Source organism: Lepus europaeus, chromosome 9 (assembly GCF_033115175.1).
Source record: "Lepus europaeus isolate LE1 chromosome 9, mLepTim1.pri, whole genome shotgun sequence".
Lineage (NCBI taxonomy): Eukaryota > Metazoa > Chordata > Mammalia > Lagomorpha > Leporidae > Lepus > Lepus europaeus.
Genome location: NC_084835.1, coordinates 15,457,795 through 15,598,942, shown reverse-complemented (window position 1 = coordinate 15,598,942; position 141,148 = coordinate 15,457,795). Strand labels below are relative to the sequence as shown.

Sequence of the window (141,148 nt, the reverse complement as noted above, 5' to 3'; positions counted from 1 at the left end):
GAACCCTTCCCAGTGGAAATGACAACAGACTCATCGACAGTAGAAAGTGACTAGCTTATAAGTGATGAAGAGACTGTTTCTTTGCCTATTGATAGTCTTATTGATTGCCTTCCTCCTAATCAGCAGGGTCATCCCGGCAGTAGTCAGGAGTCAGCAACGCACTAACCTAGTGGTCCGACAGGCTATGCTTGCTATGTATCGCTCTGACCCTCAGCAGCAGATACAGGCACAACTCCGCGCCATAAATAACAAAAAAGGGGGAGCTGTGGGGAACCGCAGGCTGGCCACCCATGGGAACCTCCTCTACACTGTTTGCAGCAATCGGTCAACCACAAGGCCTACGAAAACAGCCAGGTGAAACAGATGAACTTTCGACCTGAGGCTATACGCGCCCTTTCATCTGATTGGACGATATCAGCATAAAGGGACATTGGGATCTGGGCGGGCCGATGTGGCCGCCACTGCTGGGGGCAGCCGCCCCAGCCCCTCCTCTTCTTTTCTCTTCTCCCCACTTTCCTTCTGCCCCCACAAGTAAAAGTTCCTTGAGAACCGAGAAAGAGTGCAAGCTCCTTGAGAAGCGATGAACAGTGACCATGTGGTGACTGCGTTGGACCCTCGCTGGTGAGGGTCCGACAGCCCCCACTATGCTCCTCCTTTCAGAAACGAATCCACTGCAACATTGTTGAGAAATCAACAAACATCTGGCGCGCCAAGGTGACCGAGATAGAGACAGCATGTCGGACTTGGCAAGGTCCCCCCTGGATTTCGGCAAGGCGGCACCTCGGTGTTTTGGGTGCTGTTCGGTTCTGTGAGGGTGAGCACAAAACCCCCTCCTAAGCCCCTGTCCTTGTCCTTGGTCTAAGTGACCCCAGGTTAGGCACACACCGTCCAGAAGCTTACGTCGCTTCTCTGCTCCTCCTCTACTTTCGGTTCACCTGGTGAATTCACATAAGGGACTGATCATCCCAGAATTCGGAACCAAGTCATCTTCCCTCACTCGAGAGAGGTGACGCTCCAGAGACACCGTGTGGGCATACGGCCTTGACCTAACGAATCAAGGAAGTCCCCCACTAAGCACAGGACATACGTACGATCTGATACACCACTGTCTGTCTGTCTAACATAGGGAAATCGCCTGCAAAATGCCATCAACAGCTGAGGTGCTAGGAATTTGTCTTGTTACGGCAGCAGTGCTGTGGGTTTCTTTCCTTTGGCTAGAGTTGGTGTGGTGCACCACTCTTAAGTGTTCAAACATGGGAAAGATACCCCACTCTCAGAAACCCACAATTACCAAACATAACGAATCTAAGTGATAAGAGCCTGTCACTCCAGGCGTCTGCCTCACAGGCAACAGTTGATGACTTAGGGAGAGAGAGCTCCAACAGTGAAAATGACATGACAGCAGACAACACAGCAATGCCTAGTCAGCCACCCCCCCACATACCCATGGGATGAACTTAGACAACCTCGAGGCGATAACCCATGTGAGGTCATCCCATCCGCATCCAGTGAGGATCCCCACATTTGTGGCCGTCCTTGGGCACCCCAGACTCTCAGCTGCTAGACCCCATCCCACCTGTATGTTTGCTGTTAATGTCGAAGTGGACACAATTCAGGCCGTGGATTCCAACTCCTGTAAAAAGGCTTCTGCTAACCAAGGGCCGAGGATACGCTTGTGTCTTTCCAGAGAACGCGGGACAGCCCATTTGGGTGCCAGCCAGAAACATCAAGCCTGCAACTGACAGCCAACCAGAACCAGCTGAACAAGACTGAGAGCCCGCCTTGCTAGCAGACGCACCTGCCCTATCATCCTACCCTGAGAAACTGCCCATAGCCATATCTGTTACTGTTTTGTACCCCACTAGCACTGGTCAGCCACTCAAACGGCCCACAGCCTGTGTGCGGTCATGCCATTCCTGATTACCATTGTTCCTCATTCCTACCCCTATCTGAGCAAGCAATCCTGTGGTCTCCCGTTTTGAGTGCTGGTTAGTCAATGACAGGTAAGATCCCCTGGGGGACAACCTAAGACAGGCACAGCCGCATACAGAGGCTGTGGAAATGGGGTCAACAATGGTATGGTCAAGAATCATGCCTCCCATTGCTCAAAAATAAACAAAAAGGGGGAAATGTGGTGGAATGAGAAGGCCATGCCAAGATGGCCACTGGCAACGGAAACTGACAACAGGCTGTGATTGGATGGCTTTGGAAACCACATGGCAGCAGAGCCTGCCTGGCAACAAGCTGTGATTGGATGGCTTTGGAAACTTCCTGGCAACAGGCTGTGACTGGTTAGGGCATAGACCGCCCCTTGATCAGATTGGCTGCCTCAGCTATATAAGCTGCTGTACCAACTGAAATAAACCAGTCTGCAGGCTACTCACCTCTGGCCCGATTTCACCCGATTCCCGGGGTCTGTGTGACTCCACACCTCTTGCCCCACCACGCTCCTCCTCTCAGAACGAATCCACAGCAACAGCAGACTACACTAAATATACATAGTCTGAATATTCCAAGCTAGACTCAAGACCATGATAAAGAGTGGGAAAAAATAAAAAGGCAGTCTCAAGCGCTCACAGTGGTGGGTACTGCAAGGATCTAACTCTCATTTTCTTAGGGCTGGGATAGCCAAGTACTATAAACCAAATGACCGAGAACAGAAACGGATGAAGCCACAATTCTGAAGACCAGAGTCAGAAATGAAGCTGCTGGTGAGGCCATGCTCCCCTTGAAGGGCCGAAGGAAGAATTTTAGAATTTTATCTCTTGGCTGGCGCCATGGCTCACTAGGCTAATCCTCCGCCTTGCGGCGCCGGCACACCGGGTTCTAGTCCCTGTCGGGGCACTGGATTCTGTCCCGGTTGCCCCTCTTCCAGGCCAGCTCTCTGCTGTGGCCCGGGAGTGCAGCGGAGGATGGCCCAAGTGCTTGGGCCCCGCACCCCATGGGAAACCAGGAGAAGCACCTGGCTCCTGCCTTCGCATCAGCGCGGTGTGCCGGCCGCAGCGTGCCAACCGTGGCGGCCATTGGAGGGTGAACCAACGGCAAAGGAAGACCTTTCTCTCTCTCTCTGTCCACTCTGCCTGTCAAAAAAAAAAAAAAAGTAAAAAAAATTTTACTTCTGAGTAACGTGTGTGCAGGCAACAGAATCCTATCAAATTATCCTGACTGAAATATTTCATCAGTTTCCAAACCAGTTAGGCTGTGCATTCCAAAATCCCTCCTTCGAGATCTTTGTCTAAACTGCCAAGGGATGACCTCTTAATTCACTGATCTCCATCAACGCCCCTTCCAAGGAACAGTTCATACTCTAATTCACAAAGAGAAAAAGTAGTGAAGGTGAAAAACAGCAATTGGGAGCCAGGCCTCAGCTTCTCTTTCCTGAGCCAACTGAAAGCAGGCTGCTTCATATTGCGTCCCAGTAACTTCCTACTTCTCAGTTGTAAACCACTCAGGGGTCTGGCCAAGCACAAAGCACGTCCCAGCTCACTAAGGCTGGGGTCGGCCTGAGGGGATGCACTTTTCCCAAGATCTCCACTAAGGCTGGCATGGTTGATCTGCAGGTCATACTTGCTCCACTGAAGATCTACCAAACTAGAAAGTACAGTGGGGGAGCCAGCGCTGTGGCGTAGCAGGTAAAGTTGCCACCTGTAGTGCCAGCATCTTATCTGGGCGCCAGTTCGAGTTCCAGCTGCTCCATTTTTGATCCAGCTCTCTGCTCTAGCCTGGGAAAGCAGTGGAAGATGGCCCAAATCCTTGAGCCCCTGCACTTGCATAGGAGACCCTGAAGAAGCTCCTGGCTCCTGGCTTCGGATCAGCACAGTTCCGACCACTGCGGCCATCTAGGAAGTGAACCAGCAGGTTGAAGACCTCTCTCTCTACCACTGCCTCTCTGTAACTGTGCCTTTCAAATAAATAAATAAATAAATCTTTTACAAAAGAAAGCATAGTGGGAAATACTATGCCAGGGAACTTCAAAAACTGTGTGGGGAAACAGAATTAAAATCTGTTTATTTTGGTGCAAAAACAATTTTGAAAATCTATGCTTAATTTTTTTCACAATATGTATTATTGTGAACTTTTTGAAGACTAATCTATACTTGCATTTGAAATATTTTGCACCAAAATAAACTCATTTTTCTATTTTGTTCATTTGAAAGACAAAATGACCATGAGAAGAAGCAATCTTCCACCTGTTGCTTCACTCCCCAAATGGCCAGGACTCCACCCACGTCTCCTACGTGGATGGCAGGGCTCAACGTCCTTGGGCCACCTTTCACTGCTTTCCCAGGCACATTAGCAGGGAGCTGGATCGGAAGTAGAGCAGCTGGGATCCAAACCAGCACTCCAACATGGGATGCGGCCATCATGGACAGCAGCTTAACTCTCTGCGCCACAAAACTGCCCCTAAACTCATCTTTTAATTCCAGAATTCCACAAATTCTCAATGTCTGCTTGTATTTTCATGAAAGCAAGCAAATCTAAAAAATGCCTAGGAATTCACTTTCAGGAATTATCCACAATGTCAATAGGAAGAGAAAACAACAATCAATGGCTAGACATGAGGGTCTGAATTAAGTGATCACGGATGGGATAATCTGATGATGGGAAAATAGCAGTAATTCCCGATTCATCCAAGAGTTCAAACCAAAGACCATGTTTAAAGCCAAGATTGCCACATGCCAACTTCCTGGTTTTCTTCATCCCATTCCCCCACATACAGCAGGGCTGCCATCTGCCCCAGGCCCCACAGCTCCCAGGCACCTCCTTCTCTCAGCCTAGCAGAGACCCCAAGAGCAGCTCTACAGCCATAGCAGGAGGCCCTGCGGACCCAGGAGGCTGGTGGTGGGGGCGGGACCCCTGGCTGCGTCTAGAGTCCCGGAGCTCTGACACTGCACACATCTCTTAAGCACTCGGACACCTTTGTAGAAAATGGAGCTAAACAGGCCCCCGCTGAGTGCACACGGGGAGCCTTAAACAGGGAAGCGGATGCGTGCACAGAGCACGGGCCTGGTCTCCCCTGCTCTGTGCGCTCAGGCTCCAGCTCCCCTTTCCTGGTTCCCTTCACTGCCTGAGGGTTATGGAACCCCGAAGACTCTCTTCCGACTCATTTCAGGGACAGGACCAGGGGCTCTGCCCACCATCAAAACTCGGCTCCATCCATACCCGCGTGGGAGACCAGCCCTGGAGGCGGACTCCTCCTGTTCCTCGCTACCCCTGGGAGAACTCAGGCTCTGGTTGGCGAACCTGCGAAGAGCAGAAAACGTCTCTTATTCCATGAAGCTCACTCAGAAGTGAGGGTCCCCCGCATTTCTGCACCGTCCGTCTCCAGGCAGAGGGCGGGGCCGTGGCCAGTGTTCCGTAGCAAAGTCCTGATCATAGGAAACAAGTGGCTGCGAGACAAACACGCAGATCGCTTCTGACTATTTGGTGCCTCCACTTCCTGTGACAAGCCCACAGAGGACAAAGAACGTGTGTTCCCTAGGAAATCGTCCACTGCAACACGGCTCCAGCATCTCCAAGTTCCCAGCATTCCCGTCAGCAGACGCAGTACCACGTAGTCACTACAAATGAAGAGTGTCCAAAGCTGACAAAGCAACAGAGCAGTACAAGTGATGACAGGAATTTTCTCAGAATGCATCCAGGGGAACTGCGTCTATGTTGAAAAAGAAAAAAAGGCCTGGCGCTGCGGCATAGTAGGCTAAGCCCCCACCTGCAGTACTGACATCCCACATGGGCAACGGTCGATGTCCCAGCTGCTCCTCTTCTGATTTGTCTACTTGTGTCCTGGGAAAGCCATGGAAGATGGCCCAAGTGCTTGGGCCCATGCACCCCACCTGCGAGACCCAGAGGAAGCTCCTGGCTTCAGATTGGCCCAGCTCCAGCTGCTGTGGCCATTTGGGAAGAGAACCAGCAGACGGGAGACCTTTCTCTGTTGCTCCCTCTCTCTCACTCTGAAACTGTCAAATAAACAAAACCTTGAAAAGGAAACCCTAGTGGTGTAGGCACTGGGTGCCGATGAAGCCAGACTTGTGGTTCTGGCACCCCATCCAGCAATGCCAGTTCACGTCCCGGCTGCTCTTCTGATCCAGCTTCCTGCTAATGCACCTGGGATGGCAGAGGGTGACGGCCCAAGTACTCAGGTCTGCCCCCCTGGGGGAGACCAGGATGGAGTTCCTAGTTCCTGACTCCATCCTGACCCAGCCCCAGCTGTTGTGGCCATTTGAGGAGTGCACAGCAGATCGGAGATCTCTCCCTCTCGGTCTAATGCTCTGCCTTACAAATAAGTAATAATCTTTCAAAAAGTCCGAGCAAGACAATGGATTTGCACTATGACGATCAACAAAACGCTGCCCTGACTGCTGCTCATGATAGCATGGTATGTTCTCCCCTGCTTGGTTTCTACTTCTCCATATTCACGGTGCTTCTAAAGCCACCTAATTCCTACCGTCTGAAGACATTTTTGGAATTCACATGACACACAAAGTAAAGAGAGAGAAGCACACAAAGGAAGCCACAGAGCCAGGGCAGTGCTGCTGGCAGGGGCTGATGCCCGGGGCCTGCCCCCACGACCCTGAACCCCAGCGTCTCTGCCAGGCTCACACACGCAGCTTGCTCACGGAGGTTGGCTAGCTCATCGCGCCGAGCCACGGAGTCTCATTCGGCTTTGACTTCTCTGGTGGGTCTTCCTGGCTCACTCCTCCTCAACGGCATCGGTTTTTCCAGGCCCAGTTCAGACCGAGACCTTCTCTGGCCGGAACCCAACGTCTCCGTTCCTCTAGAGGGCAGGAGAAGAAAGGGTCACTGACTCGGCTGATCAGAAACCCGTACTGAATGCCCACCACGGAGCAGTCACTTCCCCAGGAGGCAGCTAAGCCATGGTGAGACAGGTGCGGGCCCCGCCCTCCCGGGGTCCTTGGCTCGGACGTGCCGCCTAGAGCAGGAACCGCAGAGCAACCATGCACAGCCTGGGACAGGTTCTCCGCCCTCTTGGCCACGGCTGCCTCCGAATGAGACCACTAGAGCTGTGCCCTTCACTGCAATCAACACAGTTGGAGCTGCACCAATTCCTAGGCTAAGGAACCCAATGGAAGGCAGACTCGGCCCTGCGCCCCAGTTTAGAGACGATGAACAGGACACTTAAGTACCTGGATCAGAGAGCCGCTGGTCCTTAGCAAAGCCAGGACACCCAGAGCCTCCTGGGCCAGGTAGGGAATTGACCGCCCCCCCCCCCATGTCTTCATCTCTCAGGATGGGGCCTGAACCAATGCAGCAGTAACCAAGCCTGTGTGGAACCCTTAACCAATGTAGGGATGCACGGGTGAGACAAGAGAAGCTTCCGGAACAAGTTGGGGGAAAGCAGGTGAAAGCTGGCCCAGTGTGGAAGGACTCATACAACGCAAGCAGAGACGAGGTGCAGAGCCCCACGGCACGGTGGCTGCCTGCCCGCAGCGAGCAACAGCCTGGTGCCTTTGGGGTCCAGGGAGCACCCCAGGGTGTGAGGGCGGCACAGGCAGCGGGAAGGAGCCCTGGGAGCACATCACCCAAGGCCTTCCAGGTCAGACTCCAAAGTCTGCACCTGTTCCTAAAGCCCGGGACGGCCACGAAAAGTCACAGAGCATCGAAGTGCCAGGGACAAAGGCATGAATGACAGATCAGGCGGCAGCAGCTGGGCAGAGTCCACTGGAAAGAACCTGGGTACGGAGAGGACTAGCACTGGGGGAAAGAGAGAGGCGCGGGAAAGACAGAGAGCGCTCCGAAGAATGAGACAGGCGGGCACAACGACCAGGTGCTGGGTGGGGAGGCCCAGGCCTGAGAGCACGGGAGGGGTCAAGCATGACTTGAGGCTTCAGCAGCAACGTCATCTTTGTCCACCACTGAAAAGCCAAGCAGAGGGGCAGGCTGAGCAGGCGAGAGAGGCTCCTGCGACTGGGATGTTCCAGCCTGGACCGCTACTGGAATTTGGGAACGTGACCCACCTGTGTCAGCTCCAGTTCCTGTTCTTTGTAATGAGATGCACCCGACATCAAATGTTCCCTCACAGGGCCGCAATCTTTTATCCTTCAAAATCTCCCCTGCTCACACACACCCTCCTACTGCTTGGATCCAGGCGGCCCCCGCCCACTGGCCTGCGACCAGCGCGCCAGCAGAGCCGTGCAACAACCCAAAGCCACAATACTGGCAGGAGTGTGTGTGTGTGGGGGGGAATGCACCCAACACAAGCGCACAGGCACACAGTGTACACCATGTGCATCGAGACACACACAAAGAAACAACTATCAAGTGCCACAAAACATTTTCAAACAGCCAGGAAATCACTAGGTCAAACTACCTACCCATGAAGCCAGCCATAAGCCACCCAGCTGCTACTCCCAGGTGCAGGTTCCCACTCGGGGGTCTGGATGGGGCCTGGGTGCCTGCATTTCTACAACGCTCAGGGCGAAGGCGCAGCTGCAGGTCCCCGGAGCACACGGCGCCGAGTGTGGACCCCACGCAAGGCCACACACACACTCCACGCACCTGTACTCCCGGCTGCAGGAGCAGCTCAGCCACTGCGGGACAAGTCGCCTCCGTCAGCCTGCTTAGGTCCTGGTCACCGCAGCACCGATGAACCTCCGCACCTGCTTGTCACATTAGGGCATTAGGGACTGTTTCTCAGTCAACCTCGTCTGTAGCCCTTTATGATCTAGAAGACAAGGATTTGAGAATTCTCCTCTTAACCTCCTGCGGAACAACAGACCTGTCCCCGCAACCCACCAGCAGCCCGATGCCACCGGAGGCCGGATGTTCCATGCTGCTCTCCCAGCCTGGGGCAGGCCTAGGTCCAGTGCTCTCACCCGCACAGCAGCAGGACCTGGGGGGCCAGGCAGGCATCAGCGTGCGCCAGTCAGGTGCACACTCTGAGAGGGAGCGGCCCTGCCACTGCGCACCCTCGGCGCCTCGCCAGCCTCCCCCGGGACCTGGCACTAAGATTAAGCAGAATAAAATGGCAGCCAAGAGAGCCGGTCTGGAGGTGCTGCAGGGATGGGGTCGTGGGGGGGCAGCCTCTGGCCAATCCCCAGCACAGCCCTGTGGCAGCCAGCAGAGGGCCCAGCCTGGCCCGCATTTGGGAGCAAAGCTGCCCAATGTTAGAAGACGGCAGGCCCTCCCATTCACAGACACGCTGTGACCACCAGACAAACACTGGACTCCCCTTCCAAGAGAGGACACTGCCGATTCTCTGGCCAGCAAAGCTACAGGCCTGCCGGACAAAGCAACACGTCGTGTCCCAGGCCAAATCCACCTCCTGCTCAGACAGGGGTTTGGGAACTTACGGAGCGAGGGGCAGAACTGGGCAAAACATAGCAATGGAACGTGCTAGGGGCTGGGAAGACAGCTGGGAACGGCCTCTGAGCATGCACCCTGGCACATCACGCCTGCCACACACGGCGTGTGCCAACACGCTGCTGAAGCGTCCCCGGAGGTGTGTCCTCTAAAGTGACAAGGAACCAGAGAACCCTGCCTTCCGTCTGGGTGGACCTGCGCACGCTCGGTGCACTCTTGGCTGCAGCCAGCCCTGTCCGGTTTCATGGGGACTTGGGAAGGACAGCTCAGATTTTTTTTTTTTTTTTTTTTTTTGGCAAAAACCACCATTATGCCCTGCAAGTTACAAATCCTGTCCCTCTCTCTCTCTCTCTCTCTAACTCTTTCAAATAAATGAATAAATCTTTAAAAAAAAAAAATGGAGAAGGCATCACATGTCCAAAAGCAGCTTACGGAAGGAGGCGGCGCCCCAAGCAGAAGATCAAGTTCAGGAGACGCTGCACGAGCAACGGGGGTTACCGGTAGGACAAACTAGCTCGCGCTCAGTCTTTGTGTTGCTGTCAGCCAGGCTCTGTCCAGGCTCCTCGGGGACTGCCATCAATCGGCCTGCAATATAAAGCATCCTGACAGACAGAGGCAGTCACCACGTCGTAAGCCCTTCCAGCGTGCCTCTGTGTGCACCTAACCAGTAGCCTCCCAGCACCGGAAGCAAGAATCCCAACTCCGAGGCAAAGCTCAAGCAGTCATCATGCGGAGATAATTCCTGTAACCGATCCAACAAACGAGCAAGGTGTCTGTCCTAAATGGAGGATTTGCTGACTTTCACATTGGGGGTTCAACATTTTGGCCAAAACGACATGTAGGAGACCTTGAAGAGTGCCAGTGGCACTGGGCTAGCCCTCCTGTCTGCCTTAGGAAGCAGGGGTCTGGGCTGGCCCACTCCAGGAGGACGGTGACAGACACATGAGCCACCGCCCCAGAGCCCAGCTGAGGTCAGCGGCCTAGCAGAGCCCTGGCTGTGGTCACCGGGCGTGGGGCTGCTTGGCTGTGACCCCAGAGAGTTTGTGGCCCCAGCTGCTGCCTGCGCCTTGACACGCAGTGTGTGTGTCAGCAGATCTGAGGCGACATCTACTGACCAAGGCACGGGTGCTGCACGGCCAGCTCACGGGAGCCCACGCCTCCTCCCCTCTCCCTGGCCTCCGCCTCTGTGCAAAGCAGACAGAGCCTCGCCTGCTCCTCAGGGCTGCTGAGGACACAGTGTGCAGCCCAGGGCCACAGCGGGGTCACCAACGACTGCTGATTCTTGTTCAAGGTGCGGGTCTTAGAGAAGCAGAGACAAAGAGCGCTCTCAGCAGCTTGCCCAAGCCCTCAAATGCCCCCAAAGAGCCCAGACTCAGCCCGGAGTCCAGAATTCAACCCACGGGCTCCACAGGGCGGTAGGAGCCCCACAGCCTGAGCCATCTCGGCTGCCGTCCAGGCTCTCACAAGCGGGAACCAGGGCCAGGTGGAGCCAGATAGGACCCCAGGGGCTCTGCTATGGACAGCGGACAGCGGCGTCAACCACCAGGCCCAGCGGCCACAGAAGCAGCCGCTTCTCTCTGACCTGGATCCTGGCCGTCACTGGGGGAGGGGAACGCTGGGCCCCTGCGCCCCAAACCACTGGGAAAATGTCACTAGCGCACCCCCTTGTTGCAGAGTGTGGGCACTGCGCTCCGGCACCTACCCAGCGCACAGGGAGGCCAGCGAGGCCGGGAGATTCCACGGGCTCATGGGGGACCCTTCAGTCAGTCGCAGGTGTAGGCAGAGGCCCAGCTCAGGGCTCGCCGCTGTCCGGGCGCTCGGAGTCTCCCTCCTGGGCCCTGGCCCTGGCCCCACGTCCTCCTCCAGGTCACACTGGGGCACGCCGGCCCTGGAGGACCCAGGCTCTGTCGTCCTCTGTCCCAGTGCACAGGGACCTGCTGGCCCTCCGGACTGGGAGACAATGACGGCCGTCACCAGTCCTGCTCCCACGAGGCAGGCCCCTCTCTCCCAGGGATGCCCACCTTCTCCTCCCCGCCTCCCCTCCTTCTGCCCCTTCCCTGGCCCGGGCCACCGCTCTGCCTGGCACACGGGGGTTCCCGTGGAGTTAGGGAACCCGGGGAGCAGGACCGCGAGAGCAGGGCTGGCGGTGTCGGGAGAAGGAGCCGCCAGCTCCTCCAGCCCGGGCCCAGCTGCTGCTCCTCCCGCAACCCGGAGTCGGTGTCCGCGTGCCCGCGACGCCGGCCCAGGTGGGCGCCGTTCTGGGAGGCCCGGGAGGGGGCGGGCGGGCGGCCCGGCCAGGGTGCAGGCGGCTGGGCCAGGGCGGCCACCGTGCGTCTGCAGTCCGGGGAAGGCAGAGCAGGCCAGGGCCGGGCACCAGCAAGCGCCGGGCGAGGCCGGGCAGGGCAGGGCCCGGGCGCGGGGCTCAGGGCCGAACTCTGGTCAGTGCGGGCGGAGCCCGGGCAGGCGGAGAAGCGAGAGCGAGAGCGAGAGCGAGAGCGAGATTGAGACGGCCCCCGAGGGCAGGCGGCCAGGCGGCAGAGGGAGGGACCCCGGGCTGGGGCGTTCGGGTCCCCCAGGCGCCTGGAATACCTGTGGGCTGCGCTGCTGGCAGCGGCTCGGACCTCCGGCTCAGCGGGCGCTCCCGGAGTGCGGGCGACGGTTGACGTCGACGTGCGCTCCCGGAGTGCGGGCGACGGTTGACGTCGACTGGATTTCAGGGAGGCCGTTGCCTCAAGCCGTTTGAGGGCTGTTGGGAAATGGGCGTGGCCAGGGCGTGGGCGTGGCCGCGGGCGTGGGCGTGGCCGCGGGCGGGGCGGGGCTTCCTCTCCGCCTTCGCAGAGGAGTGCCGTCAAGTCAGTGTCTCCGAATTCGGCAACCTGCCGCACGCGTTCACTGATCATGCCATCTCTCGGGAGCTCCTACTCTGAGTAGAAGCCCCCATCCCGCGCTCGACGGTTACCTATGGGGAGCGGAGGAGGCCGCTGGCTCCTCCCTGTAGCTCCATCAGCACCATCTCCCCTCCTTGATAACGCACAGGAGGGGCCCAGCTCAGATCCCCGCACAACCTCCCTCGTGGGCTTCCGGCCTCTGTTGCGGACGTTCTCAAAAATTCGTCAAAGTTCTGTTCAAAACGCCTGAGCTCCAGCTCGGGATGAGACACGAGGCTCAGAGAAGCGAAGAGATCTGCCCAGAGCCACACAGCGAGTGTGTAGCGGTGCTGGCTGGAAATCCAGACTGCCTGGTTCCCAAGCCAGGGCTCACCATCCTCGCTCCTGACTTTGAAGACCCCAGCACAGCACAGGCCAGGGCAGCGGGCACGCCGCAGAGCTGAGGCTGGAGCCCAGGTCCCGAGACTGCCAGGCATGCCTCTCTACCCACAGCATGGGGGCAGCCGCTTCCAGAGCTCTGCACACGCACTGGGCCCTTCCGGTGCTCCGCGAGTTCCATGAGTCTAAAAATTGAGCCTCACGCAGAGGGGACTCGGGCTCTCGCGGAGACAGCACTGCCGCCTGCCCACACCCCAGCAGCAGCAGCAACCTGGGGACTGCTAACTAGAAACCCCGGATGCTAAGGACAGATGCCTGTGGTGCGTCTACCAGGATGCACCTGCCCCAGGGCCCCTTTAGCCAGGGCAGACAGGCACCCTTCGCACAGCCCCCAGCCTCTGGCTCCCCTCTGGCTCCCCCTGCTGGCACGCACTACATTCTTTGCAGCCTCATCACCCAAGACAGCGGCCAGTCCTACCCCAGCTCAGGGAAGGAGGCTGTGGGTGCTGGACCAAGGGCCAGTGCCCGCTTCTGGATGTGCAACGGTGGGAACTAGGCCCACCTGAGACCACCACCCAGGAAAGGATGGAGTCAGACACGTGAGGGAAGCAGAAAGGGAGGCATTTATTGAGCAGGCACGCCCCCAGAGGCTCAGTTCCTTTATCCCTGCTATGCAGAGGAAAGTCCCCTCCCCCAGCCTCTCATTGGCAGTGAAACTTGGGAGGTACAATCCCAGCCCGACACGGCACTGGAGTCCGGGTGAGGGGTGGGCACGACGGGTGGGTGTTGCTGGGCAGACCTAGAACAGGGTAGGGGAGTTACATCATCGTGGCATCATCCAGGCTCCGAGAACTGAGATGGCAGTGCACTGTGTAACAGCGTCCACTGCTCACAGGTCACAGTGCTGCCACAGGTTACAACGGATGCAAAGCAACCCCAGCCGTTGACCCACTTTGGGGTTTTTGTCCTACGGGCTTCTGTGGCCCGATGTCACTCATGGCCGCACCACGACTAAGCTGTCTTTCATGGGGTTATTATTTCACTGGGTTATTTCTCACACATAGAGTCAACATGGTTTTAAATGGGCCAAAAATGAGATTCTGGGGTGTGGGAGTGAGGCAGTGGCCTCCAGCCCTGCGTGCAAGGCGGGGCAGTCACACTGACAATCCATGGCGTCTACAGACTGGGGAGGGAGGGGCCGTTGAGGCCACAGAAGGATCTGCTTTGTTCCTTCTTCCTCCTGGCTCTAGGGTCCCTGGGGGCTTTCTGAAGACCCCCCTCTGGCTGCCGGGCACTGGCGCCTGCTCCCTGCCACCGCTTGCCCAGCTATCGCTGTGGACCTCCAGGATTTCCGGGAATGTCCCCGTGGGGCGCGATCAGCACGAGGTAGCTGGAGAAGCATCTCCTCCCGCAGATGGGGTCCTTTGTGCTCAGTAGGATGGATCCCCGTCCCCACTCCCGGCCCAGGCGGCCAGGAGTCTGCTCTCTGCCACCGTAAGTGTGCTTTTCTGGACTTGGCCCACAATGGAGTCCTACAGCACGGCTCTGGCTCGGGGGCTGGCTCCCTTCACGTGGCATCGCTTTCAAGCTCCATCCTGTTGCAGCTCATGCAGTCCTGGTTCCTTCCCATGTCTGTGTAATAAACACCCCACTGTGCAGACATACCACGGTTTGTCCGTCCGTCCATTTACGGACATGCGCCCTGGCCATCCAGACATCTTAATATATTTTCCTACTTTTAATGACATGACTGTAATTCTACATAGTCACGGGTACAATGTGACATTTCAGGACACATAAACTGGTCCGATCAGGATCACTGACACACCTGGGACCTCACAGAGTTATCATTTCTTTGTATTCAGGACACTGAAGATTTCTCTACTAGTTTTTAGGAAGTACACAATAACCAATAACCGTGTCACCCACAGCTACCCTACTGTGCCAGAGGACACTGGAAGCTATTGCTGCTGGGCAGCCACACCCCTGTCCCATGAGCCATCCCCTCTCCAGCCCTCTGTCACACGGGGACAGGGTGGTGCATGGTCATCCACATTGGACAGTAGCGAACCTCCTCGTTCTCTGCCAGCCACGGCACTTGGCTGAAAAAAAAAACCTCAAAAAGCGGTGAGTGTTGCCAAAACGTGGCCCCACTACTCGTATTTTCAAAGACTGGGCAGGGTTTACTTTGCAGGCTTGGGGCTTTGGGTGGGCATGGCATGCAGTCAGGTTTGATGCGTGCTCACCTTCGTGCACTCTAGCCTTTGCTGTGAGCAGTAGGCACTGGTTCAGAGGGACACATGGAAAGATCTAGATCCAGCCTGCAGCCCGCGGCGGACCTCAGTCTAGAACAGCTGGAGCCCAATCTGCAGACGTGTGACTGAGATAAAATTTGCGATGGCACTGAGTTTTGGGGCTGTCATCCAGAATGACTGTGACAACTGCTAACCGATACATGCACCAGTCTTCAACAGGGGATCTGTGCACATTTTACATTGACTGAGGTAACTGATGCATTTGGTATTTGTTCTGTAAATTTACTGTGGATATTCTTACATTTGCAGTGTATCTTTCATTCTTGAGGTCTCTGCCCCTCTGCCCGTTTTTTGCTTTGTTTCTACATTTAGGAAGGTTTGTGGTTTTGTTCCAGAGCACTTTTACTTAGGGTCATCCAAGGAAAAGCAATGGATATTTATGCAAGAAATTGGTTTGTGCCATGATGGAGCTGGAAGTCCCAATGATCTGACCCAGAATGCCCGTGACGCGATTCAGTCTACACCCAAAGTCTGAGGATGGACCAGGAGAGCCGGCAGTGGCACCTCTCAGCCCCAGCCAAAGCCCTGAGAGCCTGCAGGGACGGGGGTGTGAGAGGCAACTGCGAAGGCCCCGGGGCCTGCAGTCTGAAGTGCGCAGGCAGGAGAAGCCAGCGTCCCTCCCACACAGCAGACTCACCTGTCCATCACCGTTTGAGTCTATGCGGGTCTCCAAGGGCTGGATAACGTTGGCTCATAGCTGCTAGGGCTCTCTTCTTCACTCGGTCTACTGTTTCTCCCGGAAACACACTCACAGTCACACCCAGAAGTCTCCTGGCCAGCTGGGCATCCCGCAGCCCAGCCAGAAAAGGTAGCTGGCTCAGCACCTGCACACGGTGTCCCGAGGCCTCCCCCACCCCTCTTCTGAAGGTGCCGTTCACTCGTTAGCATCGTTAGGTGTAAACGCTGCCTTCTGACTTTCTATTCTGCTTTCTCCTTTCTGATTTCTCTTCCGAGTATTGTGCTAGCTCTGTTTTGTCTGTATACCATCACATGATATTCTTCCATCTTTTACCACTTGTGTTTACGTTCTAGGTCTATAATTAAATGTACACACTGCTCACTTGAAGTCCTTTTGCTAACATTTCTCCAAAAATCTCCTGGTTGGTTTGTCCTGAGACTCTCCTTAGCAAACACTCGTAAGTAGAGTACGTGTAAGTAAGAGAACGTACTAGTGTAAGTACCACATTCTCGCACATGCAAACGCAGTGCGAAGCTACTTACCTGTGTCACTGACACCTGAAAGACAGAAAACCTTTGGCTCGTGCTTTTGTTTCCTTGTTTTCTAAAATGCTGCTTCACTGCCATCTTGACTGGCACTTTGAGAAACCTGATGTCAACGTGATTTTCTTTGCCAGTGCCTTTACTCTTACTGCCTGAAAAGCCAACAAAGTTCTTCTTTCTCTTCAACCGTCAATCACGTTACAAGGATATACCTCTTGGTGTCAGTACATCTTGGGTTAGTTCTTTTCCCCCAAGAACACAGTGGAAACTCAGGATCTTGGTGGGTTTTTTTGTTTTTATAGAATTTTCTATGTCTCAGTTCTACTTTGGTTTTGTCCTTGCTGGACACCTATTATACACATGCTGGATGGCCTTTTCCCACCACTACACCCATACGTTGTGTGACCTCGCTCAGTTTCATTTTCTCGGGTCCATTATTTCCACCCACCGTGTCTGTTTCCACACCTTCTGTCCCATCTAGTCTCCCTTGGGCATCTGAGGTCACTCTGCACCCTCTCTCTCTCTCTCTCTCCAGTTCAGTGAGCACATCTTACTTATCCATACTATGAGCTTTTGAAGTCTTAATTTGTGGCCTGCTTCCCTATCTGTTATTGCTTAATTCTGGTTGATGGGAGTGTTGTGCTACAATTCCTCTGTTGGCTTCCTACCCTGTTCCGACTTTTACCTACACAGGTTTCTTTTTTAGAAAAGGGACTTCTGTCTGAACGCATGTGTATATCCCCCGGGTTTTTGTAGAGCAGCAGTGCAGTGGGCCCGCGGGGAAGGGAGTATTTGGTTTTGGGCTCCAGCAACGCCTCTGGCGCCGCGGAGGGAACTGCGGTTCCTTGTGAAAGGCTTTAGCTCTGTCTTCTGATTCACGTACCGGGACCTCAGCTTAGCTGCTTCCTTCCTTCCCGTCATCACCAAGCCTCCACGGTCAATCTCCCTGTGCCAAGGGCTGTCCTGTCTTCCAGAGGCACCGCCCTCTGCCCCATGTGGCCCCACGGACTTCCCAAGCCCTTCCCTTAGTGCCAGGCGGCTCTCATGCACCGCACCTCACGTCCCCTCACTGTTTCTCCGCTGGGGTCACCCTGTCACGGACATGAATGTTAGCTGTCGTCACCTGCCTCCCACCACCAGCACCACAAGGTCCACACCGTGGCCTCTGTTCTGTGCAGTCCTCAGCTGGCTCTGTATTCTGCACAGGGTTCCAACATCAACTCTGCTGCTCTCGGGGGCCTGCTGTGGAGGCCGGCAGCCCAGCCAGTGAGAGATGGACAACGGCCGCAGAGGCTCAGAGAAGTCAAGTCTAAGTGAGTGAATTCCAGAATACATAGGAGGTGAGAATCCAGGAGACTTAGTGACAGAAGGGGCTGATTAGCCAAGGGAGGGGTCAAGAACAACGCCAACTTTGGGGCTGAACAGTTGAGTGATGAAGCCATTTGTCCAATACCTGGTCCAGGACCTGGTTTCCTGTGCATCTGTTCGTGCGTTTGGCTGTGCTGGAGATGAAACCTGGAAGTAGAGCTCTATAGATGGGAGACTGAACCCAGCGGCTGGGGTGGGGAGGAAGGAGAGACGAGGGCTTGGGCTTGGTCCTCTAAGCCACACGCACTTGGTCTGTGGAGCAGGCTTATCCTGCACGGAGCCTGGGAAGGAACCTGCAGGCAGGAGACCGAAGGAGCCGGGGAAACTGTTTCCAGAGGAACACATGGGCAGCCCCAACAGCAGCTCAGAGACGGGAAGCCAGGGCTGAGCAAGCCGGCGGAGGCGTGTGCCACAGAAGTCACGTGCAGCCCCCGGGACAGAACGGTCAGTGTGCATGAGCCACCGTCTCCTAGGAGTCCCTGGGCCAAGGGTCCCCCGACTCAGGCTTCTCAATGTCAGGGGGCTGAGCACACAGGTTTCCATGTTTTTGGTGATGGCCATGATTTTCACACTCCAAGATAAAACACTGGTTTTGTTGTGATCCGACCTCTTGGCCTTCCAGTCATCGATTCATCCCTGGCTGGATACATTCTGACAAGCCCGTCCCTGTGTTGAGACCCCGCACAGACAGGTGTATCAGACACAGCCCTGCCCCCAAGGAGCTCACAATCGCAGGTGGTGGGGCCACGGAACCACGGCATGAGGCGCTGACCTGGGAGCCCAGCTACCTCCAGTAGCTCCTGGACGGCAGCCTCAATGCTTGGAAAACCAGACAGAGCCAAGTATTTGGGGGACTCTCAGAAACCAGCTTACCTCTCCAGAAGGGACCGGAATGGCCGGAGAAGGGACTGCACCCAGCACGTTTACCGGGATGGCCTGTTTCCTGGTTTCAGTCTGGATGAACCAAACTTCCAAAGAGCCAGAACGAGGGCGCCAAGCTGCCCTCTCAATCAGCACTCACCTGCGTAGGTGGGGCGAGCCACTGCGAACCTGGGTCACTAAAGCAACCCTTTCTATCCCCCACAAGGCTCCGTCCACCAGCTTTGCCTCCTTTCAGGACAGGCACGGGAAACGTCAAGGCGGCATTCTCTGTAACGGAGTCCGGCCAGGAGAGGAGGAAGAGAACCCGTTAATCGTGTTCCTAAGGACTCTCCCTTCCGGAAGAATCGGCATTCGCACTGCCGGCTTCTGCACACTCCATCAGCCAGTGTGGAAAGCCAGGCAGCTCTGACCTCCGGTTAAGAACCCCTCTTTCAACATTCGGGGTGGGCCGCTAGGGTTTCTGGTTGATGTTTTTCCCATAGGGGTTCCCACCTCACAGCAGCTATGCACTCGCTCCAAGTCCAAAGAAGCACCAGCACTCACTGAGCGCTGTAGAAATTATAAATACCTTCAGGGGCCAGCGCTGTGATACAGCAGGTTAACGCCCTGGCCTGCAGTGCCGGCATCCCATATGGGCACTGGTTCGAGACCCAGATACTCCACTTCCAATCCAGCTCTCTGCTATGGCCTGGGAAAGCAGTAGAAGATGGCCCAAGTCCCTTGGGCCCCTGCACCTGTATGGGAGACCTGGAGGAAGCACCTGGCTCCTGGCTTTGGCTCGGCAAAGCTCTGGTGGTTGCAGCCAACTGGGGAGTGAACCAGCAGATGGAAGACCTCTCTCTATATATATTTCAAATAAATAATAAAAAAAAATTACAAATACCTTCAAAATCTTCTGTTGCTTGCTAAGACTTGAGGCGTCCCTTTAAGTCTCACAGCCACATCCTCAAGTTACAGCCAGGCCAGTGTCTTCCGTGAAGACAAATAACGGGAGATCTGCATCTGGCCAACAGGGAAACTTCAGGACTTTTCAAAAAAGGAAGAGCCCGAGAGTTTCAAAGGGTTTATTTGATTGCTCCACATGATCACAGTCATGGTTTTACATCAGTAGAGGCTCATTACTCACAAACAAAATGCAGAGGAACACGAAAGCCCTCCTTGCCTCCCCACACTTACACAGTGGTGCTGGGCTTTTGGGGAGCCAGGGGTCTAAGTCTTGGAATAGTCTGGGTTCAGGACCCGCTTCTAATTGTCTAAAGCACCTGGGAGGTGAATGGCAGTTCCCCAAAGGAGACACACACTGTGCAAGGTCAGTGTGACTGCGGGCGGAAGTCACCGGAGGAGAACCCTCCTTGCCCTAGGCGTCCCAGCTCCCCACCCCACGTCGCTCTGATCAGCTCTGCGATGCTGCCTTGACGCTTGTCGCTCTCACCTATGCCACTTACACAAATACTCCTGCTCCCGGCAGGCAGGGCGATGGTGTCTCACAAGGAAATCGGTTAAGATGCATGCGTAGCTGCAGGGACAAAGCCGCCTGCGCAAGGCTGAGTCTACACCTAAGGGCGTGTTTAAACAGCTGCTGTATTTTCAAGAAAAAACAAGACGCCTCTGCTACATGCAGTGCGTGACGGAAGCATCACTCTCCACTGGATGACCCAAGACATTGTCGAGCACGGGGTGCACATCATATTAGGATGAACTTTATTTTGACAATAAAGTACAATTCATTCATACACTTAAAAAAATACAAATAGATGATTTCCTTGTCGTCCCAGAAAGATGTGTGTGATGTTACCAGCTGCCTCCCCGAAGGGTCTCTGCTCCTGTCAGCAACTCTCTAGGTAACTGGAATAGCTTGTGCGACTTGAGGGAGGTCCCCAGTGTGTCCTGACACTGAGGAAGGACACAGACACCCTGGGAAACGCTGCCTCCTGCTGCCTCCCCACCCCCCACCCCCCAGGGCCCTGAAGCTCTGGCTTGCTGCTGGCTGGGCATCTACAGACACAGCCCCATGGACACAGCACGGGGACTCCAGCCTGTTAGAAGCTGGTGCTTCCCAAAGAAGATCTGGGCAGCCTGGTTCCCGCCTCCTGCATTCAGTACTGTCCCCTCTGGAGACACTTCCCCAGGGAACAGGGGAACCTCACCCACTGGACCCAAGCACACTTTCAAGTTGGAAACCTGGGGAGAGCTGAGTGGGTTGAGAGCTCTCTCGCTCGCTCTACCCTGCTGCCCACAGCACAGGCTCAGGACGCACCCCAGAGTCCTGAAGGGCACCCCTGGAGAGCGTGGGCCCCTCCCTAGCATGTACTGTTTGTTCTTGTTCTGTTTGGTTGCTCCTTGGCGATGCCCCTAAGGATGTACCCAGCTGTGCCTCATTCCTGAAACAACCATGAATTTACAGTCAGACAGGACCCGTGGTCCAGGAGAGGGTGAGGAAAAGCTGTACTGTTCAGTAGGCTACCACTCTCCTCCAGCCGTTTGTCCACCACAGTGACGCTGGGAACTTTTGCAAAGTGACAGCCCGTGGCGAGCAGGCTCACCCGACTGGCACCGATGGCAGGCAGCATGATGCAGCTCTTCCTATCAGAATGTCCTTGACACTGCGAGACAGACAGTGCCTGGGGAGCTGACCCCTGCGAATTAAACCAGAGACCTGCAGAGTCAGTGAAGCCAGGCAACCCCCCAGCAGCCCGCCTGGGTCGACTCGGACACAACGGTGCTCGTCATCTCTTTCCGAACGGATGCCAAAGAAAAGAAACGTCACACGGACGGAAGGACAAGGAGGGCAAGGTCAAGTCCCACTCGTTGGTGCAGAGGCGGAACTCCAGGTCGCTGCACTTGCTCTCTGTGCAGATGGACGCACTGCTCAGGCTGCAGACTGGCTGGTCTGGTGACGGCAAGGACGTGACAAGGAGGGGTGGGAGGAAGGAGATCCGCGAACCCCCCAGCTGGCCAGCCGGGGCGGGCTCCCCTCTCTCCTCCTGCTGTCCACTGAACACAGAGCCGTGTGGCCCACAGGCTCAGGCGGTAGCTTCACCCTTTCTGAAAGGGCGCTCCGCCCACGCGGGGGCCGTGAGGCAGTCCTCGGGTCCCACGCTTAGGAGCACAGCACTGGTGGCTGCAGAGGCTCGAAAGGCTGAAACTACAAAGCACGGCCCGTGGGTGACTCAGGCACAGACCCAGGGGAGCGCACGGTGTCACCACAACACACAAGCGACAAGAGCACAGCTGTCATGGGATGCCCTGGCAGCTCACTGGACCACGGGCAGGCAGCAGGGGCTTCGCCTGGCGAGGGCCAGGCCCCCGGCGGCCGGGGTCACGTGGGTGGCCACGGTGAGGACACGGGGGCTCTGCTAGCACATGGCTACATGGAATTACAATGATCACGGCTACCACTCAGAGAACACGGGGAACACACACACCACCCTGGGCTGCCAGACGCAGGCGTCAGCTCCGGGCTCCAGAGTGCTTCCTGCTGGAAGCACTCTCCAGGGCTTCTGCCCGCTGTGCTTGGAGGCGGGAGGAGCAAGGCATGGTGCTGGGGGGACGCGCATGAGGGTTTGTCACTGTCGTGTGGGAGATGAATCCTTCTGCTGTGGATGGGGGCCCCTCCCAGAGGACTCTGCATGAGTGCGCATTAAATCAGATGCATATAAAGGAAAGATGGATCATGAAAATTCACAGTTATTGCAGCCATTAAAGTGTCTAAGATTCTGTGTAACCAATATCCTAAGACAACCGGCTCTTAACTAGTTGTCCTGAGTTGCTACTGTAGAGTTTACTGCATTTTATCTACTTGCTTACCTGAAATAACAGAGCAGTTATAATACTGATTACTTATGATAGTATTCTGTTAATAAAATAAGGATTTATACAAAGCAATATTGGACTTTTTAAACAGTTAGATGCTATGTTACTTGGCACAGTTAGTAACAATGATTGTGTAAAGACTTCAGCCAGTCCTAGAGGGACTTCTCTTCTCTGTATGAAAATATGGAAGTGTCTGAATTTGTTCCTAGCATTTAAGTTTTTGGTCTACTCTCTCACACATTCATCTAGGGTTCTGTCTTTCTACCAGGAAAGTGGAGTTCCTTGTGAGGTCTCTATTGCTAATTTTGTGGACTGAAACGCTTGCCTTTCACACACAAATACTACCTATACAGTGTATATATATATATATTTATATATTTATATATATTTATATATTTATATTATATAAAGTTTACTTACGTATTTTCATCAACCATATCAGATCTACTTAATTTTTTGCCCATTGTCAATAAAAGAGCATTAATGCAGCAAGTTTTTGGGGTTTTGTTTTGTCTCTGGTTTTTTAGGATCTCGTTTCTTCTTTTCCTAGGTTGGGTTTTCATATGCGCGGACAGAGGGGGCGCAGAGAGCTGAGCTGGGTGGGCTGGGAGCCAGTTCAACACCTACTTGGCTGGTGGCACCGTTTCAAGGCTGACGGTTGGTGGCTGAGACGCAACCTTTGGACAGAGGTGGGCGGAGCCCAGGATGCCAGTGCTAAATGAAATCAGGACCTCTGTTCCGTGAAACGGGAGCCCTGCAGGCCCACAGGGGCCCATCCAGCTGTGGGGCAGAGGGAAGAGACGGAGACAAAAGTGCCCTGGGTCTGGTCTGAGGCTTGCAGCCCCTGGACGTGCCCCTGTGTGGTGTGCGGTTGTTTGGGGGAGTCGGGGTCCCCTGCCCAGGCTGTCTACACAATTGTGCTGATGCCGCTGGGTTTGGCCTTGCTGCTGGTGGGGGGTGGCGGGGCGGGGGGCTGCCCGTGGTGGTGCCCAGTATGCCCCGCGTGGGCCGAGGGCAGCGGTGGGTGGCCATGAGCATGAGCCCCATAGGGTGGGTACCCGCCGTGGGGGCCGTGGTGGTACTGGTGGGTGTGCTGGATGTGCTGAGGAGGGTGGTAGTGGTGGTGGTGGTGGTAGGGGGGTGGATTCTGCTGCATGTGGCAGTACTGGGCATGGTGCCCATGCACCTGGGCCTGCGGCAGGCCCTCTGTGGGCCCCGGGTGATGGCCAGCCGAGGAGTGCTGAGGGTGGGGCAGAATTGGTGGGTGGGGCGGCGGTGGGGGTGGGACTGAGGGTGGGTGGGCCTGGGGAGGGGGCTTCCCTCTCTTACTCCCAAATAAGGAGCCCAGGAGGGAGGATGAATGAGGCATAGGCTGGTGTGGGCGAGATGGACACTCTCGTGTTGATGTAGCTCTCCGGCGCATGTGAGGACTGCTAATGATGGAGCCCTAAAAAGGAAATTCATAGAAACCATAATTAAAAGATCTTAAAGCACGCATGTCAGAATGATTCTTTCTTTAATGTAGAAATTCACCCACTGACTGCTAAGCCTTCGTTCAGCTCACTGGCCACAGGAGGAGGGCTGGGGAGGCAGAACTCGGGCCCTGCCTCCTGGCATGGTGTTACGCAGGACGGCTGGGGTGGGCAGCTGGACCCTGACAAAAGTGAGGGGCGGGAAGGGCGGGATGGACCCCATGTGACTTCCGCTCTTTCTGACGGACACTTTGGAGCTGGGCGCGTGCCAGAGGCCTCAGAGCACAGAGACTGGGCGGGTTTCTGAGCTGTGTGTGCTGAGTGGGTGCTCACATGGTGCCCTACCCTCTCCTGGCAGCTCTCGACTGGACAGGGGCATTGGCCCTGCCTGGGGACGTCGGCAGGGGTCTGGGCAGGAGGTGACAGGGACAGGTGCAACTTCCAAAGCTGCCTTTGGGGATGTGGGCTGCCTAGGCACTTCACTGCAGCTGCCTACAGCAAACCAAACAGGGAGAAGCAGGAAACAGAAACCGGTCTGCAAGCTGAGGTGGAGATGTGGACAGTGACACAGAGATGGCCGGAGGGTGAACGGGTCTTGTGAAATCCACACTGACATGTTCTTTCTCTAAGATGCTCCTCCTCCCAGGAGCTGAGCAATTCCACGGGGTCCTGACTGCAGACACACGGCAATGGAGACTCCGGGAAGGAAGCGATGGGGATGTGGAACGCGGAGGGAGGAGTTGGGCGGAAACATCCAACAGCAAAAGCGGCGGTGAGAGGGGGCAGTGGCCGGCGCCTTACCCCGCTGAGCAGTGGTAGCCACGGCAGAGCCCCCGGTGGCTGCGGATGGTTAACCATGCTAGGGGACCACAAGGGACACGGGGTAAGCGGAAACTAAAACACAAGATCCAGAACCACCCTCCCCCACACTGTTCAGCCTGAAACAAGCAGTGAGAGGCGTGGATGCTGCTGGCATGCACCGGACCGAGGCAGGCGGGGGCGGGGGCGGGGTGTGTCTGCGTCTCTGTGCAGTAGGGGACGTAGAGCCAAAACAACAAAGACGACAGACAGAAACCAAGGAGTGGGGAGGTGACACAGGACAGCCAGCTGGACGGAGGCGCTTCCTACTTACTTCCACATTGCTCTCTAGCGATCCCGCACTGCTGCGACGCCCTCGCTTCCCTGCCCAGAACATGCAATACCAGAGGTTAGACACGGACACCAGGCCTGGGCGCTGCCTGCCTGTCTGGCACTGCCACCGCGCCGGAGCCTGCACGGCGGCCCAGAGCAAGTGCAGGTACAGGGGCCCACCTGCCCGCAGGCACCCAGTACGAGGGGCAGAGGAGGGGCTCAGTGGGGAAGCCGGCAGAAGCACACTAGCCAGACTGCTTTTTTCAAATGGAGCTTTAAAAAGCAAGAAAAAAAAAAAAAAAAAGAAAAAAAAAAAATTTAAACTAGCCCAGAACTTGACACCCTCCTCTTGGAGCAGCAGTCTGTGGGGAGGGGCCTTGGGGCTGCGGCATGGGCACAGGTGGGCCTGGTGCCCCCGACTCCAGTCTGTCCTCCCCAGACTACAGGCCGGCCTCAGCCATCTGCCGATGGGGCAGTAGCCGAGGGCAGCATGGCGACAGTGACTGTGTGATCCATCCTCTCAGCCCGACTTCCCGCAGATTTCATATATATGTATATATACACGCACACACACATATATGTACACACATGCACACACATGTATAACACACATGAACACACATAGGCACACAGAATATGCATACACACAGGCACATATATGTATACACACATGTATATTCGTGCACACATATATGTATATACACGCACACACATATACATATATACACACATGTGTGTGTACACGTGCACACACACATATACATATATTCCTCTCCCCTTTCGCGGCAGGACAGGGGTCAATGGTTAAGACAAAAGCACATCTGGCGTCCCCTCTTCCTTCTGGGGGCTTATTTTGGTTTGTGCGGTGACTATGGTCAGGGTGAGGAGACAGAGCCGGGTGCTGAGGCGAGCCCTTCCTCCCAGCCCTGGGCCCCATGACCCCCAACTTCTCTGCCAGCACTGCTCCCAGGATGCTGCACGGCCTCCCCGAGGCCAGCAGGTCTCTTCTGTCTTCTTCACCAGGCCCCTGGCCCCTGGCCCGGCAGGCACGCAGTGTGTGTACGCTAAGTACCGGAAGGCTGAGTCTTTGTCTTGGCTTGGGCTGCACATGGCCCGCCCTGGCCTCCACCAGCCCTTTGGAGGACTTCTCCGTGGGTCTGTGCAGGACGTCATACCTGGCTCACCGTGGGTGCCCAGCCTCAGCAGCAGCTCAGGGGTAAGGACGAGAAGGGCAGAGGGTCTTCCCATTGCACTTTCCATGAGCTTCCACGGCACAGCACCAGGACAGAGTCCAGTAGCACACTGGGCTCATCAGTGTCACCCTGTCCACGTCAGTGAAGAGTGAAGCCGTAACTCCAAGGCCGGGCCCACTTCCACGGGTAAGGTTCACGCCCCAGCCTGCCTGTCCACCCTTGAGGCTGGACAGTACAGCTGCATTGGCTTCTGAGCTGCAGCCGAGGCCGGGTTAGACTGCACGGCCTGAAGACGGAAGAGGCCGCACCACCTGTTCAGCCCCTTTCAAAGCCACGCCAAGGGGAGCTGCATGTACTGGGAGAAGGGCACGTCTGTGCGTCCCCCAGGCCTCGTCGTGCTCATCCTAGTGTTCTGGCCAGGACAGGACTCGGTCCTGGGCCTAGCCACGCAGACTCAAGGGCTGTCTGCTCCCTTTGCTTTGCCTGCTGACCCCCACACTCCGGTTCCAGGCAGAAGCCAGGTCAACAGAGGTCGTGCTGGAGTCGGGCCTGTGTGAGGCGGTCCTCAGGTCCTGGGGCCTGTGTGAGGCACCGCAAATTAGGAGAAAGCACTTCCAGCGGGGAGGACCACAGGGGTCTCTGGCCCTTGTTTCCAGTCAGAAGAAAGGGGAGGGTCACAGGCCCTCACCTGTTACTGGATCCAAGAAGAGGGGCAGGCCTCTCTTCCCTCCCACCTACACGAGGATGCCCAGCGGAGTTCAAGTCCAGCCTCCCAAGGGGAGACTCCTCAGCAGAGGTGTGACCACCGGGCAGTTCTTTGACACTTCGCCTCAGCTTCCCCATTTGTGACATGCGAAGACACCCCTACCACCACCCCCGACGCCCCGTCTTGGATGGCTGTGAGCATCAGACACCCCCAGTGCTGCAGAGCCACACGGGAATGCTGAGAGCTACAGGCCTGCTGTCTCTGGGGTCTGAAGTCTGCTCTCCAGCCCTTTAAGGCCTGGGGGACCTCCCCAGCTGACAAACAAGCGACAGCCTCTCTGCCCGTGTCCTGCAGCCCATTCCAGCTACTCTGCTTCCGCTGCGGGGCTGGGAGCCAGGCTTGGGAAACTGGTGCTGTCTTGACCTGAACTTGAGACTCCTGCTCCTCCTCCTCCTGCCCAATGCGGGCTTACAGAGGTGGCTTTGGATGGGGCTGTCTTGGAGCGATGTGTGACGTCTCAGGAGCATCTCTTCCATTTGGGGGCTAAGCAAGGCTGTAGGGAGACCCCTGGGGCTCTCTCCACACTCAGGTCCCAGGAAACTATCCCCAGAGGCACAGCCACAGCGCACCTGCCCGGCAAACCCGTGCCAGACGTCCCATGCACACTTGCAGGCCGTCTCCAGTACTCACTCAAACCTACGTGCCAATGGGGGGAAGTGACCACCCACGTGCACACATACATGCACACTGGCCTGTCCTACCCTCCTCCCAAGTGGTGCTACTTTCAGATGCCCCCCACCCTAACTTTGAGCCTAAAGGACCTTGGGTGAGCCCACTCCAGCAGCGCCCCTCCTAGAGTCAGATCAGGCCCGCAGGACTCCCAACACAGTTCTTCTCAGCATGGCTGCTTCCTCTGCAGCAGACTGGGCTGGGGGCAGGCCTTCCCTGCTACACAGGGTCCGAGCAGTGCTAGGCCGGGCGGGTGATCTCGCTCCGTTACAATGGCCACAATACAAACAGCAATGCACACCTGTTCGGCACTGACTGTGCACCGTGTGACTCCTCACAGCAGCTGGACAAACTGAGGTCCAGAGACTGACCGTGGCCAGGCACTGATAGAGAGTGGCAGGTGAGCAGAGAGATGAGTCAGGTCAGCTGACTCTGGCATGGGTGGACTGTGTCAGGGCCCCGCTGGACTTGGCATGGAGGGGGTGATGGAGCCAGGCAATCGACAGCACGGCCCCTCCTTGGACCCCAGGCTGCATCTTCCATCTGCCAGGAGCACTGGTCACTGCCACCAACTCTCCCAGATGCGGCTGCCCTGTTGCAGGATGCAGGCAGGTGACAGGTACCTCCCTGAGCAGGTCCTGGAAGCCTGGCAAACGTCCTCTCCCGAGGCACTCGGCAGTGGGCAGGTCAGCTGGGAGGCCAGGATGTCGTGGGGTCCTCAGAGAGTGTGCACCATGATGTCACCCATGTGGGCAGGCCCCAAGGCCTGTCACCGCTGTTCCCTTAACCTCTGCCAGGTCTTGATCTTGGGCACGCAAGGCCCTCATGCCGCTGGACTGAGCACAGGACGAGGAGTCCCAGCTGGAGGAAGACTAAGGCCACGGAACTCGGTGCGCAGAGCTGAGGCCCCTTCCTTCTACCTCTCAGAACGGCAGAGACTCCTGGGGCACATGCAGATAGGCTTCCTTCCGGGCCATCAAACCGTGGGCACCTTTTGCTCCCCAGATTCATGTTGGGCCAAGGCCACATCCAAGGCGGATCATCTCCTAGACGGAGCTGTGACTGCCAATCAGTGGCGGCTTCTTCCTGTGTGCCCTGCTCTGGGAGGACAGTGCCAGAGGGCCCGGCTCTTCTCAGCAAGCTCACCCTGCCTCCGTCTCAGACACAATGCTGAGGCGGCACCACGCCAGCCCCGGGGAGCTCACGGCTTAGAGCCAGGCCAGAGCAGGTGGCCTCTGGCTCAAACACCCACCTCCCCTCAGCCCTGGGTGCACGGAGCTCCCTAGGAGCTGTTTGTGGGTTTCCTCCTTCACTGTAAGTGCAGAGTAACTCAACCCTTGGAGGCCTCAGCTGAGAATCCACAAATACAGTGCCAGAGTGACAATAAATGGTAAGCGTCTGCTGCTTGGAGCGCTGTTCCTCACATGGACATGGGCCTGGATATGTGGCTCTGTCCGGTCCTCTAGTCTGGCAGATGGTGGACAGGCACAGGCCCGACCAATGGACCTGGTACGGCTGAGGCTGCGCTTAAGACTCTCAGCTCTGACAAAGCACTGCTACCAAAGCAGGGTGGGGCAGACTGGGCCCTTGGGGCACCAGTGGCTCAGGAAAGGGAGAGGACAGTCAGCCACACTGCACAAACTCAGAGTCCCTGGGCCCACAGCCTGCAGGAGCCCAAAGCCGGACCAACCAGGCCACAGAAAACCAGAACTTTTCAGCCAGGGATGTTCTTGCTCCCCAGAAGACACCTGGTGATTCCTGGGACATTCATGACTGTCACGAGGTGGCACTGCCATCCAGTGGTCAGGGCCAGGGATGCTGCTCAACCCCCTGCGAGGCCCAGCACAGCCCCCATGGCCAGGAATGATGCGGCCCAAACTGTCAGCAGTGCCAGCCTAAGAAGCCCTGGCTTCCACCCTCCGGCTGGCAATGATTTCTGATTTTTACAATGGAAAAAATCAAAATCATGACAAAACAAAAGAAAAACAAACTCCAACTCAAGGGGGAAAAAAAAGAGTAAAACGCTTCCGAGGAATGAGTAAGCTGACGAGCAGTGGTGCTGGCAGAGCAGGAATGGGGTGGGGTCCTGAGCAGGCTGTCTCAGGGGGCTCAGACCTGCCCACAGGCTGGGGCCAGGGGCGAGGTGGGCAAGCCCCTAGGAAGAGAGGGGGCCGGACTCCACATCCAAGGGTCTCCCCCAAAAAACAAGGGCTAGGCCAGGCTCCTGGCCTGCTCAGACGCGCCTGTGAGCGCCAGTGCAAGCAGTCTCGAGCTTCCTCCCGCAAGCAGCTGACTGGCCACAGATTCGCAGGGGCGGGGCGGCTGGGCACCCACCCTTCACCCTCAGCTCCTCCAGAAGCCCTGCAGGCCAAGCCGACTGCAGCCACGCTCACAGGGGCCCGCTGGGGCCCGCCCGCCCGCTCTCCGCTCGGGGCCGGGACAAGGCTGCTCGCAGAAGCTCCTGCTCCCCGCTGCTCAGGGGCAGCCCTCACCCTCCAGAAATCAGGGAGGTTAGAGGGGCACGGCTTGCTTGAGGGTCAAGTGGCTGGCAGCAAATGAAACACACGGAGAAACAAAACGAGAAGAACAACTACAACATCCACCAGGCCTTTCTCCCCAGACACTCCAGAGCCGGCCCAGGCCAAAGTGGCCATCACTGTGGCTGCCCCAAGGCCAAGGTTTCCAGGAAAAGAGGCTCCTGCAGGGCAAGCAAGACTGGGAAGGCAGGCAAGGGGGGTCTGCAGGCACCTCTGAAGGCGTCAGTCACTCTCACTCATCAGCATCAACACAGGGACACGCAGCACAGAGAGCACGGGACACGCCGCCTGGCTCGCTCGGAGTCAGTTATTTTCAGAAAATAAATACATGAATAAACAAAAACCCTGGAAGAAGGAAAAAGGGGGTAACTTCCCTAGCCTTTCCGCACAGGCTGCCTCTCCTTTGGACAATCTGGTCCTGAGTCCCTGTCTTTCGGGGACACCCTTCCTGTGTGGCCAGATGCTGCTCTGGCTTGGAAGAGTCACGGGAACCCCAACAGTGCTCTGACCGCGCCCTCCACCAGTGGCCGCTACGGCAGGCTCCTCCTGGCATGTGATGTGTGCCCCGACTACAGACGCCCGGGCTCAGTCCGGCCCGCGTCGGGCGGGGAAGGTCTCGGCCAAGCTCTTACCGGCTTCGGAGAGGTCCCTCAGGGAGCTGCTCAGGGCGCTGCGCTTGAGGCCCTCGCCGCTGGCGTAGCTGTCATCCAGGCAGGCCCGGCCCAGCGTCCCGTTGCCGGACTCCTTCTTGAGGCTGGAGCACTGGGACATGCTGGGCCGTACGACGCCCTTCTGCTTCTCGAGCTCCGCTAGAACAGAGAGGCGCCAGTGTGGTGAGAAGGGTGCAGACTGTGGCAGGAAGCCTAGGGGTGGGCGGTGGTGGCAAAGCCGCGGAGGGCACGATCCTCGGCTTGGAATGGGCCCCGTGCTGCACACCAGGAAAGAGGAAGGGCTGTCTCTGGGAAACAGGGCGTGAGATCCACCCTGGACACAAGAGAGCAGAGAGGCTGCCAGGCAGGAGGCTGGAGAGGCCACAGAGCCTTGTGATCTGTAGCAAAGATACTTTCCAGCATCAGGGGCAAACGAGGAGCCAAAGACTCGGCTGAGCTTGGGGGGGTGGCACGGCTAGCCAGGCCCTTCCCCAGAGCGGGCAGAGGTGGGGACACTAAGGAACCCCCAGTGGGGGAGGGGGGGTAAGACCTGGAACCAGAGGATAGTCTCAGCTCTGGCCCTGTTCACCAGCTGGGACAAACATGAGGGTGACTGAACAATAATCACGCCGAAGTGCAGAGCCCAGCTCCAGTCAGCTGCAGAACCCTGGAAGGTCTTATCCATGAGGAGGGGCCCTCCCCAGGTCTTCCAAATGAGCTCCAACAGGCAGGACATGGCCTGGGCCTCTGAGGTACTGGCTCTGCCTCCCTGAGCCCCTCTGTGCCTCCTTCCACGGCCTGGGCACAAGGGCATCTTGTTCCTGTGGGTGCAGGATAGGCCCTGACCTCATCAGCCACTGACCACTGCTGTAGCCATGAACTATGGCAGCAGGCGGCTCCGCCTAGCAATGCTAAGCACCCCGGGTGCCGGTCCATCCTGGCCCGCAGTGCTGGGACTTACATTCTATCCTGTGCTTCTCCATCTCCTGTACTTCTGCGATGGACTCCCGCAGGTCATCCGTGAACTTCTTCCTGTCTTGAGGATTGGGAGCGTTGAAATTTATCAACACTTTGATGTCTGCTCCGGGGACAGCCGACGTAAGCCGGATGCCATTGGGGTAGTCTGCAAAGGGCAAGGAGGGGCAGAGAGCCAGCGGTGTAGGCGGGTCCTCTGCAGTCCCCTCAGGTCAGAGCGCATAAGGAGAGGCCTGAGTCTGGGCGGCCAGGCTCTCGGCAGCGGCAAACTGGAGGGGACACAAAATGCTCTCCTCGCCCCACAGGGGTCCGTGTCATCCCACAACCCAACCTGAATACTGTGGACACCAGGCCCTTTCCTTCAAGGCCCTGGGTCACTCTGCCAGGTGCTGAGTTCCACAGGAGGACAGATGTGGCACCGTGAGCTGGACAACAGAACAAGGCCTGTTCCTTCCCAGATGGTCTCTCTCTGACCCCTCCCACGGGATATAACTGGGGCACCCCACAACCAAAGTACCCTCCCCATCCAGGCTCACTTCATGCCACCCCCAAGGCTTTGGGGTCTCTGGGGCATTGATTCCCCAGCAGCATGGCTAAACCAACTCCAACTGCGCCCAACCAGGGGGGCTGCGGGCACCTGCAGAGGGCGGTGCGTCCCCAAGCACATGCAGCCACCGCGGCCACAGACCCCGGGGCCTGGTGCTGCCACACCTTCCCCTGTGCCCAGAGAAGCCCCGACAGCTCCGTGTGACTGAAGGTCTCAACATCAGCACCACAACTGTGCACCCAGCACAAACCATAGCAAACTCAACTGACCGGGGCACAGTCCCACGGGCTGCCAGTCTGCAACACGGTGTGTGAAGCCCCTTCCCATAGATACTGCAGAGTGGGGTGGGGAAGGGGAATTGGGCTCTCGCCAGCTCCTGGTGTTCAGGATTTCAGGTGCAGACCCCAGCATGGGCCTCTGTCCCGAGGACTCGCCTATGGTCTCAGCCTGTCCTGAGCTTCGTGGCCACAATCTCACTCAACTCTGGCTCAGCCCTGGAAGGAGGATGACCACCACCATTCCCGAGTTGGAGGCTGCTGGTCAAGTCAGTACGACATGTGGGACACCAAGACGAGCCAGGACTGCCAGCATGGGGTAGAGCCAGCGAGCCAGGAAAGGGGGAGACGCCCTCCCCAACACTCCCCTTTATAGACCAAGGAATCAGAGGCCAGAGGTGTTGGGAAACCAAGCCACACAGCAGCAGTTAAGTGCTAGGGCCAGGACTCAGAGCCAGGCTATGGGGTCCAGTTCTTAGCTGACTTCTCCAGTCACCCAGGGCAGGGCCACCTTCACTGACTTTCTGGCCACAGGTGCGATCACCTATACTAAGCACTTAATGTTTCTCTAGGGACATTCTATTTTGTACTTTACAAATCTGATCACTTGCAGGGAGCATAAGCAATAGTAAAGGGAAAGCCAGTGAGGACCCAGACAAGGTTATGAAATTCTTCCCAGCCCACAGCTGCTCTCCTGGGGATGCAGAAGCCACCTAGGGCCCTGTCTCTGGGGCAACCAGGACAAGGCACACTCACACTGGTTCTCGAAGAGCAGGACCTGCATGCCGTACAGGGAGAAGGACTGCCGGAAGCTGTATGTCACCGAGTTCTTCTTCTTCTGGAAGATCTTGGTGACCTGGGGACAGCCAGAGACACAGCTGAGCTGCAGCGTCTGCAGAGCGGACCCTCTCGTGGCCCCAGGGCCCTTCTGTAGTCAGAAGGCCTGTGGCAGGGACAAGCAGACGTGGGGTGGACCAGGTGCCCTCTCGTGCCATGACCTGATCACTGGCTCCTGTCCCTGACAGCCCAGCAGGGAGGCGCAGGCACCTTCTCACAGCCAGAGGAGATGCTCGCACCAGGACTCAGCCCCCATTTCAGGCAGAAATGGGGAGGCAGTGCTTGTTGACCTTGGGAAGAGCCCACGGCTCCCTCCCTTGGCACAGCTGCCTGGCCACACTGCCTGGCTGAGGGATGGGTGGGTCAGCAGGGCAAGGACAAGCAATGCCGAGACCTCAGCTCCAAGTCCCAGGAAAAGGGTCCTTACAGCTACTGCAAAGATGGGGCCAGGCCAAGAGCTGCCATGGCGTCGTCCCTTTCTTATAGCCAAGTACAGAGCTGCACACAGCGAGCGCCCACATGGCTCTGGGCACAGACAGCAAAGAGGAGTACGGCTGATGCTGCTGGAGCCTCCAGAAATGGTTGGGGCTGAAGCCCACAGCCCCTCTGCCCTCTCCGCTGACCAATGAGGGCCCCGTGCTTGGGCATCAGTGTGAGGCCCCTCCCCCACCCCCACACACGGGCCATTTCTCCGCACGCAGACGCACAGCCAGATGCACACCGAGGCTGTCTGCCAGACCCCCGCCCTCCGTGGGTGAGTCACATACCACCAAGAGGTCGTTAAACAGGAAGATCTCTCGCTGGTGCAGCCCGAGTTTCTGGGGCTTGTTTGGGTCAGGAACCTCGAAGAGCCGGCAGTAGCAGACCAGCCGACGGTGGGGCAGGGAGAGCACCTGTACAGGGAAGAGACAGTCCCGCACTGCCACCGCCCCTGCCCTGCGGACACAGGCCCGCAGCTGAGAGTCCCCCGCAGGCTGCACCGTGCAGTAAAAACCCTTTCTCCACAGCCCATGCAGACAGCACCTGTCTCCACCTGACACCCGACTCAGCTCGGGCCCCAGGAGCCGCCACGCTAACTTCCTGCCCCTGCTCCGCTGAGGGCCGCGGGGAGGGGCCGCTGCTGCTGCGGAGGCCTCTTTTCTCCCTCCCCCAGGTCCCAGCCTCCTGTGAGCGTCCCCTGTCTAGTGACTGTCACAACGTGTCCATCACACACAACCCCCGAGTCCCTGCAAACCCTTTTCAGAGACTGGCCCTTCCAGACCCGGCAACTGGGGACACAGAGGGCTTGGGTGACTCGCCCTCAGCCCCGCCCCAGGAAGCTGCAGAGCCAGGATCCAATTTCTGGCCTCGGGATTCTCCCGGCTCTCCCAGGCCTCTCCCAGGAAGGTTTCCTTGGGGCTGACGTCTGTGAGACCCTGAGCCAGCCGTGGACACTCTGCACACTCGCAGTCAGGGAGGGGACCCAGTGCATCAGGGAATGAGGCGGGAGGAGGAAAGGCACATCCAAGCATGGCCCAGCCTGGAGTGCTCAGGGAGCCAAAGTCCAAGTGCAAGAGGACGGTGGGCCACAGGTTCGGGGGGCCGGGTATGGGAGCAGAGGGGTGGTCGGCGGGGTCTGGAAAGCTGACGTGGGCAGCAGTGGGGCTGCTGGGTGAAGAATGAACACAGACATGAAGGGCATGCCACATGACCACTAGGCCAGCTGCATGTGTGGGTGTGTGGGTGTATGTGTGGGGTGTATGTGTGTGTGGTGTATGTGGGTGTGTGTGTGTATGTGTGTGGGTGTGTGTGTGTGGGTGTGTGTGGGGGGGGTGTGTGTGTGGTGTATGTGTGTGTGGGTGTGTGTGTGTGGGTGTATGTATGTGTGTGGGGTGTATGTGTGTGTGTGGTGTGTGTGGGTGTGCATGTGTGTGTAGGGTGTGTGTGCGTGGTGTGTGTGTGGTGTGGGTGTGCGTGGAGTGTGTGTATGTGGTGTGTGTGTGTGGTGTGTGTGTGGGTGTGTGTGGTGTGGGGGTGTGTGTGGGTGGGTGTATGTGTGCGTGTGTGTGTGTGCATGGTATGGGTGTGTGTGGGGTGTGTGTATGTGGTGTGGGTGTGTGTGGGGTGTGTGTATGTGGTGTGTGTGTGTGTGTGGTGTGGTGTGTGTGTGGGGTGTGTGTATGTGGTGTGTGTGTGTGGTGTGGGTGTGTGGGGTGTGTGTATGTGGTGTGTGTGTGGTGTGTGTGTGTGGGGTGTGTGTATGTGGTGTGTGTGTGGTGTGTGTGGTGTGTGTGTGTGGGGGTGTGTGTGTGTGGGGGTGTATGTGTACGTGTGTGTGGAGTGTGTGTGTGTGTGTGTGGGTGTGGGTGTGACAAATCCCGAGGTGGTGGCAGTGTGTGGGGACCTAGGAGAGCCCTGGACCAGACGAGGACCAGGAAGTTGTCAGGTGCAGCACAGGGCCAGGCAGGGAACAGCCATGTGGGCAGAGCAGGTGGAGGCAGGAAAGGCTACACCAAGGTCTCCTCCAGCCAGTCTCTGGGGTCCGGGCTCAACAGCCAGGACAAGAGAGCAGGACCCTGTGCTTACTGCCTGACAGTACAGGCCTCACAGGTGGCTGTGGTCTCCGGGCCTGCAGAAGTGTGAGGCTGGGGGAACAGGAAGCCCCTGTATGTCACACCGGAAGTGAACTCAAGCAGTCCGGGGCCGGGTGGGCAGGGTAGTAGCCAGAAGGGAAGAGCAGAGCAATACTCACACAGCCGAGCCCGTGATGCAGGGATCCGATCTACAGGGGACAGCGAACAAAGAGGGACATTAATGCTTCTGGGCTCTGAGGGTGCCCAGGGGTGAGGTTCAGCGAAAAAGCAGTCAGTGCCCCCCCTTGATTCCCCTCCGGGGCACCTGCCCCTCAGCTCCAGCCAGAGACGGTGGTGAGGCCCCCTCTTCATGGCAGCATTTGCTCAGGAGGCCCCCAGAGGACTTTGAGGTCACCGAAGAAATCCCGCCAGAATCCTGGGCCAAGCTGAACCACACATGATCCCGTCCACCCCTTACTAAGACAGGTTCTCTTCAGATATGACCTGGAACAAATGACTGTGTTCCCCCAAAGATAGCAGGAGCCATGTGCAAAACCTCAAGCCATAAAATCCCTGACCAGCCCTGCTTGGAAGGGACCAGGTTCCAAATGACATCAGGGCCTCTGGCCGAGGCTGAAGTCAGTGGAGCTGACGTGGGGCCACAGCAAAGGAGCGGGGTAAGAATTCCCAAAGGCAGCCCCCCCCCCCCAGTGATGCGGGGTCTCCCACGTACCGGCTTCTTCCCCACAATGAGCTTCTCCACCTTCTGCACCTGGGACACATGGTCCTCATTGGTCTTCAGCTCTCGCTTACGAATCCGTTCGTAGATCCCAATCAGCATCTCCCGGGGAATGTCCTCTCCATCATCCACACCTGGACAGGGGACAGAGGCGAAAGATCGGGGTGAGCAGAGTTTGGGCAGCAGGGGCTCCATTCAGCCTGGGACTCATCCCAGCTTTACAGTTTCTAAACCAAATCCAAATAGTAAACCTTTCACCAGTCCCCACCAGAAACACGTCACCGATTCACTCCCCAGATGGCTATGACAGCCACTGCTGGGCCAGGCCGAAGCCAGAAGCTTCATTCTGACCCACACCCATGGAACATTTTCAGTACCTTGCAACATTCCTCCAAGTCCTCCTGATACGGGATAGGCAGGGAGTTAGTTAGTGAACAAAGGAGCTAAGAGGCTGCCAGCTGTCTCCTTGCTGTAGCCTTGTACTGCTAAAACTCCATGCCCTTCCATGTCAATTCAACACACGCACTTTCCCATGATGCACTTGAGCCTCTCCATCAGGCAGAAGAGGCCATGATGAACACATGTATGCGGAGTTCCACTGGAGATGCCAGGAGACCTTCCCAGAGCTCACCACGTGCCCTGAAACCTGCCAAACACCACCTTGTTTGCAGATTCAGTTAGGATGCCACACCCAACCTGGAAAAGGGGTTGAGGTTGACGGCACTTGTGCACTCTCTCTAATTTCCTTAAATAAATCCTGCTCCTGGTGGCGTGGCAAGTAAAGCCGCTGCCTGCAACACTGGCATCCCATATGGGCACCGGTTTGTGCCCCTGCTGCTCCACTTCCCACCAGGATCCCTGCTAATGCACCTGAGAAAGCAGCAGAAGATGGCCCAAATGTCTGGGCTCCTGCCATCCATGTGGGACACCTAGATGAAGCTCCCGTCTTCAGCCTGGCCCAGCACTGGCCATTGTGGCCATCTGGGGAGTGAACCAGTGGATGGAGGATCTCTCTGCCTCTCCCTCTCTCTCTGTAGCTCTGGCTTTCAAAACAAATAGGTAAATCTTTAAAAATTACAAAACAATCCTTCTCCCATTCTTTTGCACTCTGCGTCTCATGCAGATAAGAACCTGGAATAAACCCAGCACATGGCATCCTGTACCTCTCCTACCAGGGAGGGACTCAGCACTTCCAACCCGGATGAGCAGGTTCCAGGAGGAGGAGCCGCGCCACGTTCTGACCCCTGCTCTGAGTGCTTCAGAAACACCACTGTGCTCCATCAGCCCCGACCACAGCCCTAACTAAAGATGGGGAAGCGAGGCCAGGCTAAGGGAGGCTCTGTAGCTGGGGTTTCTGAGTTCAGGCTCTAGCAAACCTGGAACTGTGCCCTTGCTTTGTCTCTCCAAGCTTGGTGACCTCCTCTGTGAAATGGGACAACACAAGCACTGTGGACTACACAGGCTTATCACGAGGGGGAGGGAAGTGCGTGGAGGCACCAAGCAGGAGCTGGTACTCTGGGTGTGAATATGGCAGCAGGGTCTGTTACCACCCCCTCCCCTGGCATGTACACCACACAAAAAAGCTGCTGTGGAGGCCGGCACTGTGGCACAGCAGATTAACGTCCTGGCCTGGAGCACTGGCATCCCATAAGGGCGCCGGTTCGAGACCCGGCTGTTCCATTTCCGACCCAGCTCTCTGTTATGGCCTGGGAAAGCAGCAGAAGATGGCCCAAGTGCTTGGGCCCCTGCACCCACGTGGGAGACCCGGAAGAAGCTCTTGGCTCCTGGCTCTTGATCGGCACAGCTCCGGCCATTGCAGCCAATTGGGGAGTGAACCAGTAGATGGAAGACCTCTCCCTCTCTCTGCCTCTCCTTCTCTCTCTCTCTCTAATTCTGGCTTTCAAATAAATAAATAAATCTTTAAAAAAAAAAAAATCTGCTGTGAGAAAAGTAGCTCATTCTGCTCCGGAGTGAAACGCAAACTCACAAGGCAGTGAAACAAGTCCTCCCCTTCAAGTGGCACAGCCTTCAGGCTGGCAAAGGCTTAGAAAGCGGGTCTCCCCCAGACCACTGGTGGGAAGGGAAATGGCTCTGTCCCCATCACAGACAATTTGGCAAGGGCTGTCAAGATGACAAATTCTAACACCCTTGAGTCCACAGACTACATTTGGGCAACTTATCCCAGGAGAAACGAGAGGCATGGAAGGTTGGTTACTGTAATGTTGCTCCCCGATTCCAAAAGACTGGAAGCAATCCATACACACCTGTTACCTGGGGCCACGTGCAGTCCTTCCACGTCAGCACCAGGGGCACTGAGGAAGGCTGCAGCACACCCACGCAGGGAAGCTTTCCGAGAGGTGTTACACAGGAACGCGGGGAGCAGGGAAGAGGTGAAACCCGTCACGCTCACGTGTCCTTGCGGGGCACAAGGCCAGGCACTAAGTTACAAAGAAGAGCACTCAGGACAGACGCAGCAGCCTGGGAGGGAAACTCTGCCAGGGACCTGGCCGCACTTCCTGGTTTCCGTCTTTCTAATGGGCTTTATTTCTTGGAGTGGTTTTAGGTCCAGAGCAAAATTAAGCCAAAGGTACAGATATCGCCCACACACCCCGCCCTACCCCTCATGCCCAGCCTGGCCCACCAGTGGGGCCTATTTGTTACAAGGGATGAGCCTGCACCACATCATGGGGGCTCCCACTGGGTGTCGTGGACTTAGAAGGGTGTGTGATGCTACATATCCACTAGCACTGCCTGTCCAGCCTTCCACTTCCCTCCCAATCCTGCTGACCACCACGACATTCCACCGTGTCCAACGTTGAAGAGCCTTTCCGGCCAGCCCCACACTCGGTGCTACATGCATTTGAGTTTCCCCCCGTCTTCCCACGGCTCAAAAGCTCACTAGTCTTAAAACTGAGTGTGATGCCACTGCCTGGGAGGACTGCATTTTATTCACCATTCACCTGCTGAAGGACGTCTGTCCTCAGGGTCCAGCCTCGAATGAGGCTGCTGCACACCCTGCATGAGATCTTTTGTGGACCGAATGTGTTTTCAACTCCTTTGTGTAAAGCACAAACAAATGCTGGAACACTACTTTCAGCTTTTCAAACTGAAAGCCATTCAAAAGCAAATTGAAACAAACTGGGAATAAAACAGAAGGTGAGGGAAAGACTCCTTTCCCGGCTTCCCCACCGGCGGCTGAGTCTTCCTTACTCCCCCTCATGCCACAGGGCTCTCGTGCTGCTGGGCCCCCTGGGCAAGCTGCTTCAAGAAAATGTGTGGCAGATGCTATGCGTGAAAATGACAAGCCGGACGTGGGCTCAGCGCAGAAGGCCAGCCTGGCTTGCAGGGCCCAGGGCCCTTCTCGGCAATGCTGTTCACTTCCTCTGTGACCCTCTCGGAAGCCACAGGAAGATGCGACGGATCACAGCCTGGTGTGAGAGGCAGAAGGGTGGCTCACTTCCTGGGACTGGGGCACTGGGCTGCTGCCCTGGAAGTGAGGACGGCCACATCTCACCGCCCAGCCTGCAGATGCTCCTGCCACGAGGGGGCCGACCGGCCAGCAGCTCAGGGCAGGGCCTGCCTGAGCCTCTGTCCTCTGTGCAGATGACCGCTGGCGCCTCCCGCTGTTTCTCATCAGAGAGGCCTCAGCAGATGTCAGCAGAGATCACAAGTCATCAAAACAAAACAAAAAGCCCAGAGACCCTCAAACTCCCCCTGGGTTGCACTAGCACACAGTCGGCTTTCCTGGAAGCAACAGGGTAGCCAGTCTGCATGTGGGGTCACGTGGGAGCCTGGGAACCCCAGAACCAAGCTTGGTTCCACGAGGAGAGGGTAAGGGAGGCCCCAGGACGGATGTAGAGGCGGCAGATGGCAACCGCCCTCTCGCTTGGACTGTGGGCCTCCGAGTGTATCCCGCGCACCATCGCAGGGTCTCAGTGTGGCCCAGATTCTTACTCCCTGATTGTCCAGTAGTGAGTTCCCAGACACCTCGCTTTCCCAGGACTTACAGGCTTGACTAGCTGGAGCCCACAGCGCCCTCAGACCTAAGAGAGAGCCACACGTGGTGAGCGTGCCTGAGCTGGCTCGGTGCACTCTCCGCCTCTGACGGGAACTGCCTGGGAGCCTCAGCCCAACTCAGGAACATCTCCCAAGCAGCTTCTCTGCTCTCTGGAGAAAATACCTACTTCCCGGGCTGTCCTGTAATGGCAGCACCCACCACCAGAGGGCAGACAAGGACGCCCTAAAACCCCAGCAGAAGTCACCTGGAGAGAAGTGGCAGAGAATTCCCTGGGAGAACTGCCCTGCTCAAGGAGAGAGGACTCAGCTACAGTTCCACAGAATTCAAGGACAAGAGTGGACAACTTGAATGGCTCAACAAGCTCACAAAGTCAGACTTGGATCAGGACAGCTTCTTTCCTTTCTGAAATTATCTGGGCTCTTAAAATTTATTTTTATTTTATTTGAAAAAGCACAGACACAGAGACAGAGGGACAGACAGACGGAGAGATCATCCATTCTCTAGTTCACTCCCCAACAGCCAGGGCTGAGCCAGGCCAAAACCAGGAATCCAGAACATAATCCGGTCTCCCGTGCGGGTGACAGGAACCCCAGTACGTGAGCCGTGCCCTGCTGCCTCCCAGGGTGTGCATTAGCCAGAAGCTGGAATCAGAAGCTGGGTCAGAAATCAAACCAAGCAATCAGATAGGGGGTGCAGGCACCCCAAGAGCAACTTAACCGCTGCAGCAAACATGCACCTTTCTTGTTTTTAAAAGACGCTGGAGCAGGCCTTCGGCAGAGGTTAAAAGGCTGGTGGAGACGTCCACAGCCCCTATCAGAGTACCCGGGTTCCAGGCCCGGCTCCACTCCTGATTCCAGCTTCCTACTAACGGGTGTCTTGGAGGGGAGCAGTGATGGCTCCAGTACATGGGTTCATGCCAACCTTGTGAGAGACCAAGGTTGACTTTCTGGCTCCGGGCTTCGGCGTGTCTCAGCCCAGCTGTTGCAAGCATTTGGGGAACAAACAGGCAGGTAGAAGATTTCTGTATGTCTGTCTCTGTCTCTTTGGCTTTCAGAGAAAATAAATACGTACATCTACACTCAGCTTTCACGGCCAGCGCCTCCTCTTCCTCTCCCTGAGACCCCCCAGTACACAAGGGCAACCTCGGCTGACTCAGGGCAGCCCCTTCAGACCCTCTGCTACCTCCAGCTTGCACCGGGACAGCCTCTAGCACATCACTTAGCTCTCTCCGACTAGCACTGTTCCAAAGACAGGAGAGGCCCGAGCCTCCACACCTGCAGCCAGAAGCCACCCCCACAACTCAAGGTACCGTTTCCTTTTCCCTGGGTTTTATGATCACCACCTGCTCGTGGCAAATGAACTGGTCCTCCACTTACAGTGAAGATATGAAGCTCCCCTTCTACGTATGTACATAAAGGTTAAAAATGGGGGGAGGGGGCCCCACTTTCATCCTTTACAAACAAGCTACAAAACATCACCTCCCCCAGAAGCGAGGTTTCTCTGCCCTCCCCCGAGACTCAGGCACGCGCAGTCCAGTCTGGGCCCCACCACGAAGAGAGCACTCGAGGCCCTGATGGTATCTGCGTTGCACTCCTCAAAGGCCCTGGGTGCTGGATGCCAGGCCCAGTCTGGCTACCCACACACCTCTCGGCACCAGCCCCCCGGGCTGCTGGCCAGGGTGGGTGCTAGAATGGGTGCGTGGGATGGCTGCATCTTGGAGCCAGGGGCCTCAGGGACAGCTCACCTCGGAGGTTCTTGACGAAGTCCTCCAGCTTCATCTTCCGCTCCGGCTTGACGTTGGGGCTGTACATGTCTGTGTTGAGCAGGATGATGGCGAAGGCCAGGATGAAAATGGTGTCTGGGTTCCGGAACTGCCGCACCACCCCCGGGTTGCAAATGCAGTACCGCTGGCTGGAGCAGAGACAGAGGGCAGGGTCAGGGCCCCCATGTGGGAAGGCTGCCCCGTCCACAGGGATACCCCTCATCGGGCACAGAGTGAGCCCTCTGGCTTTAGTGGTGGTCCCGCCCACCTCTGTGTTAGCAGGGCCACATTTTCCAGCTCCCTAGGAGATAGGAACAGCCACACAACTAAGTGCAGCTCACAGAACATGAGTAGATACGGCATGGACACCTCTGCCTGGAGAGAGACATCACAGTGCTCATGGGCCTTGAGGTGCCTGGGGCCTGGGCTTCCTCGGCACCGGCTTCGAGGGCAGTGCACATCCACGGTGTTTCAGCCAGGCTGCTGCGGGACTTTTGTTACAAGAGCAGAACCGCCAGCCGGGCTGACTCATGCTGCATCCCCGAGGCTTCCCACTAGTGACCTGGTGGAAGATGGCTGTGAAGGGGTGGGGACAGAGCCGCCGAGCTGGGCAGAGCTGCGACAGAGGCTAACGTGACTGTCCTATGCTGGGAGGGAACCAGTTTAGTGTCGTCCCTCTAGGAAGCTACCCTACAACGAAGTGGCTGAACATCCCCCAGAGTCCTGGGAATGCCCTCGACTTCATGGCCCTCATTTCTCCTGGCCCCACCAGCAGGGTGACCTCGGAGGGGCCAGGTCAACTGGGAGACTCACGTCTCCCACACCCAGCACCGTGTGTCTACATGGAGTCAGAAATGAACAATGGCATAGTGACAAACGACCTTGACTGTGGGCTCACTACATCCTGTGTCATTTAGCACTGCTAGTCCTCTCTAGGGTATGTGACATCACTATCTGCGCTTCACAGGCATGTGAGTGAGCCACAGAGAAGCCACGTAAGCTGTGCAGGGTCACACAGGGGTACCCGGCCGAGTCGGTGAGTGCACCAGACCACCTGGCTACATGGCTTGTGCTCTGAGTCACTGCAGGAGACCCACTGCCACTGTGAATGAGAATGAATGACGGCAATGACGAACTCAGCTCCTGAGGCCTGGGAGGGAGACCGGGCTCGGAACCCCAGCAACGGGTCTGGGCCTTCCAGCTCCGCGTCCTCATTTGCAGAATGCGCAGCAGCAGCAGCATGGGGCCTGGAGCACGGGCGGGACAGTTACCCTCCAAGCAAGCCCCCAGCACCTGACTGCCTGGGGGGGGAGGGGGCTCGGTCCTGCTCATCTGGAGGCTTCTGAATGGAAAACAACCCCCTCCCTGCCCAACACAGGGTCCAACCTGAAGGCCTCAATGAGCCGCTCCACTTTCTGAGCCTCCCCCTGGACACGGATGTGCGCCTGGAACTTCCGGAGGGCCTCATCCAGCTCCATGGCAGAGAAGTCCATTTCATCCACCACACAGCTGGAACAGAGATAGAGGGGCATGCCTGGCTTTTTCAAACCAGCAAAGAGCACTTCAGAAAATGGCCAGGAGACTCCCAGGCTTCAGAGGGGCCATGAACTCCACCCCGCCCCCCTGCCCAACTGTGAGACACTTGGCTTATATTTATGTGTGTGTTTTTCTACACAGCGGGCCAGAGCACATGGCGACCCACCAGCAGGGCCCCTCCTCCAGAGACAAACACTTCCAAGCGCAGCTGCCGCGGCAGCGTGCAGCTGACCTCGTGGGGAGTCTTCCTGAATTCCACAGGAAGGAGGAGCGCGGCTCTCGTTTGCGTGGCGACAAAACGGGAGCCCAGGCCCCGAGTTTCTGGGCAGTGGTTTTGCTCACAGAGGCTATGTGGACTGGGCTTCGCGGGTGCTTTTCCAGGGTCATCCTGGAGGGACTAAGTGGCCCTCATCACTGGTGAATGGTTTCTCATGGCCCACCCCAGCACAATCCTTCCAGTCCCCCTAGTGGTGACCCTTGGAGAGAGAAGGCAAGGTCTGCCCCAGGACCTGGAGGGCAGAGACATTTCCCACCAGCAGGCGGGGTGTCTAACTTTGCAATGAAGCTACAGTCACCGTCTTTCGGCTGCAGAGGCCCAGGGCCATTCCTCTGCTGTAGGCCTCAGGCCCAGGCCCAGGCCCAGGCTGCCCTGCACCCTGCTCAGAGCACTTAAGGCTCTTGGGGCATTGATCTGGGAAGCGGCTGCAGAGCGGGTAGGGAAAGGGGTGAGCAAGAACAGGCGGGCAGATTCGCTGACCAGCGTCAAGACAGGCTCACGGATGCCTGGGCGGTGGGTCTGGGGGGAGCTGCGCTACTTCCTGAGACTACTGCTATTTTCTGACCCGAGAACAATGTGCGGATTTCCTATAGATCAGGAACCAGCGTGGAGGAGGGCAGCACAGCAATGGATGTGGAGAGGGGGGCAGGGGCCACAACAATGCACGAGGGTGCTCACGGGCTTTCCCCTGCACCACTTCCTCGTAACACGTCTGAAAGAGGGGCGGGCAGTCACCATACAAACAGCACCGCAGGTTCTCCTGACAGGGCAGAAATGTAGGGTGTGGCCACGCATGTGTGGCCAAGGGCGACTCAGACACTCTGCTGGGCGCCTGCCACAGGCTGGCCACCACCAAGGGCCCCTATCCCCCTCGATTTCCTGCGTGTGGATGAGTGCATCTGGGGGATGACTGCCTGGGTGTGTGCACCTGCACCACGAGGAAGTGCTGGGGGGGCACCCAGGCTACCCCTACCCTAGCCTTGGTTTCCTTGCCTGTGACCACTCAGGGTTGCCCCTCGGTTATGACAGATGGCAGCAGGCAGGTGCACAGGTGTTCAGCCCCTCCTCCTGAGCAATGTAAGACTACAGCTCCAGAGACAACGCATCCTGGGTGGCCCCTCACTTGTCCACTCCTCTGCACAGCAGCAGGGGTTGGCAGACGGAAAGGATGAACCTTGTTACCGCACAGACATCTACGGACCCTGCTTTGACTTCTCCTTCTGGTCTACCAGGCTGGGCTCAGCCATCTCACAGTAACCTGTCTCTACAGAGGGTCTGGGGAAGTCTCCCGGGTCTCTGGCAGGCAGAGGGAACAAGCCAGCTGCACTGAGCTGGTCTCAACTCTACCAGTTCTGGTTTCCTCCCCTGCAAGTGAGGGCTAATAATGATGTCATACCCCCCTCACAGGGAGAGGCTGACCCAGGGCCTGAAGCAAGGGGACCCCTGGATTAGCATGAGACCTGTCTATGGCTGCCCTTCCTGCTCAAAACAGTATGAAAAGGGAATGCCCAGATTTAGGGCAGTACAGGGCAGGATCTCTTAGAACTGTGCACAGTACCTCTGCAGGGTTTCAAGTGGCCAACGATTATGGAGGTGTGGGATTAGCAAGGTACCCTGGACTCTCACCACCAAGACAAGGAAGCAGGGGCACAGTTGGGGCACAGTGCTACTCAGCTATGCAGCCAGTGGTCCCTTGGTCTGGGCCCCTCCCACCCTCACTGATGCTATGGCAGGCATGGGCAGGGCCACCAGTCCATGCTGGCAGGCAGATAACAGCCAGGCCAGGGGCAGGGAGCCCCAGACCTGCCGGCTGTGCCACTGGAGGACTAGAGCTGCTCAGTGTTGGGCTGGTTCAAGTGCACTGTAGCAGGTGGAGGTGCTGAGGACGCCAGACGGAAGCAGTGCCTGGGGCCAGTGTGTGGGACACTGCCAGCCTGAGGGCAAGTGCCCACACATGTGCCTGGCAGGGCGTGGGGCTGTGACACAGTGCAGGGGTGGGGGGCCATCTGCATATGTATGTCTGGGAGCCAGGAAGGGGAGGACTCAGTCAGTCACAAATTAAAAGCATTTGGGGAAAAAACGGCATCTGTGCTGAGCAAGCACAGACCTCTTCCCGGCCACTGTCCCTGCGACAGCACAGTCTGACTACCACTTGCTTGGCACTGCCACGTGTTAGGAACCATCCAGGGATGACGTACAGCAGACAGGGGGATGCGCACAGGCTCTGTGCAAACACCACGCCCTCTGACAGACGGGAAAGGAGCACCCGCAAACTTCCTATTCGGGACCCTGGAGCTGATTGCCCCATCAGTTCCGAGCGACAACTGTGGAACACGGGGTGCGCGACGGGAAGCGTGGCTGACAATGCGTGTCCTGTGTGTGGACTGGCTCCCATGCACTCACTCAAGCACATCGCGGTTGAACTGCTTCTGCCGGTTGCCCAGGAACTCGCCGATCATCTGCCTGCTGAGGCCCTTGCGCTGTAGCAAGAAGTGGGCCACTCCCACTGGCGTGTCAGGTACGAAGCCACGCTCGATGAGGTACTGGACTCCCTTCTCAGGCTTCCTAGGAGTGTGACAAAAAGCATCTTAGTCCCAGCTGCCCAGGTCCCCATCTGGTGCCTGAGGTGGGCTGATCTCCACTCAGCGGACAGCGACAGCCACCAGCACCAGCCCCCAGCCCTCATCCTTGTCTCGTCTCCTCAGGCACCCAGAGGTCTCTAGTCATACAGCCCTACCTGGGTGGGGACCCAACAGCCAGGCTGGCACCAGAGACCCTGGCTTCGGGCATTGTGTTCCATCCTACCCTAAGCCCCAAACGTGAAAGAATGGGATGAGAAAAACCCTACCTCAAATGCCCAGACTCCACCAAGAATGAGAGGGCGGTGAGCTTCTACTGGCGCAGGAAAGAATCCTCACCTGCCCCCACCTCCACCTGCACCCCCACCCAGCTGCCTGACTCGGCCCCAACAGGTTCCCTGCCTGGTCCAACTCCCTGCTCCCCTCGGTATGGAGGCCACTGACCCACAGTGCACTTCAAGGCAGACCGGAACCTTCCACCTGCTGACAGATAATCAAACACCCACACTCCTAACATCTGGTGACGAGCACTTCCTACACATACCACTGTCCAGGCCTCTGACACCGCTAACTCACTGAGTGCCCACGCCTGAGGTCAGCACTCTTGCAACCTGCAGTGCTCCGGAGCCCAGAGCTCTGTGACCTTGCCAGGGTGGGGAACTGTCCCTGTCGTGAGGACGGACCAAGTCAGCACATCCCATGCACTTGGAAAGCACCATCAAAGGCTCCTATGCCAAGCACTGACAGAAGACTGACAGGGGCATGGGGAGGCAGCATTTCTAACTCAAGACCACAGCAGCGGCCCAGTCAGGAAAGTCAGAAGGCTTCAAAAGCAGACTAGGTTGATCCTGGAGGACTGCGTGTGTTCTCTGGGAGACAAGGCCCAGCAGTCTTCTGGGAGACAAGGCCCCAGCAGCCTGGGTCTTTCCACCAGTCCAACCCTCTTGGTGCCTGATGTGTGCAGAGCCAGGCCTGCCAGGGATGAGCCTGGATCATATGGTGCACAATCTGACCAGAGCACGCATCTCTACTCCTGACCAGCTGTCTGCAGGGCCAGGTGGCGTCCACAAGGGCTGTGTGGGCAAGGGCAGGACAAGTCCACAGGCCCCGGGAGCAGACGCAGCACTCGGTCCACGTGTGCCAGGCAGAACCCTTCCCTCTTCGAGCCTCACTTCCTGCCTGTCCTGCAGTCGTTCTCTCATTCAGATGACCGACAAAGGGGCCCTGGTTGCCAAGGGAGACGGAGTGGCATGAGAAGGCTCTGGGGATGGTGCAATGTGACCCTCAGAGGACAGGTGTTTTCCTCTGTGGAGCCCCAGAAGCCAGGCCATCAGGCCAGACAGGCTCTCTGTTCCATGTCCTCAGAGTCCCTGAGGGCCACAGTGGGCACACCTGCTATGGAGGTCTCTAGTCATACCTCCCCACCCGGGTAGCACCCATGCTGGCACCCAGTGACTCTGGCTTCAGGCATCCTGTCCTGGGTGTTCCCAGCTGCCAGTACAGAGCCCTGAGCATGCGTGCCGGGTGGAGTCCTCTGGGCTCCCACTACCTGGGGAGCTCTGCTCGACCCTTTGCTCCAGGATATAGAGGCAATGTCCCTCTGTCCCCAGGGCAGGGTGGAGGCATGGAGTGGATGCCAGTGTCCACCTGCCCCACTGCCTGTGCTGCTCTGGGCGACAGCAGGGCCCAGCAGACTCTATTTCCACACGCAAGCAGAAGCCTCCTGGCTGCAAGGTGACTCTGCTATTTTTACCCCAAGATGACCACAGCCTTACCTTGTCCCCAGCAGACTGGCAGGAAGCAGTCACCAGCCGACTGAAACTTGCCATGGAAGTATACAAGACAGGCCTGCTCCCTGCCCACGGGCTTGCCCCAGGATGCCTGTCTGTGCATCTCAGGGTTGTGCTGTCACCCATCCCAGGTTGTCTATCTCTCCCGGACAGGAACACTGTTTCCCACCCCAGGCTGCCTCTTCCTTCCTGCTAGGGGCATCCTGTCACACACCCCAGGCTGCTGTCTCCTCCCACCCCCTGCCACCACTCCTGGACGTTCTGTCACCCACCCCAGACTGCCTGCCCCCCTCTACCCCCACCCTCACTCCTAGATGTCCTCCTACCCTCATGCATGGGTGCTCTGTCATCTACCCCAGGCTTCCAGCCCCCACCCCCACCCCTGTCATCAACCCTCAGACTGCCTGCTCCCACCCCACTTCTGGAGTATACTGTCACCCACCCCAGGCTTCCCCCTCCACCCCTGAGGATCCTGTCACCTACCCCGGGCTGTCTGTCCTTCAAGGCTGCTGATATGGTGCCCAGTCGGTCTGGGTAGAACCTACTTCTCCCTCCCTTGGGAAGAGAGGAGGCTCCCTTCTTTGCTGCCACATACCCTTCTCCCTGCTGACATGCAGTTCCCCATACCGCCAGGGACTTGCAGGATAAAGCTCCTCTGCCCTGGCAGTGCTCAGAGCGTGGGGGAAAGAGCAGCAGGTGCTACAAGGAACAAACGCAGGCTCTTGGGGACTCAGGAAGCATCAGGGGTCTCCCCCGCGCCAGGCACAGAGCAGTGGGCACGATGGCTGTGAGCAGAGCCAGCCATACACATACGGCACACGGCAGGCCATCACTTAGCATCCACAGGGCAAAAGGGACTGAGTGGGGGGGCCAGAGAGGAGTCTTCTCTAGCAGGTGACCAGGGCGATGAGGCGCTTCAGAGGCCTCGCAGTGGATGGGCATGGGCTTGGCATGCTGGGCTGCCCAGAGTGGGTGAGCGCAGAGGCCCTGGAGGAGCAGGGACAAAGGCTGTGGGAGGACCTGCAGGACCACACTGTCCCGTGCAGGCTGCAGGCAAGGCTCTGGTTTCTGCCCTGCCACGCTCTAAGCAGGGCAGAGACGGGATCCAGTTTCCGTGTTTAAGAAGCTCCTGCTGGCTGCAATGAGGAGGGCATGTCTAGCACCCAGCAAACATCCAGGCAGCAGGGCAGCGGAGGCTTGAAGACACGCAGGGTCCAGAACATGGTCTGAGGGTAAAAATAACAGTGTTTGCTCAGGGACCGCGGCTGGGAAGAGCAGCAGAGACGCCTCGGGAAATGTCTCCACAAGGAGGTGGCACTGACCGGGCCCAGGACGAGTGCTGGCACCTGACAGGTCCCAAAACGAGGGCTCAGACAGACTCAGTAAACGAGCCCAGGGCCGCCCAGCGATGAGGAGTGCAGGACTTTCCCCCACTCCTCCGCCCCGAGAGACTCCTCAGGATCCACTTGCGCCTCCCACCCCACACGGCACCGCGGCTCATGATCCGCTCTGCCCAGCGCTACAGGGCCACCACCCGCTCGCCTTGTCCCTGCCCACTGCCCACTCCCCCGTTACTCTTCTTCAGCTTGGTTAGCTCCGGGAAAGTGAGGACTTCAAGTACAGAATCCAGCAAAGCATCACAAGGAACTAGAAAGGCAAGAACCAACGCCCAAACTGGTAGAAGGCAAGGAAAAAGCAAAAATCAGGGCAGAAATACAAAACAGGGACTAAGAAAGTAACACAAGAGAGCACTGGAACAGGAGCTGGTTTCTGAAAAGACAGCAACACTGGAAATCCTTTAGCGAGACCAATCAAGGAAAAGAGGAGACGCAAAAATCAGACAGGAGACAGGACCTGCTGAAACCTCAGATTTAAAAAATCAGCATGGACTATCAGGAACCATTAATTTTGTGCCAATGCATTGAAATGGATACATCTCAGAACATAAGACCTGCCAAAACTGAACCAAGAGAAAACAGAAAACCTGGACATCCAGCAACGAGGCATGAGACTGGATCCCGCAAGGATCCAGCCCCAGGAACGTGGAGATGGTGACCCTCTCGCCATCTACACGGCACCCACCACGGCACGCCGGGCGGCCTGCCTTCTCCCCAAAACGCTTCAGGACAGTCACTCGCTGGCGAGCCCACGGCTCCCCCGCTGGCCGCTCCCAGGACTGGCACTGCTGCCTCCTCCACGGCCGGCTGAGCTAGCTTTCCTTGACGTCTCATGCTCAGGCTCAAGTGTGACAAGGGAGCACACCCGGCCCAGCTCCTTACTTCGCACACAGCGCTTGTCGACATTCGGCTGCGAAATCTCAGTGGCCATGGTGAGCTCTGGACAAGAACAGGTGCAAGGCTGTGATCAGCACTTCAGACAACCTCCTGGCTCCAACAATGCGCTGAGTACACACCTTCCTCTTTTCCCAGTAGGGGCCAGAGCGGGGTTCTCCAGTCGCGTTCAACACTGGAGCTGCCTAGAAGGGGGATAGACAGCTGCCCAGCACCTCAGGTCAGCTCCAGATTTCCCATCCCACCTGCATGAAGCCATGACCCAGTGGGCTGACTCTACTCCCAGCTCAGAGCCCTGCCCCCTGCTGACCACAGGAAGTGGCTTAGAGAGAGACCCCTAAGCCAGCAGGAGCCAATGTGGGGAAGATCTTTGTCCTGCTGTGGGGTTGCCCTGAGGGTGGACCACAGGCCTAAAGACTGCCCCAGGCCAGGAAGGACCCTGCAGGAGGCAGGACCAACCTTCAGGGAGACAGCCCTGGACTTGTCAGGTCCACCAACCATAAAGCCTCCGCTTACACCAGTCTGGTTGGGTTCCTGGCTCTCGCAAGGGAGAAGGCCCTGAAGGCCATGAGGCCTACACAGGAGTCTGCAGAACTGGAGTCCGAGGAGCTCTGCGAGCTGAAGGCTGAGCCACCCAACACCTGCTCTCAGAGTGGCTGGAGAGGCGAGAAGGGATCAGCCTCAATGGGCACTCAGAGAACTCCTGCACACCCACAAGTGCCCCTCCAAATCACCAGTCTGGGCTTGAATCGCTCCCGGGCCTACCAAGAAGAGGCCACCTGCCATCCACTCGCACACTTCCAGGGCCGGCAAGCTCACCACCTCCCAGGACTGTCTGCTTGATCCAGCTGGTTTTCCCACAGTTCTCTCAGACAGTGTGAACGCAGGCTGGAAGTGAGGGCCAGGGCCTTCCTCCAACTAATCCCTCAGACAAGGTGGGAGTACCACCCTCACAAGTGTGACTGGCGTGCTCTGCAGGGCCCTCTTTGGTACTGGATTTCTCTCTGAAAGCAGCAGCACCCACTACCCAGGGGATCCGGATCCCAGGGGCTCTGACAGTGGCAGAAGCCACAGACCAGAGTGGCCCACGTCTAGAGAAATGGAACCCCCACCTTCAAAGATGCAGCTTAAAGTGCTCCTGTGAGGGCCAGTCTTGAAAGCTGTCAGCACACCACGCCAGCAGCACAGATGGGTTCTGGGGCCACATGGAGCCCGGAGGCAGCGCTTCTGGTCCTGCAGCCTCGAGCTAATGCCTAGACCTCTGAGGCCTGGCTACCTCCCCCCATGCTTCACAGGATTATTGCAGGGATTCGGTGGGAATACACACATGTAGCATGGGGTCTAGGACTCCCTGCATAGTCTACACATGCTGGCTCTCAACACTGATTGTTTTTATTAAGGACAACAATCACGTTGAGCACAAGGAGCATGGAACTGAAGTGGGCAGAGCAGGAGCCCAACCCCAGGCAGTCTACTTCCCAAAAGAGCATGGACAAGACCCACACCACACCCTGGAGCCCTGCTCCCCTTGAGGGTAGAGTGGGGATGAGCCCTTGGTGTAGAAGCAGGGTTCTCTCCCTCTCCTCTGCATGGGCTCTGGCAGGCAGGATTGGTGCCTGTCACACAGAAGGGAGAATGTCTCCAGAGGACCGTGGGACAGAAGGGACCCTGGTGACTACGTCACAGCCCAAGAGGGACGCCGCTCACACTGTCACACGAAGCAGTCATGAGACCCTGCTCACCATGCTCCTGAGAGAAGTGTTCACTGCAAGTGAGGGTGCCCATTTCCTCTGGGGCTAAGGACACTCTTCCTGACATCTGGTTTGGCCCACCTGTGACAAAGCAGAGCAAAGAGGGACCAGGGAGGGCCAGCAGTGGTGCCGTGAGGGTCCGGGAGACCCACAGGAGAAGCCAGAGGGCACGGTGCAGTGGAGTGCGGGCACAGGGCCTGGAAAGGAGTCAGAAGGCACTGACAGTGAGGCCCTCTGCGGAGGGACCCCAGCCTGGGCGACAGGCTGCTCGGAGCCCGCCACAGCCCTGGCCAGAGCTCGAGCGCCTGTCTGGGAAACCCAGCAACATGGCTGCCCCTGCCTCGAAGGCCTCCCACTCCCAGCTTCCCTCTACTGTAGGGGCGGGGGATCTGTCTGCTCAGAGGCGCTGCCAGCATTTCCGGGCTCCAGAGAGACTTGGCAGTGCACACAGATCTGAGCCAGGGCTTTGGAAACTGAAAAGCTCCAAATCCATGTGAAGAAGGCATTGGCTTGTTGCAATAACACAGCTTTACGAAAGCAGCTGCTCGGCAGGATTCGAAACATGCCGGTCGACGTGGACGAGCAACCAAGTACCCACACCGCAGAGGAGCCTCTGGTATCATCAGGCTCATCTTGCATGCACGAATTTATGTGACAATGAGAAACGACCGAGAGCTTCTGACCAGCACTTAAATACGATACTAGGAGACGTGAAAGAAACGGTGACCAGCACAGACACTGCTGAAGAAACACCTGAAGAGATGTATCAACCAACAGAACGGAACACCCCCACGTTCTTTGTCCAGGGAGACGGTGTTGTGCTGGCTGCCCCTCTGCCGAGATTTGGCTGAAATGAAGAATCCACCCTGCGTACAAAGCAGGAGATTTCTGTACAATTGCCTCTTTAAAGGGACAGGGCATGCGCAGGGGAAATTTGCATATAATTTGGTATTAAGAAATGACCCAAGGATTCTCCCAGTCCTAAAATGAGTTGATTTGCAAGTAACTTAGACCCTCTTAAGCTCAATGGAGGTTTTATTTTTCCCCAGCCCTTCCAGTCAACGTGGTCGCTGAGATGTGGAACTCTCTGGAGCTGGGTTGCTCCACTGTGTTCATGTAGACAATTCTGATTTTTTCGTTGAATTTAAATTTCACTTTAAAGGAAAGAAAAAATAAAAGAAAAGTAGCTTCTCCCTGAATCCTCCCAACACCTACCAGAGACAGTATCACTACCCTCATGGGACAGAAGCGGCACCGAGGCCTAAGGCCGGTCCAGAGCTGACCCGGGAACCCTGCCAGTGCAGTGGGACTCTCTCCTACTACCCTGCAGCCTCCGTGAGAGGCAGGGATGTGGTCCATATGAAATCCCAACGGCTCCTGCTGCTGGGAGAGCAGCAGGTCTGTCCCCATCAGGGCTCTAGATTAGCCTAAGAGTGACAGGATTGTTCTGGATCCACTTTGCCCAGTGGAGTAGCCACCAGCCACAAGTGGCCAGGGAGCCCTTCAATGTGGCTAGCGCACCTGAGGGACTGGATTCATTTGCATTTTAATTTAAATACACACTCGTGGTTGGGCCTCCCAGTCCTACCCCTCAACAATGTAAAGGGGGCAGGCTTCTCCAAGTGCATCCTGGAGTGGAAGGTGACTCCACTGTCCATCAGTGGTTTCCATAGATCCTAAAGAGTTCATTCTAAAATTCATATGGTAGAACCAGCGCCCAGGAAAGGTTCAGACAAACTTTGCCCAAGAAGAGTCAAGGCAATTTAAAAAAAAAGAGGGATTATTGTCCTAGTAAGAACATATAAAACGATAGCAGGTGGAAGTGTGGTGCTGGCAGAGAAACAACCAGAGCCTCCAGCGCAGCGCGGAGCTCTGCGAAGATCTTCCTGCTGCTTCCTGCTACGTCCCAGGCCCCGGCAACAGTACCTGGCACGTGGGAGGTGCTATAAATAGCTGCTGAATGAAAGGATGCGAGCAGAGACCCATGTTCACGCAGGAATCAGATGTCATTTCACAGACGACTCAATTCAGGGACCACTGGCCAATTCACAGAGCAAGATCAAAGTTAAACCCTTGCTTGAATCATTCTCCAAAACAAATTCCAGATTAAAGTACTAAAGTGCACAAAACAAAACTATGAAAGTACTGAAGTTTTAAAACTGTCTATGCCTGGGGCCAAGGTCTTTGAAAGAAAACATAACAAGCCAATGTGATTTAAAAAAAAAAAAAAGAAAAGAAAACATTGATGATTTGTCTAGTTAAAATTAAAATTATTACACAAAAAATCAGAAAAAAGTTTAAAAATGTGTAACTAAAAACTATTACCTTGCACACTTTATAAGGTGAATTTTATGGTATGTGAATTACTTCCCAAAAGACTAAAAAAAGAAAAAAGATCCTGAAAGTGAGAGGAAGAAAATATTTGTAATTACCAGAGGTTAATATCCATAACATATAAAGAACTCCCACTACAGACAGGGCCTCAAAATTGGCCAACAGCCAACAGAAGGGAACAAAAAATGGACAGAGAATATAAACAGGCATTTTGCAGAAAACCCAAACATCCAAAAGATGCATGCGTAACTACTCCCTCTTTGGAGAGAGCAGAGATACACAAACTAAGACAACCAAGAGATAGAGTATCCACTCACCCACTGGCTGGAGGGAAAAGGTTAACCCTGAATGCTGATAAGCATGGGGACAAATCCATCCAGAGTGAAACTGGGCACAGCCCCCCTGTAAACAACAATGTGGCAGTTCCTCTGTCAGGACCAAACGATTCCAGTCCTAGCTAGCCTTCCTAGAGCCCCTCTTGGGGCTGTGTGTAATGGGTGTGTCCACACCCACTCTCATACTCCTGAGGGTCGTGAACAAGTGGAGGTACCGTGCCACCCATGGGTCTCCACGTGTGGACTACCACACTGCAGCACAAAGGAAAGCTGTGGTCCACGTGAGCAGCCAGGAAGAACAGCAAACGGCACAGTGACAACCCAGTGGGCCCAGGTCCCACAGTCCCAGGCCTCAAAGGATGTCACCGAGGATCAGGTGACAGCAGCGAGCTCTGCTCAGGCCTCCCCTGCGCCATGTTCTGCTCTAGCACTTAGATGTCCCAACTCTGACATCTCACAACACTATGCAGCGAGCACCACAGATAGCCCCATTTCACAGATCCATACTCCAAACAGTAAGCTGTTCCAGCACATACAGGCAGGGGACAGGAGAATCAGGATCTGAAGCCAGGCCCCAGAGCTATGTTCTTAACCGTGGCTGTTAATGGTTCCTAAGAGGACACAGAAACACACAGAAATCAAAGATCTGGATGGAGACTCCCAAATGCTATGAGGCCAAGAAGATGTGTCCCCTCTGGCCTTCCTTTTCTGTGCAACATGTCATCATGGGTCACACATGGAATTAACAATTACGAGAACAAGAATGCATCTACAGAAGCTAAAGCTGACTGGTTGAGGGAGACTGCCTCTCCCTCACTGCTGGCTTCCACGGGCCCATTCAGACTCCCATCATTCCAGCCTCTCCCATCCAGAAACGCTGGAGCTGGGCAGTTCCAAGGAGCAGTGGGGCAGACTTTTGGGACAGAGCCAGAAATGGGCTCAGGTCCCCACTGTGCCGCCCATCACCCTAATGTGACCTTCTAGGAAAACTGGCACCTGGCCCTAGCTCCTAGGATGGGTGTTAGTAACCACTAGGCAGGCCGGCTACACTGTCTCCTAACCTACAACCCCTGGGGAAATCTGCCAGACCAGCATCTGATGAAACGGAACCCCAGAGTCCTAGTGGTGGAAACAGTGTGAGACCTCAGGGCGAACAGAATCCAAGGACTGCTCGGCTCCTCCCCTTCCTCTGGCTATCTTGGCCTGTGCTGAGAAGAGCCTGCTTGAAAGACCGCTTTCCTCCTTGGACCTGCACTCAGGACTGCCCAACGTACCTTTCTGGGGCCCTGGCGAGGGCCACCCACTCACTCCACGCATCTAATTCACAGAGCTCCCAAGACCACGAGCCCTACTTCCCTCAGACACGGGCCCTGCCTCTGCCCAAGCTTGTTCCCAGGCCTAGTGACCTGCAGCAGCCCTTGAGCCCAGCAGGCAAGGTTGGGCACAGCCTTGGATCTCCACACACCCAGCCTGCTGTGGGAGACACAGGGTTAGAAGCGATGGACAGGAGCCAGCACTGTGGTGTAGCAATAAAGCCGCCGCCTGCAGTACCAGCAGCCCATAGGGGTGCCAGTTCAAGTCCCAGCTGCTCCACTTCCGATCCAGCTCTCTGCTATGGCCTGGGAAAGCAGTAGAAGATGGCCCAAGTCCTTGGGCCCCTGCACCCATGTGAGAGACCTGGAAGAAGCTCCTAGCTCCTGGCTTCGGATCGGCGCAGCTCTGGCCATTGCAGCCATCTGGGGTATGAACCAGTGATGGAAGACCTCTCTCTCTCTGCCTCTGCCTCTCTGTAACTCTGACTTTCAAGTTAACAGCTAAAGACCTGAGTTCCTTCACCACAGGAAAGGCCCCATCCTGCACCAGTGGTCGGTGAACGCCTGCCATCCCCTACGACAGCAGCTTTTGGCTGAGGCCAAATCTCCAATCTGGAGATCCAATCTCCCCCAACCACAGGCACCATGCCGTGTCCCACTGCTCACTCTGAATCTCAAACTCAGTGTGTGCAAACACAGGCCGACGTGAAAGAAGACACGCCCCCTGCTTGCCCTGCCAAGGTCCAGGGCTGTGAGAGCGGCTGCCCGGTGCTCCCCCACCTCAGCCACCCTCCTGGGGGGCACTCACTTGTTGAAGAGGTTCAGGCCGATGCGGTAGTGCCTCTTGCGGATGACGTCATTGCTGAAGGCGGGCGAGTCCCAGCTGTTGCGCGTCTCCTTGTGGTAGGTCTGCTTGCTGAGCGTCTGCTCCCGCAGGCTGTCACGAGATGACGACTCGGAGCTGCAGTTGATGGTGTCGTTGGAGTTGGATGTGCTGTTGATGCTGTCATTGTCCCCATCTGAGTAATCTGACTCAGACTTGCTCTGCCGATTGGCAGAGCCATTAATGGCTAGGTGGCTGTCAAGAGGTCTGGGGGGCCGGGGCCGTAGATCGGGCTCCTCTCGGGAGAGGACCTTGGGGGGACCACTGTGGGGGCCATGCTTAGGGCTGCCTTGCTGCCCAGCGAGGCTGCGCTCATAGGCACTCTGCCTCTTGAGTGAGCCACGTTCCGAGCGGTCACTGAGGTCCACAGAGCTGTCGCTGGGGGGTTCAATGGTGAGCAGCGGGAGGTGCTCCACCCGCAGCCGCTGCTCCTGCCGCTCCAGCGAGGGCGTGCTGCGGCAGCTCGTGTCCGTGTCCACCTTGTCGTCCTTATGAGCCAGGGCCCAGTAGTCCTGGGCCACGCCCGCAGCCCGCAGCCTCAGGTCCGACTCAGTGCTGGAGGGCCGGTCCCCGACCTGCGAGATGGGCAGAGGTGGTGACAGCTCCTCCTCGTCGATGTACAGGGTGACGTCACTGTAGGAGGCGGTCATCTCATCCAGTTTGTGGTGGTCCATGCTGTGCAGGGCTGGCTTGGGCTCGCTGTCCCGGGCCCGCACCACCTCGGGGACCGGCGCCTCCTCTGTGTGCAGGCTGCGGCAGTTCAGGGCATCATCGATGGACTCAGCCAGCGACTTCACCTGCCGAGAGAAGGCGTCCTCCAGCTCCGTGATGGCGTCGGCAAAGTCGCTGGAAGGGGCTGGAGACTTGAGTGCGGACGGCTCACCCAGGTCGCCACACTCGGGGGGCACCAGGGCCCCCAGCTGGGAGCCGTCATTGGTCACGGAGACCTGCTTGCCCTCGAAGTAGGAGCTGTGCACCTTCTCGGGCCCCTCAAAGGAGAACTGCATCCTCATGTTGGACAGCACGATCCGGCGCGACATGCGGTTCTCGGACATGGAGCTGCGCAGGCGCTCGAAGTTCTTATTCATCTGGTACTGGCGGAACGCCGTCTGGATGGTGCGGGCCGCATGACGGGTCACGAGGCGCCCCCCATACTTGCGTTCTAGCATCTCCACCTGGGTGGGGATAGAGAGGAGCATGAGGACACCCACTGGCTTCCTAATCCCCACAGGGGTGTGACCAGAGAAGGTCTCAGCACCTTCCAAATGCCATTAAGACGACCACTGGGGGGCCTAATGTGAAACATGGGTGCCAAGTCCAAATGAGACGGAGAAACACTGGGTAACAGTCAGAGCACGCACATGCCCTGCCGGAGCCCCCAGGGCCCTCCAAGGCAAGCAGACCCAGAGTGCTGAGCTTCCCAAAGCTGGTCAGAGAAGCCTCGGGCCCTGGTGCACCCTATGCTGAGGAGTTTCATGGAAAATACAAGGAGGAGCTCGAAGAGGTGAAGCCCGCCCCCCTGGAGACAAGGAAACTGAGGCACACGTAGGCCGAGAGTCCTGGGAAAGAGCTCGGCAAGGCCCTGGGCGCTGAGGATGGTCTGTAGGTTTCCAGGCCAGGTGCCTGGGTTCTACTGCTGTCTCCGCCTCTCGGCAGCCATGTATTCCCCGGTAAGCTTTGGAACCGTCTGACTCCTCGGTTTCTTCGTTTGTAAAATGGGAACAGCACTGGTGAGCCCTCAATAAGATGGAGGCAAAGTGGTCAGCACGTGCCAAGCACAGAGGCCAGAAGACCCTCGGCTGCACTTCCAGAATGCCTTCGTATCTGCAAACCCCCTCGTCCTCGCACTCTACAAACCGAGAGGCAGAGACAGCCTGCCTGGCACCCTGGTGGGAAGCATGAGCTTCCAGTCCCGAGGTCACACAGGTCCACCCTGCAACCAGAGCCAGCTCTGCAGGAATCAAAGAAAAGCCAAGACAAGGAACTGGCATCTCCACCAGGCCAGGCCTCAGCGGGTGCGAGGGCACAGCAGGCATGTGACCCGGGACTGGGAACGATCTCAGGTCCTCTGCAGTGAGGCGAGCACCCATCTTGCTGTCTGGCCCCAGCTGCCTACTATGTGCCAGGCATCACACCAAACAGGGCCGCAGAAAGTGAGACACCAGGGTCCCTGCCCTGAGGAGCAGAGTCTATTAAGGGGAATAGATAGAAAGACCCAGATCCAGTGAAACACACTGAACGCTGAGCAAAATCAAAGCTGTGGCCTGAGCGGGGGCAGACAATGGCTCAGAGCCACTGGGGGAGATGGGGGAAAGGGACTTGTACACCTGTAGGTGGAGCCTGCTCATCTGGCTTCCGAGGCACATGGCCTGGATGAGCAACTCTGCATTTCTGTGCGCCCCTCTGCAGAGCCAGCCAGCATCCCTCAGTCTGAAAGTGCCAGCTTGGCAGGGCCACCCCAACTCAGCAACGCCTGTGAAACAGGCCGGGAGAGAATTCCCCAAATGCCAAACACATCGGCTTTCCCTGTGCCTGCAGGAGGGGCAGGCTGGCTGGGTAGAGGCAGTGGAGGCGGGAGGGGGGAATGAAAATGACTTTTCCAATCCCAGTCAGGCCCAGAGTCAGCCAGGGAGGGTCTGTTTTTTCCTCTCACCCTGAAGTTACTGAACACAATCCAAAGAGATGACCTCACTTCCACATCTAACCAGAAAGTTTCTATTTTATGGGTTATGACTGGAGCTCAGAAAGCCCACAGGGCCTCCGGGAAGCCCCTTCTTCCCTCCCTCTCTTTTCTGCCTGTGGTCCTGGGTCCCTGCCGTCAACCCTGGGCAGAGGTGTCCCAGGCACCAGGACCACCAGCTTAGGCCCAGAGCTCATTTTGGTGCCTGCCCTCCTGTTGTACCTGAACCTTAAAGACCAGACCAGTTTTCCCGAAACCTCCCTAAGGTCGTGTGTGTGTGTGTGTATGTTCATGTGTGTATCTGTACGTGCATAAGTGTGTGAGTGTTTATGTGAGTGTATCTGTATGTGTGTACATATGTCTGTGTGTGTGTCAATGGGGACCAGCCTTTGGGAAGGCAGAAACAACCAAGCCCCCAACCTTACCCCCAAAGAGGGTATAGACAATGCGAGCCTGCTCTTTCTGAACTCCACAAGGCCCAGTCTCAAAGCTTCCTGGGACCCGGAGGAGGAAATGCAATTAACATCTGCCCACTAACTGGCTGTGCCAGGGACAGCATGTCCCCACCTGATACGGCACTTCCACTCCCGCCAGGGCTTTTCTCTAGCCCACTTCTCAGACGCTGAGCAGGAGGGCAAGCAGTCCAGGCTGCACGGTTAACAGGCAGTGGACTGGCTCTGCCATCGCCACACTTCTGAGCAGCGGGAACAAGCACCTGAGAGGAATGCCCTTTGACACAGAGGAACTGTCACTTCTCGACAACCCCGGGACTGTCCCTGACACCCTGACCCCTGGGCCTCTTATTCTCAGGGCCAGAAAACCCCAGAAAGTGCAGAGGGCCACGGCCAGCCGCAGGCACGCCCACACTCACACGGCGCTTCTTCCACGAAAATGAGACTGCACGGCCAGGACTTCAGCTCCTGGCGGGGTCAGGCAAGCTTCCCCGGCCACCCCCATGCAGTCCGTCCTGGCCCCACTTCTGCTCTGCTTGGAAGCCCAGCAGTGGCCGGTGCTCAGTGACCTCTCTTCTATCTGGGCCAAACGATCACCTCCCCTCTGCCTCTCCACTACCACCTCCTCGGCATCCTTTCCATCTCCCGCGGACACCAACCCTGCTCTGGCCTCAGGGCCTTTGAGCCTGCCACTGCCTCTTCCTGGAACAACCTCTCCTGCCACGCTCCTGAGGTGGTCCCCGCCACCCCTATCCAATGCTGCCAACCCTCACAGACACTCTATTTCCGACAACCCCCAGAGTTGGTGTTGGTCATCTCCTGCACCAGAGTGCCAGCTCAAGAGCAGGAGGTCTGCCCAGCCCACTGTCCACTCCTCAGCCTGCAGCACAGCACCTCGGTACCTGGTTGTGGCAGTAACACACATGGGAGGGAAGGAGCAGCTGCACTGGGCCTGCTCTGTGTCTGCCTGCAATTATGCCCGTGGCCTCCAACAAGTCTTCACCCTTCCCATTTCTACTCCAGTGGTCTTACTATAAACTGTGACCTGCTCTGGATCTAGGCGTAACTGACACGTGCAGTTGAGGCTGTTCTCTCTGCGTCTGGCCTGGCCTTGGGGCCAAGAGCCACAGTGGCAGGTGTGGTGAGGGGTGGGGGTGATGGTGGTGCTATTTGCTACAAGGCTCTGGCGCCTGCTGGGACCCTCGTCCCGACTCACGAGTAAAAAGACAGAGAGTCATCAGGGTCAAGGAGGGAGAGGCTGCCCAAAGGGTCAGGGCAGGGCCTCAAGCAGAGTGAAGAGGGGACCAAGTAGGGGATTTTTTGCCAGGAGGCAACAGCCACGCTGGGCAGAGCTCCCACAGCTCCCTAGGAAGCCGAGGGCCACAGCAGGCCCACAGTCAGCTCCTTGAGGGACAAGCAAGACAACAGAACCGCAGAGGCCAGGCCAGGCTGCAGGGTAGACAAGGGCAGGAAGTCCTCTCAGTCCCAAAGGCCACCTCTGACCCTTCCTTGAGCCAGGTCGTGCAGGCAGCCACGCAGCCTCCTTCCCTGCACACGGGTGCCCACCCCTGTCTCCCTGCCAGGCCCCTGGGGGAGGGGCTGCAGCCCTCAGTGAGGCCACCTCCCATGAGAAACTCAACTTGGAAAGCAAAGGGGAGACGGAGGGCTACTGGCCAAGCCGGTTGTGGGTGGGCTGGGCGCTCTCCTCAGGGCCTGTGCTATTGGTGTTGTCACCTCACATCCCTCCCTGTCTCCAGGGACCACCCCCCTCAGCTCTCTCCTGGGTCCTCAGAACCTCCCACGGGGGTCACATGACCTGTGTGTCCCGGTGGTGTTGGGCTGTGATACTCAGACACACACACCACTGTCCTCCAGATCCTGGCCACAAGGGACGTGGAAACCAAGGAGAGGCACAGGTGTCACTGGAGGACGACCCAAGGGTCCCCGAGATGAGGGTCAGACAATCAAGCCCCTGCACTGGACAGCCCTTCACTCATCTTAGCTGAGAGTTCGCAGGACGGGTAGAGCGTGGGCCGAAGGCAAGGCCCTGTGTGAGGGAGCCGCCTGGCAGCCCAGGGACGCTGGAGGATGCACAAGGCAACAGAGCTGCCCAGCTGCTCATCCCCCAGGGGCTATGCCACCCACCTGCTTATCCTGCAAGTCCGAGGAGAGTTCATAGCTCTCAGAGAGTGACCGCGAGCGCTTGATGGCCTCCTCCTCGGCCTGCTTTCGCAGGATGGAGGTCGAGTGCTGCAGCTTGGGCCTCCTCGTGCGCTGCTGCTGTCCCGGCGGCCCCGAGTACAGCCCATAGGCTCCCACAGACGTGTGCTCGTAGTGGTCCGGGCTCAGGCTGGAACCAGGCAACAGGGGGCCCTGGTGGTAGGCCGAGGGGCTGTCCAGGGACGTGCCGGTCTCACTGCTGGGGGCCTCACCCTCGACACTGCAGAGGAGAGAAAAGCAAGAAGCCTCTTGTGAGCCAGAATCCCAAACCCAGAGAACTGGGAGAGCCCCCCCGCCACGTTCCAAGAGGCACCTGCAAGGCCCACTCTTGCGGCTTCCCCATGGTCCTGCCACAGGGTCCCCCTTGAAGCCAGAGGGACCCCAGAAAACACTCTGCTTGGCACCTCCTGAGCTCTCGCCTCATTCCACTTTCCTTCTCTCTGGAACATGTGCACCCTCTCCCTTCTAGTATACTTGACCGATGGGTTTTGCCTAATGTCCACCACTTCCCACACAAGAAATCATCTCTCTGGAGACAAAGATTTGGGCCCCCTGGGTGGCTGTCATGAACCCCAGTGCCTTCAGCAGACTCGCGCACACACAGCAGGTGCTCAGGAAATCCTGATTAAAGTAATGTTGTGGGGCTGGTGCTGCGGGGCAGTGGGCTAAGCCTCCACCTGAGTTGCCGGCATCCCATATGGGCACCAGGTCACGTCCCAGCTGCTCCGCTTCCAATCCAGCTCTCTGTTTATGTCCCAGGAAAGCAGAGAGGATGGTCCAACTCCTTGGGCCCCTGCATCCATGTGGGAGACCTGGAGGAAGCTCCTGGCTCCTGGCTTCAGGTCGGCTCAGCTCCAGCCGCTGCAGTCATATGGGGAGTGAATCAGAGGATCAAAGACTTTTCTGCCTTTCCTTCTCTCTGTCTGTATCTCTACCTCTCAAATAAATAAATAAATAAATAATCTTTTTAAAAAAATGAATGTTTTCATTTTGTCTCCTACCACCTGGATTAAATCCACCAGATTTTTTTTTTTAAACCTTTTTCAAAAACATGGACAAAAATGACTTTTCTCCGCCTGACTCTCTGTGAGTGCCCACGAGGAAGGTCAGACGATCACCTGCCTTCACTGGAAACTCTTTCACGTATCTCAGCGAGGCCAGGCTGGGGCGAGAAGTGCCAGGAGAAGCAGAGTCCCACGTGGGGCCGGGGCATGGGGTGAGTGTCACAGCTGCATATGTCACCCCCAAATTGCTATGCTGAAGTCCTAACTCCCGCGTGGCATCTGGAGCAGGGTCTCTGTGGCGGTCACCTGGTCACACCTGACCCAGTATGCCTGGAATCCACGTGGGAGGTGGAGGGACAGACACAGACACAGAGGGAGGGGCAGGTGAGTAGCAGGGAGAAGGTGGCGTCTTAGGGGGAAAGAACTCTGCCCGGCTCCTTGGCCTTCGGCCTCCTGCCTCAGGAACCGTGAGACCACGGACGCCTGTTGCTCAAGCCCCCAGCCTGTGGGATGTACTGTGGCAGGCCGGGAGACTAACACAGTATTGTCCATACATTTTCTCTAAATCCTAAAGTCAGCATGCACAGGAGGAATCGCTGCCTGCCCCTACGGGTGAGGAGAGCTTGACTGAGCTCACACAGGTGGGATTCCAGCTCAGGCTGGCAGACTCTGCTGTTCCCTGGACTCACTGCCTCTCACCCTCACGACACACACACCATCCCTCTCTGGGTCTCCAAGCATCAAGGAGGAACGAAGCCAGCTGGTGAGGGGCAGGGAGGGACTGGCTGACTGCCTCATCCCCATTCACGAACTTGGAAAGCGTTTTGCTTCTGTGCAGACCCTGCTTTCCGCTGCACACTGCTTTTCAGCACAAGGAGAAAAGGGAGACATTTACGCAATCAGTTCTAACATGACTCCAAGTCACCCTGGCAGGCTCCCTGTTCCTGTAAGGTCACTCGACCTTGCCTGGAAGGGACTTGAGAGACTCTGATCCCTGGGGCCTGGGCAGGGGTCTCACTGGGAGAGCACAGCAGAAAGAAGAGAACGCAGACCCCACCCAGGCTGCAGGCCTTCCTCAATGGCCCCTTCTTCAGATCAGCGGGAACGCCTTGCATTCAACAGTCAGGCCAGCTGGTCCACCCTTGCCAGGCTCCACCTCTCTTCCTTAAGTTCCCCAGGGGCCTGGCAGGGCCTGCCAAGTGTAGACTCCTACCCCTCCCTCCAAGAAAACTCCAGAACAGGGGCCCAGGGAAGAAGGTCCTGGAGCAGAGAGGGCCAAGGCCAGCCCACCAAGGTAGTGGGAAGAAGCCTGCCCCTTGGATGTAATTCCACCCTGAGTCAGGCACAGGCTGAAAATCTGAGCACTTGCTTTCCAGCATCTATAGCTTAAGGACTTCCTGTCCACCAACTGGCTCTGGCCTCTGGGGACAGGAAGTGGGGCATCCCACCTTCCCACCTGGCTCTCCATGGACTAAGGTGTGACAGCAAGATAATGAGGTCTTTCCTGGGGGAAAAGCCTAGGCAGGGGACAGGCAGGGGCGGGAGGCAGGTAAAGCAACCAGGGTCCCTTGTCTGGCTCTGCCCTGTGTAGCTGTGAGTCAGGGCAGGTCACCCCCTCATGTAAGGGTCTCAGTTGCCTTCTCTGTAATGCAGGCTAGACCAGATGTCTTCTAGGTGTCCGAGGAGACCTTTAACACTCTCCCGATACTGTAATGTCACCTGCCAGTCCCCTGCACTCCCTCCAGCTTCCTTTGGGTCTAATGTGTAGGTGTAGGGTGGAGATTGGCAGATCTTAACCTTCTCCCACCCTTCTCCAAAGCGTTGAGCAGGGCCTCGCAATCACAGGGTGCCTCAGTCAAACATTGTAGGCAGGGGCGAGTGAATCCCCAGGCCCAGGCTTCAGGCACTCTACGGCAGCCCACAGAGGGGCCACCAGGCTCTGTGGGAAGCCCATACCACACGGGCTGACCCAGAGCCTTTGCTCTTCTCCAGCGTGCTTCGTCTTTGCAGCCGGCCAGTGCATTACAAGGGAATAACTCCACACGTGCATTCCCAAAGTGGACACAGCCAAGTCAGGGGTCAAATCTATGTTCCAGCAAGAGGCTGCTGGGAAACAAAATGCTGTCCTTGAAGGGAGGCTGCTGGCTCCACGCACCCAAGGGAAATTGATAGCTGGATCACAATGTTGAATTAGCGGAACCCAGAGACTGCCAGGCAGTTTCCCTGCGGGTCCCTGGAGCCAGGGGCATAGGACTGGGTGTCCCGGGGGCCCCCTCTGAGCTGCCAGGTGATGGCTAACAGGCAGGGGGAGTTGGGGGGTTAAGAACCTCACTCACTGCGATGTCTCCAGCTACAGGCCCAGGATAAAGGATCAATGTCCACCTCAGGTGTATATGAGGGATCTGACCATTTACCAAGCCCTTACGTGGCCCAGAAACAGCTGTATGCAGGTTGAACAGGGCCTTTTCCCCAGCAGTGGGCAGGGAGCTCAGCCTGGGCCGGCCTGTGAAGGTGAGAAGTTATGATTCTGCAGGCCAGGGCAGAGGAGGGTGAAGAAGAAAAGCAAATGATGATCGCTGAACTCAAGGGCTATGCCTTGCTCTGTAATGGGAAAGGCCAGGCTACTGGATGGCGGGGGTCAGTGAGGACTTCAGAGTGGGCATAAGTCACCATGGAGGGAGGCTTTGGGTCCTGGGAAAGGCTGCCTTCGGGACAGAATTGGGAGATTGGGATGGAGGTGGTTAGGAGTAGGCAAGAACCTTCATGCCAGTCCAGGGTTCCTGCTCTGGGCATTCCTTGGTTCTGGGCTGCCCTGTGCTAGCAGGTTCCCCAATGTGTTTGGGAGAGGCCTGGGTCTCCCCTGAGGGCATCCCCTCCAGGAAGAGACGACCCAGCAGTCAGATGCCATCCCTTCAACCCTTGAGCCACCCTCCTGGGCATCATCACTTTAGTCCCTCCCCACTATCCAACCTGTCACCAAGTCCCGTTGAGTCTACAGAGTGGCGTCCCCTTGAGCTGTGCCATGTAACAGCCCTTCGAAACCCCAAGCAACTAAACTTAAGACCAGCCCAAGCAGAAAAGAAATGGCTATGTTATCCAACTACCACCAGCATGACATCAGAGGGTTTTCAACAACAAACATGTGGACAAAAGCGGGCCTCATATGAATTTCTCTGTGTAGCTTAAGAACCCATGTTGAGCCAGACAGCATCACTCTTTGTGATCCCAACCACAAGCTACCCAGTATTAAAGAGCCAAAGAGAGTCTTTCCTCAATCTGAGCTTATCTAAGCTGACAAATGTAAGGTACAGTCATGCACTGCTTTATGACGGTGACGTGTTCTCAGAAATGGGTTGTTGTGGGGAATCCCACAGGAGTCCCACAAGAGTTACAGAGCACAGCTAACCCAAAAAGAAAGAGAAAACACAAAACCAAAATGGGGTTACTTAAGCTAAAGCCACTAAGCACCAGGAACTGCCCAGACCATCTGTCAGAACAGGTGAGAAGGACTGGGGGACATTACATCATAAGAAGCAGCCAACCAGCTGCCTACTGCATTACTTCACCCTCACCTCTGCACCACGACTGGCCACACCCAGAGACCCCTAACACACCACTGGTCACACTCAAACACCAACAGCTGGTTGGTGACACCCAAAAAGGATGAGCCTGTGACTGGGGACCCCCTCGAGCACACTCACACCCACCTACTCTAGAAGGGGGATAGAAAGGCAAGCCTCACCACTGCTCTTCATCCCCTCGGGACCATGGCTCAGCGCGGGGGATGGCCAGGTAGATCCACCACATCTTTTTTTTCTTTTAAAGATTTTTTATTTATTTGTTTGAGAGGTAGAGTTACAGACAGTGAGAGGGAGAGACAGAGAGAAAGGTCTTCCTTCCATTGGTTCACTCCCCAAATGGCCTGTTAACAGCTGGAGCTACGCTGATCCAAAGCCAGGAGCCAGGTGCTTCTCCTGGTCTCCCATGCGAGTGCAGGGGCCCAAGGACCTGGGCCATCCTCTACTGCTTTCCCAGCCCATAGCAGAGAGCTGCATTGGAAGAGGAGCAGCCGGGACTAGAACTGGTGCCCATAAGGGATGCCGGCACCGCAGGCGGAGGATTAACCTACTGCGCCACGGCGCCAGCCCCAGTCCACCACATCTTGATGAAACTCCGCCTGAGTCTTCGCTGGCCTAAACGCTCTCGCTACTCTGCTGGATCCGACTGCGCCTGGACGTCCCAGCCGCTGCCAGAGTTGACATCGGAGCTGGACCGGACTTCTCGTCGGTGACTTCTCCAACCCTTCACTGTCGCCGTCCACCTTGGAACTCCGAGCCTACTGCCCAGAGTGCCGGTCATCCCATGACTACTGCCCGTAAGTGACTGTTCCAAGATCCGTCTCTCCGAACAGTAACGGAGACTTTGGACTCTGACTTTCGTGACCGTGACACGAACCTTGAGAATGCAGCATTCAGGTAGCATCCTTAGCCAGAGTGTTCAGAGTGATTATGCTTTTTACTCTTTACACATTCTACTGCTGGACATTTTTAGAGATTGTCTTACTCCTAGATGTGTGTTATGACCTGTGGACTAATGATATATACTGAGTGGCACTGACCTTTGGACGTGTGCACTCAGTATGTATTGAGTGGCATTGAATAATAAATCATATTGAAAAGACCACCATGAATCTGTGATTCTCCCCATGCTCCCACTCGCCGCATTAGCCTTGCTGAGCTGTGTGACAAGTGGTGCTCGCGTCATCGTGTGAACATCACTGGGTAGACTTCCGCAAACCTAGATGCCATGGCCGACTGCACACCTGGGCTATCTGCCATTACTCATACACATGGTGTAGCCTATCGCTCTGAGGGCCATGAGGCATTAGAAGGAGCACCCTCTTAAATAATGGCAGAAAGCCCGGAAAACATGGAGGCTGCTGAGATAATCACCACCATCATCAACGTCCACAACGTGTGCGCTGCATTTTTACAAGGCTGCTGTGCAGGTGGCAATGTTATCCCGGTGGCATCATTAGGTAATAGGAAGTTTTCAGCTCCTTTATAATCTCACAGGACACCATAGTAGCTGTGGTCAGTCATTAACTGAAACACCCTTACGGAGTGCATGACTGTTTTTTTATGAGTGAGGAGGGAGAACTGTCCATGTCACAGAACAGTCACCCTTACCCTCCCTATGGCAAGACAGCACATGGCCTAGAGACAGACTGTGACTTTAAAATAAGGCTCAGGGGCCAGCACTGTGGCGTAACAGGTAAAGCCACTACCTGCAATGCTGGCATCTAATGTGGGCGCCGGTTCAAGTCCCAGCTGCTCCACTTCCAATCCAGCTCTCTGCAGTGGACTGGGAAAGCAGTACATGATGGCCCAAGTGCTTGGGTCCCTGTACCTGCATGGGAGACCCAGAAGAAGCTCCTGGCTCCTGACTTCGGATTGGTGCAGCTCCAGCCATTGCGGCCATCCGGGGAGTAAACCAGCAGATGGACGATTCATTCTCTCTCTCTCTCTCTCTCTCTCTCCCCCTCCTCTCTCTGTGTAACTGACTTTCAAATAATAAATAAATCTTTAAAAACAAATGAGGCTCGCACTGTACCCCACGCAGATAGTTTCCAACTTAACAATAGCGGAACTTCTGATTTTTCTGTTTTACAATGGGTTCCCCGGTGGGTATTAAATGCACTTTCAACATGGCATGTTTTTAACTTAACAGTGATTTCTCAGGACCAGGACGTGGCCACATCGTAAATCAAGGAGCATCCGCAGTCTGAAGGCGCATCAGGCAACAGCCAGAATGGCCCTTGCATCCACAACCCCAACAGCACCACTTCCAACCTCCCGAGCGCAGCTGGTCCACCTCTCGCCAGTCTAGCTCAGCCCCCGGGGGAAGCTCCTCCCACAGGCCCAGGCCATCACACAGGCAAACCTTCAGCTGCGCCCTTTCTCATCGTCTCGTCGAGGAGCAGGACAAGGCACGTGCTCCAGCCCGGCAACGTTCCCTGGCAGTGTGGAGCTTCTGGAACTCACACTGGCAGTTAGTGCTTAGGCTGGGCGCTCACAGGAGGCACTCCTGGTTCAGCGCCCCCTTCCAGAAACCCATGCTAAGGAAACAAGGTGAGCCAGCAGGGGATGGTCCAGCATGGTCACGGCAGTGCTGGTTCTAACCACACCGACCTAGAGATCACCTGCATGCCCACCAACAAGGAGCCAATAACAATTCCTATCTGTATGGAGTTAATGTCAAGATGGCGGAAGATCAGGTTTGAGGGCAGCTCTTAGGAAAAGCACTCGGGGATTTTGCGTTGACTCTAATATTAATGTGAACTGATGCCACATTACAGCTGAGATGCCAGTCACTGATGTGAATGCAAAGCCAGAAGCAAAAAAGCCCCGCTGTGTGCTACAGCTGTCAGATCACAGCAAAAGACGGGGTCTGGGTTCCAGAGCCCTGGAGCTGGGATGGCAGATCTGGGGTGTGTGCTTGCCCCGACTCCTCCTCAGCAGACATTGCTAATTGATCACAGACTCCTTGCTGCAGATCTTGGGTGGGGTCTCCACTCTCTCCAACACAGCACCCTGCACAACTGATCCCAGCTGGCCCAGAAGATGAACTCTGGTATTTGCCAAGCCCCAACTGCAGTATGCAGTGAGAAAAACACACGGCCTACTACCAAGAGCCAGACCCACTCAGCCAGGGGAAAAGAGCCTCCAACATGCTCCCTGTCCAGAAGCCTCTGACAGGTCCACAGCCTAGGCTGAAACAGACAAGAGCCTGCAGGCAGTACTATGGCCCACATGGCCCCTGACCTGAGAACAGACATTCAGAAGGCAGCGAGACCTCTGTCACTGGAGGTGACAAGCTATAGGAGGTCAGACCCACATCAGAGAAGTGATGAGACTCCAATCCTGCCTAAGCCTCAATACGAGCACCATATGGTCTGCCTGAATCTGTACCCTTGACTTGTGTCTTTGGGCCCGTGAGGGGCTACACTGAGGTCCAGCTCAAACCCTGCTTCCTCCCCAACGCTCCCTTGCCTACTGCAGCCCCCACCACCCCAAGTGCTCTTCCTCAGCCATACAGACCACTGCTGGGTAAGTACAATCCAGGTCCACTCCCCTCACTGGGAATCTTTACGTTAATGCGCTGGCCTCCAGGAAAGATGGAAACGGCTAGGAGAAGATGACCTGCTCTGTCCAGCTCGCCATGGTGACAGTGGGGATCTCAAAGGGGAGACAGGCTGAAGACGGGGCTGGAGAGCAGGCGAGGACTTGGTGCTGCCTAGGGATGCATCCACACTAGGCCCAAAGGCCCCCACCCTGTGCTCAGGCACAGCCGACCACGAGCACACAGGCCACCTCCTCCCCCAGCTTGGGGACTCCAAACTGTGACTCACTGTGAGGTTACCCAAGTTCTTCTCCCCTCTCCACTTTCCCAAACATGACGTCGGGCAGGCAGCACTAGAGGGCTGTGTCCCTGCTTCCCTAGGACAGTGCACACTGGGACAGCAAGCGGGACACAGCTTCTCCCTGGCCACGCCCTTCTGCCAGATAGGGGCTGGATGGGCTCCTTGGACTTTACGTGGGGACACTGTTCTACTGCTCAGCAGCAGTGTGACCATGGGCAGGGATACTTCAGCCTCAGCTTCCATTCCTGTAAAATGGGAGTAATCAGAACACCTACTTCACAGCAGTAGTGAGCTCAGCAGACTTGACACAAAGTCCTTAAAACAGTGTTTTCTCAATACAAAGCTAGTGGCTGATCCTGGTTATCCTTTGACTAAGAGGGCCAACCTACACATCCTGGCAGCTGGAGGTGGGAGGGACACACAGGCCCAGGCCCCAAGACAGGGTCACCTGCCCATGGATCCTGCCTACTCCAAGGCCCTTAGCCTCTGAGCCTCCACCTTCAGGCTGGAGACTGACTCCAAGGCAGAAGCATGCGAGAGCCTTTTCACAGATGCCCTCCACCTGCCTTTGGCACTAGAGGAGGGCCTCACAAGTGGACCACTGACCCCGGCCCCGTGGCCCAGACAGCACAAGTGCCAGGTCCTGACTCTTACTGAGGAGCAAGTCAGGGCAGTGAGGCAGGGGGCACTCAGCCTCTCGGCCATGGATGTCTCTAATTATGGCCTGTGGAGTAACGGATAACTTTTCCCCAGAAAAATGTTAGTCACAGCAGACACAAGACCCCATGTCAACGGTGATGATGAAGGTACAACTGCTAAGCGGACGCAGTTAATAACGTTCTAGCCTTGTCAGGTAACACATTTAGGCCTCTCAATCCCGCTACAAGCACAGGGGGTGAAGGTTACCCCAGGGCTCACAGCTCATGAGATCAGAACCCAGGCAGTCTGGCTCCAGCACACAGATGCTTCCCCACAGTACTGATGGGACCACTCACAGGGTGTGGGACACACACATACACATACATACACAAACACAGATACACGAGTGCACATTCGATTCTTCTGCATAAACTTGCCAGGTACAAGATGCTATGCTGGGAGTTTCAAATACAAGGCCTAGGACCCAACCACCATCCCCAAGAGCTGGGACTGCTGCCCTTCTGTGGATGAGCAACCCGGGGCTTGGTGCTGTGCAGTCTCTGAGACAAGGTGACCCACGCACAGGAGGACAGGGCTAGGACTCGACCCCAAGCAACATCCCTGCCGTCTGGCTACCCAGAGGAACAGCGTGCAGTAGGCACACTAGGGGCCGTGTGTGGCTATGAGATCAATAAGATAAGTAAGCCCAAGCTGCATGTGGCCAGTTGTGGCCACATCACATGGGGAAGCCACCCTCTCCAGAGCGGGTCAGGCCCAGGCTGGAGGAAGTTGGCAATCTCGAAAGTCTGTCTGTGGTTAAATATCCATGCCAGGAGCCTCAGGCCAGACTCCTAACAGTCTACACAGGCCGGAGCAAAACAGCCTCCTGAAATGTGCAGGCCCCGCACTCCTTCAGGTCCCACGGATGGCCCATGCTCTGCTTTCAGGATTTGAGTTCCAGAAGGGAAGCCAGCCTGGACAGGGACAACACAGACCCTCTCCTGGGCAGCTCTTTCTCACCAGGGCTGCATTAATGGAGGCTGATCAGCCACAGAGCCTTGGTCTGCATGAGACAAGGTCCTGTGCTCACTGCTAGGCCTCAGCCTGTGTGGGGAAAGGACAAGCTAAGGCAGGCCCTGGGGAAGAAATGAGGATAAGGGGAAAAGTAGCGACCACGTCATCTCCACGGGGGCAGGCATGGCAAAGTCAGAGGGGTAGCTGTCACCTGGAGGTCCCTGTGGGGTGGTCCTGGGACAGAGGGGAACAAAGTGAGCCAGCGAGTCCCCAGAACCAGAGGTCGGAGCATGGAGCAGGCACTGGTTTGGGAAGGGGCTGCCTCAGGTGGTGGTGCGGCTGTTCATGAGGGTCTGGGACATCAGCCTTCCTGGACCACGGCAGCCTGCAGTGGGTACCCCCATATCTACTCCCCTACTGTACCAGAGGGGAGTCCAGCACAAGCTAAGGATTGAACCCCTGCAACAACGCTACCACGAAGGCACTGCTCTACCATCCCAGAGAGGAGAGGAAGGACCCGTGGCTTAGGAAGGATAGCTAAGAACAGAGCCAGGAATCAATCCATGTCACTCTGCCAGTTCCTTCTCACTCCAGAACGTTCCTGGGCTGGCCTGGCCCCAAGGAGCAGAGTACATGGACACAAAGAAGTGGATTGCAAGGGACAAGCGTGTAAAGGGACAAAGAGCTGATGGGTCCAGTGTGCCCATTCTCACAGAGACCCTCCACGTTCCCTCTCTGAGAAGGGAGCAGTATCGCCACAGATGCCTAAGGCCTCGAAGGTTGAGAGGTGGTTCCTGGAGAGGACAAATGTCTGGCTGGTGACTGAAAGGACTTGAGGACCCCAGGAGACCCCCTAGGGAGGAGGAAGGTGGGGCTGCCTAGACTGAGGCCTAGCAATGCCTGCAGGAAGGGCTGTGATGACCAAGACCCAGAAGGACACATCTTCCAGAAGGGCACAGAGCTGAAGGGGGTATAGTGCCAGCATTCCCAGTGGAAATCAAGGGAGGTGGGCAGAGAAGGAACAGGGTGAGCCCGCGGGCAGAGCACGCATGGGCTCAGACGTTGAGTCCTGTGCTCTGAGCCACCAGCCACTGCCAAGGCCTGGGACAGGTCAGGGGAGGAAGAGACGAGATTTAGAGGGTGAATCTCTATGACACACCAAGACAACATGACAACCTCCTGAACTGAATGTGGTGTGACTGTGGGCTGGTGAACCAGGAGCACCATACCCCAAATTAGCGATGATCTTCCGGACAACCTAAAGTCACCACAGGACTTGCAGAGGCAGCGGCAGGAGGGTTTCTGCTTGTACCCAGCCCCCAGATTCGCACTACTGAGGGTATCTACTAATGGCAGAGGAATCCAACAGGGCAAACACCCACTGCCCAGGCACTGCCCCACTGGCAGGCGGCACTGCCCTCCTCCCAGCACGCCAGGTCCTCTGCAGACTTCCCCGCTGCACCGCAGAGCGCCTGGAAGCTTCCAGCTGCTCGCTGAGAGCTGCCCTTGGGAAGTGTTTCTCTCACACCAGACTTCCCATCTGTCAGCAAACCGGCTGCCCCCCAGCCTCCCCTGTGCTGACCTCACCTCTGCCCTGCATCACTGCCACAGCCTCCCCAGTGAGCTCAACTGACCTTTCGCCACACACCCTCTCCACACAGCAGCCGCAGTCCTCTTCAAACACAGCTCTGTCCACAGCACTTCTCTGCTCCCATTGTGCTTAGTGGGACTGAGCACAAATCCTCACAGAGACCTAGAGCACTCTGTGGGACTCAGTCATTCTTCCTGCTAACACCCCGCGTACCCCTGAGCCACCCCACCCCAGCCAAGCCCCACTGGCCTCCTGGCACGGGCGTACCTCAGGACCTTTGCACATGCCAATCCCGCTGAAGTCCACCTGGCTCATTTGCCTCCATCAGTTTCTACCCAAAGGACACAGAGGCCTTCACTGACTTCCCTCTTTGAAAACTGCATCTTGGGGCTGGTGTTGTGGCATAACAGGTAAAGCCACTGTCTGTGACACTGGAATCCCATCTAAGTGCCAGTTCATGTCCTAGCTGTTCCATTTCTGATCCGAGTCATTTCTCATCCAGCTTCCTGCTAATGGCCTGGGAAAAGCAGTGGAGGATGGCCCTTCCACCCATGTGGGAGACCCGGATAAGGCTCTGGCTCCCAGCTCCTGGCTCTGGCTTGACCCTGGCTGTTGAGGCCATCTGGAGGGTGAACCAGCAAATGGAAGGTCTCTTTCTCTCCACCCTCCCCCAACCCAACTCTGACTTTCAAATAAATACATTTTTAAAGAAAAGAAAATCGCCATCCTTCAGCTCTAAGAGAATAGTTTCTAAATCAGCATCTGGCACAGGCGAGTTCACACACGGAGCTACGACCACCAAGCCACAAGCCTGTTTTTTCCTTTTTAACTCAAACTCTTGAAGGCTGCCCTGTCTCCATTTGGCCTGTAGGCTCTGGGTGAGCAGAAACTCTGGCCGGCGGGACACCACCTCACAACGAGTGATCGCGACAAAAGCTGGGCCACGGTGAGTGAGGCAGAGGAACAGGGGCTGAAGTTAACTGTGGAGGAGCAGGGCTGAGGTAGGAGGGGGTGAGACAGGAGCTGAGGGTGCTGGGGGCTCTAAGCAGGGCTGTGGTTTGGGAACAAACAGCTCCGAGTACCCACAAACAGTGGCAGGGGAAGGGGCAGGACCCAGGAGGGGCCGCCGGAAGGAAGGGGCTGTGGGCAGGGGCTGGGAAACACCCAAGCAAGAGCACCTCTGGGGCCTCACTTTTCCCTGAGGGGCAGCAAGGGAGGCCATTCGGCTGCTGACTTCTCAGGCCAGGCCTGTTTCAGGAGACTGCGGCCGGGGGTGGGCAGACCTGGAGGAAGGGGTGTGGCAGGGGTCACTCCCGTCCTGGGCCCAGTGGCACTGCCCCCATCAGCTCCAGGGGAGAGGAGCAGGTCTGTCGTGATGACTTCCCCCAGGCCTCAGGCCTGTCCTGCAGAGGCCCCGATAAGGTCCAGCCCAACTCCGCCTCAGGCTGCAGCATTATCTTTAATTACCCAGCACCCAGACCTCCAGAAGTAGTTTTTATATACAGAGAAAAATATAGGACTTTAAACAATGGACTTTTCAAAATGGGAGGCTATTTTTAGAGCTTTGCTCACTGAACCAACATCAGCATTTTGCCGACTGTCAGCTGCTGCCGCTGAGATGGGCAGGAGGCCCGAGGAGCTGCGGGCACCGTTGGGAACAGAAGCGTCTCTTGGGCCCCTTGGGTGTATCAACAAAGATGCCCCAAAATGGTGGGAGGCACAGCGTGAGGCTCACCCACACTCCCTGCCCGCTGGTTCCCAGAGCTCTGTGTAGCTTTAGGAGCACTTTCCTTCCCAGCATCAGGTGACGGAAGCAACAGTGAGATTCTGGACTAGAATTCAACACCCAGGTTCTCACCCCGAGTTCTCTGAGCCTCAGTTTCCCCCCTGCATGGCGGGGGTGGGGCTGCCACCTGGTGACATCACAGCAGAGTTGCTGAAGGAGTAGCCCGGGAACCGGGCTGCTGGCTAATGCCTAATGAAGGGGCAATTACTTCAGGAGGGGCCTGGGCACATGGGCCACCCTCAGATGGACTTGTTCCCATCAGTGCATAGCCAGAAGAGGGAAGGACGGTCCCCATGACCTGTGAAACCAGGCCATGCAGCCAGGTCCTTACGCTGTCCTGTTAACATATTTTCAAAGGGGTGTTGTCCTGGCTGGGGTGCAGGAAGGGTGGGGGGCAGTGCCGTCCCCAGGGTCCAAGACGCACATGGGGAATGTTCTCCAGCTTCAGGAGCTGGAAGGGGCCCTCCCACCCTTGTCCCGGAGTCACACCCATTCCAACAGCCTAGAGGACCAGAGTGAGGTTTTGAGATTTGCATTCAGGTTCCAGAAGATGCAGGCGATTAGAGGGCATCCCTTGGAGCCTGAAATCAAATCCACTCTGCCCATTTACCATTTCAAAGGCTCCTGGCCAGCTCAAAGGAGCACTAAGGGTCTTGGCTGTCAACAGGGCAGCTCCCAAAGAGCAAGGCAAACATGGGGAAAATCCTTGCCCTGGGTGCCACAAAGGGGAGGCTGTCTGCACCTCCCTGTCCTGAGCCATACATCACATCAAGCTCCTAGGTATCCTCCCAGCATGGTTTGCTGCCTAATTTAATGCGTGAGTTGGTCCCTCCCCAAGAGCAAACCGGCTCCGAGAGGACAGAGGCATCTGTCTCGTCGCTAAAGTGGCCCCAGTGCCTACACGGGGCTGGACACACGCTGCACACTCAGCCAAGACCTGATGGGTGAGATCCTGCAAAACTCTTGGCAGCAGAGGCCAACGCTCCTAACACGCAGATGCTAGGACTTGAAGCCCCGGGAGCCAGGTTCCAAAACCACAGAGCAGCCTGGGCCGAGGGCACACTGGCTGTCTTCCCACCCTCCCGTAACTCTTCTCCCAGTTACAGGCAGGACCACCACGACCTGCAGACCAGAGAGGCACAGATCCCACAGCTCCCCCAGGCACAGTCTCCCTCCTTCACTCCACAGCTGGGTCATGGAAACACCATGAGTTTCCCCAATGTACAAACACATGTGCACTGCACTGTGCCCCGGGCTTGAGTCCACCAAAAAACAGGAGCTGAATACAGTCCTCCCCTTCAGGGATGCCCTGGGCTCATGTCCACCACTCCTGCCCCATGCCCACCTCCCGCAATCCTGGAGGCCCACGGTGCTGGGCTGGGCACCAGACAGGAAGTAGGAGCAGAGACTCACTACACAGGCTGGCCAACGTGTGCTTTCACTTGGGCGGAAAGCCAGCTGGCAGAGGGGAGTCAGGAGGCTTGGGGGTGGGGGGAGGGGGCAATGCAAACACCCTGCAGTCGAGCCCAGCCAGGGCCTCCGTCTGGCGAGACGCCACTCATGGCCTGATCACCATCAGCCCCGCAGAGGGCCCCACCTGCCAATCTCACCCCACTTTCTGGAGATGAGAGCACCCAATCAGGGAAACAGGCCCAAAACAAGAAGGAAGTCGGCCCCTAACACCGACCCTGTGGCTAAACCCACGATGGGCAGCTTTCTCACAGAGGCTATGAAAAGCCCTTTCTTCTCCACAGCGCCATCTGGGCCTGAGGAAATGCAAGGGTGAGGCCCAATCGTCCGGGACCCTGAGCCTCACCCTTGGGAGAGCTGGCCAGGAGGCCTGCTGCCCACCCCACTTCTCCTAGGGAGGTCTTGGACTGCACAAGGGCTCTCCAGAAGAGAGAGACTCCACCCAAAGCACTCACGAGGTCACAAACGTAGACAGGCAGCCCCTGGCCCTGTTTCATCCACTCAGCATGCTCTGTGTGGACTTTTTTAAAAACTGGAATAAATCACTAACATTTTAACATCGAGAAATGTTACGTGAAAACCCAAGTTTCTGATATCTCTTGTGAAGAGGAAGGCACATCAAAGGATCTGGCCATCCTGGACGAAACGGATAGGTGGCAGCTCTATCAATCGGATGGCACCTGTTCTACCAGCACCACAGTCCCCGCCGCCCCCTACTGCCCACTCACACCGGCCTGCTGCTCTCTCTCACATCACGTCCTGCCTACTGCCCATCTGTGGGCATCGGCAATGGTTTATAGGACTTGTGAAGGACCGAGACACGAGGCCCACCTCAAACACCAGGACTAGGAGCTTCAGCTCAGGATCAGCTGTTCCCAACAAAGCCGACTTCGAGTGCCAAGTCCCATGAGGAAGGGTGTTCCGTCATTCCCAAAGCTCTGCAGAGCTTTGGTAAAGAAATAATTTTAAAACCATCGGATGCCTGGTATTTAGTCCAAAACTGGGCTCTTGGGGGACATCCTGGAGTTTAAACTCCAGCTCTGCCACCCTTGGCAGCTCTCACCCCAATCTGTTGGGAAAGATGGCCAAGAAGAAGCAGCAGTAGGGGCCGGCATTGTGGCTCAGTGGGTAAAGCCACTGCCTGCAGTGCTGGCATCCATATGGGTGCCAGTTCGAGTCCTGGCTGCTCCACTTCCGATCCAGCTCTCTGCTATGGCCTGGGAAAGCAATGGAAGATGGCCCAAGTCCTTGGGCCCCTGCAACCACGTGGGAAGACCTGGAGGAAGCTCCTGGCTCCTGGCTGCAGATTGGCACAGTTCTAGCTGTTGTGGCCAACTGGGGAGTGAACCAGTGGATGGAAGACTTCTCTCTCTCTCTGCCTCTCCTTCTCTCTCTATAATTCTGACTTTCAAATAAATAAATTAATTAAAAAAAAAAAAAAAAGCAGCAGCAGCAACAGCAGCACCTATGGGGCATGCAGGGGGAGCTCTGGGTGCAGGCCAGGAGACCAGATCTTGCTCCAGCCTCTCCAAGTCCGGGCTGGGCAACCCAGAGCAAATGACCTCACCTCTCTGGGCATCCGTTGTCATCTTTGCAATGGGCATCATTCCTGGCCGGCTTACCCAGTGAGAATGTGGGCATCAAGCAAAGACACGCTTGGCCAACTGTCACGTCCACGTGGGGTGGTTTCTTCTCGGGTGCCTTCCACCACAGAAGGGCTCGCTGCAAGTTCTTGTGGGCTGGCCTAGGCCACAGAGGCGGCCATCAGGAGAGGCGCTCACTGGCCCAGCACCAAACTCGGCCCCGCTCACTCCAGACACCACACAATTCTCGGGCGCGTCGACGCCAAGGCCCCCTTCCTTCTGCTCTGTGCACACGTGCCTGGTCTCGGGATGCAGAGTCCACCAGTCCGCCTCCCTCGCCATGATCTCATCTGCAATGGCCTCATTCTTTCTTTCTTCCTTAACCATTTCCTACAGGCTGCTCCTGCCAGGCCCCACGCCAGCCGGGCAGGGCAGTGCTTGCCGGTTTTGACTACATCAAGATGACCAGAAGCTTCCACCCCTGGGCTCACTCAGAAAGATTTTTCAGAACACACGCAAATACACACACACAGAGCCAAATCTCTTCCTAGCTGAGCCAAATTAAATACAGAGGCCTCTAGTTATTTCCATACGCGTAAAATGGACTTGAATAAAACAGTTCTCTGTGGCAGGCTCCAGCAGACTGAGCCGGGCTGGGCCCTAGGGACACCCCGGGAGGGCCAAGCGGGAGGCACAGGCTGGGGAGGATGGCTCTGGAGACTGTGTGAGCAGAGACGGGAAGAAAGATGACCACTGCGTAGACCTGCCTGCCCCCTGGCCACCCTACTGCCCACGGCCAGAGGTGTAGCTGTCTCCAAAGCCAGGATGCCTCGGTCTTTTGTAGGTTCATGGCGAAACAGAGCAGACGGCAAACAGAGATGTGCCATCTAGCCCTGCTACACACATGGACAGTCTCCCAGCTGTCAACATCCCCAGCCACGTGGCACACGTGCTGAGACCAGGGGCCCAATAGAGACAAGTCATTCTCACTGAGAAGATACAATGTACAGTCAGCTGTGCTCTGAGCATCAGACAGAGCAACCTTTTGAGGTAGGTGCTCCATCATCTTCCCATTTGCAGAGAGAGAAAATTAGGCAGAGAGAAGTGACTTAATTTATCCATGGCTCCCACAGAAGTGAGGGGATGATGTTGACCAAGATGCTGGGCCACCTGCTGACAACTGCTTCATCCCCCCACGACCTCTGCCACGTTCTTCCCGCTGAAGGTCTGGCCCACCCAACTCCACTGGACATCCAACGACCACTGCTGGTGCTGCCCCACCCCGCAACACAGCAGCCACCAGGCTCCCCAGCATGTCTGTATTTACCTAACTGGCCCCCATCCGCCACAGCACCCAGCACAGAGCAGGGCACAGAAAGTCCAGGACACAAGTGAAGGCTAAGGGTAGGAAGGCTGGTCCCTCCAGTCTCCTGCAATGCCAAGCCTGACAACTCCCGAGCACTCAGCAGGCAGGAGCAGTGAGGCCGTGAGTAAGTGATGTGTACTGTTCTCCCCAGGCTGCAGTGAGGACACAGAGAACACACACAGAAATCCTCAGCCCATGGGCCATCACCTAGGAAACGCACAAGGTATTGTTATCAACACAACATAGGACCCTATGGGGTCCTATATTGCTATGGGGACTACAGGTAGATGGAGGGTAGGCAGCAGGCAAAGCGGGAAGAGACCTTAGGGCATATCTTTTGCCCAGAAATCAGTTAAACCATCTAACCCAACACATGAGGACAGTGAGGGACAGACTGCCTGGGGTGTGCTCATGCTGCGTTCAGAGGCAGAACCAGGATGCAACTTTCATTTGGTTTTAACTGAACTCAGTTGAGGGCCCTCAATGTGCCAAGCAGAGAATTCGACGTGAATGGTAACAACAAACACGTTCGTAATAATGATAGTGACTAACATTTATGGAGCACCTGCTATGTGCCAGGCTCCAAACCTGGCTCCACGGAGACCCAGCACTGATGGCAGGCCAAGGAGGGTCAAGGTGAAGGGAGGGATCCAGGATGAGCCTGAGTGGGTCAAAGACATGGAGAGAAGCGAGGTTGGAAGGAGGAGGTAACACATCTCCTTGAACTTGTTGGGTTAGAGGTACCCAGGAGGCCCCTAGGGAGAGTTGCTGAGCTGGCTGCAGGATGGCATGGCCTGGGCTGGGGCAGCATTAGAAACCCCAGAATGGAAGAGGACACATAAAGAGAAGGGAAGTGGGGTGGGCAGAGGCCTCTGGCCCCTAGTGCTTAAAGGCAGCATATAAAGCCTGCCAGAGTTAAGCAAGGGGAAACCAAGGGTCCTGGGCAGGGTCCTGTGGGGTCGCTCAGCTCAGAGTCACAATCCTGCCCAGGGCAGGCCTGACCAAGAGGCCATTCCCACAGCCCCACTGCCTGTGGGTCCTGGGTAAAGGGGGTAGAAGCAAATCCTTGTACTATGATCTAGGAAGGCCCTGTCTAATGGGGGGAGTCATGGGTCTCTTCCAGACACACGGCCTCTCTAACGGGGCAGGCATCTCTCAGCCACCAGGCTGGGAAACTGGCCCAACCAAAGACAATGCAGCGGATGCCGCTGCCCTGCCCCAGAGAATCACCCCAGCAACAGGACACCTCCAAGGCCAGAAACAAGGCTGACCACAAGACAAGTCTTTGATTTAAAATCAACAACACATCTGAGATTTGCTTCAAAATAATCTGGGAGCAACAAAATAAAATTGCACATGGAGGTCATTACCATTCCGTCTGTTTTTGTATATGTTTAAAATTTCTCATAATAACAAGTTAAAGGCCGGTGCCACGGCTCACTAGGCTAATCCTCCACCTGCGGCGCCGGTATTCTGGGTTCTAGTCCGGGTCGGGGCGCCAGTTCTGTCCCGGTTACTCCTCTTCCAGTCCAGCTCTCTGCTTTAGCCCGGGAGGGCAGTGGATGATGGCCCAAGTGCTTGGGCCCTGCACCCACATGGGAGACCAGGAGGAAGCACCTGGCTCCTGGCGTCGGGTCGGGTCGGCACAGCGCGCCGGCCGTAGCAGCCATCTGGGGGGTGAACCAACGGAAGGAAGACCTTTCTCTCTGTCTCTCTGTCTCACTGTCTAACTCTGCCTGTCCAAAAAAAAAAAAAAAAAAAAAAAAGAAAGAAATGTTAAAAACAATGCTTGCTAAGACTCCTGTCCACACCAAAGCCCATTATTTTCTTGAGCCGATTTTGCCATTTTCACTAGGTAAGTAGAAAAAAAAAAACCAAAAACCCTGCACATGTAAATTATGACTCTGAGAATGGACAAAGGCCCAGAGGGAACAGAAAATTCCCTTTGGCACAGCTGCACCTCCCCCTTCCTAGCTGCAGAGGAAAGAGCTGCTTCCCCAAACACTTCCTAACCCACCCGCCCCACCGCGCAGGACTACCACTCGGTGACTGACGGCGCTGCAGGGCCCGCCCAGGAAAACACTAGTAACAGAAAAATATTAACTGCACTTAATACCCATGAGCAGCGACTAGAGGAACCGCTGGCATTGACTAAATACCTACTCTGCTCCTGCCATTGGCCTGGCCCCTTTCCTCCCATCACTTCAAGCAGAGATCGATGGCTGTTGTCAAGGAAGTGGGAAGACAATTCTCAGGCCCAGACGACTTCTTGGGCTGGCAAACTCACGTCTGAGATGCAAGGCTCCTGGGCCAAGCTGCCAATGTCCTCCACCCACTCTGCAGCCAGGGCGCGCACCTCAGCACCCACCACCATGTGGGGGCCCAGTGCTGCCGCCCATGGGATTTGCAGGGACAGGCCCAGCGGGGGTCCTGCAGGATCCTGTCCCTCCCCCTTCCTCTTGTCCCCCCCCCCCAGCCTCATTCTTCACCCTAACAAGCTCAAGGCCCCCAGCAACATCAGGAAGAGGAATGACAAGACCAAGTCAATGTTCTGCAAAGCTTCAATACATATTTTCATTTTACGGCCTCAGTTTCCTCATTTGCAAAATGGGAACAATGCCACCCAAATGCCAGTCACTATCATTTTTATTCTGTCATCTGTTCCAGCCCCAGTCTCAAACCTGTGCCAACCTCAGACTCCCCAGTTGGGGCTTTGCCCAAACCCAGCAGAACCCTCTTGCCCTTCCTGCCTGCAAGCACCAGGCACCTGTTGTTGCGGGCTCCCCACATTACCTCTCCTTCTCTTGTCCCCATTTCACAGACAGGAAGGGAGCAGCTCACTGGGTAAACACCTGTGGCCCAGCCCCAGAGCTCTGGGCCTCATCTGGTACCAGAAACAGTCCCAGGCAGAACTGGGCCACCAGAGCTTATCCAAAACCTCAAACTCAGCACAGGACACGAGCTGAGGGCTCAGAGGCACCACAGCTCTGCTCCATCCGCCTTATGGCTGGCGGCATCTGCCTCAATCCCTCCTTGTACCCTGAAGTGTCTCCAGGCTTTTGGGGGTCTCTCCCTTACAGTACAGCCCATTTGCCCGTCCCAAGAAATCTTCACCTTAGCTGAGTTGCAAGCCACCTTACTTTGCATCTTTTCCAATCCACAGGCAAAGCAATTTCCTTAACACTCTTAACTGTCCACTTCATAGCAGGCTGTGTGGACGGCAGGCTACAAGCACACTCGGTCCTAGAGGGGCTTCAGTCACTTGGTATCTCGTTTGCCATCTGTCACACCACAGACAGCCCTCAGCCCTTACCTGCCCCCCCTTACCACCACCTCGCGGGCCTCCCTCTGTCTTCAAACTCAGGCCTTGTCTGTGGTAAAAAGATCAACTATCCACTCCCACCTAGGGATTCATCGCCCCTGAATGAGTAACACAGTCCAGCTCCAGCACGGCCCAACTTGTCCAGCTGAACTTACAACTGAAGGCTCATGTATCAAGTTTGCCGGGATTAAAGCATTTAAACCCCCCAACTCCACGAGAGCCTGCTGTCATCCACATTTTACAAACAGGCAGACGGAGGCACAGGAAGGCTAAGGGACATGACCAAGCTCCCCGAGACAAGCAGCAGCAGCGCTGGGCTAAGGGTTGGGGTCAGAGTTACGGGTGGTCTAGCCTCAGAATCTGTCCTCCTAACCACGGGGCAAGCAAACGGCCTCAAGCATGAGGAGGCTCACCCCTCTTCTCACAGATGTGGAAACCAAGGCGCAGGGAGGGGAGGTGATGACGTGGACGGCCAGAGCGGGGTAGACTCGCAGCTAACGGGGCCAGCTCTGGTCAGTCCCTTGTGGGAGGCCTTCTCTCAGGCCACTGGGGGACTCCTTCAAAGCCTAGTACTAACCAGGATAAATAATAAAGACGATTACAGCTAACATCCACTGAGCGCTTACCGCGGCTATTATAAGGTACTTAATGCATGCTTCCCATGCTTTTAACACATGTAACGCTCACACCACCCAGCCTCCCAATGGAAACAGAAAAAGCAAACAGCATTGCTTCTGTCTGTTAAAACAGGCACTGGGGACAAAGTACTCATGTTGGCAGGCAGACTCCGACCTGGCCTGGGCTCCAGGTGACTTCAGGGCACCCTTTCTTTGCGAATGAGGAGGCCTCCTCCCAGCTGAGGACTCTTCCAGATTTTCCAGTTTACTCAGTAGCCTTCCCCCCTCCTGAGGGAGCAGGTTCAGCGACCACACATGTCATCCTCTAATGCCATCAAAGGCCTGGCCCCCGGTTTCCTTACCACAGAGCCTGTCATGTTTTCACTGGTCCCTCAGTAAGTCAGGGTACAGCTCTCAGCCCCAAAACCCTGTTCCATTCAGAATCTGGGCACAGGATGCAAGCACGCTGCCCTCAATGCCAAAAGCGCTTCGGACCAAAGGCCAATGCACTGGCATCTGGCTGCAGAGTCTGCGGAAGCAGCTCTGGGTGTTCGTGCAGGAAAAACATGAAACACCAGGGCGTCCCGGTGAGCTGCCCTCATCAGCCAGCCTGTGAATCCCGACACCAGGCCGCACTGGACACCCCATTCTACGGCATGGGAAAGCTGCAAAAGGCAGCACTGACAATGGTGCCTCGTTTTGCCTAACACACTTTCATCCCAGAGGAAGCGGAGCCTGGCTCTAAAGGGTACAAAACCAGTGCAAATCCCAGCTCCCGCACTCACTGGCCCTGACCCGGGGCCAGTCACAGAATCTTCCCTCATCTGGAAAATGGGGCTGGATGCCCCCACACTTGCTCTGAGAGTCAAGACGTCACACAGACTTCACTGAACGGCAGCCATTGCTATTATCACTATTATTTTTGCAGTGACCTTTGAACAAAGAGGAAAAAACAGACGCAGTCACAGTTTCCCATCTTCACAAACAAGAAGCGGACTATTTCCAGGGTTCCACATGGGGGCCTGTAGTTCAAATTAAACTGCCGCCGCGTCAGGAGGCCACAGACCAGGGAAATCAAATGGAAAGAATGGGCCTTTCCACCAAGCAGTAGCGAAGTCACAGCCACGCACCAATGAGGTCTAAAAAAGACAGGCCAGTCGGACGACCAGGGCTCACCGAGATCTCACAAAGGGCCAGGTGGGTTCTAGAAACCAGTCCTCATGCCAGAAACCAGCCACAGAGACAACGGTGAACAACTGTGTGGACAGCTTCGAGTCAGCAGCCATTGCCCAGTTACCGGGCATCCACGCATCAGTCTCCTGGAAAGAGGCCCCTCTCCCCAGGAGCTCCACTTCGTGGACGAGGAAAGCAAAGCCCAGAGAAGGCAGGCAACACGTCTGTAGCCACACAGCTGAGCAGCAGCAGTCAGGGTTGTGTACAATCCCCAGGGCCTGTGCTCTGTGATGCACACTGGACATGATTCACCTCCATTCCTCCACACCGGGCCCTGGGCCTAGCACAGAGCAGGTGCTGGCTGAATGCTTGTTAATGAATAAAGGAACAGGCGACCCCACAAGGCTGCGCGCCCCTGGGGTCACACACATCTTTCTAGAGGAGAAAAGCACTCCTCCAAGCCCGGACCTTGTGTGCACTGACTCATACCTGCACTCACTCATTGATGGCTGGCTCCTGTCCACCACGTGGCCAGGCGCTGTGCTGGGCAGGTATCAGAGCACAAGCCGCAGGCCCAGCTCGGGGTACAGCCACAGCAACCAGGGGACTGGCAGGCCCATGTGGCACCACGCCACTCTTTCCACCATCATCGTCTTCAATTTTGTTTCTGCAGCAGCTCACGCAGTGGGAGCAGCCAGATTCTCTAAGGCCACACCAATTAATTCTTCAAGAGCCTTAATGGCCTTTAAACTCATTACGATTTGCTTTTGAGAACTGAAGATAAATCACACTCAACAGCCTTTGAGCATCCTCCCCCACACAAACACACTTCCACAAGGGACCTCTCGCCAGGCCTCCAGCAGGGTCCCAGTCCATCAGAGCCGTGCCATCAGCTCGCCTCTGGGCTTGCTGGCTGGATATCCCACACATCATCACAAGTCAAAGGAAATTTATAAAAGAGGAAGGAAGAAAACCCACTGGTCACTCACGGATGGGAAGAACAGAGTGCTGACTTGGACAAACAGCGTCTGCGCACCCGCGCGCGGCCAGCCAGGCAAGGCCATCAGTTCTCAGAGCACCTCTGCGAAGACGATTGTTCTTCACGGAACAGAAAACCGGGGCTCAGAGGGGTGCGGCAACTTGGGGAAACTCCAGATTTCACACAGAACAGCCTGCTGATTCCTCCTTTCCTGCTACCCCAACTCAGAGATTCTCCTGGCAAACGACGACCCCATCTCTCTACAGAGTCCAGCCAGGCAGAACCTTGCACGTCCATGTATACAAATATACGCACAGATAACCAGCCCCCCAGCCCTGAGTGTCCTGTGCAGTCCCTTCCAGGAACACCCAGTCAGCACGCCGTGTGACTACACAGCCTTCAGTCCTGTCCATGTTTTTGAACTGAAGTTGTGTAAATATTAGCACAACTAGTTCATAGTCCGACTTCCGTGAGCAAAAACCAAAAAATCCTGCCGGGCCTCCATCGTGACATCTGGGTTCCCCTGGGGATGTTCTGGCCCAGCACTGGGTGTGACCACCTAGAAAGGAGTGGCACGCAGAGTCCCGGGCTGTCACATGGCACAGCCAGCAGCGAAGCAGGGAGCTGGGGCAGCGGGGGCAGCCACGGGCGTTGTTAGGAGAAGCCTGTGCCTGCAGGGCGCTGCTGGGCCTGTGGGGAGTGGGCGTCCTGTGAGGTCTCTGCAGGGTGCTGGATCCCACCTAGGTTTAGAGAAAGGAGATGGCCAAGCGGCTCCTGGAAGGCTCCAAGCGCGGCTCCACAGGCCAGGGGCCGGGCTGACTGTCTCCCTCCGACTGCCATACCAGGCTCTCCAGGGGCAAACAAGCCCCACTCGCTCGGAGGCTCACGGGCAAATGGCTGGCTGTCTCCGAGACACCTGGCCTGCGTGTTCTGAGATGAGGGGAGCAGCTGTTCACCACCAACCCGGACCACAGCCGCAGATTTCCATCAGCTACCGTGGAGGCGCTTCTAAGGAGGAGGGTGCAGGGCTGAGAGCTACGCGGGCATCTGATCTCCTGAGGAGCAGGGGTGCGGGGCTGAGAGGTACGCGGGCATCCGACCTCCCGAGGAGGAGGGGTGCGGGGCTGAGAGGTACGCGGGCATCCGACCTCCGGAGGAGGAGGGGTGCGGGGCTGAGAGGTACGCGGGCATCCGACCCCCTGAGGAGCAGGGGTGCGGGGCTGAGAGGTACGTGGGCATCCGACCTCCTGAGGAGGAGGGGTGCGGGGCTGAGAGGTACATGGGCATCCGACCTCCTGAGGAGGAGGGGTGCGGGGCTGAGAGCTACGCGGGCATCCGACCCCCTGAGGAGGAGGGGTGCGGGGCTGAGAGGTACGTGGGCATCCGACCTCCTGAGGAGGAGGGGTGCGGGGCTGAGAGCTACGCGGGCATCCGACCCCCTAAGGAGGAGGGGTGCGGGGCTGAGAGCTACGCGGGCATCTGACCCCCTGAGGAGCAGGGGTGCGGGGCTGAGAGCTACGCGGGCATCCGACCGGAATGGTGTTAGACGCTCTCAGCTCAGGGGGGTGGGAGGTGCAGCCAGGAGAGCACGCTGGCTTGTTCCTCACGTGCCCCACGGGGACAAAGACTGTACCTTTAGTTGATGACCGACTGTGTCCCCCGCGCCCAGGGCAGGGACTGGCACACAGTAGGTACTCAGCTGCGGCACGCCGAGGATCAGAAGGGAAGCACAATAGCAGGGGACAGCTGAGGCGTCGGAACAACGTGACCCCCACTCCCCACCAAGGCCACCAATTCCAGACAGATGGTCCTGCAGCTGCAGCCCGCCTGGCCTCCACCCCGCCGGCCCCCTCCCCTGACCCCCAGGCAGCCTCAGGCCGGAGCCCCAGCTCCCTGGAGTGACAGATGCCTGTTCTCAGGGCACCTGCCAGCACCCATCGGGAATTTCTGACCCAAAAGATGAGTGGACTCCAGGTGGGCATGCCACAGGCCTAGGCCGCTGGTCAACAACCCCCCTGGGCCCCAGGCCTGGCTCCCCCAGGGGCTCGGCACAGGGGGCAGCTGCGGGCTGCAGGAAATCACACACCCCCATGCGGGCCTTCTCACTCGCTGCACAAACACCCGCCAGGCCCGCCGGCCGTGCACGGGTCCCCGGCACCCACCAGACCCCAGCTCCGCCCGCCCACCGGCCCCTCCGCGAAAGCCAACTCCTCGCCGGCTGCCGGCGCTCTCGCAGGTGGCCCTGCCAGGTGCAGGGGAGCCGGTCCGCAGCCGTCAGGACACCTGGGAGGCCAGCTCCGGCCCCCGCCCCGGGCGGACACAGGCACAGGCCGGCGGGGGAACGGGCCTGCGGGAGGCCCGCCCCGCTCGCTCCGGGCACAGGCGGCCCCCGGCCCCCACGGCGCAGCGGCCGCGGCTGGCGCCGGGCCTGCGGGGCCCCTCCGCGGCCGCTCCGGCCACACGCTGCCCGCGGCCGCCGGTCCGGGCACGCCGTCCCCGCCGACCCCGCCCGGCGCGGCCCTTACCCGCTGTCAAGCTCCAGCTCCAGCAGGGACTGGGTCCTCTCGGAGTTGCAGTGCAGGCACCACATGGCGGCCGCGGCGGGTGCTGACGGGCCCGGGCGCCCGGGACCCGGGCCCAGTCGAGCGTCGCCGACTCCCGCCGGCGGCAGCCGGAGCCCCGGGGCAGCCCCTCCTCCGCCCCCGCCCCGGCCTTCCGGGGACCGGACCACCCGCCGCGCGACCCCGTCGGGTCGCCCGGCCTAGGGCTCGCCGGTTCCCGCCGCTCCCGGCCCCGGAGTCCGCGCCCCCGGCCCGCCGAGCCCGCCCCTCAGCCGCCGCCCGCCTGGCGCAGCTCGAGGCCGGGCCGGAGGAATGTGGCCCGGGAGGGGGCGGGGCCGGCGGCCCGGGGGCGGGGCTCCGCGGGGCCGCGAGGGCGGGGCCGGAGGAGTGAGGCCCGGGAGGGGCGGGGCCGGCGGCCCGGGGGCGGGGCTCCGCGGGGCCGCGGGAGAGACGAGGTGCGGGGGCGGGAATCCCCGGCTTGCGGTGGGGAAGCCGCTGCGCACCCGCGCGCCGCAGCCCCGCAGCCGCCGAGGGGCCGTGTCTCCCTCCCCGGCACGTAAGCACGGCAGATAGACGAGGCGCCGCGCCAGCCAGGCCGCGCCTGCCCCGACAGCGGCGGCCTCTGAGTCTCCAGAGAGGGGCGGGCCCCGTCCCCCTGGGGCGCGGCCACCCTTGGGGAGACCCTGCGAAGGATCTGGAGGGACGCTGCTCCCGCCTCCCGAAGCGCGCGCTCTCCCCTCCCCAGCTCCAGACAGAGTCACACACGTTAGCGCGGCCGCGGTATCCGCTCCTTACAGCATCACCGTCTAGTAGGTGGGGGGTCTCCTGGCCCCATTTTAGGGAGAAGCAAACCGAGGCTCAGGTCAATTGGGTTAAGGCAGAGAGGCCCTCTCCTGACTGTTGTTCTGCCTGGCTGTGTATCTGTGGGCTCCCCGAAGGTAGGCACGGCATCCCAAACGGGCGCTAGTTCAAGTCCCAGGTGCTACACTTCCGACCCAGCTCTCTGCTAACGGCCTGAGAAAAAGCAGTGGAGGATGGCCCAGCTGTCTGGGCCCTGCATCCATGTGGGAGACCAGGGAGCTCGTGGCTCGTGGCTGCAGCCTCACTTTCTCTCTCTCTCAAATAAACAAGTGAGATTCTCTCACTTTCTCTCTCTTTCAAATAAACAAAATCTTTACTAAATAAATATCCAAAATGGAAGGGAATACTTGTCATGGCAAATCATATCTTACTTATGACACGTAGGTCCTTAATAGCCAAGGGCCTATTAGGCTCACTACACGGAGCACTCAATTCAACAGCAAAAAAGCAAAGAACCCAACTTTCTAAGGGGCAAAGGATCTGAATAGTTCTCCAATGCAGAGACAGACACAAAGGGCCACTCGCCCAAGACAAGATGCTCAACGAGCAAATGCAAATCAAAGCCACAGTGAGATGCGACTTCACACTCACTAGGAGGGCTGTAACTAAAAAGATGGGCAGAAGTACCTACACACAGCACGTCCTCCCTCGCAGAAGACACATGGTTGCACTGTGCACAACACAGGGCCACGGCTGTCCTGGCAGGTGGGCTTGTGGGAAGCAGCCGTTAGCAGGAGATACAAGTTTTCTTTATTTGGAAGACATAGTGACAATGAAGCCTTAAGAGAGTGAGAAAGAGCGAGAAGTATCTTCCAGCTACTTGTTCTCTCCCCAAATGCCTGCAACAGCCAGGGCTGGAGCCAGGCTGAAGCCAGGAGCCCGGAACACCATGCAGGTCTCGCGCAGGGGTGGCAGGGTCTCACCACTTAAGCCAGCACCTGCTGCCCGCCCCCTGGAGCATTAGCAGCAAGCTGGATCGGAAGCAGAGTAGCCGGGACTTAGAACCAGGTACCTGGATAAGGGATGTGGGTGTCCCACGCTGTGGCTCAACCCACTGGGCCCCAATGCCTGCCTGCCTCCCCCTGGGAAGGAGATAGATATAAGGCAAAGAGCTCAGGTGAGGTGAGGGCAAGAGAAAACCCCTAGCCTGGGCTGCCCTCTAAAAACAGACTGTGCTGACCTCCCAGCCCTCGGCACATAGGCTCTGCCTGCCTCGGGGCTGGATCCCCTGAGAACTGCACGCCCCTCCGCCCCCCAGGCCACTCTTGGCGATGCGCTCTGGTGGAGATTTGGAAGCCAGGGCTTGAATTTCCCCTTGAGCATGGGGAATACCTGATGATGGAGTCCCTGGAAACCAAACGCCTCTTAAGCTTCCCAGTTTTATCTTCTTGCAAAAAGCGCCTCGTACTCCTCCCAGCTCACCACATCCCGGATTAATAATTCAGAGAATCGTGAGCAGGAGCGAGAAAAGTTCCAGACGGCAGAGAAAGGGGGCCGGTCTTTCGGCTGCAATGGCTAGACTGGGCAGAGCGCTTCCACGTGCCACTGGGGCCTTCCGGGTCTGCTTCCTCAACAGCTAAGTGGGGGTCAGCAGCCACCCTGACCCTGGCTCTTGCAGCTTGCTGTTAAATTTCACTTGGCAGACCTTAACTAGTGCTTACTGGGTCTCTGGCTTCGGAGGCTGCAATGGGAAGACACTGCTGGGACAAGGGTCCCCCACAGGGTGTTGTGACAGCACAGGAGGAAGCCTGGAACTGTGTCCCAGGAGAGGCACTCATGATTAGTGGACATTTTGGGTTGGGCCTTGAGGGATGAATAGGAGCCTACATACAGGGCTGCAGGATGCAAAAAAAGCTTAGGAAGCATGTGGTTGCACAGCACCGTCCCTGGTGTTAGCCCTGAACTGCAGGCTGCAGCTCACTTCACATGCCACGCCCCGACTGTGTCCCCATCCTCCTGGCTTTGGCCAGCTTCCTCTCGAGCCCAGCCTTGGCAGTGCCTCTCTCGGACCCACCAGGATGAAGTCCCGCCCCTCCACGCAGCCCTCAGCTCCCTCTGTGCAGGCCACACCTCCAGCGATACTTGCCTGGTTCTCCCTCCCAGTCCCCACTGAGACTTTGGGTCTCAGCGTTCCAGGTCACTTCTCCCAGCAAAATCACCCCGCACCCAGCCCTTAGAGCAAGGTAGGAAGGAACCCCTGTTAGACACACTCGGGTCGCGCCGATGAGCCGTCCCGATCCCCAGGCAGAGTGGGGGCTGTCACCTCCCGAGGGTATCCCTCACACCTGCTAGGGGACCTGGTATACAGAAGGTGCTCACCAACCCTGTCAAGGTTTAGCTCAGGAGCAAATCCACCTGCTGCCCTTTTTTTTTTATTGAACTTTTATTGGTACAGAGTCACGGTCACTCACTCAGGTACTGTCTGGCTACTTCTGTGTGATGGTGATGGAGTTAAACAGCTGTGACACGGATGTGGGGCCCTGCCAAGCCGGTTTACGTCCCGTTCTCCTCAGCCAAACCCTGCCAGCCCAAGCGAAGCTCTCCGGAAAGAGCCTCCCATCAGACCAATCCCCTGTCTGCCCACCCAGAGCCCCCTGCCCCAGGGCCTTGGCACAGGCCCTGTGGATGGGACCTGCAAGAGCAAAATCCCAAAGTCCTGGTTGAGGGGGAGGGAAGATGGCCATTGGATTGCTGGGGCTGGGCCAGGTGCTCATCAGCCAGGATGGCCACAAGGGGGAGCATACTCTCTGGGCGCTGCTACCGGGCTGCAAGGTTTCCGCTGTTTGGGATTTGGCCAACACAGCCCCTGGCAGAAGGCGGGTGAGCGGTAAGGCTATCGCTCTAACGCAAATGCAGAAGGACCATCTCCCTGTTGTCACTGTAGCCACACAGCTGCACACGGCACGGGACCCTGCACTGCGACACCTCGGGGAAGCCGGTCCAGATCTCCAGGACGGAAATTAACCCAGCTCTGCAGCAGCCACTTGCAAAGCAAGGAGACAGAATGAACTTGGGGAGGCTCGGGATCCGCCTGAGGCGAGTGCAGTCGTTCACCTTGACCTCCACAGCTGCCCCTGATTCTGGCATGTGGCACTGAGCTGCTCAGGCAGCGCGCTCCCTGCCCGTCACTCTTCCAGTCTCAGTCCCAGCTCCTATCCCCGCCACACAGCCACTCCCAGAATGCACTTCTGTCTCAGGGCCTTTGCTCACGCTGTTCCTGCTTCCTGAGTTGCCCTCTTCACCTGCTCGGCCGCCTCTAACTCGGCCTCCGAGGCTCAGTCTGAATGTCCCGTCGTCTTGGAAGCCTTCCCTGACACCCCGTTCTCCAGGCAGAGAGAGCTTCCTTGAGGGCAGGGGTGGTGGCTCGCCCCTGAGTCGCCCAGTGGTGGGGTCTGAGGGCTCCAGAAACCGGCCACAGCACCGAGGGAATTCATACCTCCCACAGTGGCACTCAGGCTGGCCAAGATCTCGACCATGAGCCTTAATGCTAGCGCATCCTGGAACTGGAGAGCTGCAGAGGGAGGCACCAGGACCCAGGCCTGCCCACCCACTGTTCAGATGGGGAACCCAGGGCGTAGAGGGGGGAGAACCACCCCCAAGTCTCGCTGGGATACAGCCCCTTCTCCACTGCTGTAACAGGAGCAGCCGCAGAGGGAGGGGAAGACCACAGGTGGGGCCCTGTGCTCGCCAAATGAATGCTAAAAATGAGAGGCAGCCGTTACCATGCCAACAGTTGACAAACAGACCTGCGGCCACAAGGTTACACAGGAAAGACCCTCAGGGAATGGCTGTAATAACAGAGCCACACAGACGGGACAACAAGATCCAACACAGGTACACACAGCTCTGTGGCAGCTCGGAGCAGCCTTAGAGATGAGGGGATCTCGGCTCCAGGAATAGCCACCTCTTCCAAGAAGTCCTCCTAACCCATGTGCCCCAAGCAACTCCATGTTTCCAGGTCCCCCATGCACACTTGACCCCCTGCCGCACAGCAAGTGCTGGGCTGTTGCAAAGGGAGTGGAAGGCGGTGGTGGGGACCACCGGTCCCCACTGCATCCCTCTGCCCCTATCAACAGACATGATCCTCAGGAAGACAGGAGTATGACCGTGGGCTCCAGTGAGCTCAAGAGGAGCCACTGTGTGTCACACGGACAAGCTCTGGGGCTGGCTCCCATGGTGGAGGTGCTCACAGCGCATGTGATCGTTGGCACCAGTGCTAGGGTGCACGCTTGGGTTTGGGGTGAGAGTTTGGCCCTCTCTGAGCCTCCTTCTTCCCCCACCCTGCCTCTCCTCTCCTCTGCCCTGAGCCTGGGGGCTGCCATGGCTCTCAACAGCCCCAGCCCCTTCTCTGAGACGTTGGATCATCACTAAGGCCACACAGCTAGTGCCTGGTTGATCAGGGATGCCACTCCATGTCTGTCTGGCTCCCAGCTCATGAACTTCACCATGAAGCTGACCTTTCCACCAGTCCCTGCTTCCGGCTGTCTCGAGGCGCTCGCTGAACGCAGGCTCTGCGCTCGCTGCGTGACGATGACCTGTAAGGGAGCCGCTGCTCTCAGCATCTTCACCCTCTCAGCCAGAAACTGGAAGTGAGACTCTCCGGGGTTGAGCAGTGTGGTCAGGGGCAGAGAGCCCCAAGCAAAGGATTGGAACCCAGGGTTGGCTGAGGCCGACGTCTGCGTTTACAGCCCTGTCTGATTCAACGCACGGCTCCGCAGGGCAGGCCAGCAACAGTCCCCTCTTGGCTGAGACGACGAAAAGCAAAACCGGCTCCCTGGGGGCGGGCGGAGCGGTACAACAGGTCAAGCGGCCACTTGGGATACCACCCACACATCCCACCAGCATGCCTGGGCCGACCCAGCTCCCTGCTAAGGTATACCCTGCCGGGCAGCAGATGACATCGCCAGCACTGTAGTCCCCGCCACCCACGTGGGAGACCCAGATGGAGCTCCTGGCCCGTGGCCCCTGGCTTTGGCCTGGCCCAAATGTGGCTATTGCAGGCACTCGGGGAGTCGATCGGCAGACAGAAGAGGCTCTCTCTCTTTCTCTGCCTTTCAATTAAGTAAAAATAAATCAAAGAGGACACCTTTGAATGCTGAACCCTAAAAAAAACCCAGCAGCCTCCCTTCCTGGGCCGGCCTCCCATGACTCCTGGCTCTGTTCCTTTCTTGGCTCTGAGGACACCCTGAGCCTCAGTTCTCTTGTCTGTAGAATGGGAGTGAGCAACAGTGCACACCTGAGGTTACTGTAAGGAATTAAGGGAGCGAGCCGGCACCGTGCTCTGCCACCCTCCGCCTGCTCCAGGGCCTCACTGCCAATGCCACTCCCCTAGCTTTGCTCTGCCTGGGGTGTGCCCTGCTTCCCCCTGGGAACGGAGAAGGTGGGAGAAGGAAGCAGTGGGGCCAGGCTCCTGCCACTTCTGCTGATTCCAGAAGTCCGGGCGGGGGTCAAAGCTGGGAAGCCAATCCCTGCCCTTTCCCCATCACTCCCCAACCCCTTCCCCAACAAGCACAGGCTGGGCTGTGCCAGCACTCAGGGGGTCCCAAGGTCTGAGCAGCCTGGGACCACAGATGAATCAAGTTCCTGGTTCCAGGCCCCAGCCCTAGGCCGAGCGTCTGGGAGGGAGACAGACCCGAGGCGGGAAGAGCCCTGAGATGGAGCTGCCAAGGCCTAACGGTGGCAGGGCTCTTCCGGGACCCACAGGGGGACGCACGCCTTCTCTCGGCCTCACAGCCCCTGTAGAGCCGTCCCCCAGTCTGCAATGCTGCTGTCTAATCATTTGTTTACTGTCTTCCACTTCCAGAAGGAAGCTCTGTGACTTTATTCATGTGCCACCGTGTTGTCGGCATCCCGATGCTGCCTGGTCTACAGTAGGTGCTCAATAAATGTTGGACAAAGGAACCGGTTGAAGCAGGTTCATTCTGGCTTAGGGGCAGCCACGAGGCTGGGGCACGTTCCTATTCTCTCCCCCAATGCTCACCCTGGTCTCATGCAATCCAAGGAACAGCCCATCCCCCCCAAAGGCCTGGGGAAAAGTGTGTCGCCAAAACAGGGACCCTGGCCTCCCAGTGCTCTAGGAGAGCCCAATATCTAAAAAAACTGTCAGCCAAGATCTTAAAAACAGCTACCCTGGGGCCAGCGCTAAGGCGCAATAGGCTAAGCCTCTGCCTGCAGCGCTAGCGTCCCATATGGATGCAGGCTCAAATCCCGGCTGCTCCTCTTCTGATCCAGCTCCCTGCTAATGCACCTGGGAAAGCAGCAGAGGACGGCCCGAGTCCTGAGGCCTCTGCACCCATGTGGGAGACCTAGGAGAATCTCCTGGATCCTGGCTTTGGGTCAGCCCAGCTCCTGCTGTTGTGGCCATTTGGGAGTGAACCAGCAGATGAGAGACAGTTCTGTCTCTGTCTGTAACTCTACCCCTCAAATAAAAAACCCACAAAACAAAAACCAGGTACCCTTTCGGGAAGCCAGGGTCAGCCTCGCCACACCTGGGTTTCTTTCCTAACCGCAGCTTTGCTTCAATTGGAGCCCGTTTTCAAAGTGAGGCAGGTGGAGAAATTGAGGGAATTTAGGACAAATATATGAGGACAATTGCCTGGGTGCGGCTGGGGGGCGTACCAGGGGGCTGAGAGGCAAGCGGCCTGCTCGTTCCAGAAGTGAGTCCATACCAACAGGCTGCTGGGCCAGGCCCTCGCAGGTCCCACATCAATAAACAGATTTTCTAGGGAATAAGGAAGTGCCAGGGACACACACCTGCTTTGTAAAACGAGCCCGCTAAGTGCTCCTAAAACGATCGCGTCTCTCAAGTGGACAGAACGGTCTCACTGTGCCGCCTGCTTCTGCCCTGGAAGCAGGAAGACGCCCCAGCACGCCGCGGGGGATTGGAGGGCCGAGTGCGGGCAGCCGCCAGGAGGCGTGCTTTCCTGCGCCTGTTCAGCGCCACTGTCCCTTCGGTGCCACCTGCTATGCCTTGAACACTGATGAGGTGTCCCGGATGCAGATGTGAGCGCCCCTGCTCCTGGGGAAAGCCAGGCGGGCAATGCACAGCAGCAGGTGCCAGCCTGTGTACGTAACCCAGTGAGTGTACGTAACCCCCACAGCTCCTCTGCAAGGTGTGTGTGGAGCTCAGTGTCGCAGCAGGGCCCTGCAGCGCACGGAGGGGCATTTGTTCTAAGATCCAGCACGGAGAACCCAGCAGGCTGAATGACGCTCAGCCTGAGTTCTTTGCGCCACAACAGTGGTTCTCAAAGTGTGGGCCCAGGGACCCTGGGAATCCTTAAGGAATGCAAACACTCGGCCTCCGGGTGAGTGTGACACTGGGGCGGTTTGAGAGTCTCCCATGCTGCACCAAGCGGCTAAAGCCACCGAATGCAGTGATAAGAGCAAGTAGGAAGAACTGCTGGCAGGTGGGGCAGCTATTCAGGGAAGGCTTCCTGGAGGAGGGGATGCCCATCTTGGGATGTGCGGAGGAACGGGAAGTCCCTGGGTGGCCCAGTGGTAGGAGGGCACTCCAGGTATTCAGAACAGCATGCACAAAGGCTTGGTGAGCTTGAGACGGGAGAACCACATGGAACAGAAGGCACAGGGAGGACTGAGCTGTGAGGAGTGGCTGGAGGATGCCGTACTGGCCTCATCCTCTGAGGGGCACAGGGTCCACCCCCACGTCAATGGCCCCATGGCCACAGAGCACGTGACACCCTACGTCAGACAAGCCATCCCTCTGTCTGTTGCACAAACTGAAAAACCCACGAAAATAAATCAACAAAACCGAAACACCGATGGGCGCTCCTGCACAAGGCTGGGCTTGAGGCCAGCTCCGTCTGGTCCACCAGAGACTGGTGAGCGCAGAGAAGCCACACTGCCGCCGACCAAACAGAAGACAGGTGCGAGTTAGAAGCCGACTGGGACTGAGAAGGCAACAGGAGGCGGGATGGTGTCAGGAGGAATGGGGGAGTGTGTATGCGCACACATGCACTCATACGTGCGGGCCACTGTGGGACCTGGGACCACATTCCTTCCTGTATCAGAAACAGACTATGCCTTCTGGGTGCTAAGGAGAGTTAAAGGCCACGCAGGCCCGGCGGGCGGCTGCTCTGTCCGCTCTCACAGTCAGGCAGAGGAAGCACAGGAGCCCACAGCCAGCTTCCCTGTGCCGCCCTCCCGGGCACCACCTGCTGAGTCTGCCTGCGGCTCACCTGGATTCATCTCCTGGCCATCCGTGGCCTGAGTCTCCCGGGAAACCCTGCTTGGTGAGCGGCAGGGTTTGCACACACACTCTGCACGGCAAGAACTCACACAATCCCGGCATCCCCATGGCTGAGCACGTGGAGGGCCTGGGCACCCTGGCTCCTTCTGCGCCGCCCTTCCAAGGGCACAGACACTCCCCTGCAGTGGGCACATGGCTGAGGGGCTGGGAAAAGCCCACCGAATTGACCCACTCCACTCCAAAAACACAGTGGCATTCCACAACAAGTGGCCCGAGACTGCTGGGTACTGGGAAAGCCCACTGAAGGGGCTGCCCTTGACCCTGGGACCACCATTTCCTGGTCAATGCTGAAGAAGGGGGATGAAACAGAGGAGGAGGGGGAGGATTAGAAAGACCCGATGGGAGCTGGCAGTGTGGCACAGTGGGGTAAGCCACCACCTGCAACACTGGCTCCCATAGGAGCGCCAGTTCGAGTCCCGGCTGTTCCACTTCCGATCCAGCTTCCACTAATGCACCTGGGAAAGCAATGGAAGGTGGCCCACGTCCTTGAGTCCCTGTCACCCACGTGGGAGACCCGGATGGAGTTCCAGGCTCTTGGCTTCAGCCTAGCCCAGCCCTGGCCACTGCGGCTATTTGGGGAGTGAACGGAAGATCTCTCTCTCTCTCTCTCTCTCTAATAAATAAAGTAATTATTTTTTTAAAAAAAGAGTCATGTTCTCTAATCATTATATTAAGAAAAGATAGATCTTTGGCTTGAAAAAGGAAATCAACATTGGGAAAATCAATGAGCAAATGTAGATTTAGAAAGGAAACACACACGAGCACAAAATGACTTTGGGACTAGCGGGGAGGGGGTGCTTCCTGGTGCCTGGGCTCCCCTGCTCCCCCATTTCCAGGAACAAGACTTGGCTGCTGCCCCCCCTGCATGCCTCCTGCTCCATGCAGACAGGAGAGGCTCCCTGGCTCCCAGGGGGGCACCCCTGCAGTGGTATACTTGGCTTCACCTGTGTCGACCCCTCCCAGCACCCCTGGGGTGGGCCGCTCTCCCCAGTCCATAAGGCAGCTGAGGCACAGAGCCTGGTGGTGCCAGAGCCGGGAATCCAACCTGCGGGTCAACCCACATGGGTGAAGGCACTGGCCTCGGGCTGATGAGAGAACTGGACCCCGTGCAATGACAGGGTCCAACCGGGAGCCGCAGACTGGGCCACTGCCGGGTCCTGGGGCAGAGCCAGTGAGCACCCCTTACGCAGCACAACCACAAACAATGCTGTCTCTCCAGCACGTTCCATGAATGACCGTAATTTAAGCGTTAATAGCAAAGATATCAAGGTACGGAACCCCCCGGAGCCTGCGGAGCGCAGTGTGTAATTACAGGCACACAACAATTTGTTCACCGCGTCAGCCACTCTGCAGTAATTACGACCCTGGTTAAGGGTAATCACATTTAATAACCGCAGTGCACACCAGGAGAAGGGGGCGGGGCTCGGGCCTTGGTTCTGTCCCTGGCTTCCTCTTCCTTGTCCTCGGGGCACTGAACCTGGTGGGGCTCTGCCTGCAGGGACCCAAGTGGGGACAAGTGGGCTCTCCCTCCTGAGGGGACACTGCCAGCACCCATGACTGCCCTAATCCCACCTGCTTCCAGACTTTTCCAGACAGCTACCTTCCAGCAAACTCCCTCTTGCTCTAGGGGCCAGCTTGCCTGTAGGCTGCTTGCAATCGAGGGGCTTGGGGCCCCTCCCGTGGCTGCCATCCGTGACCATCTAGATTCTGTAGACACTGAGACTCCAGGTCAGAGGCTGCGCGTGGAGGGAGTAGGGGGCATAAATGGCCACCTGTACTGTTCCGGGGGGTGGGGGTGCCTCTTGTGAAAACCAAACAAGCCTCCCACATGGCGGGGGGCACACTTCTGCCTGGCCACCAGGTGTAGATGTCAATCCCAGCAAAGCCCTGTTAAATACTGTTTTGCCACAATCCCCACCGTGCCCTTTTGCTCCTGGGTTGAAACTCACTAGTGGCTGTCCTGCATTTACAGAGCCGCTCGGTTTTTAGTTTTTAAACACTGGCCTGAGAGTCTCAAACTTCCCAGACTCAGGCTCTCTGCACACTCTCTGATGGGGATTCATAAGAGAGTCCTTCAAAAGCTCACGGAATCTGGGATTAAAAGACAAGCTTATTTTGGTGCCCAGAAACCTCAGAGTCCATGCAATCTTCTTTTTTTTTTTTTTTTTTTTTTTTTTTTGGCAGGCAGAGAGTTAGACAGCAAGAGAGAGACAGAGAGAAAGGTGTTCCTTTTTCCATTGGTTCACCCCCCAAGTGGCCGCTATGGCCAGCGCGTTGAAGCCAGGAGCCAGGTGCTTCCTCCTGGTGTCCCATGTGGGTACAGGGCCCAAGGACCTGGGCCATCCTCCACTGCACTCCTGGGCCACAGCAGAGAGCTGGCCTGGAAGAGGAGCAACCGGGACAGAATCCAGTGCCCCAACCGGGACTAGAACCTGGGGTGCTGGCGCCACAGGCAGAGGATTAGCCTAATGAGCCGCGGCGCCAGCCAATGCAATCTTTTTCATCAGACATTTTCCATGAACTTTCTGAAGACCGCTCTTATCTACGGATTTTTACCATATTCAAAAACAGAAACCCAGACATCTGCACAGCATGAGTACCATTAAATTGGCCAGCACACCACATAACCACAGCTCGTTACTGAAATGGTTTGAACTCACAGCTCCCTGGATCATGCTTTGAGCAACGGGGCTATCAAAGGGAAAAAAGAAATGTTCCTAGCCCCAAGCATCCCCAAGCCCCTGCGGCATCCGGATTCAGACACTGCCTACGGGCATCTGAGTCTAGCACCTGCTCTACAAAAGCGGCAGAGGAACCTGTCTGGGTCCCACAGGCAGAGCTGGCTGGGTGTCCCCCTGCCCAGGCCTGGCCCCTGAGGCTCTACCCCCTGCTCAGCGCAGGGCTTACAGCGAAGGACTGCCTGGCTATGGGGCCCGGACTCGCAGAGCAACAACAGCCACCACTGGCTTTGTGCTCACCACGTGCCAGGCGCTCAGGAGACAGACTCAAAGACAAGCCCCAGCAGCCCAAGAATTCTCAACTCGCAAGAGACAGTGCCGGGGGGTTGTGCCAGGCCCCCTCCCCCCAGATTCTGAGGCTAAGGTTCTGACCCTGGCCAGCAACCTATGAGCGAGTGTGAGCTGAGGGGTTCAGGAACGCTAGCGTTCTTGGGGCTCCCTGCTGGACTCATGCAGGTGCACCTGTGCCACACTCCTGCGGCAGGGCTGTGATCAACACCTCACTGTCGCTGTGGCTGCGGAGCTGAGACCGAGCCCAGCACTCAGCTCCAGCACCCATGTCCTGCCCTCTGCAAGGGGTGGCTTCACACAGCTGTCCCCAGGTCAAGCTTGGTGGCAAATTTAGATCAGCTTAAAAAGTCAGCTCAGGGCACACATGGTGGATGAAAGACAGGCCGATGACAGCTGCAGGCACGGGCCACTGCACCAGCAGTCTGGGCGCCAGACGCTTGGGGTGCAGATGGGGTTGGGGGAGCGCAGCCCAGCCCTGACCTGAGCAGAGTGGCCCCTAACCCCAGCTCCTCTTGGCCTGGGCCCTGCTGGTCTAGCAGACTGGCGCCACCTGTTGCCCAGATGGAGAATAGCAGCCTTGCCTTCCCAGTGTGGAGACAAACAGCCAGGTAGCAGGGTGGTGTCCCAGCCTGGGGGCAGGGTGTCCACAGGGAGCAGCAGGGCCAGCCTAGGGACGGCACTTACTCCTGACTCCACCTGCATGCCTGGCTCTTTCAGAAGTCCCCAGAAGCCCAGGGAGCAATTCCTCCCAGCGCCTGGGAGCTGCCCTCAGGGCACACGTCCCTAAGGCTGTGGGACTCAACCACTTGTCGCCAGCCCCAGGACTGGGCCTGCTGGTATTAAGCACTGGGGACATTTGTGTGGATGAAGCGGATTCTCTATCAGGCTCATGCAAGCCCCTGTTTCAGGGTCAACATAAACAAAGCAATAGGTGCTCGGCGGCGGGGCGGGTACAGAGGCGAGGCAGGTTTGAGGTCTGGAAGGGGGATACTGACGGGTGACGAGCCAGCAAAGGCTGCTGCCGAGTTTGCACCCATGCAGCCCTGCAGCCCCTACGCCAGGCTTGTGGTCCAGTTCCCTCTGAGGAGCCACCAGAGGGCCCCCCCGGGCGCGGGAGGGCATTGGGAGGCCTTTTTTCCCTGGAGTTCCCAGAGCCTGAGTCCCTGCGGGGAGACTAGATAACTGAGCACAGGAACACCATGACTGGGGGAGGGGCTGCGGAGGGACGTCAGGCCCAGGCCACCTGCAGGGGAGGCCCCCGTGTGTGTACAAGGTGCTCACTTACAGTGGACACAGCCCCTCGGCCTGCCAAAGTGCAGCTGACTCTCTGCCAACTGGCCTTGCCTAGTGCACAACCCGAACATCTGTACGCTGGGACCACCTGGAACTCTGCCCTCCTGGCTACCTGTGACCCTTGGTCCCTGCCACCCTCCCAAGGGCCAACAGCAGATCCTGCTCTTCTTTGAGAGAACAGGGAGTCCTTCTGGGGAGGCCTCCACTCCTGTGGCCACCTGCAGCCACCTGCTGCCTTCCTTGCTCAGAGATAAACCGGTCCCTCCCTACCCCCAGCCCCCCGGGAGAGCAACAGGGCCAGAGATAAGATGTTTGCAGGCCTAGCAGTCACAAGACCCAGAGGGAAACTGGGAGCTGACTTCAGCTGAGTTAGCCGCCTCACAGCACACCACTAAAGCTCCCCCAGTCCATGCTGAAGGCAATTCAAAGGCACCCCCCCATCACGGGCTTGAGCCCAGGTGCGCTGGGTGACAGGTGGCTTACCTGGGCCCTCAAAGGGACCATCCCCGCACCATGTCACAGCGGCTACCTCATGCCCTGGACTCCAGCATCGAGGAGCCCCAAGAAGACCAGGGCTCGCTCAAGGTCACCCAATGGCCAGCTGGCAGCCAGACTGGGCCTGAGCCAGGCTCCAGGCTCCGCCCTCACTCCAGCCCCAGATCTGCTGGGGGTGGGGGTGGGGGAGCTGGTCTCCAACTGGGGCCTCGGCAGGGCACAGAGGAGCCGTTCTTCACTACCCAACAATCCCTCCTGTTTGCCCGGTGCCAGGCTGTAGCCTTCCTCAAGGCCTGCTGACGAGGAAAATCTGCTGCCAGCGTCCACAAATATGTGTGCCTTCGGGAGAGCGGGGGCAGCCTGGGTGCCCCAGCCTGGTGTGGGTGGACCCAAAGGACCAGAGGGACGTCACAGGACAGGGACAGAGCAGGCTGCTGGGGGCGGGGCCGGAAGGAGCGGATTCTTTAACAGACACCTGGAGTGGGGATGATGCACGAATACAGACCCGTCTAAGTGCAGCCTGAATGTTCCGGGAGGGAGGCGGCCTGTGAGGTCCGCACCGTAGGCTCGTTTATGTGTCTACCTGCAAGTTTCCTAAGCAGGTATTAACTCCCAAGATGTCAACGTATAAATAAAAGACCCAGGAAGAAAGGCAAGGGACAGGAACTCTGAATTTTGAAGGCATTCACCTTCGCCATGAAAACCAAAGCCAGGACCTGAGCACCTGCCGGGGCAGCGACCTGGGCAGGCTGGGCACTTGCTCCTCGCCCGGACTTTCCCCCAAGGGGCCTGGAGTTCTCTGGAGTCCCAGGGAGCTGCAGGCCTGCCCAGGAGGGAACGGGCCTGGTCAGACAGGGGTGGGGCCTGCAACTTCCAGGGCGAGGTGGGTAGGGACCTAGGGCAAGCCATAGCCCTTAGCCTTCCAGCCTCAGTTTCCCTATGAGATGGGTAGGATTTCCTTCCTCGAAAGGCAGGACACAGGACCTAAGGTGAGGCGCCTGGCTCATGGGAGGCCCTCAGTTCCCACCTTTCTCAGCCTGAACCCCACTCCCTGGGGGGCTAGTGCTCAGAATCCTGCGGGGGGGGGGGGGGACTGGGAGCTAGCAATGGGCTGGCCCTGGACACACAGCAGGACACAGAGTCCCTGGGGAGACGAGTGGGCAGTACCTGTGCCCATGCCTGTGTGAGTTCCTGGGAGCCCACGCAGGGGCCTGCTGCAGGCAGGGACAGCGGGGCACCTGCCACCTGTCAGCTGCCTCCCCACAGACCCCAACACCAGGAGCTGTCACATTTTCCTGACACAGGACCCCAGAGCTGGGCCAGGGACCATTCCGGCCCCTCCCTTACCTTGGTCCGGCGCCCTGGGCGGGAGCCTCCTGCCACAGTCAGCTGCAGCCCCGCTGGCCTCTGGGGCCTCCTCTGAGCCCACGGAGATGAGTTCCCTTGGCCCTCCCCTGCCGGCTGGGGGCAGCGGCCAATACGGGTCATAAACCCTGAGCCCCGGCTTAATCCACCAGAGCCCGAGTCAGCGCCAGCCAGACACGTGACAGCCGCTCCGACCCGCGGACCTGTTTGGCAGGAGTAGCAGCTGGTGTGGTGGGGGCGGGGAGGGTGGCCTGCCCCACCCTCGGGGCTGTCCCTGGTCACTGGGTCCTGCAGCCCCGAGCCCCTGTCCTGGGCTTCTGCCCACCCCACTTGCTAGGGGACAGTGCAGTTGGGAGGACAGGACATGCTGCTCATCATAGCGTGTGAGGCCACCTGCACGAGACGGGCAGGGGCCCTCACTCCGCGCCACATGCTAAGATCTACCCTAGGTGGATTAGCCGCCTAGCGTCACATATGAATGCGAGAAATTTTTCCTGGCCACAGGGTAAGAGTGGATTTCATAAAACACTCAAGATGTTGCTAACAAAGTGACAGGCCAATCTGACTACTCCATTCAAAACGGGGGCCGGCATTGTAGCCCAGCAGGTTCAGCCACCACCTGCGACACCAGCATCCCTTATCAGAGTGGGCTGCTCCACTTCCCACCCAGCTCCCTGCTAATGCGCTTGGGAGAGCAGAGGAAGATGGCCCAAGTGCTTAGGCCCCTGCCACTCATGCAGGAGACCCAGGAGGGGTTCCTGGCTCCCGACTTCAGCCTGGTCTAACCCTGGCTGTTGCTGCCATCTGGGGAGTGAACCAGCAGATAAAAGATCGATCTCTGTCTCTCTCTCTCTGTGGTCTCTGTCTCTGTCATGCGGCTTTTCAAACATTTTAAAAAGAACTCTGAAATGAAGCAGTTTACCCAAAAACCCCATGCTGTGTGGAAAAGGCAGCACATGCCAGCGATTCACAGGGAAATGGGAGTGCAAAGTTTACTCTATTGTCTGACAATGTTGAGATTCTTGCATAGTTTCGTTGCAATGCAGGAACTTAGATAACTGAGGAAGGAATGGACTCCAGAAGGCGCAAAGAATCATCTGATTCAGAAAGAGAATAAAGACGCCCAAAAAGGGCAAGGCACTTGACCCTGCACCTCACCAGAGGCCCCAAAGGCCGATAACACACAAACCAAATAAAGAACACCCAACGGAATCCATAACCAGAGAAATGCAAACTAAAGCCACAGCCAGACACCAAGGCACACCCACTAAGTGACTGACAAGGGAGTGCCCGGAAGTGGGAGGGCAGACCCTCACAGGGAGGCACTGTTTGGTGAAGTGGAGCAGGTACACGCTTACCACGGAGAAGAGAGGCTCATGCCATGTGCACAGACAGGTTCAAGAACAACAGCCCCAGGCCGGCGCTGTGGTGTAGTGGATAAAGCCACCAGCCGCAGTGCCAGCATCCCAGATGGGCGCCGGTTCAATCCCGACTGCTGCTCTTCCAATCCAGCTCTCTGCTATGGCCTGGGAAAGCAGTAGAAGATGGCCCAAGTGCTTGGTCCCCTGCACCAGCATGGGAGACCCAGAAAAAGCCCCAGGTTCTTGGCTTCAGATGGGCCCAGCTCCAGCCATTGTGACCATCTGGGGAGTGAACCAGCAGATGGTAGACCTCTCTCTCTCTCTGCCTCTACCTCTGTCTCTCTGCCTTTCAAATAAATAAATAAACCTTAAAAAAAAAAAAAAAAAAAAAGAACAAGAGCCCCACAACAAAGGCAACCCACATGTCCATCAGAGCACACGGGGGAAGTCAGCAGTGGCCCACAGCTCCCAGGGACACTGTTCATTTAAAAGGGCCAACCACAGCAACTCATGGCGGAGATGAATCCTGCAGCCAAACCTTGAGCAAACAGCCACAGCCTAAGCCTACTTATAGGCAGCGCAAAAATAAGGAAAACAAAATGAGGCTATAGGGTTGCTCCACAGGTGACGCGGCAGGACGGGCAGGAGGACGTTCCCGGTGTCACCGAAGTTGAGGGGGGAGGGCCTGGAGAAGCAAGGACTGCAGAGGCACGTGCGCGGCTTCCGGGCAGGCCTGCGCTGTGGGCAGGTGCACGCACGACCCTCTTGTTTCCCTGTGAGCTGTGCACCCCTGCCCTTTTACCTTTCTGTGTGACCTGTTCTATCTCACCTTGAAACCAGAAAGGTGTGCACGGTAGGTAGGGGTGGGGACAGACACAGGCTAAGCCGGGACTACAGGGCAACCAGATGGTGAGTGGCATCTGAACTGGAAAGACCCAGCCTCCTCTCTCTTTTTCTTTTTTTTTTTTTAACCAACCAGAATTAAGGATCAGAGATGAGAAGGAACTTGCCTAAGGCTGCACAGCAAGTTGGAAGCCAGCAGAGCCAGGCTTCCAAGTCTCACAGAGCCCAAACCAGGGCTCTATTCCCCTCTTCCTTTCAGAGTTTTCCACTGCGAGCTACGTCAGCACCAAGAGGAGCAGACAGCTGCTTCTGTAGCACTCAGCACCCTCTGAAATTGTTTTTTTTCTCTTGTTTATTTCTTGTTTGTCTCCTGCCTCTAGAACACAAGTTCTCAGAGAACACAGCTTCTGCTCTGCTTTGAGCCAGTGGAAGAAACCCCAGCACCAAAAACAAAAGCTGGCACGTCACCAGCGCCCCCACCCCAAGATGTGTGGAGCGCGCGTTCACGAACGGAGCTGGCGTTTCTGTTTGGACTTCGAGACCCTAGAAATCCTTGCTGGCTTCGGGAACAACCCCAAAGGAGAAAGCAAAATCGAACTGAATGATACCGACACACCTTCATGGAATCATTACTGCCTTGGGGAGTCAGCCCATTTTACAGAGGAGAAAGCTGAGGCCTGGAGACCTAGTAACTTCCTCGTCCAAGGCCACACACCAAGGGAGGACGCTGAAAGTGGGACTGGAAGGGCCTGTTGTGACCCGGGAGGGACAGGGAGCCAGAGCCATGTCCGCGCCTTTCAGCCCCTCCAGCCCCCACCCTCCCCACCCCTTCTTGGTGCCACTTACAACTTCCAAAGAGAAGTCCAGTTCCTTCCAAACTCCCATGGGCAAGGACTAGGTCCTCCAGGACAAGAGGGCGAGGCTGGGGCCCAGGGGAGGAGCAGGCACTGGGCCTGCAGGCTTCCCAGTGGAGATCGGTGGACAGGGACCCCAGCTGCCGCTCACAGACTGGCTCGGCTTCCTTCCTGGTTCGTTTTACACCAAATCCTTAGGCCCTTGCATAATCCCCAAACCTCGGCCCAGCTCAGCATTTGGCTGAGCTGAATAATGGAATGTTCCCATAATACCCCCAGGCACTCGGTTTTACGAAAACACCCTGGCACTCAGCATTTTTATCAACCTGTGTTCCGATCCTGAAGGCAATCCACCAAGTCCTCAAAAAAAAAAAAAAAAAAAAAAAAAAAGGCAAAACAACAAACAAATCACAGCAGCTCAGGCAGCGTGGGAGCCAACATGGCCGGCTCTCCGGGGCGCCTGTGCTGAGACCCGGGCACCAGCCACGCCGCCTCAGTCTGCAGGCCCCCGGGGAGTGGAACTCACTAGTTTCCAACACAGCTTGCTTCTGGTTTGCACTCAGCTCAGGGGCGCACAAGAGAAAGTTCCACCAGTCCCTAGCACTAAGGGTAGGGGAGTGCCTGGGCCACCATCCTGAGTGTGCAGAAGAGTGTGAATACAGCAGGATGGGACAGGTGCACACTGGGGCCACCTCTGCCCAGGCGGCAGGTGAGGCCCGGGCTGAGTGCACAGGCTGGCAGTTTCCACTGCAAGCTGGAATACCACCAGTCACACACAGCACGCGGGGATGTGGGTGGGTGAGCGGGGACACCCCCTCGGGAGGAATTCCTCCCCCCAGGGTAACTGGGGACACACAGTGGCAGACTGGTGAGGCTGCAGGGCCACCAAGGAGCTCTTGGTGGTAGCAGGTGTGCTGTTGCTGCCGGCCCGTGGGGCTGACGTCATTGTTTTGAAACGCTTCAAGAACCATCACACAAGTTAATGGATGGGTTTGTGGTCTTGCAGATGAAATGGGGTAATATATAGGAGAGTCCCTGGGACCAGGGCTGGCCACGGAGTAGATGCTGAATCTGCTTGCTAGGCTAGAACTGAACGCCACGGACACGGTCACTGGGAGTTAGGCTGCCTGCATCCTGCCTTTCCAGACCGGCCCTTCGCTGGTTTAGCGCCACGGAACAGCCCCAGGCAGGGGTCGAAAGGCAGTCCCACCTGTGCCCGGTACTCGGCTCTCCTGATCAGGCACGGTGATATTGCCAAGGGAGAACGCTATGCAGGACAGATGATGGCAATGAGAACGAGGAAAGAGAGCCAGCTCTTCGGGGTGGCAGAGGTGGGGTGGGTATTCCTGCAGGAGCCCCAGGAGACGCTGCTCCCAGCAGCAGGTGCACAGCGCAGTGCACGGCAGTGACAAATGCGAGGTGTGAGCTCCAGGGACCCCACCAACAGGAAACACCTCCTGGCAGGCACCAGCAGTTCCTCAGCTACAAGCAGCCAGGGTCGCGCTGCAGTCAACCTCCCCAGAGCAGTGCGATTTCAGCCCAGCCTGTGGCAGCCTCGGTCCCCGGTTCTGGGGACAATGAGGAAGGGGGCATGACTAAGACCCAGCAGGCAGGGGGAGGGTAAGCGCCAGGCAGGTTGATCAGAGCAGGGGCTGGCAGGGCTGGCTGCCGTGAGTCCTTTAAGCAGCCTTGACAGAGTGGCAACTCCAGTCATGAGACCCAAGATTACTTCATGTTTGCCAACAGTGCAGGAGCCAGGGTGCCCGCTCCGGTGCCTCCACTGCGGGCAGCTCTGTGGGCGGCACTGGGTGCTCTGAACTGTGCCCCAGCAGCAGCCCCAAGGATGACTGGGTTGCCAGGGTGCTTGGAACATGCTGTGTGACCTTGGATGCATCCTGCCTCTCTCTGACCTCAGTTTCTCCATCGCTAACACAGGGGGTTGGCTCCAGGCTGCTTCCTCCTGCACTAGTGCTCAATGACCCGTGCTGGGGCTGGTGGCACGGGGAGCCACCACGTCTGAGCTTATCTCTTCCCACCTCCAGGAGGTGGGGACCCCAAGGGGCGGCTTCTCTCCTTTCAAACTCAACTTCTGGGCTGCGGTCATGCATGGATTCGGAGGCCTTGTCACCCTGCCAGCCCAAGTGTGGGGCTGTGGGCATCAACACTGGTGGACGACCAGAAGCCCAGTTCTGTGTCACCTCTGCATGGCCAGAGACACTGAAGAACAGAGCAGTGGCCGGGCAAGGGGCACGATCACACTCCCGCCCCCCGAGATGCTCAGCCGTAGCCACAAGCCGGACCAGCAGAGCCGGCCGCCTGCTGTCCTTGGGAGCCACTGTCTCATCTGGTGGACAGGGCCGGGGGAGGGGCCACTCACTGTCATCTTTCTGCTCGCTTTGCTCCAGGAACAGATGAGCTGTGACAGTTGAGAGGTTGGCAATTTAAAGTGACCACTGCCAACCGAAACGCGGGAGCCAGTTCTCCTGAGAGTCCTGCCCCCTTAGGGTCCAAGGGCAGCCGGCTGTGCTCAGGTTAGGGGCTCTCTCTGCGCCCCTGGCCCAGCAGGGTCGCTCCTAAGGCTGGCAGGTGGAATGGGGTTTTCTGCAGTAGCCCCATCTCATCCCACACCCCCGCAGCCTCCGGCCCCACGTGGGGAAGGTCCAGAGGTCCAGGGCTGTGCCGACCCCTCCAGCCCAGCCCAGCCCAGCCCAGGGCAAGCTTCTCACCCCCTCCCTGGGCGCGTCCATCTGGCTCCCAGCGAATTCCTGAGATGCCTCAACCTCCCCGCCCGCCCGTCTGCCTGTAGGCTCCCGGCCTGGATGCGGAGAGATTTCTCTGCTTGGAGGGGGCAGAGAAGGGAAGGGGGGGCGGGGAGGAGGGGGCGCTGGGCGACCCTCGCGATTGCCACTCAGGCTCTCCTGCCCGGGGAAGCAGCCAACTGCACTGACGCGGAGAGGGAGCACCCTGCCTCCCACCCCAAGAGTGCGCCTCCAGCCTCAGCGCGGTCTCCGGCTCCGCGGTCCGCATAGCCGCGGAGGCTGGCTCCCCTGCGACTCACGCTCCGGCCCCAGGGTGCGAGGCCCCGAAAAGCCCGACCCCCGGGAACGCGCGCTTAAGCCCCCGGCCCTGCTGCGCCAGCCGCGGCCCCCACAAGCCGCCGCCGAGGCCGTCGCTGTGACTGCAGCCTCCGAACCTCCCCGCCGAGCCCGGCTCCGCGAAACCGATCCCCGCACCCCCGGAGCCGGAAAGCTGCCGGCGCGTCCGCGTAGCCGCGGCCCCGGCTGCAGAGCTGCCGCCGAGGCGTCGGCGCAGGGGAGAGGTCTCGCGCCGCAGCCCCCCGACCCCCGCCCGGCCCCGCGCCGCAGCGGCCGCGCGCGCCTCCTACCTCGCGGGTCCGCCTGCAGCCGCCGAGCGCGCGCCGTCCTCGCGGCGGGCGCGGCCCCAGCGCGTCGGGCCGGCCAGGCGCGGGGGGGGCCCGGGAGCGCTCGGGAGCCCGAGCCCCGGCGCCGCCGGCCGGGCGGCCTCCGCGCGCGCCGTGACCTTGGCGGCGGCCTCAGTTTCCCCCTCGGAAAGGTGTGTGTGCGTGCGTGCGTGTCGGGGTGGGGGCGGGGCGGCCGGGTGCCGCCCCAGCCGCCGACGTCACCCGTGCGGGGCCGAGGCGAGGGCGCACGGGTCGGCGGGGCCGCTGCCGCGGGCGCTCCCTGGGAGCGGGGTGCGCCGAGCCTGGGCGCGGGCAGGGGGCAGCGTGGCTCCCTGGGTTTCCTTCGGGCTCCCCAAGATGGCCAAGCAAGCTCAGGCAGCGCAGCCGCAGGCCAAGCGTCCCGGCCGCCCCCAGGGAGACCCGCAGCCTCCGCCGCCCTCCCCACTTGGCAGATGGGAAGATCGAGGCTCGCGTCGCAACGCACAGAGTCCGGGGTGGGGGGGGGCGCCCGCGTCCACCCGGAACCACGCCCCTCCCGGACCTGCGCTCCTCCTCCGGGGGTGGAGGTCCGGCCCGCGGCTGCGCCCCTTGCCCCGCGCGGGCCGGAGGCTGGGGTGGGCCTGGCTACCCTGGCAGCTGTCCGAAAGCATGCGGGCCCCAAAGGCGGTGTGAACGCGGGGGCCGCGCCCACGGGAAACGCGAGGGTGCATCGCCAGGTGTGCACGGGGCGAGCCCGGGCTCCGACCCCGAGCACGCGGGACCCTGAAGACGCGGCGCCCCCGCTGCGTGGGAGCCAGGGCTGCAGTCATTCGGGGGGCGCCCCCTGGTGCTCGGAAGCGGCAAGACAGGAGGCCCGAGGAGCCGGGAAGCAGCCGGTGACGTCATGAGTCCGGAGCGTAGACCCTGCCACCCTCCCTGGAAGCCGCCGGGGACAGCCTGACCGCCTCTCTGTCCACTCCGCGCATGCTTTGAGCGCCTAAGGTGTCCCTGGAAGACACAGGTACTGGTGGCAGAGACCAGCAGGGGGCCGTCCAGCTCCTGGTGGGTCTCCCCTGCCCAGTGGCCAGGGTGAGCCGTGCGACGCCCACAGCAAACCGGACAGTGATCTCCGGGGCGATGTGCGCTGGGGGCAGGGTGGGTGTGGCCCCCTGCCAGGCTCTGTGCTACCCACTTCTGTCCTGCAGGAAGTTTTGCTTTTAAGGAGGAGGAGTTAATTTTAGAATTTAAGAACTTTGAAAAGCACTTGAGATCACTGGCGTTATCATGTGCACAATGGAAAGAGCTCTTCTGCTGAAGCCGCTTCGGGAATCAGTTCCCTGGAAGGCAGGCGAAGAGAGAGAGAATGAAGGGCTGTGGAGCCCGACCCGTGCCAGGCCCCCTCCCTGTCTGGGCCGCGCAGACTCACGTGCACCATGGCACAGGAGTGTCTGGCACGTATCACGGAGGTCCACTGAGCAAGAGGAGGGGAACGCTGATTGCCCTAATACCTAAAGCAGGCTGTCCGATCCATGACCAGCCCATTAGAAAATAGCAAAGCGGTTCGTGCAGACACACAATCTCGCTTGTAATGAAATGCCTATGAGAGAAATACAAATCGTAACACGATTCGCTTGCCAATTTTTCAATCTACCAGTTTGGCAAGAAGGAACACATTTGATAATACTTTGGTTGCTGAAGACAGGAAATACTGCAGGCTGTGGGGCTAGCCTTGTGGCGCAGTGGGTTAAGCCGCTGCGTGGCGTGTGGGCATCCCATAGAGGAACACCAGGTCCAGTCCTGGCTGCTCCGCTCCCAGTCCAGCTCCTCGCTCATGCACCAGGGAAGGCAGCGGATGATGGCCCAAGTCCTTGGGCCCCTGCCACCCCCATGGGAGACCCAGGTGGAGTTCCTGGCTCCTGCTCCAGTCCTGGCCATTGCGGGCATTTAGGGAGTGAACCTGTAGATGCGGGAGCTCCCTCACTTGCTCCCTCGCTCTCTCTCCCTCCTTAAAAAAGGCACAGATACCATGGTTGAGTTTACAGTTGTCTACCTTTGGGAAGGTAGAAGCTGCACTTGACTACTGAACTTGAACCTGGGCCTGGGGTGGGAATACATGGTCCAGTCCTCTCTGGAGAGGCAAGCTCAGCACGGTCAGCCCCGCGGGCCCGAGGGAAAACCACGGATGCTTGGCAGTGCTCTGAGCTGTGACGCTGGCACACCTGCTAGCTTGGGTGGATTCAACGCACTTCCCAATTATGTTCTCCATTTAGGATGGGTTATGGGAAAGCAACCCCTTTATAAGAGGAATATCTATAATGTTTTACTCTTTTTCAGATTTATTTATTTGAAAGGCAGACTAACAGAGAGAGGGAGGGGGGAGGGAGGGGCATCATCCATCCACTGGGTCACTCCCTAAACAGCGCCAACAGCTACAGCTGGGTCCAGCCAAAGCCAGGAGCCAGGAGCTCCATCCGGGTCTCCCACACGGATGGCAGGGGCCTGAGTCCCTGAGCCACCATCTGCTGCTTCCTAGGTGCATTAGCAGGGAGCTGGACGGAGGCAGAGCAGCCGGGACTCGCACCATCACTGCGATGTGGGCTGTGGGCATCCCGAGGGGGCTCACCCGGCTGCACCACAGCACCTGCCCCACGGGATGTTTCAAAAGTGAATAAAAACAATTACCAAGGTACTGTTAGCCCCTAAAGTGCACCGGTGAGGGACTTGCCACAGCCATGGGATGGAAGCCCGCACAGCTGCCAAAGAGAACGTGGCGTCTCCACAAGGCTGCTGAGGGGCAAATGGCACATTTCGTTGGTGAGTGGCAAAGGTCAGGTGACCTGGGACAGCCGTGCCCTGGGGACGGGTGTGGGCATGGGGCGTGGGGTGGGAGGGAGGCGGGCTCTTTGCTGAGATGTTCCACTGAAATGGCTTTTGTTCTACACGCCTGTAGTTCTGGTTTTGAAAGAACAATTTCTGAACCTGAGCAGGGAGTTGGGAGTCCAGGGTGTCCCAATGCTGGATTGGGTTGACTGCAGTGTGACCTCCTGGCCCCCAGATCCCGTTACCCAACAGACAAGGAACACAGAGCAGCATCCAGGTCATCCCAGCCCCAGAACCTTCCCAGAGAGGCGTGGACTGGTGGGAACAGAGGCGAGGGCCAGCTGGCCCGGATGACGTCTCCGATCCACCCCACTTCCCTCTCCCGGGCTCACCAACGCGCTGTTCCCTGTTCTGTACTCCCACTGCCACTGCCCGGCCTGGAAACTCCTGGTTCACATTTCCTCTCTAGGTTACCCCAGCAACCATCCCGTCTGTCTGTCTGGGTCGGAGGTCAGCCTTGCAGAGCAGGGACAGATGACACAGCACTGGGCGCCCACGTGGGGCTGAGACATCTGTGGGTGCAAAGCCTCATGTTGGGAAACAAAACCGCTTGCCCTACCCGAGATCAGCCTTGGCCTCAAGCCCGCCCTGCCTCCACCACAGCAGCCAGCAGCCAGCAGAGCAGCAAGCGGAACAGGAAGTTCTCTGTCCCCACCGCCTCTCCCGCTCCCCCAGGGTCAGCACCTGGAACCTTCTGTGGCTCCCACTGGCCACCAAGCCAAGGAGACGCTCATCAGCCCGATATTTGAAGCTCCGGGCCTTATTTCTCCCTCCTGGATCTTCCCTCTCGTTAGTCTTATTCAAAGCAATTTTCAGAAATACCGATGACATCACCTCCTTGTTCACAGTTCTTCCATAGTTTTCTAGGGCCTGCAGGATAAAATACAAGCTCCTCAGCCCAGAATTCGGATCTAGGTTTTGCTCCCCTGCCTGGCTCCATCTATAGCTGCCTTTCCCAAAGTCACAGCAGGCTTGATGCCTCTGAACACACTATTCTATCTGCGCCACTGTACATTTGCACATACTGTTCCCATGGTGTCTTCCACATATAAAAAGCTCTTCCAAATCAATAGGAAAACCATAGAAATGGATTTAACGAGGTAGTTCACAGGAAAAGAAATACAGATGGGCTACAGACCTTAAAAGAGATGCACAAGTCATAATGATGAATTACCATCCTCAGCCATCAAATAGATAAGCACTCCTAGCCGAATCCATCATCTAAAATCAACTCCGCAAATATCATCTCTGGACATCTCTTCTTGGTTCTCATGGACAGTGGTGCAAACAGGCACACGGCAGACGCTCTAGCCCCGTTAACTGTTAATGAGAAAACTCACAACTGCCATGAGGTTCCATGATGGGGCTCTCCCCCTGCCCAGAGGTCCCCAAGGGCAGGACGGGGCCTGATGCTTGTCGCTGCGCCACAGGTGAGGAGCAAAGGGCCACAAAGCTCACAAGACGTTACCTTCCATTTCCTGCCTCTTTGTTGGGACCCTCCATGCAGGAACCGAGCTCAACCTCCCCCAGACTCCTTGCCAAACAGCTGGCAACAGCTGGCACAGAGAAGCTGCACGGCACAGCTTGGGAAACAGATAACAGGAAAGTTCCCAGCAGCTTTTTTTTTTTTTTTTTTTTTTGGACAGGCAGAGTGGACACCCTCCAATGGCCGCCACGACCAGTGCACCGCGCTGATCCGAAGGCAGGAGCCAGGTGCTTCTCCTGGTCTCCCATGGGGTGCAGGGCCCAAGCACTTGGGCCATCCTCCACTGCACTCCCAGGCCATAGCAGAGAGCTGGCCTGGAAGAGGGGCAACCGGGACAGAATCCGGTACCCCGACCGGGACTAGAACCCAGTGTGCCGGCGCCACAAGGTGGAGGATTAGCCTATTGAGCCGTGGCGCCGGCCTCCCAGCAGCTTCTAAAAGCCCCCTACGCCCTTCTTCCCACCAGCTGCAAAGCCCCTCCCACGGGCGGTGGATTCCCTCTTCAGCCAGATCCAAGCCCAGCCCTACGCCCCCTGTGCATGGTCTCTTCAGTCTCTCTGCAAGAACAGACTGTCGCCCCTCTTTGCTTCAGTAAAGCAACCTGTCTGCTGAGGTCGCTCTCCATCTCCTCTCCTTCTTCCGTCTCCTTTCCAGAACCCCGAACCATCCCAGACCTCAGAGGGAGCAGGAGGCCGAGGAAGGGCAGGAGCTGGCCCTAGGGGCTGCTCTACTGGGAGGGGCGGTGGGGGAGAGGGGAGCGGCAGACCCTGCCCTGGGCTTGCCCTTCTGCTTATCAAGAACCCTGCACACTGCGAATGCCACTAAACTGCAGGATCCCATTCCCGAACAGGACTGGAAAGGCAGCCACCACGGGCGGCGGGCAGCAGAATTCGCATTTGGAGCATCATCCAGGCAGCTGGGAACATGCCTCCTTGAGAATGGGGGAGGGTTTTCATTTCCACGAAAAGCACATTTGAAAAAGGTATCATCAAATCATTCGGCAAAGGTGCAAAGATTCATCGGAAAGAAGCTTCTACAACAAACGGCGCTGGGGAAGCTGGCTGTGGCCTTGGCACCCTGACCTGCCACTGTACACGAAAATCAACTCGGAACGATCCGAGGTCCACGGGGAAGAGCCGAAACCATCAAACCCTTCAGTGGAATCCTAGGAGCCAATCTTTGCGACCTTGAGTCGGGCAAGGAGTTCTTAGACACAACGTACAAGCAAGAAAATGAAAAATCAATAGATCCGACCGCATCCAAATCAAAAGCTTTTGCACTTCAAAAGACACCATCAAGGAAGGGATGGCACGAGCCATGCACTGGGCGACAAGATCTGCACATCACAGACAGCTATGAGGGACTCACGGATGCTCAACAAGGAGGAGGCAGCACGACGTGAAGGTGGGGGGAAGCTTGGAGCAGGCATTTTACTCAAGGAGAGGCGTGAATAGGCAAGAAGCTCAGGAAAGGTGGGTGCTCCAAGGCCAAGGAAATGCAAATCAAAACCGAGAGAGGCCACTGCACACCACCAGCGGGGCTGGAATCAAAACACGGACCACGGTGATGGATGCCGGATGCCGGGGAGGGTGTGGAGGGATCCGAATCCTCCCTCACCGCTGGCAGGAAGGCGAAGAAGACCCAGGCACTTGGGCAAACAGCCTGGCTGGGGCTTACAAAGTTAAACACGGAGTTACGACTTGACCCAGCCATTCTGCCCTGGATACCAACGAGAGAGAGAGAGAGCAAGTCACACATGCACGTGGGGAAGGTGTGAAATCGCGTGTGCAGTGTTGCTTCTCCAAGTGGACACACAGAAACCACCCAAGTGGTTAACTAAACTAGACAAGTCCCCACAATGGGTTGTCACTCAGCAAGCCAAAGGGGTGAAGGCCGGAGCCACCGCACCGCACCTGCAGCTCCCGCAAGCCCACGCCAAGGGAAGAGCGCCAGACACGACCAATGCCAGGACCAGGAAGTTCTCAGAAAGCACCGCTGTGGAGACAGAAGGGCCACGGCTGCGGCTGGAGGGGACGGGGACGGCGGGACGGTGCAGGAGCCCCGGTGAGCGCCAGGTGTCTTTTCAGGGTGACGGAAATGAGTTCATGTAAAACCACTGGTGGTCACACAACTTTACGGATGTAGGAAAAACTCTCAGACTGTGCATTTAAAATGAGCAAGCTTTATAGCACGCAAATTCTGCCTCGATGAAGATCTAAGAAAACATGGTGATTAAATGTGATGGGAGATCTCAGACTGAGGGGAAGACCTTGATGCAAAGGACATTCCTGGGACTACGGGAGACAGGCAGCTCGGAGTTGTATGTGGGATTCCAGCCGCATGTCCACGCGAGATCTGCTGTCTGCCAGTATGGGACCGTGGTTATGTAAGATGTCCCTGTTCTGAAGACATACATGCTTGATGTATTATTTTGGGGGAAAACGCCATCACATTCCGTGTCTGCAGTGACCTCTTAAATAGAAAAAAGGAGGTTTTGAGAGACAGCAAAATTTGGTGAAATACTCATAATCACGAATTTGGGTGAAAGGTATATGGGGCAGGATTCGTTTTATTTCACTCTTGAAGCTCTTCTTTAGGATTGGAATTATTTTAAAATAACTCTTACAACTTTTAAAGAATTGGCACATTAAAAGGAGAGCTTCTGGGGCCGGCGCTGTGGTGTAGCAGGTTAAAGCCGCCGCCTGCAGTGCCAGCATCCCATATGGGCGTCAGTTCGAGTCCTGGCTACTCCTCTTCTGGTGCAGCTCCCTGCTAATGGCCCAGGAAAGCAGTGGAGGATGGCCCAAGTGCATGGGCCCCTGTATCCGCATGGGAGACCCGGAGGAAGCTCCTGGCTCCTGGCCCAGCCCAGTCATTGTGGCAATTTGGGGAGCGAACCAGTGGATGGAAGATCTCTCCCTGTATCCCCTTCTCTAACTCTGCCTTTGAAGTATAAATAAATAAATCTTTAAAAAATACAAGAACAATGATTATATGGCCCTTGGCTAAATCCAGGGATCCCAAAAGAGGAGGCAGCAGCGACCAAGGTGTGAACAGAGCTCCCAAAGGGGTACCTCCGCCTAACGAGAAGCCACAGCCCGAGGCCTGAGGGGACGGCAGGGACTCATCTGCACAGCCTCATTCATTCATTCACTCAGCAGACACTGGTACCTACTGTGTGCAAGGGGAAGGACCTCGAAGCAGGCACACACACCCCTGAAGTAGACCCCCTTCAGCATCACCCACGCCCCAGCCCCTACTAGATCCGGAGCCCTGGGAGGCAGAGATGGGTGTCCTGCTGCTCTCTGCCCCTACTTCCCCAGCGTGAGACGGAAGTCAGATTCTGTCTACACACAGCCCAGAAGGCTGAGTGCTGAGCCCAGAGGCCTAGAAGGCCCTGCTGTGGTTTGGATGTGGTTTGTCCCCCAAAGGTTCATGTGCTGGAAGCTTTCACCCTAGAGGAACAGAACTGAAGGGTGGTGGGTCTTTAAGAGGCGGGGCCTAGTGGAAGGTGATGAGGTCATGGGCTTGGCCCTCTGCAGGGATTAATGTAGCTCTCCAGGGCCGGGCTGGTTCTTGGGAGAGCAGGCTGCTATAAAGAGAGGCCACCGGGGTGGCCGGCCCCTTCTGCACCTGCCTCTTTCCTTCCCACTTCAGCACCAGTGTGGTGCAGCCAGGGAGGCCACTCACCGCCCACCATTCGGACTTTCCAGTCACCAGAACTGTGAGTCAAATAAACCTCTGTTCTTTAGAAAGTACTCGGTCCTGGGCACTTTGTTATAGCAAGGCAGCATGGACCAAGGCAAGCCCGGGCTGGGAGAGGGCACGGTCTCACCCGCTGGGCCACCTGCTCATCAGAGCAGGCTCTGCACCAGCAGCTGGGCACGGGGGAGGCCAGGGCTGTGGAGCGAGGGCTGCAGGGACAAGGGACGTGGTAGCAAGGGCAGGACCCTACTCATTCACCTCCTACCACAAAACGCAGCCTGCGAGGTGGCCTCTACCCACCACCACGCTGGGGCCTGCTCAGGAGGGCCAACTCTGGGAGAGTTGGGGAGATTTCCACGCTGGGAGGCCCTGAATTATTTTCAGGGATCTTGCATCCCATATGCACGCCCAGCGCTGCTGGTAGACCAAACAAACGCTGTTTCACACATGAACATCTTTCAAACCAAAACAGACACCGGGCACGAAGAATCAAATGCATAGACTTGGGATTCCTACAACAGCAGGCTTTTGGTAGCTGACTGCTGGTCTTTCGGTCATGGACAGGAACCCCACATGGGGGACCTGTGTGCATGGGGGCAGGACGGGGTGTAACTCCAACTTTTTGACAGAGAGGCCTCCTTCCTTGCCTGGGAGAGCCTGGGAGTACAGTGGAGTGGCTGCCGGCTTCCTGCTGGGGAGGGAAAAGATCAGAGAGGAAGGGCCCGGTAGGGAGGCTGCAGGCCAGGCCCCAGCTCAGCAGTCCCTGCAAGATGAGGGTCAGCCTGCTGACCACCAGCAGACCCGGGGCCCCTCAAGCGCCCCTTAGCTGAGCTACTTGGAATCCAGGGCTATCCCGGGCCCAGATGGAGACTGGGGCAGCCCCTAAGAACCTGGCTGGGCAGCCAAGCGCTTCACTGCCCTCTCTGGCCTTCTGGCCTGCATGGCTACCGAGTATGTGGTGTAGCTCTGGGGCATGCAGAAGTGAGGTCACAGTGGGCAGCCTGGCCCTGGGAGCTTACCAGTGACCTGGGATGGAGACGACCACTGGTGGCTCAGAGCTTCGGAGGCTGGGACAAGGCCCTGCTGTGTGGTGCATACAACACCGGGCTCTCTGTGCCCATAGGCATTTGAGGGGACGTCCTATGGTCATTTCACCAGGGAGACAGTGGCTTCAGAGCCCACCCCCACAAGATTCAGCCACACGTTCCTCGCATCCTGGTGCCACCCCTCCACTGTGGGACTCTCCCCCTGCCCCTCTGGCCAGCAGAATGTACTGGAAGTGATGGGTGTGCCCTTGCAGCTCCCACCTCCACTGCTGGGACGCTGCCCTAAGACCATCATGTGTGGATTGGAGCTGGGGAGCCCAGGCGACAGCCAGCACCCACTGGCACACTTGCAAGTGGGGCCGGCTTGGACCTGCCAGCCCGCCTGACCCTGCTGAGCCCAGCCGAGTACGTGAGCCCAGTGAAATCTGCAGGGTGGCCCAGAACTCCCAACCCCCACAGTTAGGCGGAACCACAAACCATGGCTGCCCTGAGCCGCTGCGTCTTGTGGGTATGCCACCTAGCACAAAAGAACTGCCACACAGACAGCCACGCACAGTCCCCATGGCCCTGCCGGCTAAGCACGTGGGGCAGAAGCTGGACCAGCATGGGCAGACAGGTTTCTAGGTGGGCAGCAGCCCCGCAGCCCCGCGTCTTGCAGTGCATTTGTGCTAAAACATTACAAAGCTTGCTACTGTCTCCTGTCCTAGAGAGACGAGGAGCAAGGGATACGTGCTCAAAGTGCCCCTGGCCAAGGCCTGTCCTCCTCCCAATGTGAGCTTCTTAGCTCCTGCCCTGCAGGTGGTGGCCATCCCTTCTTCAAAACACAACCACATGTACCAGGGGAGGCTGCATGAGAACAGGATGGGGGTGGGGAGGGGCCACATGTCCTCAGGCGATCCAGGGCCTCCATGGGAGGTACAGGCCCCTGGGGGATGGGGCCAGGGAAGCTGGCAGCAAAGGACTACGCCTTCAGCCGACAGGCAGCATCCAGATGGGAGGGGGTATCTCCCACACCCGGCCCAAGGCCACTCTGCTCGTCCAATGGCTGAGCAGTGAGGGCACCAGCTGTGGCCGGCTGCTACCCAAGAGGAGGGCAGAGGGCAGTGGGCAAGCTTGGCATCCAAGGGAGAGGGAAACATGGGGGTCTCTTTCCACCCAGGCCACCCACGGGGCGGGTCAAGCCCCTAAGTGTATAGAGAGCCCAGCTCTGATGCCGCCACTCTCGCCACTCTCTGGCTGGCAAGGAACTGGAGCCAATCACTTGGTTTGCCCCAATTTCTCCATCTGCAGATAAGGCCGATGCTCTTGCTTCATGGGATCTGTTGGGAGAACTAGACAAGACGGTCCTCACGTACACATTAGCACGCGACACACAATCGGTACTCGAAGAACTTCACTGTGTCCGTGGTCCGCAAGCCCCCGGGGCTGCCCCTGCATCCCTCCCTCCTCTCTCTCCTGCCCCCAAACAGGATGACTCAAGCAGGTGCCTGGGAGCTCCAGGGCAGGTGCACTCGCAGAGGAAACAAGGCTTTAAGTGCGGAGCTGAGTCCTCGTCTCTCCCTGCTCCCGGGGCCGCACCCCTTCCTCACGCCCTGGCCTGCAGCCCCCAGCATATTGAGCGAGAATCCCATGTTCCATGGGAGGGCGCCGGGTGACTTCTCAAAGTTCTTCTGGCTCTGAGAAGAGCGAGTACACTTCTACCAGGAGATGCCAAAAAGAGTCACAGAACACAGAATTAAAACATTTATTTTGGTGCAAAACAAAACAAAATGTTGAGTCCATGCATATATGAGGAATCCCAAAAGTTCACAGAAAGTGCCCATCGGGAAGTAACTATGCATGGATTTCCAAAATGTCTCGCACCAACACAACCCATCTTTTCACCCACGAGCCCACGAGCTCTGTGAAGGACCCTCACAGAACCCCCCCCACGCGGAGTGCCACGTGGAGCGGGGCTGACGGAGCAGGCGTGCCGGCCTCACAGCTGTCCTCGGTGCTGGCTCCCCCCGGCCTGGGCTGGAATCCCGCCTCTGACATCACTGGGGAAACTTGGCCCAGAGATTTAACCTCACTGTCATTTTCCTCAACCAGCCACAGAGCGAGGGTGTAACCAGGGCTGGAGCAAGCCACACCCCTGGGGCGGAGCAGGGCACTCGGGTCTGCCGGTTACAGCCAGCAGCCGGCCAGCATCCATGGCATCCGAGCCACGTCTTTAGGACTTTCGCACCTGATTTTTCTTTCTTTTCGGACACACATAGCCTGCACTTCCAGCACAAACCCATCCTTGATCTGGCTACGGATTCTTTCCACACCAGGTCTCAGCCGCGCCCGGCAAACTCCAGGAACCCAGCAGGCCCCCAGCGATGTCACAAAGCATCACAGGTAGCAGTGAGTGGTGTGACAGGCCTGGCGGTGCCGGGCACAGGCAGATGCTTAACAGGTAGCAGGGGACACTGAGTGTGTTGTTGGCAGCTCTGGTGGAGGCCAGAGCCCCAGGGAGGGGCAGCGGCCTGTCAGGACCACACGGCCTTGAGCAGGGCTGGGGCTGTGCCCTTCTAGGCCTCTGAACTTGAAAATGAAAGGTGGTGACTTAAGTCGTTCTAAGCCATCTCAAGTTTGGGGCTGAGTCCAGCTGCCTCTCCCTGTCTCTTGCTGCCACCTGTCACCCTTGGGTGACATCGCCCCTTTCTGTCCTACAGCTCTAGGGGCAGGGGGCAGGGACGGGGGGGTTCAGCCAGTCCCGCCTTCCGCAAATGAAAACTTTCTCCAACACTGACCCTGGGCTTCCCTGTCTGAAGAGGAGAGTCCAGCCTCCCTAGACACCCTCCCCCACAGTGGGTGCTGCAGGAAGCCCCGGGCCCCTCTGTCCCTTGGAGCTGAATCCCGAGGGGACTGTCCACCTGTTCTTCCCTCTGCTGCCAGGCTGGACCCCCATCTTTGCTGGCCCCTCCTTCTATCCTCAGCTCCTCTCCTCACAGGCCCCGCTGACCCCCTCCCAGAGTCGCACCCCACCACACCCGGATTCACCACCCGCAGGGCAACAGTGTCACCACCCTCAGGGCGACAGTGTCACTCCATCGTCTGCGCACTTGTTTCTGGTCTTCCCCTGCCCCAGGTGGCTTGGCCCACAGTAGGTGCCTGGGGAACACTGGCTGCGTGAATCATTAGAACAACCCTCTCAGTGGTCCCCCAGCAGAGGGGCGGGGGTTGTGTGGGGAGGGGACACCTTGCATCCCCGTGGGAATGAGACACTCAGCCCACATCCACATTCCATCCCGTGACCTGAGCACTGGGTTCATCCCCTCCCTCGTGTACGAAGGGATGCTGGTTATTGGGCCACTTTCCAGATTAGATGACTGAGGCCAGAGAAGGGAAGTGGCTTGCCCACAGCCTCGCGCAGGGTGTGCGGCGCTCCCACCTCCAGGACACTGAAGTGGTGGCTGAGCAAGGTCAGCCGCACAGGAAGGAGTCCTGAGGGCTGTGGGGCGCCAGCCCCGGGCCAGACTCCCCCTGAGGGCTCCTTCCTCTGGCCCTTCTGTGATCCAGGTCAAACGGAGGCCCAGAGGGGCCCAGTGACGGCCCAGGGCGCAGGCACCGCTCTCTAGGACTGGGCCCTGATGGTCAGACCCCTCCCCCAAGCGGTGACAGTGAACTGAGGGTGCACTGTGCCCTGACCGCCCCAGCTTCTCCTTTGTGCAATGAGGGTGTGGACAGGATGGGCCAAGACAGGCTGTGACATCGTCAGGGAGGTGGGCTCTGGCCCTGGAAACCTCAGGGCTGAAAGGGGAAGTGAGGAGTGGCCGGTTCCCTGGTTCCCCGCCCCACCCGGTCCCCACCCTGGCCCTGTGCCAGAGGGGCAGCCCCTCCCTTTGACTACATCCCCCCCCCCCCAGGAAATGCTCTGGGTGCCCACAGCTTGGGTAACTCCAGCTTCCGGGCCCAGACCGCCCCCAGCAGAAAGCAGGGGCACAGAGTGACTATGCATGTGTGGCATGTGGGGCTCTAAGTATTGCTCTTAGACCAGCAGCCTCGCCCTCTGATTAAGCACAGGACAATCAGAGCTAGGAGATCTAGCGGCACAGCCGGCACTCACCAGACCCCTCCCCTCTGCCAGACACCACTGTCCGGTCCCCTCCTCTGCTACAGTCCCCTGCCAGGCTGTCCCCACCTCAGCTCCCGAGGCTTCCCCTTAAAAGCCATGAAAAGCCCGGGCTTTGGGGTGCAGCAGATTCAGGATTCAGCGTGACCCCAGCAATGACTGTCCCTCCCAAAGCCTCATCTGAAAATAGGGATCAGAACAAGCGCCATGCCACAGGGCTGGCGGGGTGTATGACGTGTGTCAGTCACCCAGCGTGGCAGCCAGCTGGTGGGGGTGCAGGACGTGTCTGCCTGCCCAGCCTCCACTCCTGCTTCTGGAAAGACACCCCAGTTTTTTTGGGGGGACCCCCTCCTCCACTCTCAGCCCATCTACTGTTTATCAGCCAACTCCAGGACGGAACACAACAGCAAGTGTGACCGTCAGAGGGCCCCACGTCCCTGGCCCAGGGACGGGCGTGTGGCCCACGCTCAGTCTGTTTTGTGAGCACACCCTGTGCCAGGATCAGAGGCCGTAAGAGACCTGAGAAGGGGCCGATGCCCGGAGCTACAGTCTGAGCTCCTGCATCCAACCGGACCTGCAGCCCTGTGTATTCCAGAAACGGAAGGCAACAGATTCAGCATCTGGCTTTAGCCAGTCAGGGGTGCCTTTTCTCTTAGCATTATCTTTATCTTTTTATTACTTGCAACCAAAAGAATCCTGCTAACACAACTCCCTCCTTGGAAGCCCCCGACAGCTCCTCTGTGCCCACAGAAAGGGGCCGGCACTCAGGGCCCAGGCCCCTCCCCCCCCCTTTGTGGCTTGGACTGTGGCTGTCTCTCTTCCCAGACTCAGACCACCCAATGCTGACTGCTGCTCCCCAAATCCACCCTGGGGTCTGGATCCACAGCAGCCACCTCCACACCCATAGCTTCTGCCCTCTCTCCGCTGCGCAGCCCTCACTCACACTCCAGACCCTCCCCAGGGAGCCCCCAGACCTCTCCTACCACTCTGAGGGGTCAGCAACACCTCCCCCAGGATTCTCCCCCCCCCCAAACTCTGCCCACCCCCCTAGGGGAGAGTGCCTCTTCAATAAACTTTGTTGCATAGAATCAGGATTCCCCAAATTCCAACTTTGACCTCATCAGGTGCATTTCCTGAGTCGCTGGCATGGTTCTGGACTCTGTGCCCAGCCCCAGGGGACCCAACAACATCCCATGTGGCTCAAGTCCAGGGTTGCAAAACTGGCAATTAAAAAAATAATAATAAAAGCTAGATCCAACGTGACACATTGATTTCCCTGGAGGAAACAATCCTTGCCAATGAATGGCCCGAGGCTAAACCATGGCCACGCCCACACACGTTATGCAATCCCCATGGCATCACATCATCCTCACTTCCCAGAGGCAAGAGGAGCTGCAGGGAGTCGCAGCAACCACAAGGGGGCGCCGTCCCTAGAGTCCCACCGGCTCAGCCCGACTTCCTGTGAGTACCCTGGGGCAAGCCTGGGGTTCAGACCCAAGCCGGCCCACGCTGACTTCACACCTCACGCCCAGCCCCTAGCTGGGACACGCCCCTGTCAGTTTTACTACATGAGCCTCTGGAGCCGGTGCGGACACCTGGCGTGGCCGTGGCCAGTCTGCTGGGAAGGTGTGGCAACATGTGAACCTGGGGACCTCCCCAGAGCCCTGCCAGTTCGGGAGTCCTGAAGCCTAAGTTTTGGGGGAGACGTGTTGCAGTGACTCCCCGAACAGCTGGTCTGTTCCCGGACCTGACAGAAGCTCCTGGGCCGCGCTGGCTCACCCCCTGGGGGCACAACGAGGCAGCAGATGGAGCATCCAGCACACAGCAGGCGCTTGCTAAGTGCTCATTCTCCCTCCTCACCCACATGCAGGCCAGTGACCCCCACCCCCCGCAAGGTCCAAGAACCAAGCCCAACCTCTGAGCTTCACCAGGCACTGTAAGAACCCAGCCCAATCAGCCCCTCTGTGTATGAGTCCTGAACCTGACTCATGGGAAATGTGTATTTTAGAAAGAAAAAAAAAATGCAAGGATTTCAAACATTTTGCACCAAAATAAACTGAAGTTTTTATTCTCTTTTCCATGAACTTTTAGAAGCCATTCCCCAGGCCAACTCCTCTGTCATCCTCAAAACCCAGCTTAACAGTGGCCTATTCCGGGAAGCCCTCCAGGGGAGCACCCTGATGCTGCTCCTCAGAGCTCACCCCCTTTCCAGCCCCATTGCCCTATGTGGCAACTTCCTCTCCTCTTGCCCCACCTGCCCCTGGGTTCTGTGAACTTCCCCAGGACCGAAACCGTGTTGCTCTCTGCGGCCTGGCCCCTGCAGCAGGCCCGTCGCACAGCTGGTGACCACCACATGGAAGGAGAGGGCCGATGTTTTCAGAGCATCCGCTACTCACCAGGCACAGAGCCATGGAGGCCCACATGGAGAGACTTGCCTCTGAGTGAAGCCAGGAGGGAGGGACGCACAGGTGACGAAAGCCTGGATCCAGCCGTTCCTGAAGCTCATGCCTCTCCCCACCCCACCCCGACTATTTGGTTCCATGAGGCAAGAAGCTCCCTTTCTTCTGACGCTTCTTTGGTTTGGATGTTTTTCTTTTTGTCACTTGCTACTAGAAGGGTCCCTTACAGACAATGTGGAGGTCAGAGAGGAGGCTTGACACACCCGAGGTCACATGGCTAAGCAGGTAGCAAAAGTGAGCCCACGGCGTGGTCTGGGCCCTTCACCTGCAGCCTTACTACCCCACAGTCCCACCCTCTGGCCTTGGGGCCCAGGCCCCAGCTGAAAGCCGCATCAGCGCTCCCTGGATGCTGCACGCGCACAGCCTGGACGCACGCTCTGCCTGGCCTTGGTGCCCTCGGCTTCCCAGGAGCTGTGTGGTCACACCGGCGTGGAACATCGGAACATCGGTCTGCTCATCCATCAGGTGGGGCTCACGACCCCGCCCTCCCAAACACTCTCCAGGGCCCCGGGGCCTCCCAGCAGCCCTGCCCAGGAAGGCCTCAGTGAGCTGAGGCTGCGGGGTGGGTGCCCGGCCCACGCTCACCTGCTCGGCTGCCTCCAGGTAGTTTCGTACAGACACCACGCATGAAGAACAAAGGCATGGGAAATGTACAATATGAAGAAACCATGTATAGGTTTCAAGTTAGGTTTTTTTTTTTTTTTGCATCAAAATAAACTTATTTTGGGGGGTCAGCATTGTAGTTCTGTGGATTAAACCATTGCCTGCTATACCAACATCCCATGTGCGCACCAGTTCAAGTCCCAGCTGCTCCACTTCCAATCAAGCTCCCTGCCAATGTGCCTGGGAAAGCAGAAGGAAGATGGCCTAAGCCCTTGGGCCCCTGCCATCCATGTGGGAGACTCAGATGGAGTTCTGGGCTCAGTGGGTTAAAATCCTGGCCTGCAGCTCTGGCATCCCATATGGTCACCGGTTCAAGCCCCAGCTGCTCCACTTCTGATCCAGCTGCCTCCTAATGCGATTGGGAAAGCAGTAGAAGATGGCCCAAGTCCTTACGGCTCCTGTAACCCTCTGGGAGGCCTGGAAGCTCCTGGCTCCTGGCTCAGCCCCCGTCATTGTGGACATTTGGGGTGTGAAGCTGCAGATGGAAGATCTCTCTTTGTCTCTACCTAACTCTGCCTTTCAAATAGACAAAATAAATCTTTTTAAAAAATAATCTTTTTTTTAAATGTATTTTATTTATTGTGAAAGGCAGACTTACAGAGAGAGGTCCTCCATGTGCTGGTTCATTCCCCAAATGGCCGCAATGGCCAGGGTTGGGCCAAGCTGAAGCCAGGAGCCAGGTGCTTCCTCCTGGTCTCCCATGTGGGCACAGGAGTCCAAGCCCTTGGGCCATTCTCCACTGCCTTCCCAGGCGCATAAGCAGGGAGCTGGACTGGAAGTGGAGCAGCCGGGATTCAAACCAGAGCCCATGTGGCATGCTAGTGCTGCAGGTGACACCCACCAGACAAATCAATGGCCCCCAAAATAAACTTAAATTCCATTTTCCATGGATTTTCTGAAGGACACTCATATCTGTTAAAATAAAACACATCTGGCCACTCTCTCGCCCTGTCGTCAGTCTGCTGGCCCTGAGTCACCGGCACATCACGGCTGACCTCTGGGCTGCTTTAGCTGTGTATGGTTTGACTGCCCCACATCCAGAGAGCAAGAGATTTGGACATTCGGTTTCTTTACCACCTTTTTGTGAGACACAGCAGGTGCACCTTTGAAAGGGTAAGTGGGTGAATGATTGGGGGGGGGGGGATCATGAAGGGCTGAAGGGCTCCTGACCCCTCCTGGCCATTTCACAGGGGGTGGACACAGCAGATGCACCTGCTCTGGGGCCCAGTTGTCCTGGCTCCCAGCCACATCATTTCCACCCTCCCCTGGGATGCTCTGCACCAGGCCTTGGGCACAGGCCTGCTGTGCACCTGGCCAGGCCCCAAGCGTGTTCCCTGGAGCCCTGGGCTCCGAGCTGCACCCCCAAGCCTGACCCTCCACGCTCCTAGGACCTCCGTCCCTTGGCTCACTGGAGTCATCCCAGAGCCGGATGGATGGATGGATGCGGGAATGCCTTCACAGAGCCGCGCTCAGAGAGCAGTCCTGGCCGCTCTCCCTCCCGTCCCCGAGCCTCCCCTACCCCAGCCCCGGCTCCCAGAGGCCAGCAGGACACACAGTCCCCTCCTCAGGACATATGGAAAAACAGCGACCCAGCGACGAGGAAGACAGAAGAGTCACCCGGTCCCCGCCCCAGACGGGTGACCATGCAGGGCTCTGAGTCACTCTGTGTCCAGCCCCAGCGCCACATCCGCCGGCTGTGTGACACCCGACACACGTCCCCACCTCTCTGGGCTTGGGTTTCCACATAACCAACAGGAATGTGCCCTCCTTCCAGGGTGGCTGTGCAGCTCAGAGGGGGAAGCAGGACTCGGGGGGCACAGAAGACCCTGGGCCTCCCGCCCCCTTACTAAGGGGGAATTCCAAGGCACACTGCCACCGCGAGACCGCCCCCACACACACTGCACTGGGGCCCCACGGCCAAGCTACATTTCTTCAGAAAGAAACTGGAGTTGTCAGCAGGCTACAGAGTAGGGGGTGGAGAGCCCCAGGGACACGCCCAGACCAGGAAATGGCCGGGGCTGGGGTGGGGGGTGGGGAGGAGACCCGCCCACCGGCAGCATCTTAGCACAGAGTTGACCACAGCAGGTGGGAACCCCGAGGGCTGGGAAGCTTCTGCTCCTCTGCCATGGGCAACTGGGGCCTCAGTTTGCTTGGCTGCAAAATGGGCATGGTCCAGAGTCCCTGCTTCCCCAGGGTGGTTGTGAGGGCCACGGGGAAGGAACGGACACTTGCAGCCACCAAGGTGGGCTGAGGGGCAGGGCCCAGCTCTGGGCTTACGTGCCAGGGTGACGGGACGTGTCCCTGGGGCTGAGGCTGCCCTGCTGAGCAGCTGCAAGGGCAGGGGAGGAGGGGATGTGGGGCTCCTGGGCTTTGGGTTGGGCCCCTAAGCGCTCAGGGCCATGAGAAACAGGCTGAAGACAGCCCTGAGAAGCAGCGAGAACGCAGACGGCAGTTCCCAAGACCCGCACCCCAGCAGGCCGCCAGGACAGCCACCAGCCCCTCCCAGGTGCCCCGGCCAGGCAGAGGTACTCACAGCTTCCCCGGGGAAGGAGTGCAGGTCCACCAGGGCAGAGTCCCAGGGGGCCCCGCAGGCAAGTGGCAGGCCCTCCCCACGGCAGGTCCTGACGTCTCACTTCCTGCCCGCTCCCTGCTAGGTCAGCATCCAGGAAGCCACACCTCCTGCGAGCGGGTGCCGGGCACCCCAGGGCCCCCACCTGCCTGCACGCTTGCCTGCCCCCCCGAGTGGGCCTCCGGGCACTGCCCAGGGGGCTCCTTCCAGGTCTGGCAGGTCCTAACGGCTTCGCTGGACTGGTCCAGTCCATAAATAATACAACCGCCTTCCTGGCCAGCCTCCCACGGCCGATCGCGTTTCGGGGCCACTCGCATTTAGGCGGGGCCGTTGCGTCCAGGGCACGGGGCCCGGCTGGTCTCTGGCCGCCTGGGCGCTACCCTCGCACTGGGGCCAGTCCAGGCCAGCAGGACAAAGACAGTGCGACAGGTGGCCTTGAAGAGAGGCTGTCCTACTTACCCTCAAAGTAGCTGTGGCCCAAATGGGACCCGAGGTGGGAGGGGCCGGGCAGCTTTGTCCCCTTAACCCTCAGGCAGGTGTTCTGAGGCTGCTGCGCACAGAACCTACCTACCCCTCCCAACTCACCTTGCAGGCCCCCTGCCCAGCCCAACCCCAACTCCTGCAGGCCACGTCCAGGCCCCTCGCCCAGCGAGTCCTCTCCTCGCCCCCACCTGGAGTGAGCCCGGCTCTGTGTGAATCCCCACTGCTATCGCCGGCCACTCTGTCTCCTGCCTTGGGCTTCAGCCATCACACCCGCTCTTGCCGACAGCAGCCACCCACCCGACTGGTCCCCCACCTCCCTTTCCATGTCCCATTTCTGCACAGTGGCCTGAGCAATGGCCTTAAAACAAGAATCACCTCTCCCTCCAAACCCTGCCCTGTCACCCCGAGCCCAGCCAACGAATCGCCCTCACCAGGGTCCGGCCTTGCCAGCTGCAGGAACCACACTCCTCCCTCCTTCCCTACACATGCCAGGCACACTGCAACCTCAGGGCCTTTGCATGTGCCGTGCCGTCTGCCGGGACCCCTGCTTCCCCAGGACTGCTAGCTCGCTCCTTCCAGTCAGTCTCCACTCAAGGCCGCCTCCCCAGACTGGTCTTTAATTTCTTTGCCTTTCTAGATTGAGATACAATTCACCTGTCCCACAATGCACCTGTGAAAAGTGGGCAACCCAGTGATTTCCCTGTATTCCCAGAGATGCCAACCATCACCAGGATCTCCACTCAGCATTTCCATCCGCTCAGCCCCCACCCCACCCAGCTGGGGACCCGCTAAGCTACTTTCCATCCCTACCATTGTGCCTGCTCCGGACATTTCACACCAACGAAGCCACAGACTCCGTAGCCAAGTGCTGTTCTGCCATGGCCCCTCCTCCCAGAAGCCCTCCAGCCTCAGGTTCCTTCCCAGGCTGGGGGACAGCGCCGCACATGGAAACACCCGCCGAGCAGCTGGCACAGGGCCAGGTCCAGAGCATAAGGACCCGATAGTGGCGGGGGCGGGGCACTGGGAGACAACTGGGCAGCGCGAGGGGTCTGCAGCCAGGTGCGAAAGGCGACAGCAGCCAGGAAAAACCTCCCTTGTGCTTTGGGCCAGGCCTGAGCAAGGGGTCTCCTGCTCCATCCTACTCGCAGCTCTGGCCCCTGCATGTCGGCGAGGGGCAGAGGCTGGGGAGGGGGCTGGTGACCCTGTCCTCAGTAGCAGGGTGTCCTGGCCACTGCGGCTGTCCCAGGACAAGGCAGCGGATGGGCTGGGGACCCGGCGTGCAGGGCAGGCCCACCCACTGCGTGTGGAGAGGGTGGCTGTGGAATCACAGGGAGTTGCCAGCTCCAAGCAGGAAAGATTTGCCCTGTGCCGGAGCTGCCCAGGCCCGCCCAGGCTGGGAGGCAGTGAGCACCCTGTCCCCGGAGGGAGCCCTGCAAGCCTCCCGCTACGGGGCATCAGATGGCTAATGGTCCCAGAGGCCGCCTGGATGATCTTGGAGCCCAGCTGCCAGCTGCTCCCCAGCCCTCCTGCCCAGAGGCCGTCTCGGCGGGGGAGGGGCAGTGTCTGTTTGGCTCAGCACGCTGACCCTGTGTGTCACCACAGACTGCCCCGCCAGTGGAGACTCAGGCACCCCTTGGCACTCAAGGCACAAAGCCATCTTTCTTCCTCCCCAGATAATGCCAGGTGCTAAAGCAGTTTTCCTGCCTGACCCGCCAGTGAGAAGCTGAGGATTTACTGGGGGGATGATCAGTATCCCCAGGAAATCCTTGGAGGGGGTCAGGGTCCCGAGGAGAGTGACCGGGGAAAGGGCCAGTCAAGGCGGCAGGAGCCGGCTCAGGGTCACAGCCACCCTTGCCAACTATGACCTTGTCCCAGACAAGGACAAACAGCCACACCTCCACAGCACCTGCCAAGCCCGGGTGGCTTACAGGCATGGTGTCACTAAGCTTCAGATGTGGCTAAGGTCACTTCGGCAGGAGGAAGGGGCTGCTCTTGGGTTTAAACTCAGCCCGCTCTCTTGAAAGCCTGCGTTCTTCCTACTTCATCACTCTGCCCACCCCACCACCACAATCCCCTAGGCTCAGATGCACCAGGGATGGGTGGCAGGGGGAGGGTCCCACGATATGCCACGACAGCATGACCCAGTGATCCTCATGCCAAGAGGCCCGCCCCACTGGCATGGCTCTCCCCACTCAGGCCGGGAAGCAGCCCAGAGAGGCTTAGCAACCTGCCCAAGACTGCACATTTCCAACCTACCGTGGCTGGCTTCGGACCCCGGTGTGTCCAGTTCCTGAGCTGTTCTGTCCAGGAGATGGCCCAGAGCCGGGGCGGCCCCTCTCAGCAACCCGGGGCTACAGTTCCAGGGACCCTGCCCCTAGCACTGAGCGCCTTGGCAGAGTGCCAAGGCCGGCAGGCGCGCCGGCAACAGCTCCAGCACACACTCGTGCTTCTCCAGATGGGAGTGGGACCCGGCCAGGGGGACAGGCTCACACACAGGGGAATCTGAAGACGCAAGTGGGAAAGTATGCGCTGTCCGATCGCAACCCTCCAATTTGTCCCTGCGGCTGCCGCCAGCTCTGCCTCGGGCCGCAGGTCCTGCTGACTCAGGGCTTGCCTGGCAGCTGGGGCGGGGGCGTGGGGGGCTGGGATGCCGCCCAGGGCTTGCCCTGGCTGCTGTCTGTCATTCTAACTTTGGGATTGGCCTTCATCCTTTCTGGAGCCCCCGACAAAATGGGGTGGGGTCCAGAGAGAGTGGAGCCCCTGCTTCCCCAGCTAAACACACAGGTGCCAGGTGCTTATAGGCGTTAAGTGTGGGTCTGGGGCAACCGCAGTGCCAATTAGGGTGCCCACACCCACCCCAGCTGCCCTTCCACCCATGCTGGCGAGGCGGCCACACACCCTTGCTCAGGCCACCCCCGCAGGGATGGCCTGCCCGTGGCCACCTCAGAGCTTCCAATGGCCACACTCAGAGAACACAGCCCGTGAGCACCTGAGGCTCTGCCCACAGCCCCGTCGGGCGGCTGTGTGCCTGGAGGGGGAAACCGAGGCACAGAGAGGCCAAGCTGCTGGGACCCTTAGAGACCGCAAGGGCAGACGGCAGCTCAGAGGCACAGGGGTTGGCCCCAGCACGGCAGCTCGGCGCTGGGCCCGCCACATCCTGTCAACAACTCTTGGGTCTGCAGAGTGCCAGTTCCCGGGAAACCTCAGGAGAAAATGAGATGCAGGAAGACCCAGCTGTGGTGACAGGGAAAAGCCCCCGGGGTGCTGGCCCCAGGGCTCGCCCGCCTCACCCACCTCCAAGCCTCCCATCAAGGGGGTCTGCCCCAGAGCTTGGGCGGGGGAGAGGTGGGCGCTCACTCACTCCAGGTGGGGGTGAGCGTTCTACGTTCCCTCTGCCAGCCGGCAGCCCCAGCCCAGGAGAACCCTCAGGCTTCACTGCCTGGCCAGCTCCACCCAAACCTGTCCAAGCCCGAGGTCCAGCACCCAGCCCGAGGCCCAGAGCCCCGGAGCCTCTTGCTCAGCAGCGTAACTACAATTTCTTACTACAGTGAGAGTGACCTGTATAACTGGGTTTCCCCTTTCCCTTTGGCCGCCAGGAAGTGCCACAATTTTTGTTTGTTTGTTTGTTTTGTTTGTTTTTTTACCCTGGATCATGGCATCCTATTCCAGACTGTGCTTTTACTGGTCCTGATGTTTAAGTAGTTATTTTCTTGTAGGCATTTCCTGCAAGCTGTCACAAACACTTCGGGAAGCAGGCAGGGACGGGGGGAGGGTGGGGAGGAAGGGAGGAAGGTTAGGGTTAATGTAGGAGTGAGGGAGGAGAGAAGGAAGGGGAATCTTCCAATCCCTTACCCAGTGTAAAACTTCCCCTTAAAAAAAAAAAAAGACTCCTGCTGGTGGCATCCAAATCTGAGGGTATTTTCCCAATAGGTGGCTGCCCTAAGCCCTCACACACACAAACACCGCCTGCGCAATCCCGAGTTGCACGTGTGGACACCCAGCCACACAGCTTCCTGCTTCCTGCCCCGAATCCTCTGACAGCTGCACCGGCTGTGGCTATACCAGGTGGGGGCCGGCACCCTGCTCCCCGCGACTCCCCCTTCCTCCAGCCGTTGGGCACAGCGACCACAGCAAGGACCACCCTATAGACTGAACGTGATCTCACGGAACCCTCACCCTCAGCCCAAAGGGATCTGTAGATGGGAAACTTTGGCCTGAGATGAAGAAGCCGCTTCGCACCATTGACAACGCCGAGACCCAGGGTCACGCCTGGGCACCAGGTGTCTGAGCCTGGGATGCGCGGTAACTGCCATCCATGTTCACGGGAAACAGTCGCCAGGAGACAGAGCTGCAGCCCCGCTTCTCTGATGGGGAAGAGGCTCAGAGAGGCGAGGGAGCAGGGCCAAGGTCGCACAGCTGTGCCCAGGGCCAGCGTGTTATGTAACGGACGCCGGACCTGTGCGTACTGTACCTGCCCCCAGCACGCGCTCCCCCGGACGCCAGCACGTGCCCTGACCCTTGTTCTGCTCGCCTGCCTCCCTCCCCACTAGGCACTGCCAAGTTTCCTCACGGACGCCAGGCACAGCCTTTCCTGCGCTCCATCCCTGCTCCTTCCCTGGCCTCCGACAGCTGGGCCACCCAGCCAGCCCGGTCTTCCAGTCGGAGCTGCCCCACGTCCCCTGGTACCTGAGGGTCCTCACAGAGATGCAGTACTTCCACATGAGGCTCCACACGGCACTGCCATCCCCCTTCATCCCTGGCGCGGTAGGGGAGTGAGTGGCCCAGGGGCCACCCCAGCCCCAGGTCTCCTCCCGGCAGGGGGCGGCTGTCTTGGTGTGCGCTCAGGTCACTTCCTTCTTCATGGTGGTGAGAAGAAACAAAGAGCCCAAAAGCCAGGGGCCGGGGAGGCGCTGGCTCCCAGAGGTCACCGCAGGTCTGAGCCACCAGCCTGGCTGTCCCCAGGCCAGCCCGTGCGCGCTGGTCCTGTCCGGCAGCTCCAGACTCTCTGGCCGAGCAGCTCTCACACACCAGACCCCGTGGCTTCTGCACAATCTTACGCCTGCCTCCTGCCAAGAGAGAGCAGTGGCCGTGGGCCAGGGGAGCAGTGAGTCACGCAGGGCGGGCCCAGCGAGGGGCGTCTGCCCGGTGAGGGAGAGCCAAGCCCCGGGCTGGGCTGGCTGTGCGTCCAGAGGCTGGCCTGCGACAGGAGAGGCAGCCTTGGGGAGGAAGGCGGGCGGGAGGCGAGGGCGGGCCCACATCCTCCCCCAGGTCCCCAGAGGCCTAAACCCAACACCACCCCGTGGCCGCAGCCCGGCCCACCCAGGGACCAGGACTGAGAAGGGGCTGTCGGGGAGCGCCTGGGCTGGACAAAAAAGAAAAACAGAAACAAAACAAAACCAGGGCTGCCCCTCGGGACAGTTCCCAGCCCTGGCCAGGCCACTTCTGTGCCGGGGGGTGCTGGGTGGAGCTGGCCCCTCTGGGACTCAGCTGCCCCTCCCCCCAGGTTTACAGCTAACGTACCCACGTCTCCCATAGAACTCGACACGCAGATTTCACCACTCACTGCATTTTCCATGGGAAGAAACTGAGGCACACACAGGGGATGTCACAGACTGGGAGGTGCTAGAGGTGGGAGGTGAGGCCACATCAGGGTCCAGAGGCAGCAGTGGGGGTGGGCTGAAGGGCTGGGGATCCTCTGGGCAGCTGAGCCTCACCCCACCCCCGCCCCTCGCTCCCACCAGCTGCTCCCAGGCCCAGCCTAGAGCAGGCAGCTGGGGCTTCCCGGGCAGGGCCCCCAGGGACACTGACTCACGGTTCAAGGTCAACAGTCACAGGCTCTACTTCTCCCCACCCACAGCCCCCAGGAAGTCCCCCAGGAGAGCAGGTGGGCCCAGAGCCTGGCACCTGGGGGGGGGGGCCGGGCGTGGCGGACAGCTGCCCTGTCCAGTAGGCACCCCGGCTCCGATTGGGGCGACACTGGCCCATAGGCAGAGACAGGCTGCAGCCAGGCCCCTGAGCGCCTTTCTCGGGGCGGTGGCGGGGGGTTGGTTCAGGCCTGGCTCCGTCCCTGGTGGAACCTCTGCCTTGGCCTGCGCAGAATGGGAATTCTGTCTCAGATTCCAGCCGGATGCCTACAGCTTGACAGATGCGCAGCTGCCCTCAGTCGGGAGAGAACTTTTGGTCTGAAAGCAGGACAGGGACCTCAGGAACGGCTCCCTCCTTGTCATCAGACGAGACAAGCAGAGCCCACAGCAAGACCCCCCACCTGCCAGAGGGGTTCCTTCGCAACTTGAACACCTCCAGTGATGGGGAGCTCACTCCCTTCTCAGTGTGCCAATCCCACCGGGCCACACCTGACCTAAGGAAACACTCCCTTAGCCTAACTCCCCTGTCACCCCGTGTGCTGGCCTCGCGTCTCTGCACAGTCCTCCTGGGAGGGAAAGCCTCCTGCCGACCCCGCCCCAGGGGCCCACAGCCTCCCAGCCAACCTTGCACGCGCTCAATCACCCAGGCACATTTCCTGCCCTTGCCTCCTCTCGTCCATCCAGCTGTGCCCTCGGCCGACTTCCCATTCATCCACCCATTTCCCTTCATCCACCCCGTCCCTCCCCCGCTCGCCCATCCATCCATCTCCGCACTCACTCCCGACTGGTCTGGGCTGGCCCCAGTCCCTCAGGTTTGCAGGTGAGCTCCAGGTGACCACAGCGACGTCCCCACTGCAGCATCCTCCCAGCCTTCCCATCCCCTGGTCCCCCAGGTTTCCACCTGCCGTGCCCTGCACAAATCTGAGGAATGTCTACCCTGGGATCATGCTGGCTGCCCACTAGGCTCCACTTCCCTGTATCTCCTGGGCCCTATACCTCCAAGCTCTGGGGCAGACCCCCTGGGATATGAACTCAGCCCCAGCCACACTCATCACCCAGTTGGGAGAATTTGTCACATGCACCTTGCATGCCTGCTCTGTGCCACACACGTAGAGAGGTGAGTGGCACTTCTGGTTCTGGAAGTGACCTCAGAGACAGTGTATTTTGGGGTAAGGCTAGAAAGGAAGCCTCCAGGACCAGGGGCCCAAGCGCCTTGTGGGACCTCTGGGCCTAAAGCTTTTGCACCTCGCTGCTGTGGCTGTGACCAGTGTGTTCCCCTCCCTTCCAATGGCATCATGCCATGGCCTCATTCCACCCACTTTCCAGATGGGACAACTGAGGCACAACGATGGGCATGATGGCTGCTCCAAGCTCTTGGCTCTCGCAAGGCTGCTTCCGTGGCTGGGCTGGGGTAGGGGAGACTTCTGAGATCGTAGGAAAGCTGTGGGGGTACACCGGAAGCTGCTGACCCGTGAGCCACCGCCCACATCCTCCTCCGTGGAGACGACCCTTGAAGACTCGCATTCAGAAGGCCCTGGTGGCCCCTTCCGGAAGCCACCGTTCCTGTCCAGGCTGGAGGCCTGCGTGTGCTTGCCACAGCGTGTGGGCACCGAGGGCGGCAGAGGCTGCCACACAGCGGAGGCTGAGCCAGGTGGTCTGGCTGGGGGCGGGGCTTCCTGCCCAGTCGCACATCCTCTCCCAGCTCTAGGCAGCCCTAGCAGGGGTTAGATTCCATTATTTCCATTTTATAGGTGCAGAAACTGAGGCACCAAGCGCTTTATGGTACACCAAACACTGACTTATCACGCTCCGCCACTCTGTACCCTCGAGTGGCTTGTTCTTGAGAACGGGACAGACTTGTTATTCGTCTGTGGCTCCCTTAGCGCTACACGCGTTCTCACATCTCTGAGCCTCAGGTCTCTCTGCAAAATGGGCATAAGATCCCCAACCTCCAAAACTGTGTGACCCTGGCCGGGAGACTGCAGCATCTTAGGGCAGCACGAGCTGGCCCGTGCAGAGAGCACCCGGGTTTCCAGAACAGGGAGAGTGCCCAGCATCATTTCTTTTTAAAGCCCTGGCACTGGTGGGTGCTGGTGGCGCTCGGGGACTGTTTCTCCTCCTCCTTCGCCTGGAGGACACTGGGAGCCACAGCAAGAGGCAGGGGGAGCGAGGGCGGGTCTGCGTGGAAATATTTGCACCCATAGCTCTCCCCTCCTCCCGGCCCCATGGTCCCAGGCCTCCTCTGCCCAGTGACTCATGCAGCCTGCTAGGGTTGATGGCACTGACAACCAGGAAAAGAAAAGGAGAGGTGTTTTCTGGGAGATGCCAATGCCACTGTGAACTTGGCATCGGGGCTGCACATGACTTAGGGGTTGTGCACACCTGGGGGAGGCAGCAGCCACAGCAGGGGTCAGGGGGCAACGGGCGAGGCCCTTGTGCAGGGGCACGAGGCTTCCCTGGGCTGGGAGCCTAGTGAGGGTGTGTGAGCCTCAGGGCAGCCTTGGGGTCCTGCTGGAATTCTTGCTCTTGCCTGCGGTGGGCTGTTTGTGGTCTGGATGCTGGGAAACCCTCTACCAGCTGCCTCTACTTCTAGGACGAGCTACCACTCCTCGCCCATGAGTCTCATCCATGAAATGGGCACACAGTAGTCAGAGGAGCAGGGGCCACACACTGGCCTCTCCCCACGCTCTGGGTAGTTATGTGCCCACTCCAGCCATCTCCCAGTCCCCAGGCCCTTCTCCCACTGTCTACTATGAGGGTCATTCTAATACCCAATGCCTCCCCAAGGCTGACTAACAGACAAGGGCACAAGGCCACACCACGGTGGGGTGAGCCAGCCCTCTGCCACCTGCACCGGGCTTTCTGACATGCCCAAATGGCCCTCACCCTAGCCACAAACACCCAGCCCTCGCAGCTCTCAGTTCTGCCTACTCGGACCAGGAATTCTGCATATTCAGGCCACTTCTGGTGATGGGAGCGCTGGTGGGGAGCAGGTGTGAGGGTGTTCAGGCGAGTCAGAGTGGCAGCGACTCTGCCCAGCGACAGCTGTGCTCAGCGCCTGCTAACTGCTGCTGATGGAAGTCAGGGCTCTGGTTTTCCAGGAGTCAGAAACCCAGATCTTCACGTAGACGCTCTAGATGTTTAGATGCTGCCACACAGTCAGGTTTAACACGCCACGGGGGCTCATCTTCTGCAAGCTCAGTAAGTCCACCTGCGGCTGAGTAGCCCGCAGCCCGGCCCTGGAATCCTCTGCTCCTGTTCAGTCTTTAGAATTTACTTAGCAGCCACTTCCCCCTGGGAGCTGCCTGCGATTGCTTCAGCACCGGGGATGCTTGGGGCCCCTCCCAGCCCCTGCAAGGCTGGAAACTCCAGCCTGGGAGTGACCTAAGGGTGGACACATGCTTTGCAGATCAGTTTCTCATGCTCCCAGCATAGGATTTGGCACAGAGGAGCTCATGAGTGCAGATCTGCTGATGGAATCAACCAACACCTCTCTCACTCAACTCCTCTTGCAAATGAGGGGAAATGGCGGCTCAGAGAAGCCAGGTGACTGCCCAGGGTGGGATCCGGAGCCAGCTTCTGCTCTCTGTCTGATCTGCCCATCAGCTGCCCCAGGCCTCCAACAGGAAGGAGGGAGACAGCTGCGCAAGCTTACTGAGGCCTGGCGCAGGAGGAAGCAGCAGGATCCTGGGCATCTCCAGGGACCTGCTAGGGTGGCGCCCAACTGGGGTGAGGGCAGACAGATCCTAGGACTGGAAACTGCCCCAGGTGGCCAGGCTGTGAGGCACACAGAGCCCCAGGAGGCAGGCTGTGACCCCAGCATGGGTCAGAATGACAGCCTGTCCCCCCCACCCCCCGTCCACTCTTTTGAGGTCTGGACAGTGCAGAGACCTTCAGAGTCTGTGCCTAGACTGTCCTCTTAGGAAAACCAGACAACATAAGCAACAGAGGCCCAAGTCCAGTTCCTCCATGTTGGAGATGGAGGCCCGGAAGGGCGAGGGGCTGCCCTGGGGTCACACGGCAAGGACATAGCATATCTGAGCTCTGACCCAGGCGGTGGTCTGCATCGTTTCCATGCCACTGAGCTGCATTGGCTGTTGGTCCTTACAAGGCATTCCCCACAGCGCCTTTGCTACGTCCACGTCTTCTCCGTAAACTACAAAGAATGCCAGCACTGCCCTGGGGGAGCGGGTGAGGATCAAAGCCCATGAAGGAGTCGCGCCCTGTGAACGCACTTCTGAAGGCTGCACAGAGATGGTGGACGGACATGGAGCCCTGCCCTTCCCAGCCTCTGGTCTCTAACTCCTCCAGGTGGGGCAGGCAGTCAGCCTAGTGCTCACAATGCCTGCGTTCCACTGCAGAGAACCTGGGTCCAAGTCCCAGCTCTGGCTCCTGACTCCGGCTTCCTGCTAGTGGGCACCCTGGGAGGCAGCAGAGATGGTTCAAGGCGCTGGGTCCCTGCCACTCACAAGGGGACCCGCACTGAGTTCCCAGCTCCCAGCTCCAGCCTGGCTGCTGCCATTTGTGGGGGAGAACCAGTGGATGGGAAGTGTGCATTGATTGTGATTGTGTGTGTGTGTGTGTGTCTCCTGGGATGAGACGGTTCACCACCAACCTGGTAATAACAGAAATCCTAGTGGTTACTGCAAGATAAATGTCACCTGCTCTCAGAGTGGGATGAACTCAGCTCACCCGTGCCCACTGCACAAGGCACATGCTACTAGTGTCTCATTCCCAGGCACAGACAGGTTTGCCAACATGCCGAGGGTTTACACAAGCAGGGACTGGGAAATTTAGGAATGCGATCTAAGCAATTTTGCTCTAAAATGCATTCTAGTCTGATGTGAAA

General features: G+C 57.9%; 1 protein-coding gene and 1 pseudogene across 6 annotated transcripts; one reads left to right on the top strand and one right to left on the bottom strand.

Moving 5' to 3' along the window:
* Nucleotides 1-20,057: 20,057 nt before the first annotated feature.
* On the bottom strand, nucleotides 20,058-135,466 carry IQSEC1 (IQ motif and Sec7 domain ArfGEF 1). 6 transcript variants are annotated; one of them, XM_062200607.1, is made up of 14 exons: nucleotides 135,122-135,466; nucleotides 62,676-62,970; nucleotides 57,324-58,573; nucleotides 46,526-46,687; nucleotides 43,696-43,818; nucleotides 42,292-42,458; nucleotides 36,524-36,663; nucleotides 35,970-35,999; nucleotides 34,006-34,131; nucleotides 33,158-33,257; nucleotides 31,566-31,727; nucleotides 30,587-30,763; nucleotides 24,791-24,840; nucleotides 20,058-23,633 (listed from the first exon to the last, which is right to left on the bottom strand). In XM_062200607.1, the coding sequence occupies exons 1-14, from the start codon at nucleotides 135,187-135,189 to the stop codon at nucleotides 23,094-23,096; spliced, it is 3,390 nt and encodes a 1,129-aa protein (XP_062056591.1). In that variant the 5' UTR covers nucleotides 135,190-135,466; the 3' UTR covers nucleotides 20,058-23,093. The 6 variants fall into 6 exon arrangements, with proteins under 6 accessions (XP_062056591.1, XP_062056592.1, XP_062056590.1 ...); XM_062200608.1 differs by lacking the exon at nucleotides 135,122-135,466 and adding an exon at nucleotides 89,243-89,392; XM_062200606.1 differs by lacking the exon at nucleotides 135,122-135,466 and adding an exon at nucleotides 86,717-87,100.
* Nucleotides 53,096-53,384, top strand: LOC133766439 (U6 snRNA-associated Sm-like protein LSm3; annotated as a pseudogene).
* Nucleotides 135,467-141,148: the final 5,682 nt, after the last annotated feature.

Coding starts and splice junctions, on each gene's coding strand:
- IQSEC1 (XM_062200606.1), bottom strand. CDS start 86,802: ATGGCCTTGCCTGGCTGGCCGCGCGCGGGTGCGCAGACGCTGTTTGTC. Junction 42,459..43,695: donor CGGCTCATTGAGGCCTTCAG/GTTGGACCCTGT, acceptor TCTCTGCTCCAG/CCAGCGGTACTGCATTTGCA. Junction 36,000..36,523: donor TCATTGTGGGGAAGAAGCCG/GTACGTGGGAGA, acceptor TGTCCCCTGTAG/ATCGGATCCCTGCATCACGG.